Raw genomic sequence first — 140,000 nt, 5'->3', positions numbered from 1 at the left:
CTTTCCAGTCTCTCCAATGGGTCCAGCTGACAGACCCTGCACCTCACTGGTGTGACCCTGGTGGGCAGCAAACATTTACACAGATCCTCCTCGCTCATCTTAATTTATATCTGGAAGTAGAAGTCACGATTATTGAGTGTCGTGTCGGTATTATTAAATGGATGTGTTTGTGAGTTGGAGGCACGGTGTTGCACACAGAGAGATACTGGTGGTGTCTGTGCTGCTTCAAGGGCTACACTTAGTCATGCTGCACTGCCAGAATTAATGATACCTCTTCCAGGCGGGGGGATTACTCATGAACATGTGACCAAAACCCAGGGCTCCTGGTGGCACAAGCGAATGCTCATTTGGCAGCGCTGTCTGTTTTTTCCTGGTTACAGGCATACCTGTGATTTGGCAGACCACAATTATGAGGTGGGCTGCTTCTAAAAATATTCATATGGACTCTTAAAATAGCCCTTTTGTGTGCAGCGTATTCTGTGGTTTATGGGAAGAAGTTTCAATCTACGGGAAAGGAAAGAAAAAAGCACATCAGAATGTCTCAGGGTTCAAAGTCTTTTTTTGGTCATTGTCCTCTTTTTGTCCTGTTGAGTTTCTTATATTACTCATTTATTAGCAGACATATACACTAATCAGCCATAACATTATGTCCACTGACAGGTGAAGTGAATAACACTGATAATCTCGTTATCATGGCACCTGTCAGTGGGTGGGATATATTAGGCAGCAAGTGAACATTTTGTCCTCAAAGTTGATGTTTTAGAAGCAGGAAAAATGGGCATCGCAGTTTGTTGCGTATGGGGCTGCGTAGCCGCAGACCAGTCAGGGTACCCATGCTGACCCCTGTCCACTGCCGAAAGCGCCTACAATGGGCACGTGAGCATCAGAACTGGACCACGGAGCAATGGAAGAAGGTGGCCTGGTCTGATGAATCACGAGTTCAAGGTGTTGACTTGGCCTCCAAATTCCCCAGATCTCAATCCAATCGAGCATCTGTGGGATGTGCTGGCCAAACAAGTCCGATCCATGGAGGCCCCACCTCGCAACTTACAGGACTTAAAGGATCTGCTGCTGACGTCTTGGCGCCAGATACCACAGCACACCTTCAGAGGTCTAGTGGAGTCCATGCCTCAACGGGTCAGGGCTGTTTTGGCGGCGTATGTATTATATATGTATGTGTTATATGTCGCACAAAGTGTGATGTTAAGTAGGTGTGTCTCAACGCTGGGCAATGCTGCTCTGTTGTGTGGTGTCTTTAGCTTCAGCTTGGGTGTCCTCGGTCAGAAAATGGACGGCAAAGAGAAGCATTAGAGCAGGGAGAGATCTCGCACAGAGCCACAGTAATTATAGTTCTGGAAACTGCAATTCTAAGAAGGAAAGTAAAATAGTCTTTTGATGAAGTGTAAACAAGGGATCTGAATATCTCTGTAATGCTTCCAGTGACGGTCCAAACCACATGGGGACAGATAGCAGCCGGGCGGGACTGAGACTCCGAGGCCCGACGCTGCCGTTTTTATTAATACACCCTTTTCCACGCGGCGAGCACCGGCGCTTTGTGGCTGTCAGCATGTTGGCTCATTGATCATCGCCGTGGACGAGCGGCAGATTGTCAGACTGGATGAGGCTTTTAAATTGGCGTGCTATGTTGGCCACTCTCCTGCCCGTCTTCAAAAGATACCCACTCACCCGGCCGCGGATTGTATTTGGAAAGGTATCTAAAGCATCCCACACGCTGCAGTGCTCCCACTGTGCCCGGCGCGTGTTTCCATTGAGGCAATTAGGGCGAAATGGAGTGTTGGGGTAAAATTGCCCCCCCTATGTGTTGTATATACCCAACTGAATAACTGTTAGAAAGTATAAGAAACTTTCCAGTAAGTTACTAGTTAAAACTTGTTCTCTGCTCAGACTTATCTGTGTGGCAGATGGAAACAATTTCTGCTGCCGTGGACAAACCGAAATTATCTATAACACGTTCTTATCAGTACAGTGTGTACTGTGTCCTTGGTACCAGCGCTTCCATGTCTGGACTAATTACAAAGAAAACCGTATGAAATATTGTTTCCCTAATTATAAAGAATAGCTTATTAATTATCGATTCCCGTGTCTCGGAACTGCCCTGGGACATATGCCAAGAAAATATCATCCAGGTTCGGGACAGCCCCCGAAACTCCTTTGAAAAACTGCTTGTATATGTATAAAAGGCTGTGTGAAACTTTCAATAAACTGAAGATAAACGAACGGACTTCAGTGTCTGTGACTTTTCCTTCCCAAGTGCTCGTCTCCTGCTGAAAAGTCCCCACTGTTACTGGAAGCGCTTACTGGGTTGCCTGATTCACTGGGACCCTTCAACTGAAGCGTTGTACCTTAACATGGAGAGAGAGAGAGAGAGAGAGAGAAAACGGAACATGCTCGAGGGTTTAAACATCTCATCTACTGTCTTGCAACACTAAACTGCACAGCAGCACAGAAATCGCAGGGAGCTGAGCCCCGCTCCACAGCTCTTTGGTGTTGGTGTCTGGAGGAGGCAGAATGGCACTCATTATAGTAATAGTAAGTGCAGGTGTTTTTATTGTTGTTATGCAATTGTACGTTTCTGCTTCACGAGCCTCCTCTCATCAAAGGCTTGGCGATAGACGAGACTGACGTGTCACCTGACCTCCTGCCTCACTCGGCTCGGTGAAGAGCGCTGAGCTGAGAGCTGAGTGAATAACGAGGGGACGAGCAGACACTGACCCCGCCATGGCGGAGTCTCCCGGGTCCCTCTCTCCGCTCCGCACCATCCCCGGGGACGCGCGTCGGTTCGTTGTAACGTCCGCAGACTTGGGAACGCCGTGTGCCCCGGGATGAGTGGGCCACGCCGATAGCACACAGTCTGTGTGAGGGGGTCCAACCTATTCCCAGAATCCCGTTCTCAAAAATAATAATTAGAATTGGAAGAGCATCGGTGCGATTAGGGGGCCGGCCGAAGGTCATGTGTGTCTCGTCACAACGGCTGCCGTTGTTCCCGCTATCTTCACAACGCTGGCGGCGGATGAAGTGATCTCTGTTCAGCCGAGCTTTTGACTCAAACGTGTGGGATAATACATGGAGCGTTCCCCCCACTCCACGGACCGACGGCTTTTATATTTTAATTTCTTTCATACTTTCATACAATGTCCGATTTGAACAGAAGCAAAAGGGTGTGGAAACTCAGCAGCGAGACAAACAGAAAGGAGTCTTTTTCAGGCTTCATTCGTGTGTTTCAGTCGAAGATCTCGTGTCAAACCTCCTCACTGGAAAACAAGGATGAACTCTGCTTCTGGTTTCTGGTTTCTGGTTTCTGGTTTCCTGGAAGCCTTTAAGATGTCTGCATCTCAGAATGGCTCCAGAGCGATGCAGAAGTGCTGGGAGGCTCGTGTCAATGTGCACTAATGTTCCTAGGTTCCCCTCCAGGAAAGGGTGGGAAGAAAAGGAAACTAATTTCTTTACCAACCACCCCCGCCCCCCTGCCCCCCAAACCGCCCTGTGCTTCACAGACAGTAACAATGCAAACACAACAATCATATCTGCACGTCCATTCAGAACGATCTCTGAGTAACAGCGCCTCTCAGATACTGCCTTTAGTAATCCTATGATTAAACACAGGGAGGAGATTGCACAAACTGGACACACTGTGGACATACTGTTGACACACTGCAGAGACTGGACACACTGTGTGAATACACTGCAGAGACTGGACACACTGTGAATACACTGCAGAGACTGGACACACTGTGGACATACTGTGGACACACTGCAGAGACTGGACACACTGTGTGAATACACTGCAGAGACTGGACACACTGTGGACATACTGTGGACACACTGCAGAGACTGGACACAGTTCTGATATGTCATGGCCCATATTCGATACACAGTCAGAGCGGTGCAGTTCCCGGCCCATCCTGCGGCCCAGAGCAGACAGTCATACCCTGGGGTTCCCCGGCTCCCTCAGATAGTACTGCCTCCCTCCCCCGATATCCTCTGATGTCAGAGCCAGAAACTCTTTATCGCATTAGTACTTCTATGGGTATCAAGCGCTTCCAATCCAGTGCTCGTCTCTTACGTTCGTACAGAATGACGTCAGCGTCTCGGACCGCGTAAGTCAGACCCCCCTGGAAATGAGCGTCACCTGCTGTCAGCACAGTTCTGAGAGTTACTGTGGTGCTGTAGCGGCCAGAACCACCGAAGACCAGCGCTGGATGCAGGGAGGACAACACACAGACCCCATTGTTCATTTTCTCCAGACACTAAACTGTTGCCATCTAGAGAGCACAAGCGGGAATAACAGCAACGCTGACAGATTTCTACCCATGTGACTGAGCTGAAATGATTGGTCTGTGTTAGCAGGAGTGTATTACTAAGGGATACTTTAAAATCCTGTCCATTTGAGGGACTCTGCTAGGCTCCCTTTTAAGGTTTTATATTAGAAACGGATTGATGGTTTCAGTTGACGCAGCAGTCAGAGCGCAGTCCTGTTTGCCTGCAGCTGGATTCCTCTGCGCACCTGCCGGGAGCCGAGCCCAGTCCCGGTCCAGAGGAGAGAGGAAAACTGAGCCGCAGCCACAGAGCGTGATTCCAGATGTGTGGCTGTGAGAGAGTCGGGGCTGCTCAGCTCGGAGACAGGTTGGCCTCAGGCAGCGCGGACGCCTTCATGTCCAGGGGATCTGAGGATGTCGTTATGTCACTGAAGAGAGACGGTCCCTCACATAGTGCAGATGTCAGCAGTCGCACATCTGGAATTCATTCACAACAGTGACTCTGAGGGGGGCTTTGACACCGTGCTGCGCCCTCGCTCTGATCGAGCCTCTGAACGGTTTCTGCCAGGAGTGACGACCAGAGAGACGGGCCCAGTCGCCTCCCAGGATCCCAGGATGAGCACAGAATGAGTCGGGGGTGGGGAGGGGGCAACTTGAGTTAAAAGAGTGTCAGCAAATCTGCAGATGTGATCGTCTCACTCCCGTTCCTGAAAATACTTTGAATGGATAATAAAGTATCTTGTTGTTTAGTTTGTTTCCCCTTGTTAATTTCCTCTCAATTATGATGAGCGCAACCCACTGTCGCCACAAGAGGGCGCCCCAGGCCCACACATTCAAATGAACTGTCCTGGTTTTACATGTAAACTTATTTTCCCACCCTGACCAATTGAGCGCGATCTTCCCACACTGGGAGAGATTACAGCGGTGTATGAAGAAATGTGTCTGTGCTGTACGATCCTCTCAACATTAGCACCATTTATAATACTTTCATATTATTTTATGATATGGTTTACATTACAGTATAGTTCGCAAAATATATAAAAACGTCAGTGTTGGAAGTTCAGATGAAAATAGTAGAAGCAGTGAAGTCGTCGATGATGTAAATGCATGCAGATACACACACGTGTCACGTAAAAGTCTCTGTAATGCAGAATATACATCCAGAGAGAACCTGCTGGGATCCTCAGTAGAAAGACTAATGTGCATTGGTCTGATTTGCACCCCCCACACACACAACCTGACAGAGTGGTCATGTGACAGAAGGCGAACTGATGTCTGTCTCTCTGTCAGGACTCAAGAATGAAGGCTGTGTGTGCAAACCTCATTTTATCCTCATTTGGCTCTGATTTAGGAAATTATTACTTCATTATGAGTTCAGTGAGCCCTGCCTCTACCCAGACTATATCTGCTCCTTCAGGACTTCAGGTACTTTAAAATCTCACCTTACACCATCACATGCAAGGGCGGTAAGTCAAGAAAACTCAACATTTGTAATGTGGGCTGTGCAACTTTAAAGACATTTTTAATGAGAGACAGCTTGTTGGACATATTGGACGGCATTTAAGAGCTTGGGACGCAGTGCACTGGATGAGGAAAGGGTATTATGTGTAGGCACGTTTTCCCGACTCATACAGAAGGCACACAGATGGGTGTACCAGCTAACCTGTACCAGGCTGGCTCGGATAAAATCATCCTTCCCAGCATATTTCCATCAAACCAGAGACAATTTTTGGTCAGACCGGCACACTTTGGTTTGGATAAGCTGTGTGAAAAGGTTGTTGCTGTCTTTTTACAGGACACTTTAGTAGTATATTCTACACAAAGTACATTAAAGGGCCAGGTGTTGTTCAAAAATGCTGTCAGTGAGCTATCTGAATGCAAGCGCATATTGTCCTCCACTTTTGTAGATCTCCACATCGATAATTGTCTGTGTGGACCCAAGTGGGAACTATAACCTTTTATTCCCACCCCATGCTATTAATGCATACGTATATCTCCAATCAATACCGTCTCAGTACAGTAATTGATTGTAGTACATGATTGATTTTGATATTTCCTTATTCCACAAATTCCACTCTGTTTTTCCTTGCTGTCAGCAGGACACTGACCCCGAGGAGAGCTACACCAAAGGCATCAAAGTTGGCATCCTCACAGCCATCGAGTATGAAGTAGCCCTCCAACTCATCTCACGAGCGTCGCTGTTGTATTTTCAGATGTCCATGATTTGCCTTCTCCATTTGCTCTGCTGTTTGGCTCTATGCTCTGAACATCGATTTCCCAGAAGAGCTGAAATATGCTTTTGCGGTGATTCTTGGTCTTGATGGACCCTGGCTCTCAGTGCCCTGCTAGGGTGCAGTCTCTCAAAACCAAGCTCTTGCTGTGAGGATAACCTCCACCCACAGAAGTCTTTATCTCATTAAATGACACAATAAAGTGAGGTGTGATAAACATCATGCATGAGATTGACGAAGTTTTAGTTGACATGGTTATCTTCATATCAAGAACTCTGAGCCCTGTAGTGGATATAATGCATTTGCAAGCAAAAACAAAAATGTATAGGCTGTACAGAATCGCTTGTATGTGCAAACCAGATATTTCAGTTTAAATAAGCTCTGACAAACAAACACCATGTTGGGTTTGACCAAGTTTTTGGTTTGTGTTTCTTGTGTACCAAAGAACATTTCTACTTATTTTGGGTTGTAAATCGGATATACCGACCCTCTTGGATGTAAACAGCGTGTTTAATTTAAAGTATGGTGTGACAAACATCACATTTGTTTCTGGGGATGAAAGATTATCGGAGCACTGTAGTGGACTTGGAGCAATACAGGTTTTGTTGTGCATATATGGAAGAGGATGTTCAGCTATGTATTTTATTTTCAGAAATATGTTATATAGAGCCACTTTGATGTGCAAAACAAGTCCTGTTTTTAATTATCTTAGAAAACACCCTCCCCTTGTGATCACTCATCTAACATCACACGCTTGAGAGGAATGCATTAGTGAAGCTGCTTTGACCTGTCCGCTGTTAGATCAGTCATTTCAAGGAAGGGGGAAGACAGATGTGTTGTAATTCATGTATATAAGGGTTAAAGCACAGGCTACAGTATTCTCTTTTGAATAGCATTTTGTGGCTGTTAAGCCACTAATGTTTGTATGACACGCAAGTACATGAAATGTTTGTTGTAATTCAAACACTGTTTAAATATTTTTTTTATTGGAAGTGAACAAGAAAGTCTTCTGTCCTTAATGCAATGAAGTAAGAAGATACAGTATGTTGAACAAACTTTTACAAGTTGCATCAACTCATAATATTAAGGCAACCAGCTGTTCTATTCACACACATTTGAAATCAGTGAGATGTTTTTCTGAAGGGCATGTAACACAGATATGCAAGTGCCCAGGGCAATTAAAGGTGCATTTGCTGAGATAAAAAAAAGTGTGTTGAGAAAACCCAGGAATTCAAGTCCTCCTAATATAAACTTTAAAGTCCTTACAATGTTTAATCTTAAGTTAATTCAATGTAATTACTCATAGCAACAGAAATACCATTTTCTGGGCAAGAATCATGAGCTGAAAGAAATCAGCATTATGCCCAAAAGTTGAGATTACTTAGAAAAGCTGTGCAGTTGGTTGCCTTTAAGTTTACTCAACTTCACATGTTTTACAGTGCTGTGTCTCCCATCCCCGTGTCACACGGACCCTCCTGTGTCTCCCATCCCCGTGTCACACAGAGAGCAGAGGAGGTGGCAGGTTGGGCTTTGAGGGCACCAGGTCAGATGGGCACTGTATCTCAGCGCTCCCTTCAGCCCCTGTGCTGCATTTTAGGGGGGAAACTCATGATAGTGCACCCCAAAATAATTGTCTTCAGGCACAGCAAGGGTTAAATGGACTCAGATGCACGAGGAGAGATCCTCAACACACCGGCTGCAGAGGGGTAAGGACAGGGTGGAGCACTCTTTCACTTCAGGTGGTTATCTAAGTGGTTAAGAGTGTGAAAATGTACATATGTGTTGACATGAATGGCTTATTTAATACATGATATTAACACTGAGAACATCTGCTGCACTGACGTGCATACCTGCAAGCACAGCTGGGGACAGACGGGGTAAAGTGTTACATTCAGGGGTTGTGAATCAGAAAGTAATTCATCTCTGTATTAAGACATCCATCCATCCATCCATTTTCGAAACCGCTTATCCTGGTGAGGGTCGCAGGGAAGCCGGAGCTGATTGTATTAAGACATATTGAATGTTATGTGAACATCATGAGATGAATTCTCAGACTTTACACATTTAAAAAAGTGTCATGCGTTTTTCCTTCTAGGTTATGTACAGTTGTGCCATTATCCACAGCGCAGCATGGGAGCGAGTCCGTGAAGAAAGTATAGTGGGAATATTGTGCCGACACAGCAGGCTCGGCCCACTCACTCACACAACCTGCTTCGAGAAGCGCATGGCTTTTATTACGACTTTATCTCAGAGTCCGTGTCCGTCTCCACGTCTCCAGCGAGATTTGTTCAAAGATAAGTTTAAGACACAGAAAACCAAAGCTTTTTCGCTTTTTTTAAAAATATTTTTTGACTGTAAACAGTTTAACTCGTTTAAAACAGAATGAATGGCCGCTGTGTGCGTGCCGGTGCCTGCAGCGGGTCACCAGAGCCACCAGCTCAGAGCATGTTTGTGTGTCGTGATCATTTATATATCTATTTCCCCCTTTGTGTCTAATTATTGCTCTTGACTCATGTAATGTTGCCAGTGGGAGATCAGCACTCGAATGGCAGGGCTGTCATTACCGTGCGGACGGGCAGGAAGAGGACGTGCGTTCTGACCCCAAGCTCTCAGCTGACGCAAGCCGTTCAGAGGAACACAGACCAGGCTGCCTTCGTCAGATATGACTAAACGTGTTAGGGGCTTTTAAAAGACCCTCGTCTGCAGGCCACACCGGGTCTGGCATCCGATTACAGTCCCTGCCACGTCACAGCTCATTTCATTAGGAGCGACTGGGGCTTAGATGAACTTCGCTGTCCTCTTATCTCTGGAAAGAGCAAAGTGTGAGGTCAGCCCAGACTGCGGCGGGAAGGGGAGGGCAGCTGCAGTTTAGGGACTGGAGACTCTGAGCGCGTCACATGGCCCCCTCAGCACACGTATCACCGCACAGGTAAAGACCAGCTTCACTTTTGGCTTTCTGACAGTGACTCAGCGGGGCACAAAACGCCCAGAGTAATCAAACCGCAACCAATCAGGAGAAGCAACTGCGGCTGGACACCATTCGGATTGGCGACCCCAGCCTACAGTGCTCAGGTGATGCCACAGAACCACGTGACCACAGAGCACAGCGAGTTGCCTGAGAGACACGGTCCTGCCAAATGGGACGAACAGGATGAGCTTGAGATTTTGTGCTCCCTGTAATAAACAACAAGCTTAAATCCCCTACCAAGCCTACTGTGAAACACCAGGGCATGTGAGTCAGATATTAAACTTGTTCTCAGTCAACAAAATGGTTCCAGTTTTGTATGGCATGCCAGTGGCGTCGTCCCTCATGGATCCTGTTGGTCTCTGGTGCTTTTCAAATCTCTGGGCTTTTCAATTGCCTATTTACAAGAAGCCTGAAGATCACCAATGACCTTGATTGTGAGTCAGAAGCTAAGCTCTGTCTGTCCCAGTTACTCTGGGAAATACATGCACCACCACCTCCTTACTCCCCTAGTACATCCTTTACACACCCTGAGTGCAGGGCATTCGTGCTGTGACCTCACACTGTGTCCCTGCACTGTGGTCTCATGCTATGATCTCACACTGTAACCTCATGCTATGACGTCGCACTGTGACCTCATGATTTCACCTTGCACTGTGACCTCCTGCTATGACCTCATGATTTGATGTAGCACTGTGACCTCATGCTATGACCTTACCCCATGCTAGAGATAGAAACGTTTTTTCCAGGGCTCATTCACAGCCAGCGACCCCGGAGGAGAAGCCTCCAGCTGGGATTAAACTGAGGAATAAACAGTTTACAGCTTCCATGCAAGCGATAGGAGGGATCTTTTAGTATCGAACCTGTAATGTCCCTGTTTTGTAAACCTGTACATGGACACTGCTATCCTCCGTGCAGCAGTCCTGCCCAATGCCTCTGGGTGAAAGACAAATAAGATTTTCAAAACTGAAAAAAATCTAAATTGAAAAAAGCACCAAAACTAACCTCCCATTGGATGGCATAGAGTCATTTATGAGAATATATTTGTCTAATCTAATCTAATTCCTTTTTTTTTTGGGGGGGGCAGGATATAGCTAATTTGTGGCCTGAAAACGTCCTATGGTGTGACAACAACATTTTCTTAAAATAAATGTATATGATTATTGTTGTTGCAATAACAAGTTTAAATATAATATATAAATACACTCACCTAAAGGATTATTAGGAACACCTGTTCAATTTCTCATTAATGCAATTATCTAACCAACCAATCACATGGCAGTTGCTTCAATGCATTTAGGGGTGTGGTCCTGGTCAAGACAATCTCCTGAACTCCAAACTGAATGTCTGAATGGGAAAGAAAGGTGATTTAAGCAATTTTGAGCGTGGCATGGTTGTTGGTGCCAGACGGGCCGGTCTGAGTATTTCACAATCTGCTCAGTTACTGGGATTTTCACGCACAACCATTTCTAGGGTTTACAAAGAATGGTGTGAAAAGGGAAAAACATCCATTATGCGGCAGTCCTGTGGGCGAAAATGCCTTGTTGATGCTAGAGGTCAGAGGAGAATGGGCCGACTGATTCAAGCTGATAGAAGAGCAACTTTGACTGAAATAAGCACTCGTTACAACCGAGGTATGCAGCAAAGCATTTGTGAAGCCACAACACGTACAACCTTGAGGCGGATGGGCTACAACAGCAGAAGCCCCCACCGGGTACCACTCATCTCCACTACAAATAGGAAAAAGAGGCTACAATTTGCACAAGCTCACCAAAATTGGACAGTTGAAGACTGGAAAAATGTTGCCTGGTCTGATGAGTCTCGATTTCTGTTGAGACATTCAGATGGTGGAGTCAGAATTTGGCGTAAACAGAATGAGAACATGGATCCATCATGCCTTGTTACCACTGTGCAGGCTGGTGGTGGTGGTGTACTGGTGTGGGGGATGTTTTCTTGGCACACTTTAGGCCCCTTAGTGCCAACTGGGCATCGTTTAAATGCCACGGCCTACCTGAGCATTGTTTCTGACCGTGTCCATCCCTTTATGACCACCATGTACCCATCCTCTGATGGCTACTTCCAGCAGGATAATGCACCATGTCACAAAGGTCGAATCATTTCAAATTGGTTTCTTGAACATGACAATGAGTTCACTGTACTAAACTGGCCCCCACAGTCACCAGATCTCAACCCAATAGAGCATCTTTGGGATGTGGTGGAACGGGAGCTTCGTGCCCTGGATGTGCATCCCACAAATCTCCATCAACTGCAAGATGCTATCCTATCAATATGGGCCAACATTTCTAAAGAATGCTTTCAGCACCTTGTTGAATCAATGCCACGTAGAATTAAGGCAGTTCTGAAGGCGAAAGGGGGTCAAACACAGTATTAGTATGGTGTTCCTAATCATCCTTTAGGTGAGTGTGTATATATATATATATATATATATATATATATATATATGTGTGTGTAACTGTTGTTACTATGAACAAACCTATTTTTTGCATTGTTTTGAATGCAAGATAGGCAATTTAAAAAAATAATTATAAATTCCTATTCTATGCGTCACACCAAAGGACACAAAAAAATAACACGCCCTACAGGGAAGTATAGATGGTGATTTAAATTATATTTCTAAGAGATTGAGTTATCTTCATGCATGTGCAGGGGGTCCTCCTAAGACATGCTGACTTCCTGTTGTGCAATATTAAGTGCAGTCGGCTTCAAAAATGCTAGAATTTCTTGGCAGATTAACCGTCACACCATAGGACATTGATTTTGGTGACAACTTTTTTTTAGAAAAAAAAAGTGGAAATTTATATTTGTTTTAATGGTGTGATATACTAGCATAGGAAACCCCTGTAGAATCAGTTTAGGAGCCTTATATTGCATTTTCCATGCATGCAAGATTGAGTTTGACAGTCACACCTCAGGACATTTTGAGTATTCGGAGTGAAAAAAAGAAAATATGAAATAATCCTTCTTTACTAAAAATCATTGTACAAGTTAGTCCATAGTAAGTAGTTTTATGGAATAAAGTTAAATATGTCAACATTTTATCACGTATCACTTATGTTGCTAGAACATGAAAATGGCTGCGTCTTGTCTTTTGCCCCTCTACAGATGACCAGATCACGAGTGCCCTCGCAGTCTTGTGTCCCTTCTGCTGCTGTGTAATTGTCTACAGTATGTCTTTATCAGTACATATGGCTGTTATGGTTGTTGAGGCTGTATTTGATGTTTTTGCTGTTCGGCTCTGCTCCACACCAACACCACATCTATAAATGTCCATGTTGAATGCTGGCAACAAATTACATCAATTATCATTATAAAGGTCAAGTCATTGTTGAAAGCGATGAGGATTGATCATGTACACACAAGTGCAAGTCGTTCTCATTAAATTTTCAAGAGATTCAATCTGTTACGAAGAATTACACACCTTTGTTCTCCGCCTGCCCTTCGATATTATTTCAGTGAACTTCAGCGCTGAGAGTTCAGTAATTAAGCGAGGAAAGAAACGGACTGACTGGATCAAAGTCACTGAGGACTCGCTGGTTCTGTCTGCGGTGTGACTGCCCAGTGTCACATTATTTATGGTTTTGTGTGTTTGCTTGTTTATTGTAACCAGTGCTGTAGTGGTGACTGGAGTGGTGCGTTTACTCCGATACCTGGCTGGCGATTAGTTGACTGGGGAATGGCAGACAAACGACAGAATTCGTTATAGGAATTATAGGAGGGTAAACGCAAAATCTCCCAGAGTTACGTGGCCTATGCGTGCCCTCGACTACAACACTGATTGTACTTTTATCTGATCCTTCACCAGACTGATTAAACAAATACATACTTGTTTGAAAACTCCACAAAGTCTGCTGTCAGCTCTTGTCTTATGTATGTAAGTATGTATTTTATTCCAGTCAAAATGATAAATAGAATTGCCTTGCTGCTGTCTAAAGGCCAGGCAGTGTCCAGTGTCTCTGTCTCGCAGGGTGGAGAGCAGCATATCTCCTGATGCTCAGATGACATTTAAAATTATCGTTCTTCATGGAACAAATTGCCATGCTTTTCAAACAAGGCTGGCTCTTGAAAAATGCTTTGTCGGCAATGTGGTTGCATGCCCTACCGTTAACAAATCCTTTGATTTCATTTTATTTTTAAACCCATCATTTAGTCTATAATACATAAAACATTATATAAAAGCTTTGTGTTCTTTGCTTGGTTGAAACAAGGTCTGTTCTCATGTGTTTATAGGGTTTAGTAAAAGCCTGTACACTGTGGGGCAAATCCTTCGAAAGCAGCCCAAGAGCTCCTGAGCTTAATTGTCTTAATATGATTTGTTCTTTTGCACAATAAAGTTTCTTCTCTTTTACTCTATTTTATGCCCATTTATTTCAGGTTGTTATAGCAAATGAAATAGCTCAATATTCCTATTATACATTAAGAATATTTAGTATAGTATATTGCCATGAATTGACTTATTGGTTATATTTTCTAAGCGTAACAACATTCAACTATCTCCTCAAATGTAACTATAGAACTCCTTGAGGAGACGTGATTTGTATGTGTTTTGGTCTGGGGACATTTCTATAGCTATTATTGAGTGGACGGGGGTCCTCTACGGCAAACAGAGACAAGATGAAGGGCAATTATGAAGTTAAAGTAATGGGGACTAATTTAAAATAATTCAGAAATGATTGCACTTAAGAGAAACTAACGCACTGCATTTGGGTTTTCCTATTATTACTCTAATGCACGGCACTTTGTACTATATTTGAAGAGAATTAAACTGATATTTTGGGTCACGGTCGATATGTAGCTCTGTGACCTACAGAGGGCGACACCACCCAGGTTAGGTAATCGGAGTTTGCGGGTAAAATAATACATGAAACTGCTCTAAACTTGCATGACTTCTTGGATAACAGTTAGCTAGTCCTGATAATAAATATTTGAACCAAACTTGACAGCAGCCAGTCTTAAGGCGTGATAGGAGAGTGTGTACAGTTTTCACCGCCGGAGGAAAGAACAAAGATAAGCAGACTCAGATACGCGGATGAACACGACATAAAACAAGTCTAAAGGCAATTATTGTATTCTAATGACATGCCTTTTTGTCTGTTGTACACTATAACATGTTGGCACGCACACGCACACGCACACGCACACGCACACGCACACGCATAGACGGTGGCTGGACTCTTGCTGATTTGCCGGGGGTCCTCGGGGTCCTCGGGGGCCTCGGGGGAGGTCTGATCCGGCAGGAGCAGCTGAGAGGACAGGCAGGCAGCGGCAGGTGCGAGCCGGCGGGCTGCTGGATACAGTGTAGCGGCGCTGACGTGTGGGCGTGACGCAACAGTGTATAAATAGTGCGGCGGGATGGACAGCCACTCAGAGCACTTTCAAACAGCCTTTGTGCAAACCTGCGCATCTGCTTATTAATTCATTTGAAGATGGAGTATCAATCGGCAGCTACAGACATGCACGGCGTGCGCAATGGGAAACTGGTGGCCGAGTACCACTGTCTCAACGGCTTCAGCGAGCTGGCGATGGAGGCGAAGAAGGCGGCGGTGCAGTGCAATCACGGGACGTCCCGCAAGGAGGCCGAGGACGCGGCGCAGCTGCCCGACCTGGAGGCGGCATACAGCTCCATCCTGCGGGGGCTGGGCGAGGACCCCGGCCGCCAGGGGCTGCGGCTGACCCCGCGCCGCGCCGCCAAGGCCATGCAGTTCCTGACCAAGGGCTACAACGAGGACACCCAGGGTAAGAGGACGCCTGAGGGGCAGCTCCAGACGGGTGCTAGATGAATGTGATGTGCCAGTTTGGACAGCTGGTCCTACCAGTGCACACTTTCTCACGCACCATTGTCTTTGACTCCCTGCCTCGCAGTGCTTGATATTTATAAAGATGTCCTGCAGAAACTTCCAAACTATCTCGCCTCAGACGTGCATTGGAAACACAGCAGTTATCCGTGTCCTCCAGGCACGCTTCTCTGAGGACATTGCAAGATGTTGTGTCTGTGGCGGTGTTTTAGTGGGCAGCCTGGCTTTTATAGAACCGGCTTGACAAAGTGGACCAAAGAAAAACACAAACTGGCAGAAAGCACATGCACTGAAGAGTCAAAATAGCTGCATCTCCAATGTACTGCACTTCAATTATTATTATTATTATTAATGATAATACATATTATGTAAATGATTGAATATGCATTTTAACCCGTATACTTGTCATTCAGACTCAAGTCTTTCATCATGAGGTAACTGACAGGCAGGACACGGTGGCATCTGTTCCCTGATCCTCACTCTCACGCAACCAGTAATGAGGGTCTTGTGCTGCCCAGACCACAACATCTGCACAATGTGATCGCCATAGTCTGCAGGAAAATAAGCTGGTTTGTTTAATATTTTACGCTGTTCGTCACAGATAGTATCCTTGCCTGTTGCAATTAGCAGTGGCCATGCTGTGTCAGGGCATAGTAAACAGCTTTACACACACCCGCAGAAGTGAAGTGCACATCGTAAAACAAACGTAACGGAGCTCAGTAAACCACAGATCTGACATCAGTCGGACCCTTGGACCTGAGGGAACAGCAGCTCAGGCTCAATGGCATTTCATTGGGTTTATGCAGCAGCTTTGAAATGCATGAGGGGAAATGAATAGTGTGGACCTTGTTGTTGAATCCAATTACACACCATCAGATTGCAGAAACGCACGAAGAGGCAGTTACAGAAAAGCAGGATTGGGAGATTCATAAAGACAGCTTGTGTGGAGTCGGATTCGTTGCCCGTTTACACTTGAATCTTGGTTTAGAAATGGTGGCAGGGGTCACTGTACTGTTGCATCAACGTCCTGACCCATCGAGGATCACAGGGCTTTGTGTGGCAGAATAATTCAGCACTTACAGTGTACAACCAACCCCCACCCCTCAATAAAACCGAAGAAAATCATTGCTTTTGATAATACAGTGTATCGTAATTTCTTTGTTTCCATTTGAAACCCCAGAGGTTCAGGGTGTAGAGACAATATGACATGCAATTGCACACAAGATTGCGTCTTCATGTTATTACCTGAGATGATGAATGTCATTTGAAAGGTGACTGACTGAATGTATTCCTTAGTTTTACATGTACAATTAACTGTTTTATGTAACTTCCTCTGCTGATGCCATTGCAGCCTCGTCGAGCCATTCTGTACAGTGTCCGTATTCATATTTCACTCTAGGATTGAAATATATGGAGGATAATCCATGCCAAGGTTAACAATAAATACACAGATAAAATAATAAATAAATACATGTTTAGATAAATACATCAATACAGAAATAAATGTCGAAATTCATTTATTTCAACATTTATTTATTTCCCGTTTGCTATTTACATTTGTCACAGGTAGTTCTGTATTTCTTTTTCTTTCAATGTGACAAAGCCCCTTCTGTCAATCAAAGCTAGTGGGCGGGATCCAGTGCGCTTATTGGCTAATCCAATACACCGTGTAGTGCGGTTCCTGTGGGGTTTCATTTGTTTTTGTAGATGACATAATTAAATAACTGAAGCCTATCTATAGGAATAAAAAACAACACATGTTTTGACTTTCTTTCTTGGAAACTCTAAATTTACATTCAAATTGAATCAATCCACACTACAATTCTCAATAAATGTCATTAAGATATTTCCTCCCATTTATTGGATTATTATATTACTGTAAATGGGCCCAGTGTGCCGGGAGATTATTACATCTGTCTTTGTTTGCAGCCAATGAATGTGCTGACAGATTTTGTCCACGATATTCATGTGTGTTTGTGTGTGTGTCTTCTGCTAGACATCCTGAACGATGCCATCTTCGACGAAGACCACGATGAGATGGTGATCGTGAAGGACATCGACATGTTCTCGCTGTGCGAACACCACCTGGTGCCTTTCTTCGGCAAGGTACGCCCCGGGGTCGCCTCTCTCTGGCCGAGCGGCAGCCGTGTCACGTGGGCGACGGGCACATTGTACCCAGTAACCGAAGAACAGGCGCACGCTCACCAACCTCTAGATGGTGCTGGGAAATCAGCCAGCAGGGCAAGCCCAAACAAATGAGTTTTGGTCTCTGTTCAAAAGCACATTATCTCAATATATAACTCATTCATGCACCTAAAATCAAACAACACATATAAACCACACATTCAGCACTGGCCTGGCTGCAGCAATGCACGCTGGGTAACGTTAGCAGGCTGCCTCTACTTTATGGGAGTCCTGTCTGCTCATCTCAGGGCAGAGCGAGATCGCTTCAGAGACAGTGAGCTGCCAAGTGTATCCTCGTGTTACGGTTACAGTTTCATCATTTCCACGGGGCATCTTGCCAGTTCGAGCTGTGAGTTGGCACTGTTTACTGCCACCACCACCACTGTCATTAATGCTGACCCTGCAATATAAGCCCTAGCCCTTATCATTTTTGTTTGGATAGCCTTTCATATGCAGTCTTCAATTTAGCACGAGTTGGACCCAGATTCAGGACAATTCTGCAGAACGGGGTTATCAGTGGTTTGTACTTGAACCTTCAGAGAACAAAGTCTTTCATCAATACATTCACAACGGGCTGCAGGACCGCCGCGCGCAGAAGCCTGTGTTTGTTGTGCAACGGCAGGAGGTTTTCACACAAAGCGGGAGTAAGAGCTGCTTAACCCTGCGGTGCAATTAGTCTGCCAGCGCACTCTGTAATCTGAATGTGTAATCAGCTCATTAACGCATTCTGTGCAATAAACGCATAAATAGAAAGCCTGGTGTTTAAATTGTATTTCGGATTGTTCATAATTATACAGACACTGTCTAGGACATACACTGAATGAGGGAGACGTCAGCCAGGGATTTTAGCCGCATTTCACAGTGTCTGAATATTGTTGGCTTGTAATGTATTTGCTACAGATGGGATGTGATTTATGACAGTATAACAGTGACGGCAATTGTCTTCCTTTGCTAACTTCTTCACGATAAGCTTGTCTGTAACTTCAGCATTAAAAGCGGCCCAACACAGCACACAGTTGGCTCTGACAGAATGCTTCTCGGTGAATTTACTAATTTATTTTTGGGTCCGTTTCTCTGCCTCTTCGACAGAGTATAACTAATTTCCCGTCTCTCTCCCGTTTCTAATTTTATCCTCAGGTGCACATAGGTTACCTGCCAAGCAAGAAGGTGGTCGGGCTGAGCAAGCTGGCCAGGTAAGAGCTCAGAGCGAGAGGAGGGTGTGTGGAAGAGCCGATTGAGCCAGAGAGAGAAAAACCGCCCGGTGAATGTATGTATATGCCGTATATCTATGCCCGCTCACTTCACCCGTGAGATTTCGAAGACTGCCGCCGCCGCATTGCTCACGGCTGGCTGCGTTCTTCTGTCATTACAAGCCGTTGACTTAGCGGCTGAATAAACCCCTGTTGGGCATCACTGGGTTTCGGGACAGCAGCACACAAGACACGGCGCTGGGACAATGAAGGATGTCACATCCAGTTCGCAGCAGGACGGCGAATCCCCGGGCGACACTTTGGGCGGGTTTTGATAGCGTTTGTGCCGTCCTGCTGAGCCCTGGGAGTTTTTTCCCCCGACCAAACCGCGGCCGAATGCCATCGACGGCGATAAGATTAGATCATATGTCCCCCTGGAAGAGTGCCGAGACGGTTGCGGAGTCAGCAGGAGACGCGCTTTACAACGGGAGACGGATGCGAATGCAATGCGAATCATGCGTAACCGTCCGTTGATACCACTGGAGAACAGAGTAGTGTCTCACTTTCAGTACAGCTGTCAATCTCCCATAAATCTGAATTATGAGTGAACAGCTCCTAGACTAACCCCGGGCAGCACGTTTTGCTCTCCGCCTCGACCTCAATCTCCATAAAAAGCCCCTGGTGATACAGAGATATAGAAATGGAGGCCACTATAATTGAGGCTTCAAATAAAACCAAATGTGGATTCCCATGTCCAGCTGCCAGCTTCGTTGAGTTATTGACCAGTTCCCTTATGTGTGTATTCCCATGAACTACCACCCTTTGTCTCTCTGGCGGTTATTTAACCTAGTTTACTCTGCCGCCGGTGGGAGCCTCAGTCCAGGATTCAGCTGGAACACCAGGGGACAAAGACCACGGCTGCGGCTTCTTGCTCAATCGTTTCACTGAACCGGCAGGGCAGAGAAAATCATTTAATACCCAGAAAGTTCACAGAGTTTCACTTCACTCACGGGTTGGATAGATCACATTAATGCCCCACATCTGCTGCTCTGTCAATACGGCCCCGTTACGAACCGCTTGTGACTGTCCTGCTCTCTTCTCTCTTGTGTTTTTTCAGGATTGTTGAAATCTACAGCCGAAGACTGCAAGGTAATAAAATAAATAAAGCCCCAGCGCCGATTGTATCACTGCACTTCGTGATGTTTCTGATGTGAACTGTAAGTCGCCCTGGCATCTGCTGAGACACAAACCATCGTAGCTGTCCTCGAGTGTCTCTTTGTTCTTATCTGGTTAGTGTTGGTTGGTTGTGCTTTGGAAGAGGTGTGTGTGTGTGCGTGGTTTCTGAGAGAGTGGCCAGCGAGGGACTGTGGGGATTGTCGAGCGGTGTTGGTGTTGACGTTGACCGTGTCATCTCTCGCTCCCATCCAGTCCAGGAGCGTCTGACGAAGCAGATTGCCCTGGCGATTCTGGAGGCGCTGCAGCCGGCGGGCGTGGCGGTCGTTGTGGAGGCCGCGTAAGTGTCCCTCGTCCCGCTGAGACCTCGTTTCCCGCCTTGGCCGGCGGTCTCCGCCGGTCGGAGCCACGTCGCCCACATCGACAGTCTGGTCAGCGCCAGATAACGTTGTAAAAGTATAAACTAGCCTTGACCTGCTTCCTACCTTACCCTCCCGCCATTTTGATTATTATTGTTTGGATGTTGGCCATCCTCACGAAACAAGAAAACTAAGAGCAGACGGGCAGTTTTTTAAGCAGCTCATTGGACGCAATCGCACATCCAGTAAGATAATGACCATAAAAACTGTATTTTACATTTTGAGGAAGCGCATGTGCCGTTATTTTGCCAGACTCGATGTTCAGTGTTGCCGTTTCGTTGCAGGCACATGTGCATGGTGATGCGCGGCGTCCAGAAGATGAACAGCCGCACCGTGACCAGCACCATGCTGGGCGTCTTCAGAGAGGACCACAAGACACGTGAGGAGTTCCTGGCCCTGATTAAGCACTGACTCGCCTCTACCTCACTCTGCTGCCGCCCAACACCGGGTCCCGACCGACCCCAGGGCCCTCACCGGGACCCACGACCCATTTCCACCGGCCTCCTCTCCTCCGCTCCTCCCTCTCTTCTCGCCGCATTGTTTACAGGGCAGCGCAGCGATATGCAGTCGTGATCAGTCAGGGCAGCTAGACTAGACGCAGTGTATTCTGCATTAATTAACATCCACATTCAAACACAGCTGAACGAAATAGCTCAGCCTCCCCCCCACCACTCAACTTCCTGGTAAAAAACAGACAAGTCAAAGCCTGGTAATGTCCCGTCACCTGCTCCAAATTTAGTTTTATATGTGATTATAATATCCACACACACATATATATATCATCAGCTTATATCAGGTCTGGTATAATAGTCCTTAGTTAAACTACAGAGTTGAAACAAAATGACTCATTTATGGTTTTAACCACCAATTTCTATCCTCTGCAAAGGACTTTCTATATAGTTAACTGGAAGTCGAGCAATTTTCTTCTAATTTTCTTCCTTAGTTTGGTGGGGGGGGTGCATCAATCATCACATTTAAAGTGAAACCAAGATATGTAGATGCGTTCACCCTATCAAGATCTGTGCCTTGACGGTTTGTGTGCAATACGAATGACATCAGAGATTATGGATATAGCGTTGTACATAATATATACATATCTGAGAGACCATATTGAGTACAGACTTTTTTTATTGCATAAATCTACTATTTTGATACTTGTGTCGTTCCAAACTAAAGATGTCCCTCACACGAGCTGTAATTTGTATTTATTCTATAAGGGGCTTAGCACCCTGCGAGTGAGCGTTGATAAACACTGGATACCGATCTCAGCAAAGGATGCTGGGAAAACATTACTTGATAAGTTCAGACTTGAATGGGTTTCGAAGTGATGCTGCCATTTTGAGAAGCTGAACTCAATTCACCTGGTGCTGCACAATCCTCTCTCCTCCGCTGTTCGGTGTTCGTTTTGTGTCTCAGTGCTACCTGGGTTTGGCAGGGATGTTGGGGGGGGGTGTCTTATTTCAAAGCCGGTGTCGGGAATGATTGTCCCGGCTCCACAGATGTCAGGATTAAACTAAACACTGGATTGTGGGGGGGAAACCTTTTGTAAACATGATACGGCCACAACCGGGAAACCCCCAACTTAAAATGTAACCGAACACGATTGGTGCTTCTGCGTTCCTCTCCAAAGCTGCCCAGTCCCGGCGCTGCCCAGCGCTTCTCCACAGAACGACCTCTGTGTTCGTCTCCAGGCTGAACAATACCATATAACTGTGTCAAACTCTACTTCATAACCAGTCCTTGTTTTATAGCTATATGCATACACAACTGTGTGTCTATATGTGTGCGTTTATATATATTTGTACTTACCCATGTTTTTCCCTCTTATTCAAAGACCAGCATTGTTACTCTTGTCTCTGCTGTGGCCTGGAGGTCCTGATGTTATTAACTATAGCTTTTGATTCAGTATTGTTTCTCTCTCTCTCTATCGCTTCATGTTATTCTGCTTGTGTGTGACAGTAGTTCTCATGTTTACAACCATTGTGTGTTGTTATTTTAAAATATTGTGCTATATCTCCCTGAATAAATCCATCCTCTGCCACGACGCTGTCGACTCTTGCTTGTCAAGTCACTCACACCCTGGCTCCCCACATCGTCAGATCACCTTGTTAATAAAAAATAAAAAAACTGACATCAAAGAGGCTAAAGTTAGTGGCGACCAGCATTTCATAGCTGATAGTCATCGCAGCTTCCTTCACACTGATGGTGTCGTAGTTTAACCTCAGTAGCAGATCCTATCGGGGCCCAGCGCACGCGAAGGTCTAACAGCACAGCTCTGCTGTTCGTTCACATTGACAGTAAAACATCATTTCGGCCCCGTGGGAACCATGTGACCGGCTTTATGGCATTCTTCTCTTCGGCATGAACGGATTTCCACAAAGCAGCCCGTGTGTCTGGACTCTGTGGAGAGGGAGCCCCCAGCCCGGCACCCTGCCTCCCGCCCACTGCTGTGACCTTACTGACCTCAAGTGCAGAACCACTCCGCAGCTCAAACCACATGTGCAGAACGACTCGGCAGACCTTCGCTTGATCAACAGATTAGGAGAGAGAGAGATCTCTCTCTCAATCTCTCTCTCTCTCTCTCTCCCTGCTGCAGAGATCCTCGCATCAGAGAATGAAGACTGTTCTTGAAACGCAAATTAGTCTGAACACCAGGCAACAAATCCTCGTTCAAAATGTCATCGATCTAAAACCACAGTACTCTGGTGAAAAGGATCACGTCACGCAGAGAGCACATTTATATAAAACACACTCACTCTCATGAAAGGATAGGACCAAAGCTGGCATAATAAACACTAAAGTTATAAGGACACATTTTGAATATTAAATCGTGATCAAGAATGATCGGCACACTCTTTGCCCGGCTGTGACGCAGTGAGCCAGACAGAAGCCAGATGTTTGTGTAACTGAATAATTCGATTTTTTATAAGGGTTTTTATTACCATTGACCTCATGAGATTGTATCGTCTCCGACCACAGCGATGCTGGCTTTATCAGACAGCTTCCACACAAGGCTGTATTGTACCAGTCTCCCTGCGCGGGTAAAAGAAGTGCCCGGCTGCCCTTCAGATAAGAGCATCGTCAGAGACTTGATTTCTGCACCAGATCATGCGTTTCTGTGCCGGTCACGGGGAGCCTCGGTTTATCAGGAATTAATTTCACCCTCCGATCCGCTCTTTAGTCAGGGGCAGAAACTTCTGAAATCATGTGCATCAATTTCAACAATTGATACGAAAACCACTACAGATCTAAATGAGGAAGACAGACGGACTGAAGCCACAGAGACACAAATCATAAACAGAATACCATAAACTGTAAAGAAGGAACACCTTGGGTACCAGAAGGAATAGTGTGGTCAGAAGTCTGGGTCGGCACCGAGCGGAGGAAGGCAGGAAAGTGTGTGGGGGCCGAGAACAGCAAGAGTGGAGGAGAGCAGAAGAGAACCGGGGAAGCTGGTGGAGAGTCGGAGGGTAGCCCTATATTATCTTCCTCGTAGTCTGTACGCGTGTCTCTGAGCTACGCATTCCCGTGTTGACCTCCTAGCCCACGCATCCTATCTGATGCACGACAATGGCGCGGAGACTAAAGAAGTCACATCCCTATACGAGCCGACATAAGAATTTAGCTTCAGGCCGAAACTGGTATTTAAATGTCAGCTTCCGTGTCGTGGGCGTGATTCACAGAGGGTCGCCGGCACAGTCGGCCTGGACTCCGAAGTGAAAGGTACACGTGTGCCGTCGAGTTTGTCACGGCACAGCGGGGAGGATAGAGAGCGTGTGTCTGTGAAGCATCCCGTTTCGGTCTTTGTACGAACCACTGCCATTGTGTAGCAAGGGAAAGCTTATTTTTTTTTAAACGATTAAACCATTTAAATCTAAAAAAGAATATGAATATAAAAACCATTTGGGAGATTTATTTAATGATGTATAACTTACATTAAATGGACAAAACAATCTTTCTACATTAACAGTCTCTTAAATTGGCAGCTTCCATGAGCACTAATAATTTCAATAAAGCACATTTACAATAAGTAAAGACCTCTGTGTACAATCTTGTGGATTGTGTTACAATTTCAACAATGACATTGAACTAAAATACAGACTTGTGGGGGGATTAGAAAGGAAATTGACATTGCATTACAATTATTACACTCAAAGATGTGAAAGTACCCCCCCCCACACACTGATAATGCATCATGCCCATGCCTGCATATTAAAGAGCAACTCGACCGCCGGCATCTGTGCACAGCTATTTACAGGAGAGAACGGCACAGAACATAAAGATATTACCGTAGTAAACACGTGGTTTAAAACAGTTCAGGGGAATCACTCTTAATAAAATAGAAAAGACTCAAAAGCCGGGTCACTTCAGAGCGGCTGGCAACAGTTTCGGGGGAAATCCTACCATGCAGCGGCCGAACCAAGGCTCTCGGCTTGGCCCGTGATCCGGCAGCTCTACCAATCCCTCATCCGTGCGGGAGCTACACGGACGTCTGCTTGTAGTTTTTGGTTTCCAAGACCTTCTTGCCACACATGGCGCAGATGCCTACAATGAAAACCACACCGATTAGAAAATAAGGTATTAGGAGCATCGCAACACTGTTCCCACCGGACTCCTTGGTGCCGCTTGCCTGAGCCCCTCCGGAGATCCTCACCTTTCTTGTACGCGCAGCCCTGGCAGTAGTTGGAGCCAGACTGGTGCACCGAGCTCTTACAAATCCTGCAGATGGCGAATCTCGACTTTCCATAGGGATCAAACCTGAGGAGAGAGTTGAAGTATAATTAATTAATAATAATCATACTTGTTATGGCTTATGCTATTAACAATTTGCAATGTTAGAATATGTTAAACGGGACAGACTGGGAGAGATCTAGGTGGGCATTCAGCAGCCCTATGCCAGGTCTGAAGCCGGTCTAAAGAGCCTCTGCCAGTACTATGAAACACAAAGCCCAGCAGTGAACAACACAAATACTCCTACCTCGCCTTTTTGGAAGTCAGTGCCTTGTTTTCATTTAGCTTCCGCCCACCGCTTTCTACAAGACAGAAACACAAACACATTTTTAACCTGTGAATGGATACAAACTTGAATTATACACACACACACAGGGACATTGTGACACCTCCACATTGAGTGAAAGACACACACTGAATTAGGTCTTCATTTCTCATTGCTTTGATGTGCGTCTACATCAGTGGTTTTCAAACCGGTCCTGGAGTACCCCCTGCCCTGCTGGTTTTTGTTCCAACTGAGGTCTTAATTGCTTAATTGAGTCTTTAATTGACATACCAAAGCAATATACCATTCAATTAAGTAATTAAGACCTAGGATGGAACAAAAACCAGCAGGGCGGGGGTCCTCCAGGACTGGTTTGACTGGGCTAAGATGCGCTGGGGGGAGAGCGGTTGAGTCACCTGTAGTGTTTCGGGCTCCATCCTTCCAGGTGTCAGGAGTGATGACACGCCCGAGTTTCTTCTCACCTGCAGTGGGCAACAATCTGTCAGCCATGGTCGAAATCACCCATTGCATTCATTTGAATCACCACATTGCAATACAGACCCCCTAGTGCAGGGTGTCAGACGCCAGTCCTGGGGGGCCGCAGTGTCTGCTGGGTTTTGTTCCAACAGGAGCACCCAATTACTTAATTAATGTCAGTATTTACTCAGGTAGGCTTATCTAAAACGGTCAGGTTTTATTTTTATAGCCGATCCCTTACAATTTGCCGTTTTGACTCAACAACAACACTGAACCCGCAGGACATCTCAGAGTCTCGGAAAGAAGCGTCAAATTAATCCAGTTAATTGTTTAATTAGACCAATTAAGCATCCAAGACCCGGGCTGGAATGAAAATGAAATCCAACACACACTGCGGCCCCCCAGGACTGGAGTCTGACAGACTGAAGTGCAACTCAAATTAAAATCATACTTCTCAAAATGTTACTGAGGTCAACACTTAATATAAATATCGGCAGCTACTGTGTTTTACTGACACATTCGGCGAGTGAACACCTTATTTAAAATGTAATAAAAACACCGAGCCAAAACACCTCGAATAACTAATATCAATAACACAGATATCCGGGGTAAACAAACTGAGCACAAGCGCATAAAACCACTGCGTGTCTAATAAAACAAGCTCTTCATATTTCCGTGACTTACACTTCTCACAAACCATCGTTTCACCCACCACAGAAAAACAAGAAAATAAAAATAAGCTACAAACGGAAAAGGCAACAAAATAAATAAAACATCTACGAAGTCTTATGACAACACTTCCTGTATTCGTATTTCCGTTTCCGAAACTAGAAGGGGTGTGATAGAAAGAAACTGCGCCTTTGTGTCCGCCATTTTGGATCAACCCTTCGCGGTGTTCGTATTGGTTTAATGGCGGATATACGCTCCAATGCAGACCGGAAATGACAGCAGTTTCATGGTTCTGATTCCGATGCTCTTCACCCCGCCCCTCTTAGGTGACGATTGCCTGTCTGTCTGAAAAGGTGGAATTTGGTTGGTCGGATTTTAAGTCAATCAACATACTGCACCCGCCCACCCGCCTTGTTTACGTTACACTGACCTTGCGCAGAACAGAGTAGAGCGGAAGCGGTGAGGAAAGTGACGCGCTTAAAATAAATAAATATATAAACGGGTCTAATATGGTTAGAGCTCAACTGCGATTAAACATGTAAAAGAAAAACAACTAGATTAATCTCTCAATCAGTTCCGTTCCGCAGATACAACTGCGTTTGTCTGTAGCTGTGTGCCTCCGCGAATTGAATGGTATTGACCTACTGCTACCCGTAGTTCATCCACCGAAAGGGTAAGTAATTAAAGTAAAGCGATTAACTATTTTCTATGCGTTTGTTTATGTGCACGTGTATTATCTGATTAATTAAATTCCCAGGAATTGATGTTTGATGTATTTATTTGACACAGTACATTACTTTTTCATTGATCATGGGGCAGTTGCACTGGGTGCAACTGTGGTTGAGATTTGAGCATATACATATCACGATACAACAAAGTTACACACAGTCATGCAAATAAAATAAAAATGCAGTTCAACAACAATAGTACGAATCGCAGTTGTGTAGCTAGCTAATAGCGCATTGATATATATTCTTACTGCATGTATGTGCAGACTTTGACAATATAAAGGAACGAGCAATAGGATGCATGGCTTTGTGTTGCGGATACAAAAGTGTGCCGGCGGTGAACATGCATGGGAGCGCGTCTGTGTGTTGTGTTTGTAAGTGAATTTCAGGAGCACACAGTAAACTGCTGTCCAGTAAGATGGGTTTCTTGCAGGCAAACGGCCAGTGAGTATGAAGGACATCGAGGTGAAGGGCATGATCTCTGCCCACGCCATCATTGCGGCCGCGGTGCTGCTGGCCACGCTGCTGCCGGTGCTGCTGGTCCAGGGCTTCTCGGTGTACGGGACCCACCTGCTGTGGCTCTACTCCGTGTGCGGGGCTGTGGCTTCTGTTAACATCACCATCTACTGGCTGCTGGGGGTCAGTCCTCCGTCCAAGAAGAACACGCTGAGCTCCAAGGTTAGGAAACATCACCAGACTCGCCTGCTCATATTTTGAAGCTGTTAATTGCTCATAAGCGTATTCCTTTTTTGTTCCCTGCAGCTGAACAAAGCCTTCCTCTCCTGCCTGTATTTCGTCCTCTCTTGCCTCCTCTTCCACGCCGTCGTGGTCCTGTACGGAGCCCCCCTGTTGGAGTGAGTACGGCCTCGCGTCTGCCTCGTCCTCCTGGCGTGATGCTGTGCACGTGCAGGCACCTCTCGGCCCCCGTGTGAGTCTGGTGTTGTGTCTTCTCAGGTCGGCTCTGGAGACGTTCTCCTTCGCGGTGCTGCTGTCCACCCTCACCACGCTGCGCTGCCTGTGCCTGCTGGGGCCCAACGTGCAGGCCTGGATCCGCGTCTTCAGCCGGGACGGGTGTGTGTGTGTGCGTGCTCGCGCACTCTCTCTCCCTGTTGACGCACTGGCAGACGCACTTAGCTTTCAGAGGAACATGCAACTTGCGATCAGAGAACAATTACACCTAATGACCGGCCAGTGCAGATCTATTTAATAACATGAAAGAAAGATGTGGCAGTATCCCAGATCACAGTAAACGATGTGGGTTTTGCATGCATGCATTACTTTATTGTACGAATAATTGACAAGTCAAGATTGCAGGACAGGCAGGAGAGAGATGAATTAACACTTTGTGACAGCATTAATTTGAAAGGTGCTATATTCAATGTTGTCACTAGGGGGGATGCTAGCACAAGTATTTCTGAATTTTAACTGCTTACCAAGCAAACGCTTTCATTCTTGTTGTTCATCTGATTAATTAATTAATTCGTGTCACTTAATAATGCAGCTTTTTTTTGGTTTACTGGAACGGTTTATTGGAAGGTGTAACACGACAGTAGAGAGATGGTTTAAGAATGGAAACTAGACGACAGTTGGGTTTTTTTTCAGCTCGCTTCTCCATCCAATAAAGGGAAACGGTGATCGAGATTCTCTCTATAAATAAAGAGTCAGCACATCTCAGTCTCTTGAAATCTGGTGGAAAAACTGTTTGGTGAAGGGAAAGCAAAATGTCTGATGACTTCATGTGCTGGGAAGCAGTTCAATACAAAAGTGCTATAGATCTATTATATTGCAGCTATAAATGTGGTTTGTGTTGTGTTTTGCAGTACAATAGTTTGGCTTCATCCACTACAAAAAACAAAATAATAAGCTTGATTCCCTCCCTCCATGCAGTCATTCGGGAGCACTTTCCAGCTTCGCTCCTCGTTAAGTGTTTGAATACTAATGCTCGTCCCTGGGGGTTTCTATAAAGGGCCGTCTGTATCCGTTCGAGCAGCTGCTTTGGAGGAGCTGCCAGGAGCAGCCGCAGTACCAGCCCCTCGGTTGTGTGCAGGATGCCCTTGCACGCCCAGGTGCTGCAGGTCTCTCTGGGTGCCCCCGGTGTCGGTGCGTATTGCTGTGCCGGAGGCCAGGGTGTCTGACTGTGCTGTCTCTGTGTGTTTGCAGGGCGATGTCGGTGTGGGACACCAGCCTGCAGATCACCACAGCCTGCAGCGTGATCGGAGCCTGGCTCGGGGCCTTCCCCATTCCCCTGGACTGGGACCGGCCCTGGCAGGTCAGTACACGCCCTCTGCACAACCTCACACCCACACTGCGCCACGGCAATATTCAGCACTGCACAGGGAAAGATGGGCGGAATATAGACGACAACGTTGGTTGGCAGGAGCACGATTGAGCTTTAGAGCACAGGTCAGGTGCATGATGGGAAAATGGTGTGTCTAAGAAACATATGAACATAAGACAGTGTCCAATCGAGAGGAGGCCATTCGCCCCATCGTGCTCGTTTGGTGTCCATTAATAACTAAGTGCATCCAAGGATCCTATCCAGTCTGTTTTTGAATGTTCCCAAATTGTCTCTCCAGCCACATCGCTGGGGAGTTTGTTCAGATTGTGACGCCTCTCTGTGTGAAGAAGTGTCTCCTGTTTTCTGTCTTGAATGCCTTGAAGCCCAATTTCCATTTGTGTCCCCGGGTGTGTGTGTCCCTGCTGATCTGGAAAAGCTCTGGTTTGATGTGGTCGATGCCTTTCATGATGTTGAAGACTTGGATCAAGTCCCCACGTAGTCTCCTCTGTTCCAGGGTGAAAAGGTTCAGGTCCTCAGTCTCTCAGTAGGACTTTCCCTTCAGACCTGGAATAAGTCTGGTTGCTCTCCTCTGAACTGCCTCTAGAGCAGCGATATCTTTCTTGAAGTGTGGAGCCCAGAACTGTCCACAGTATCCAGATGAGCTCTAACTAGTGCATTGTACAGTCTGAACATTACAATTAAGGCAGATAAAACGAAATGAGCAATGCTAAGACTGGTCTGAAACTAGGAAAACAAGCAGATGGCTGCCTCTCACCTGTACTCTCCTGTGCGTGTTTGTGGCAACTTGTAAATACTGCTGATCTGGAAAAGCTCCTCTGGTTGGATGATTTATTGTGCTTGGATAACGAAAAGCTTGTAAATACTTCCGTTTACTTCTCGGGCTCATTAGACACACTACAACCGAGTTCGTGCAAAGATACGGACATTTAATGTGCGTGTGGTGAATGTATAGTCTTCTGATGAAAGTGTTTCCACACACAGTGAGCGTGACCGTGGCGTCGATCACTGTGACATCGTTGCACAACCTCCCCTGCACGGCGTACAGTGCACAGCCGGCCGAGCTCGCACTGTACACGTGTCGCAGCGCAGTGCTCAGAGGATATGGCTTCTGACCACAGCCACTCGGGCACGTTGAGCTCCACGCGTGTCGGTCGATCCTTAAGACACCGCCATTAGCCGCAGCCGTGAAGAACTCTGCATACAGAAAACTGACACTTTGTTTTTTTCCTTTCCTTCCTTCGCGTAACAACACTTGCCCTTGTAAATAAAGATGGTTGATACCTTTATCTCGTGTTTACCGCAGTGTGTTAGCAACCAGGACTGGAGTTTGTGCTAAGCATGCAGAATGTTTTTTTTTTTAGTTTGTGCTTCTGAGTATCAGAGGAGACAGTGGTTCTGTGCTTTATAAATGTCTCGGAAACTAAGAAAAGGGAACTTTGCTTCTACAGAGGCTGATATTATAGTACTATAGACATCATTGTGTGTTGTGTGGGTCCTACGTACCGTGTGCACAGACATCTGCAGGAACCACACAACACGTACTATAGTTATTTTCCCTCTGTCTCGTTTTATTGCTGTATTTATTTCTCTGAAATCTGCATGATCTCCCGGTTTCTAGGCGCTTGCTTGCTCAACCCCACGTTTCCTTTTTCACGCTCTGCATTCTTCTTAAGAAACTCGAATTAAAAGATAATTATTTGAAAGTGAGATCACCGAGACCGCAGCACCACGACGGCTGACAGACTGTGAATCTGCCATTGGGTAGAGTAGAGTATAGGACATGAGACAGTGTCCAGTCGAGAGGAGGCCATTCGCTCATCGTGCTCGTTCTGCTGATCTGGAAAAACTCCTCTGGTTTGATGTGGTCGATGCCCTTCATGATTTTGAAGACTTGAATCAAGTCCCCAAGTATCATTAGTACATGATGTGAAAATGTGCCTCTGAAGGATAATACACAAGCAAGAAACTGTATTTTGTATGTTTGGTATTTCGCTTTCGCTGGTGTACCGTCTCTTTCTTACTCAGGGTTTTGTGCTGATTAATGTGTTACTCCGCCACTCTGGCGGCTGCAAGGTTTGCTCCGGGTGCTAGCGGTTATTAGCACTCGGCTGAACATGAGAGGCTCAATTAAAGTCAATCGCATTCCCCGTGTTGGGCCCTCGGCAGCCATTGACGAGACCTAAATGGAATAAGCCGTTCGACGTGAATGGATGGCGGTAAAAGTAGTTAAAAGCTTTTGAAGGTGTCCTGCTCGTCAAATCGCTGTGCTCTGGAGTATTTCGGCCCTTTCCGTCTCTGTTGCCCCTCTAGCTGAGGGCCCGGTTGTTGGCCGAGTTTCATTCCAAGTGAAGCGCAGTAACAGGTCTCCTTGGTGGTGGTTATGCTGCGGAGGAATGGGCAGAGGCCTCTCAGGCCGAGTGCCAGGCCGTGCTGTGCCAGTGCCCATTCTGTGCCCGGCTCACCTAGGGGGGCTGCCAGTTGTCCTGCCGGTGACGGCTACCTCTGATCTTATTACAGCCAGTGCAAAGCGCGGCACCTGGGAGCCACAGAGGCCCCTACTCTGCTGTTCCTTCTTGCTGAGGTGTCTTCTGGTGCGGTGGCTAGTTTTCAACTTCATCTTGCCACCGCCATCATCGTTATTAAAGATGCAGGCAGTGCCTCCTCTGTGGTGGATGGAGGCCTGCAGTGCAGACTGGATAATAACCAACCCAGAGACAGACTGAACTGCCCTCCCGCCTCCGCCAGCTCTGACCTCCGCTCTGTCACCGCGCCTCCCCCCCGATGCCATAGACTCGTCAGTGAATTAGGGCCGACCCACGGCGCCCGACCAGACTGCAAACGGTGACTCAGGCTATCTGGAAAAGACTTGCATCTGTCGCACACACATTGTTTACTCGGCCGCACGCCACCAAATGTTACTGTTCGTGTCTGATGAGCTGGGGTTGTTGAGTGTCCAACTGTGCCGTCACAATTCACAACAGGAACAGAGAGTCCAGTATTCACACGAATTCCACCATAAGACAAGCTTTTCGTTATCCAAGCACAATAAATCATCCAACCAGAGGAGCTTTTCCAGATCAGCAGTATTTACAAGTTGCCACAAACACGCACAGGAGAGTACAGGTGAGAGGCAGCCATCTGCTTGTTTTCCTAGTTTCAGACCAGTCTTAGCATTGCTCATTTCGTTTTATCTGCCTTAATTGTAATGTTCAGACTGTACAATGCACTAGTTAGAGCTCATCTGGATACTGTGGACAGTTCTGGGCTCCACACTTCAAGAAAGATATCGCTGCTCTAGAGGCAGTTCAGAGGAGAGCAACCAGACTTATTCCAGGTCTGAAGGGAATGTCCTACTGAGAGACTGAGGACCTGAACCTTTTCACCCTGGAACAGAGGAGACTACGTGGGGACTTGATCCAAGTCTTCAAAATCATGAAAGGCATCGACCACATCAAACCAGAGCTTTTCCAGATCAGCAGGGACACACGGACCCGGGGACACAAATGGAAATTGGGCTTCAAGGCATTCGAGACAGAAAACAGGAGACACTTCTTCACACAGAGAGGCGTCACAATCTGAACAAACTCCCCAGCGATGTGGCTGAAGAGACAATTTGGGAACATTCAGAAACAGACTGGATAGGATCCTTGATCACTCAGTTATTAATGGACACCAAACGAGCGCGATGGGGCGAATGGCCTTCTCTCGACTGGACACTGTCTTATATTCTTATGTTCTAATAACCCGAAGGAGAAAGTTGCAGCAACAAAGATGAGGGTCTGCCAGTGTTGTCTGCCTCACTACGATAGGGAGGCTGTGAGGGAGACAAAGGGGGAAGATTCAAAAAGCAGATAAAAGACGATAGGGAAATTGACAAAATAATTGAATTGCAGAGAAAAGATTAAAGCAACTTTACAGAAAACAAACTCCTTGTGATACCAAAAACTGTAGCATGCCAAAGGTAGATTACATCTCAAATTCCACTGAAGGAAATGTTAATGACGTATTAAGAATAACTGGTGAATTGGAAACAAATGTTGAATGTGTGTGTGTAGCCCGTGTAGCAGCTTTCTGCGCCGCTCTCCTGCAGCAACATCATAAACACACACTGCAGGCTGTTCGAAACAAAACTGAAGAGGAGAGACAGACACGATCTGTACGATCTGTGCGATCTGTATGCAGGCAGTTTCATTTCAGAGAACGGATGAGCAGTATCTGCTTCAGAGTTTCATTATTGCTGTGACTACATGCAGATTTCTGAAGCTCCTGTCTGTTTTTGGATCTTATTTTTGTGTTCCCTGTGGAACGGAAAGCTCGCAGTGCAGAGATGTGGAGTTGCGTAGGTGTGCGAGTCCTGTTCACACTCCCCCGGCGCTTCGGGGCTCCGGGTTTATACCGCGGCCGCTGGCTCTGTCCCTTTAAGAGCGCTGGCAGCGCGGGGGGGTGATCTATGGAGTTCGGTTGCTCTGCTCTGCCTCCCTGCACTCTAACGAGCGCTTAATGAGCAATAAAACAGCGCGGCCCTGAAGGGTGAGGAATAAACGAGCGAGAGGGCAGAGCGAGTTGTGTGGAGTCTGTTCTCAGCTCGGCACGGATCTCGTTCTGCTTTCTTCCTTTAAGGAAATTGTGCACTGGCTGCATTTGCAGACGCCATCCTGTTATTATTATTTCTTCATTTAATTCTGTTTCGTATATGCTCTGCCTCTGAAGCTCGGGCTGTGATCGTCCCAGGGTACCAAGCAGCGGCCTTTCAGCTCATCTCTAATTGATGTGGCTGAATCCAGAGCCCTGCTGCCCTGCTGCAATGGCGGCAAACCGAGGGAACGAAGACCGAACAATACGTTTGGGCATGGCTTCCCATCCATGAGCGATAGGAGAGGGCAGGGATGGACAAAACACCTGGCATGTTTACTTAAGAGCATGAAGCAAAAGAGCCTATTAATAAAACCAGCTCAGTGACACTCAAAGATAATTTTAAAAGTAAAAAAACAACAATTTTATTTGCTGATAACTGTGGCTAAGTGATGCCCCTCAGAGCCGCAGTACCGGTGCTGGCCACCAGAGCGGCAGAAGAGCCTGGGGTTGTGTATGTGATGAGTATCTAAATAATCCATTAATTCTTACTGAAGAGAATTGGCATGTCGTTGAACAACATCATTAGGAACCAGACACAAGATTATACGGGTTTGATTGAACAAAGACACATCACTTTAAAGTGTCATTTTACTTCATTTTTCTTATACCCGGTATTAAAATATGTGTGGGATCTTCTCGGGGGACACAGGTTCACTCTTGGGGGGGGTTAAGATCTTTGATAAATGCTGCAGATGTACGAAGATAACACAGTGTCCAATGGAGAGGAGCCCATTCGCCCCATGGTGCTCGTTTGGTGTCCATTAATAACTAAGTGATCAAGGATCCTATCCAGTCTGTTTTTGAATGTTCCCACATTGTCTCTTCAGCCACATCGCTGGGGAGTTTGTTCAGATTGTAATTAGTTCCTCTCTCATCGCTCGCTGCCGTTAACCCCTTCAGAGCTGAATGGCGACCTGACCTTTACCTCGTCTCAGATCTCCGGGTGACGTCTGGAACAGGAAGGCTCTGTCAGAAGTGCTGTGAATTATTCAGGACTGCTGCCCTCGTGCACCCCCCGCCCCCCCCCACAGCGGTGCTCAAACAATGTACAGTTATCAATAATAACACGAGAGAAAAGGGGCGACAGCATTTAAAATGATATACACCTTTATTTGGATCTGATGCTTCCTAGGAAAAACACAGAAGGTGGTGATTATTTTTGCTGTGCTGCTCAAACCGTAACCGATCCGTCACTGCGTTTAATGTGCAAACAGCTTAGAAACAAAGTAGAAAGTACAGCAATTAGTGTTCAGGCGGTTACTCTGTGCAATGTCTTTAAAAGCAGATTGCGACTCCACGAGAAGGCAGATCGCATCTTAGCCCAAAGCCCTCACAGAGTCTGGCCCAGTAGAGATGGCGGTCAGGACTCACAGTGGCTGCAGGCATCCAGGGTGGTCTGCAGAAGCCCCCCAGAAGCAGGGCTAGGGGATGGGGGTCACAGGCAGATACACAAGGCCTCCATCATGTCATACACACGGAAAATACGAATATCCAACTCCGGTCAAAACTCGAAAGCAAGTAGGCGTCGTCCCCGGCCGTCCCTCTGGTCTCATGAAGGAGTCTGTCCGGAGGAAGCGTCGTCACGAAAATGAAGTTCGCCAAAGAAAAGAGTTTAGAAAGTGTTTAAAAAGCAACAACGGAACAGAGGGTTGGTTGAAAGTGTGGGGGTGTGCGATAAACAGGGTGTGCGATAAACAGGTTGTGCTCATTTTCTGTTGTGTGTCTTGGGGGGGCGTCCCCACAGGTCTGGCCCATCTCCTGCACTCTGAGCGCCACGATCGGCTTCCTGACCGGCCTGGTGCTGGCGCCGGTCTGGATCCACTGGCACCGGAAGCAGCTGACGTACAAGAGCAAGTAGGCGGCCGGCGCCGAGAGGCCCAGACGGGCCGGGGCACACTCCGGTGTCACGGTCTTTGTGTTTTGGTTGTTGTTTTTTTTTTCTTTGTACTCCTTTCAAATCAGCGTCAGGTTTGCCAAGAGAGTTTTTCTTTTTTAAACTGCTGCTTGTAAATTAATCCGACCGATTGCTTATTTATAAAACCAGACCCTAGGAGGTGAGGATAGGAGGCATTTTGAGTGAATGTTGAGAGAACACAGTTGTTGGTTTTAATAGGTTCTGGAACCTGGAAAGAATGTACTTTTTTAAGGAAATAAAAGTCTGTGTATGAATGCGTTTGTGCTGCTTTGGTTATTTTTCTCCTTAGTATTGTCTCTTTACAGATAAAACAGTTTTTCTCTGTCGCCGATCCTCCTGAATAGCGGTCCAGGCCGCCCGGAGCGACGTTCACTTTGTGCTGTGGATCAGTTGTGCGGGTCCTCCCCGAAGACCCCCCCGAGCGGTGCGTCCCGTTGTCATCGTCCCGCGTCCTGCGTCGCTCTTCCCTCGCCCCCCCCCGGCGCGCCCTCACGTGATCAGGCAGCAGTTGATGCAGCGGGAGCCCAGCCGCCTCTTCAGCGCGTTCTTCTTCGGGGTGAGGATGGCGATGATGGCTTCGTCGAAGACCGTCTTGAGCCCCTTCTGCGTCAAGGCGGAGCACTCCACGTAACAGCAGGCGCCGATCTGAGAGAGAGAGAGCGCTATTAAAATAAACACGAAAGTAAAGGCGCTATATAGGCATTACTTCAACTATTAGGTCTGCTGGGCTGCTTTCATACCCAACACCGTGGAACAGAGGTTTTACTTCAATGCGTCCGCTGTGTGAGCTCGGAAGGGGGTTCTTGTTGGGGGCAGGGAATGACGAAATATCGATCCAGCTTTGACCGTCCAGCTTCGACACAGACGCTTAGTCCCGCCCCCCGTGCTGTTAAATAAGCGCTGCCAGGAGAGGCCTGACGTACCGGCATTAAACCCTGCCGCAGCACCGCCCATCAGGGCCCTTTGACTCCCGCTCCCCTTTACGGGGGTAATCCGCGTGGGTTCACGGGAGAAACCACCTGACACGTCTTCTCTCCGCGCTTCAGCACAACGTTGTTCTCGAGGCATGTCCCCCTCACACCCCCTCGCCTGCAGGAATTCATTTAATTGGTTCATATGTTTACCTCAGCTCCTCTGGGCTGATTTTCTTCCCCCAAATGATTTGATTCTACGTCCGTTTCAGTTTTACCAGATGTGTGAAATTCCTACATGTCTAAAATTAACTCCTGGGTTTCAATTCTCGTTTCTTCCCACCACCCCAACCAAGACTCCCCGGCCGCCGCCTGCGCTGTGCCGTGTGACCAAACCCTCCACGGCGGCATCTGCGGACGGAGGGGGACGTGGACCGGCTGCCTCACCTCCTTGGCGAGTTTCTGGCCCTGCTCTATGGCGATGGGCTTCTCCTTCATGTCATTCAGCTTCGCTATGGTCTTGGGGTCGTCCCGGAGGTCGATCTGGAAAAGAGAACGGGCACAAATGACAACCGTTAGTCCCCATTTAGCAGCGAGCCCTCGGGAACGTCCGCAGCTCTTGGAAAATGTTCCTGGCCTCTCTCTCCTGCGCTCCGAGAGGCGGTCACCCCCCGACTGCTGTTCGGTTCACTGGGAGGGTCTCGGCCGCCACCACCCTCCCGGCACGCCAGCGCTCTCTGTTTCCAATTAAAATTCCAGCCCGAGATGTTTGACTGGATCAGTTTGGCACCACTCGCAGCCCACCAGTCTTGAGTTTTTATAAACGGCGGGCTGTTTTTCTTCTCTGCCCCACACACATACACACACACACAATGAAATCTGCACTTTCAAACGTAAGGCGCTTGTAATACATCAGAAGAAACAAGAGCGTGTTTTTCTGACATCCGGTCCGGGCTCCGCTCTGGCTGTCAGACAGACTCGCCATTCAGCTCAGAGACCTGTGATGGCATCGCCGAACGATCGGTGTCACATCAGTAGGCAGCTTTGCTCCAGACTAAATTTAGACGGCTCTTACGAAACGGCCATAGACATCCAGCGGAGAGGAGGACAGCTGAACCCCCTCTGCCGGTTTCTGAGGTCTCTGAAATCCCGTTGCTGAGGAACGCAGTGACACCCACATGCGAAGTCTGTATGACAAAAATAGCAGGTTGCTATAGCAGTGAATGTTGACTCGAAGGCTTAGATGACAAATTGTGTTCGTCTAAAAACTTGAGACGCACTTCTTCGCGTTTGTGACAAAGCAGCGTATCTCGGGACTCGCCTGTGTGCCGATGAGCAGGAACGGCACGCTCGGCGCATACTCCCGCAGCTCCGGCACCCACTCCTCCCGCACGTTCTGGAAGGAGGCCGGGTTCACCACGGAGAAGCAGATGAGGAAGACATCAGTCATCGGGTAGGACAGCGGCCTCAGGCGGTCGTAGTCCTCCTGGGGGAGACGGGAGAAATACAAGACACGGGCACATCAGAGGACAGAGACCTTCTCCACTAGACCCAGACCCAGTCACGCTCAAGCTTTTAAAACGTGCGTTTGACGAGGCTGAGAGGCGCTATACAGTGTCCTTGTGGGGCTCTGCTCTACCGTCCGGCCGATCGCAGACGCAGAAGGACAGGATTCGCCTTCCGGATTGATCACACATATAGATCTGTAATGCTTTTCAATCCGAGCAAGCAGCGGCACAGAGGGCACTTTCACAGCAGCGCAATGCCACTCGCTGAGCCGCGACGCCTATTTAAAGAGTCTGAGCTCGAATTCCACTTCCTGTGACAGTTAGGACAGAAAAACCGAACTTCTTTTAAAAGCAGTTTCCCTACAGCACCCGTGCAAAGGTTACTGTAGTTTAAAATGTAACCCAGTGTGGTGGAAAACATGGAGACAAATACTGCGAAACAACGAGCTAGATATTATATTGGGATTAAATCCTCCTTTTCCGCTGGCACACAAAGCTGTTGTTCAGCTCAAATGACCAATCATTTAATCAGTCTAAATGCTGGAGACGAAAGAGTCAACAAAGAAAAACAGACGCAGCAACACACCTGCAATTAACAGCGAGTCAGTGACAGTGAAGCCTGTTGTGATGTCATTTTAAAACCATAATAAACGCCAACACTGAACTGCAAGTCATTTCCCACTGCTCCAGGCAGAGGTATGTCTTAACAGCCAGATGAAGACTTGATTGTTTTAGTAGCAGTTTAAATAATAAAAATAAAAGTCCGCAAACACAGCCGCTTATGTGCTGATATTGTGAGCAGCTACAGGGTGCGGGTTCCTTTATTGATAGTGATTCCCGAATCCCTGAAGCCTCTTTTTAAGGAGCGAACGTGCATTACGAGAAAGCTGGAGAGAGGGGGCAGATAGAGGTCACAGGCAGGAGGGAGGTCCCTGCAGGTGACCGGCTGAGCGTTAGGTATCAATCGTGCCAGTATTGATTCCCAAAAGCCAGTGATCGCTAGACACCGTCTCGACTAAAGCCTGAAAAGGGAAACCTATCACTGCAGAAGTCTGGACAGATGTCAGGGCGGCTCGGTCGGGTGTGTCTGCTTCGTCAGACAAGACGCACAGAATCGCGCCGACCCTGAGAGTCTCGCCCGTCTGGCTTCCTCAGGCCTGCCCTGTCCGCGACGGTTCCTCTTTCCCGGCTCAGCCTGCCGAAGCATTTCCAGAACTGTGCTGCCCGCCACACGATATGGGCTTCGTGGAAGGGCGGGAGGGATGTAAAAGTCAGCCGTTAAAACGTGATGAGAAATGGCAGATGCCTGCAGGGGCCTTTAACAGCCTCCAGATCTATGGCTTTAACCGACGCCTGGATGAACCTAGAGGAGCTCGTCCTGAACGCCACCTCTATCCCCAGACTCTCAGGACCACAGACTCGTCACCAGTCTGTCCCCGAGACGACCCAGACCAGAGTCACGACTCCACAGAGACAGATCAGGGGACAGGAGAGATGCACACTGCGGAACAGTTCGAAACTTTAATTTCTGACCGAGGTACGCGCAGTGGAGCACAGACGGACACGCACACACACACACACACACACACACACACACACACACACGCAGATGCGCAGAGACACACACACACACACACACACACACACACACACACACAGACAGACACACACGCAGATGCACAGACACACACACACGCAGATGCGCAGACGCACACACACACACAGACAGACACACACACAGACGGCTGGGGTTACAGTTCCACCCTGTATTCACTTCACTCAGTCGGCAGCACTTATCTGATGTTACGAGTCGCCCAGAGAGCGCTTGTCAACACAAACGCTTTGATCACAGTGGAGCAGGAAGTCATAATTGCCTGCCTGCCTCAGGGCCGCGGAGCAAACCAAATTAGAGCCTAAACAGCCAGGAAGGCCGATGGCACGTCCCGAGTGGGGCCCGGGCGTCTCCCACCTGCATCACAGAGACATCGAGACTCTTTCAAGTGCTGCCAGTGGAGAGGGGGCGCCCAGGAGGACATCTTATACCGTGCCTCCCCAGCATGCACTGCAGCAGCACGGGTCCCCACTAGGGTGCAACCAGTGTGCTTCAGATGTGTTTGTTTATTGGTTTATCTTCCCTGGGCAGTACTTAACACTAGAGCATCTACAGCTACAACTACAGTGTCTAAGAATTATAAACTCACACACACACAAAACACAGTGGTTCAAAGGGGAAGACGATAAGTAAAGGAAAGACCACCAGAGTCACTATCCTTTGTGTATTTGAAGCACATCCTCAAAGGGATAAAATATTACATCAAAATAAGCCTGCCGTTTGGGATGCTGTCCACTGAGCCCATTTGCATTTTATTTCCAAAGCTGATTGATTTGCTTGTTATTATTTTTTCGACGCCTGGTGCAATTTTCACCCCGGGCTGAATGGATTCACAAGAGCGTTCAGCATCGCTTGGCAGGACTGAGTGCTGTAATTTATAAACTCCTGCTCTGTGTGTGATTGTGTGTCCACTCCACTCACCCAGTGACGGGGTGGTAAATGGACAATGAAGGGGGGAAACTGCTTATTGTGGGCTTGGCTCAGAACCCCTCATCCATGATATATAGGGTACCACCCCGAGGAAATCCTCAGGAATGCCCTGGTCGTTTTTATTTAACGTGGCGTTCAGCCTTGTGCCCTGAATTTAAAACAAGGTTCTTCCAGCATAAAAGTAGAAACACTTAATCCGCAAGTCTCAAGGGTGTGACGGACGTTAAGTGAGGGAGCTGAAGAGGCCCGGCCTTGCCTTAACCTCGTCAGAGGATGGTTGCAGAGAATTCAGAAAATCCTCGGTGTCAGCTCTGGTGAGTGTTGCCCGTTAAAAGATTCACCGTCTGGGTTCCCTGTGCCCCAGCCCAGTTAAAGTCCCATCGCAGCGATTACACGGGCCAGCAGCTCCTCGCATATGCATGGAGAGCATCAGGAGGCCGGTCACGGCAGCAATCGTTTCCGTTTAAAACCAAACTAATGGCCCATACGCTGCCATCAAGCAGCGGCTATTAATGGCACATCTGTGGGGGGCGTTGTGGGGGGGTGGGCTGTGAAAACGTGTGTATGTGTGTGTTAATAAATACAAACCGCCGATCTGACACACGGAAACGACTCCCTTTCTGCTCGACGAACCCGAAGCACAAGGATCCGCAGAGCCGTCTCCATCAGGCCGAGTAAATGGGTTGGAACAAGTTAAGAGTCTGACGGCGTTGCCAGAGAACATCTGCAGCCGGCAGAACGGATTCCTTCTTTCGGAGGAGACGGATAACCGAACGAGCCCGACCGCTTTAGAGCATCTCACGATTACGTGTGCGTTCATAAACGGCTGCTGAATCGGCACGTTCCACTTCATGCAGGCGTGCGCCTCAAAGCACAAACTCAATATCATTATTTTTAATATAATTCAAAACGCAGAGCCAAGGTCAGTGAAAAAGCAATACCTTCGCATTGGTTTCCTCTACTCGGATAAGGGGGCTGGGAGTGATTCACCCTCGATCACGTTATACCACTCGATTGCCCCGGCGTATTAAATATTTACATTTCCTGTTTAGGGCAACACAATTACCATGTTCCCGCTCAGAGACGCAGGAAAATTCTGCGGCGATTTACATGTCACGCCTGGATTAGCAAGACTCAAAGGACAGTAAATGTCACCTTCTCTTCTCTCTCTGAATTGCTTTTCCTCTCCAGTGGAGATGTCTTTTCTTCTTTTTCAGAGCTCAGAGATTCTCAGAGCGATTAGGAAAACTTGGCATATTAAGGCAGCCCCAGTAATGAAACATTAATCGTGCGTTTCACAGTCATCTCGCTGCTTCATGCATGTAAAGCATTGAGTATCTCCGACTCCATCCGCCTGGGGAAAACCCGGCTGTGTTTCGGGGAGATACGGAGCAGAGGGGCAGGGACCGAGGGCAAACAGTGGATGCAAAAAAAGTACATTTGTAAGAAAAGGGGAAACAAAAAAAAGCCTATAGCAATCTATTCTGGTGCTGGCTGAGTTCGAAATGATATCACACACAACTGTCATCATCTCTGCTGTTGCCGACTAACTCATGTGGCTGCACAATCGCCACACACACATAAAATACAAATTAATGAATTAAAGGCTGTTAATCATGCCTGAGGAAGAGAGTCCGTGCGTGGCATGCCGACAACTTGACACCAAGCTGGGAGGGCGGCTCAGTCAGCGGAACAGCCAGCCGGAGAGAGAGAGGGGGCACCCAGGGATATGGTGCCGGTCTGCAGGCTGGACCATCCCTGCCACCCATCCACCGGCTGCCGTGGGACAGCTGGGGCCGGGACACCGAGCTACGCGGGCCGCAGCACAGCAGATACACACATGTGTGTACTGTCTCACCGGCCCTACCGCCCCGGCCGGATTCACAGATAAAGGGGCACCTGCCAGTGAGAAAATGGGGTCTGTTGTCTGCCTGCGCAACACAATACAAACACTAGACAAACTGTTCCCAGCATAGGTCCACAGTATTGGCACCGTACCGATGTCACTCAATTCAACACTAAGTTGGACGCACACGGCCGGTTGTGGACAAATCCTGCTTTGAAAGCGACTGCGAAAGGTCAGAAATTCTCCTCTCCCTGACGCACACGAATTCATCCCTGTGTCCTGATGCAAACCACGTCTGCTCCACTGCCGCCTGCCGCTCCTCTGGTTCTTGTGCGATCCGGCAATAAAATGGGTCATTTTGCCACTAAGTGTTGTTATCAAGTTGAATCTATCGCCTTACATAAGCAGACAGAACCAAGTAAAGCTGATTTGTCTCTACAGCAGCAACGGGGGGAGAGGGAAGCCAGAGGAAACTTTGCACTTTGATTCGGTACTGAAATCGGCGACATATGCAACTTTTACACAAACCGACGGCTTTCAAGACAATCTGAAGGCACGTACTGAAGACAGCGGATTAACGGCCCGGACTTGAATGTTAACGAATGTTTACAGTGAGACGAGGACGAACTGGCAGGGGAGGCAGGCAGGTCCTTCACGACAGTCGGGGCAACCGGAGGAGCAGACGAACGACACTGGTTTAGAGCGAGATGCAAGTTGACGACTACAGGTTTGTGATCGCTGAATAATTGACCATCTGTTGCCTTCGTGCGCAGAGCTACATCCCCGAGAGCAGGAGCTCAGTCAGAACCGTCTGCCCTGGGACCCCGGACACCAGAAATTGATTTCCACCAGGTCGAGCGCCTGCAGGAACTCAGCACCACAACACAGCCACCCCAGCGTCAACAGAGAGGGGTCGCACACATGCTTCCTCCTTCCCTGGAACAGCCCCCCATGACAGGCAGTGACTGGACCCCCAGGATGTACAGGGATGGCCCTCCTCCAGCCTGTCTATTTATTTCCTTATTTCGGTGCCCATGACTGCTTTAATTCATACCTAACTTTGTTGTCCTGTTTTTTAAGGTTTACTGTATCTGTTCCCTATCATTTTGACAGGATCTGATGCTCGCCGCACATTGGCAAAGCAGAGCAAATCCACGGATCAGGAGATTAAAAGCAACAGTGGCAACCTATTCCCTGGGTGCAAAAAATAGATTTACTACGTGTGCTGGAGTTTGCCGCGTGGATCGTGTTTAAAGGGACCGCACCGTCCCTCGCGGAGAGAGAGCCCGTAACAGCGCTGGCGGATCTCTGCACCGCTCTTCCGGCAGCCCCTGAAACCAACTATAGCTAACAAAAAAAAGAGCATATTTGACGTCACACATGGATAAGAGCTTTCAATCCACTCGGCCGTTCCCCCATCAAACCCTGCGTTCGTTCAGAGAGCAGTGAGGGTTACAGTATGGTCGGTGGGAAAAGCACTTAAAATCCACTCTCCAGGTCTACATCTTAGGGTTCCTGTAATAGACAGCACATCCTGACACTGCAAACAGCGCCGTACAGAAATGTATAAATAACCACAGCCACGCACGCGCTCCCAGCCCACACCGTGCGGGCCAGCGGACAGTGGGGGCGTTCAGGAACAGGTTGCAAACAACAGCAAAGGAGGAAAAACTGAACTCACGATGTTGACGAATCTGATCGCTACACACAAAAATATTGAACGACTTTACATCAACAGACACCTTTCGATGTGCTCTTCTTCAGAGCCACGAATCCTCGTCTGTTTTTAAATTGCAATCTCTACTGACAAGGCGAGGGAAGCTTCAATAATAAAAAAAATCCAATCTCCGCCACCATAAATCAGTCCCCACCCTCCGGCAAGATCCCCTCAGCGCCCGCTTTATCGGGTCGAGGACTTGTAACCACCAGAGACGGCGAAACGATGCAGCTCCAAGGACAGGAGAGTCACTGAAACTGCACAGCCGACGCTGGCGTGATTTACACATGTGACACAGTCTCGGGACACGACAGCACGGAGAGCGTCGTGCCGGTGTCAGGGGCAGATCGTTGGCGTCTGGCAGGTCGCAGTGTGTGGTGGTTTCTATGCATCTGTAATGTGCTGTTGTTGTTTTTATGACAGTGCATGTCAATACGGGGGAAGTATAATATATCTCACCATCTCTGGCGGATATGAGCTCTGAATCTGTACATCTCTTCCACATCTCATTCACTGACACAAGCACACTGTAACACTGCGGATAGGTTCTTCAATACCAGGTCTCTCATCAGTCACTTTATCACCGTGGTGGGGGGGTGGCACCTTCGCCATCTGGGCATCTTCCCTCTCCTTATTAGTTTAGCCTCGTTCGACTCTTTTCCGGGACCGTGCTGCCATGATCAGATCTGAGGACGTGCGCCCGCATCTCAGATTTTAATAAAGACTGTTTACGAAAACAAGGCTGGGAAGAGAGTAGCGATGCTGGGAGAAGCCAAGTTGCATCGGCACATGATAAGCAGACAGTTACTGCACAGCATGTGCTCTCCAGGCTTTTCGTTTCCGGCGTTTAAGAAGTGCAGCGGTGTTTATAGCGCCATGAATACAAAGCCATGGCCCACCCCCTCGCTGCTCCAAAGCACGCTGGATTATTCTCCTCTCTCTGGATGCCAGCACCACACTGACAAATCCAGGTCAGAATAATATCCCATCCACCCTGTAATAGCCTCCCCAGGCCACTGTGCCTTAATGAGATTATACCAAACTAATGGAGACCTGTAACATGCAAGGGCTCATTTTTCTGTTTTGTTTTTCCCTGGACTTCCAATACATCACATCACTGTAAAGTGACATGAATGAAGCTGGGGGTGGGTTGGAGTCTTTCGTTATTCCGTTATCTCACCCCTGCTCACCGTATCCACACAGTGCTGGGGGATATCGGTGGTTATTTCTCAAGCAGTGGACTTCCAAAGTAGCACATTTTTGTCCAATATTCACAGTTTTTCCATCATCCACTTATAAAAAGTAAAAAACTTACAGGAAGGCCATAAAGACGTTCTAAAACTCTTCACCACCAGATAAAAATAATACTGAAATCGCTTCCCCACTGAGGGCCTCGCATTTCAGAGGAGACGGACGGACAGTGGTCGTACGAGACACCTGCTCTAAGTGCGCCCAGCAAAGACACGGCAAAGTGGCTCTGGTCTACAACCTCTCAGTACCGAGTGTCTCTGCCGCTGGGGCCCCCAGAAGGGCTGGCTTACTCGACCCCAGCCTGCGAGTCGGGCCCTGCCCTCGGCGGCACCCCGTCTGTAATTTTCCCGGAGGAGCTGATCTGCTTTGATCTGCCCTTGGGGCTCCAGAGCGCTACATGGGCCCCGCTGCCCACCAGAGCTGCTGCATGAAACAATTATTCAATCACTGCAGCAGTCACCAAAAGTAACTGACTGGTACAGAGCTGACGCCTTGACTCTCCTCCTTTAATTTGTCAGGTTACTTTTAGAGTCGAGTGACAGCCACTGTTTTAATTAACAAAACCGACAGCTAAAGATGCAAAAACAAGCGTCTCGATACAAAGGAGCTGCTTTTCTTCTCTTGCCAAGTGAATGTCTTTTTATTTTCCTCAATTCTTTCCACAACTGCTGATTCATCAACGCAGATTCTTGCAGCTTCTCTTCAACATGACGTTTTACAGTAAGTGTCCTTCTCTCCCCCGAACAAAACCCAGTCCGAAGAACCACCGTGTGCCGCTCGGCTCTGACTCATCCTTCTCTGCTACACTAACCAAGAACAACTCAGCAAGAAACTCACACCCTCGCCCGAGCTGAAAGATTAATTGCAGAGCGAGTGGCCGTGACCGTTAGTCATCGCCGGTCCGAAGAACATAGTAAACAAAAGCTTCTCGCTCAACCGCCCACGCACACCCTTCATGACACGACTTCTCCGCTTCCTTTGGTCATCGTATCACAAGATAAATCAATCCTGTTTGATTTCATCTCTATACGGGTTTTCATTTTCACTTTGAAATACAAGAGTGCCCAGGTAACTTCGCTGCCTTCTCTGCCACACAGCCAATCTGACATGTAAATGTGAGGATAAGTCTATAGCCAGCATTCGTGCCACCCTATTGGCTGTGCCCACGAGTGGACCGGCTGCAATCTGCCCGATGAATCAAAGGTCAGCTCTGGTCAGGAGAGGAGTTCGCTGCAGAGCCTATTTCTTTGCCCTGAAGGAGCAGGAACCTGGTAAATAAAGACTTGCTCCTTTCCTTTAAAACCCCTGATTTATAAAACTTAATTTACATTCTGAGACTCTCGGGAGGGAGAGAGGTCTCTCGGGCGGCCGATGCCAGTTAACGAAGGCACACACACACACACACACACACACACACACACACAGCAAACTGCACGACCCCCTGTGTAAGAACAGCCAGCCACCGAGACCTTCTACGGCAGACCTTGTGCTATCCCTCCAATCCTGTGCCGTTCAGCCCAGGGTAATTATAAGTGCTAGCAGCTGGTGAGCTACATGTGGCGGCGATGGAGGGGAGGAGGGAGGGCGTGCATTTGAACTTCCTCTTGCTTTGAAGTGAAGAAACTCTTATTTCACGACGCAGCGAGCGAGCCACAATGCTCAGAGTCAGCATCTGGACGACTTCTCCATTGGTCAAATACTCCCGATTCAGCTGAAAAGGGTTCCGCGCCCAGTTCTGCGTGGAAGACACACACGGCCTCCGCGCGCACGTCACCACCGATTCGTACAATTAATGCTCTTAGTATCAGCAACACAACACTGTGATTCTCAAGAGACTAAATCTAAATCTGTCTAAATCTGGAAGCACTGAATAGATGTACTACTACTAATAAGCAACTTCTGGACCTCCAACACCTGGAGAGCAATCCACAGCCCCACATGACAACAATACCAAGACCCTACAGTTGCAGAGCAGGGCAGAAATCTTGGAGCTTGTGAGAAGGTAGAGCTGAACAGAACCGGGCTGTGGGGGGCTTTGAGGGGTGTGGGGGGCTGGTGAAGCCAACTGCATCCCTGAGAGAGATCAGTCCTGGTGCAGCGGCCGATGGGAATAGCCATCTGCTCCACTGGGGAGTCCTGCTCACACACCCCTTACAGGTTTACCATCTGTGTCAGTGAGTCTCAGAGTCCTTCAGCGCAGAGACGGTAAAAAGACAAGACTTGAAGAAAGTGTGCACAACAACGTTCCTCACGTAATGTTCTGAAATTGCATTCATTGAAGCTTTAGGCTCCTCTTGACTATAAATACAAATGTTTTGATGGTAGAAGGAAGCAACGTTCACTTTATAAGAGGCTTCGAGTTGCAGGTCGGACAACAACTATAAAAATAATCCGATGGAGTGTAATTTGAGCAATGCCATAAATAGCTTTCCGTGCAATACAAGACTAAAAATTTAAAATAAAAACATTGTAAGTTTAAAAAGAAAGAAAGATCAGTTCTAGAGCAGCCACAAGGGTTCTAGAGCCCTGTGTTCTCGAGAGAACGCCTGCATTCCTGAGCGCCGCCACGACGGGAGAGCGCCAGCGAAGAATGTAACCTTCAATTCAGACTGACTCCCTGCCAGCCCCCAGCGAAGACCACAGCTGAGCTGGAACACAGTCCCGACTCAAAGGTATGACTCTGCAAATCTAAATTACAAATATAACCTTAACTTTATTTGTTTCCTTTTTTTAGTGGTTAAGTTCCTCAGCGATGGCCATGATCGATATGATTTCAAAACATGTGGTTGAATGAATAGGCTAAATAAAGAAAGATATGGCTTTGTGATTTAGTGATAGGCTAAATACAATTCTATCCAAGGGTTTCTTAAGAGCATTTGGGCTGAAAGGAATCGTTCTGAACTGGGCTTTGTGTCAACAGAGGTCCACTGTGTTTACCTTGACCAACTTCACATTTCTGAACCCAAACTGTTGACCTCTTCACTAAAGAGCCACAGCACCCTATTTAGTCCTACACTCAAAGGAGATATAAATAACGTTCACTTTATCTTGAAGTCAGTGAGGTCAGTTTTGAGTGTCCCCCCATTGTGGACGGTGACTGAAGGTGGTGGCGTACCTGTCCAGCTGTGTCATACAGGCCCAGCAGGTACTGCTTCCCTCCCACGGTCACGCTCACTGAAAGAAGAGGGAAAAGCATTACTGGGGGGATCGGAGGGGAGGCTCCACAGCAGCCCAACACAGAGGCATGCAAGTGGTTTAAATTAGGATAGCCGTTTCCAGAAGGCAACTCACAGAGAAGAGAGGGAGAGGGGGAGGGGGTGGAGAGAAAAGTTCCTGTTTGAAGTTTTTCAGACGATTCTGAACTTGGGTTTCCAGGCATGTTGCTCTATTTACTTATCTTTAATTAATTCACACTAGTGACCATCAGACACATACAGCCCAAGAAATACAAACTGTTTGATAGCGTGAAAACATTTTAAAGGGAATTATCTTTATAAAAGCATGCACTATTTAAATAAGGTGATGATTATGAGTTATTACAACTTAAAAGAAATGATTTCAGCTTTAAAACCTCCCTTTGTTGAACAAAACCCGACATTTCCCTTTGGCAACCTCCCCTGCTCCATGCTGGGGTTGGGGTTTTATCACTCATATATGAATGACCCTCCTTTTCTCCCAGTTGGGTCAACCATGAGGTGCCTACCTGCGTAATGGTCAAACACGGTGGGCACGTACTCCTCGGGGAAGGCGTCGTTGGCGTAGCTCATGAGGAGACAAGTTTTGCCCACCGCGCCGTCGCCCACCACCACGCACTTCAGCATCACGGTGCCCGTCCCGTTGGCCATAGTTTGCACGAAATCAACATGTTTCTGCGGCCGCCCAGTGTCCGTCCGTGTCCTCAGCAGCAGCAGCAGCAGCAGCAGCAGACCAGTCCGCCTGCGCCCCCCAGCACAGCCACCGCCACTGGCATGTCTCCTCCCCGCCTCCCGATTTGGCAGTCGAGGGCTTTCCTTCCTGTTCCCCAGCACACTCTCTCTCTCTCTCTCTCTCTCTCTCTCTCTCTCTCTCCGACACACTCACAGCAACACACACACACACTCAGTCCGTGCGCACAAAGCCCCGGTGCCAAGTGGCATCACCAGCCCCCGATGAGCCCCGTCCTGCTCGCCCGGCACGGTGCTCTTCTTCTCCCGTCTCCCGGTGCTGCCCGGTGTGATGCCACTCTCTCCCCCGGTGGCACTCGCTCGGACTCCGGTGCCACCTCGCAGCTGCTGGCGACAGAGGCGGAGTGAGGGCTCCACACCCAGGGACTCCGGTGAAAGTGGCGCAGCGGCGCTCCGGCGCAAAGTGGGTGTGTGTGGGTGAGGGTGGGGGTTAGTGTTTCCAGATCAGACAGCCCCCACCATGGCCGGACACATGGTGAGGGTGCAGGAGGCCGTTTCTGCCATTACTATCACAACAGACTAGACAGTACAGCCGCCCTTCTCTCACTCACGACGCCCCCTGTCTGCTGTTATAGTGGGGGGGGGGGGGAGAGTTTTAATTGTACAAATACCTGTCATTGTTGTTTTTATCAGAGCCACGTAAATTAAATGCGTTGAAACACAAGCAAACATCCTCCACATATAGAATCATAATATTGCATAATAAATGGTTTAAAATTATAAACTTTATTCGAAAGCAATGCATAGTCGGCATCACCAAATAATATTCTGCAACAGTTTTTTGGTGACTTTTCGTTTTGTCCAGAAATTGGAAACCTTTGGTATCTGCCTCGGTAAACTGCTTATTTACATGCTGTATGTATGCATGTCTATATGCATAAAGTAAAGCATGTATGTTTGTCCCTATGCATGCATTAAAAGATGCTCTGTGTGCACGGTGTGTGAAACTTGCGGATGATCCCTAACTGTCCGGGAGAAGCCCAATCAGCTGGCCGCTCTGCTCCGGTGCCGGCATCACTGCTGACAGATGCTGCAGCGGTCATGTGACTAAACAATGACCTCATACTGTTCGCTCCCCGCTGAGCGCAGCGCTGACATTCGCAACGCATCGGTGCCGAGGCGCTGGATCTGTAAACACAGGGCTCGGCAACACCATAGTCCATACCCGGGTCTGCTATTTCCAGAAGCTATATCCTCTTTGACCGAGCAGTTAACATTAATGCGTTACTGGACCTGCACTGTAAGGTTGGGTTTATTTTTCCACTTCAGAGACTTAATATCAGTGCGTTATTTCAGTTTCTGCTACAGCCGATTTCGATTAAAGATGACTTATATAATAGGTCCAGTATCCGTGTTTTCTACCTCAGTTATATATATACACCGATCAGCCATAACATTATGAGCACTGACAGGTGAAGTGAATAACACTGATAATCTCGTTATCATGGCGCCTGTCAGTGGGTGGGATATATTAGGCAGAAAGTGAACATTTTATCCTCAAAGTTGATGTGTTAGAAGCAGGAAAAATGGGCAGCGTAAGGATCTGAGCGACTTTGACAAGGGCCACATTGTGATGGTAGACGACTGGGTCAGAGCATCTCCAAAACTGCAGCTCTTGTGGGGTGTTCCCGGTCTGCAGTGGTCAGTACCGATCAAAAGTGTCCAAGGAAGGAAAAGCGGTGAACCGGCGACAGGGTCATGGGTGGCCAAGGCTCACTGATGCACATGGGGAGCGAAGGCTGGCCCGTGTGGTCCGATCCAACAGACGAGCTACTGTAGCTCAAATTGTTGAAAAAGTGAATGCTGGTTCTGATAGAAAGGTGTCAGAACACACAGTGCATCGCAGTTTGTTGCGTATGGGGCTGCGTAGCCACAGACCAGTCAGGGTGCCCATGCTGACCCCTGTCCACTGCCGAAAGTGCCTACAATGGGCACGTGAGCATCAGAACTGGACCACAGAGCAATGGAGGAAGGTGGCCTGGTCTGATGAGTCATGACTACCACAGCACACCTTCAGAGGTCTAGTGGAGTCCATGCCTCGACGGGTCAGGGCTGTTTTGGAGGCAACAGGGGGACCTACAAAATATTAGGCAGGTGGTCATAATGTTATGGCTGATCGGTGTATATATTATTGGCAACTGGATGGTTAATTCTGTTTGGCAGGGCTGCTGGACTCGGGCAACAGAGAAGACGCGTGTGGCCGCCTGGGACTCGCCACGTTCACGAAGCACGAGGGTTCAGACCTTGCCGCCGCCGATTCCCCGGAGCCGTTGACCGCACTGATGAGAAACCTATGAGCCAATGAGCGCCCGGCCCCCGTCACCCAGGCATCGTCAGACCCGGCAATCAGACTCGGATCTTCCCACAGGGTGTCACAATCAGTCAGGGTAACGTTGTCGCCTGTTACTTTTGAGGGTGGGAAACAACTACAACTGCCTCATCGCAGTCTGGTCTTTTGGAAATTCAGAAGACACTCCCAGTGCCCCTGACGAGTCCTTTGGTCAACTGAGGCGATCAAAAAAAGTGTACCATGAGTTTTCTTCGTCAATACAGACCTGTACCCGCACTATAAAGCCACTGACTTACTCTGGCCTGTCTGGGTGTATCATTTTAAAGTCCCCAATTCACCTCTGATCAAAGTCAGCCATGCCAGTCACGCACGGGCACTGTCCAGTCTCTCCAGGAGCAGGGCCACCGCAGCCCAGAGGTCCTGGGGGAGCTGGCAGGAGAGCGCAGCGTCTTGTTGGAGGCAGAATGACTGCTGACTCAGCGAGAGGAGGCTCTCACCTCTTAATCCCTGGGCTTTCAGTCCGGACGAGCGAAGCACTAATTCAATCGCCACCAGGGAGCCTGGCACCCGCTCTGAAGAAAATTCTCGTGTTCATGTTGCTTACTCCCCTCCTGATTAGATATTAGAAAGCTAAATGGCAAAGAAATGCCGGGTAAAGCAGACACATATGCCCCAGCGTGCCCCTGTGTGTGTTTTTGTTCATGTTATGGTTTCATATTCAATTTGAACTACCTTGTTATTTGTATATTATAACTTGAGTTATATATATATTCCTGCTCCCCCTCTGGAAGCAAAAGACAATCACAGTGGTGCATTACTGGGCTGAATTAAAAGAAGCATAAAAAAAGCACTCTGCCTTCTGCTGTGAAGCTGTGGGCTTTACTGACTTTTTGTACCGAACTCCTCTTGTGCCAAAGAGTGGAAAGGATTTAAAAGCAAAGCAAAAATAAATCGAATAAAGCTCAGCTGCTGGAGATCGCTCTGCTGAGCGGGAAGGCCAGTTCATGCCCCTCGTTGCATCAGAGAGTCCGGTTAATCCCCGGCTCTATTAAATCTCTGCCCGTGGAGGATTTCCACACGGACGCCAATGATGGCTTCTGCAGATGGAAGCTGGTCGGGTTCCCTTCGTCTCAGACGGGCAGATTTTCAAGAGGTGATGAAAAACAATACTGGCGCAGCAAACTGCAGGAGGAGAAGAGAGGGGTGCACAGGGGGCTGATATTGGAGAGGTGCAGGGTCTCCGTCAGTCCAGACCTGGTGTTTTAAACAGGGTGAGCGTGCCGAGGCAGAGGGCACGGCGCCAGGCTGACCTCAAGTTTCCCCGGGGCTTTCATCTCGACGCCCTCGCTTCGAAGTGCCTGTGGTAAACAGCTGAGCTTTATCAAACTTTCTGGAGTTTGGAGATGTCCCCCAATTTCCTAATTTCTCAGAAGATGTTAAACTGTGTTTCATGTTGGCATACATGCTCAGCCCTCTGGAGAATTGTCACGGACAGATGCTCTATTTTCAGAACTTTTTATTTTCTAAAAGCTGAAAAACATGTCCCTTCTAGCACAGATCTTTAGGTTGTGGAAAGGAAAATCTCTGTATACATGCGTGTGTGTTTATACTTAACATCTGTATAAATGTGAACATGAAGACAAACAGTGGTTTATTGCTCATGGCACACAAGACATGATGACCTGGTGCGTGATCAGATTAGTGGAAACTCACGGCTACCCTGTGTGTGTCTGATGCACTGTCTCTCTCGATCTGTGAGCCTTTGAATTTTAATATCGAGCACCAGCAGTGCATAGGAAGCCGTTAGCTGCTCTCAGGTGGTTTCCCATCGCTAAGAAGATGTGGTTTCTGCCTCAGCAGACGTGGACTAAGCCCGGTGATACATGAATATTGAACATCCCTGGTCAAGCTGTGCTCTGCGGCTCCGAGGCCAGCCGGGGGCCGGGGTGGATGCGCCTGCTTGCCCCTCAGCAGCAGCCCCATCTGCATCTGAGTGCCATTGAGCTTATTGTGTCTAGACACTGTGAAGACAGCGGGCATGACTGTATCGCCAGCAAATCTCATCTTCTCCTGCGCTGCGCCGTTAGTGTTTGTTTCCTTTTCCACTCTGCTGCCACAATAACTCCTGCTCTCCCAGGGCTGTGTAGCGCCTGCCGCTGTTTGTGTGGACAGAGAGGAATTCACGTCACGGACAGCGGTTTAAAACACACAAGCGGTGCTCTCCGCCGTGCTAAATTTGCTCCCATGGTGGCATCTGATGGACTCCCAGCATGCAGCCCACAATCCAGATAAGTGTCTATAAGAATTCAGCTCACAATGCCTGCCTGGACAGTGTGTATAAACCCAGGCTGTGCCCAGGCCACTCACTTCCACTACACACACGCTTCTGCCGTGTCCTGTGACGAGAGGCGCGTGTGACGGGGCCATAATCACACCCGTGGGATCCCAGCAGCCGCTCTCATAAAGAGGAACAAGTCCTGTGACTCCTGCTGCCTCTTCTGATCTCCACGAGGTTTCAACGTTTTATTATATTGCACAACCAAAGCGAAAGGATCTGAAGATACTTTGTGTGCGTGTATATTACTAAATGTGTTTAATTTAGTATGGTAGTGTGTTAAAGTTAGTTTGTGTAAGTAGTAGTAGTAGTAGTAGTAGTAGTAGAAGTAAGCAAGTCGTAGGTGTAAATGACAGTAAGTAGGTTAGTAAGGGCAATGTAAAGGCAGGTGTGATAGTGTCTGAAAAGGTAATAGAAGTACAGTATATGTGTGTCAGAAGCAGTGATAAGACAGCAGTACTTCACTGCACTACGGTATGTTACACTATTATATAACACTATTATATAACACTCTGCTGGAACAGAACAACGCTGCACTGCACTACACTACAGTATACTGCACTGCACTATATTATATAACCCTACAGAAGTAAGACCCCAAACCGGGCCGAGCGTGAGGGGGAAAGAGCCCGTTCTGTTACTTCAGACTCAATGTGCCGGATTCCAGTGTGCCCGAAAAATCCCCGGCCGTCTGAAGCGGTGAGTGAGAGGACGGGGGGCAGGTGGGTAGATTAAAGCTCTGGCCACACTTAAACTCAACCCGTACCACCAACTACAAATTTCAAACCGCCCTTGAAAATCTCTCTGGATCCTCGGTCAGAACCCCAGTGACCCAGCTGTCACAAAGTGGGAGAAGGACGTTTCTGCAGCATGTGTTGGAAGAAGTGACAGTAATGTGGCAGAGACACAGAGGGAGCTTCTCCACAATCTTGGTTCAGGAACAACGACAAGTTCGGTCCTGGTGTTTTTTTCCCCCCCTTTCTGCTCTGCTTGTAATTTAAAGAGTCGATCTGGTTTCACGCGGCTAAAATAAGAAATCAACCTCTCCGAATCAAGCAAATGTATTTTGAAACTCTGGCTGGAACCGGTCCAAGAAACATATAACCCAGCATCTGCCAAATCTGAAATAATAAGGAGACTTCAAAAAAAGAAAGAAAAAGGGCTAATGCATTCCATCTGGGACGTGTAACTGATCGTTTTCCTGTTTTCCTGTTTCCGCAGCTGTTCCGGTTTAGCTGCACCTCGGCCAGTCGGGGGGGTTCGGCCTGCGGAGGGAACGGCGACGCACGAGAGAATCGGCGACGACAATTCGTTTAAACTTCACCCACAGAAGCCCGGATACGTTGTGTGTTTTGTTTCACTATTCAGGACCTGCCGGGCGTTCCCGGGAGATCATCAAATATGCACGTGGGATCGTCAATTAACCCGGAGCGGACGAGGGCCCGGGCAGAGAGCGGCACGTTCTTATTTTCCTCCCGGCTTCACCGAGGCACGGTACTCTCGGTAAAGCTGGGTTTACAGTGTGACCGTGTCTGCTCTCTCTCTTCAGCTGTTTACACGGGCGTCCCCGCTCCTCTCCGCTCAGCTCTCCCTCTTTTAAGCACGGTCGTCTCCTTGGAACCCCAGTCACGTGACGCGTCGACTCTGGGGCGAGAGATAAACCCGACCCCTCCTGCGACGGGATGCCGGGGGACTTCAAGTGGAAAAGGCGAGGCCCGTTCCTTTCCCGTCTGCCTTCTGCGGTGTTTTCCCAAGAAAGTCAGAATCCAACACTTATTGATTACACCATTCATTTCAATAAACCCATTACAGGAGCGCCTCGGCAGAATGCAATTATCCAGAAGAATGTGTCGGGCAGTAAACCACACTGTTTATGTCCGCTTTCTCCGGCGATGTCACTCCACTGTCGGAGAGGAGGAGGAGGAGGAGGAGGAGGGTATGTGGCCGGTGTCTCTACCAGAGAAGAGACTCGTTAGCTTTGAGCTTCGTACAACAATAGCGCCAGTAATTAGAAGCACGTGGCGCCATGCCGGCCTGACCCTATAACTCCAGCACCACTTATAGCTCTCATTCAGCCTAAACACACACGTCTGGACATGAACTGCCAAACAGAGTCGCCAAACCGCCGGGCATTACGAGTGAAGGAGGTGCGTGTTGTGTGAATGAGGAAGGGCTGTGGAAGAGAGAGTGTATCCACACACACACACACACAAACACACACTGTTCTCTTGATAAAGTCCCACCGCCACCAGGAGGCCTCAGATCTCGACTTTTCCCTCCTTTGCGCCTCGTCTGCTTTACCAGAAGTGTTGTAATTCCTTACACATATTTTCGAATCACACACCATTAGCGGACTTAGAAATGAAAAGCCATCAGCGCAATGTAAGCCGCTTGAGTAACTCAATCCCCGTCCTCATCACTGCATTTCTCCCAAGCTTAAAAAAAGAAAAGACAATACGTGCATTCTGGCGGTTTTGTGGTGAGGACAGAAATCCCCCTGTTTGTATTTGGCTCAGGCGGTGCGGAGAAACAGAACTCCACTTCCCCCTTTCTACTCTGCTGTGGAGTTTGTGTGAAAAGAAAAGCCACAGGCACAGTTACTGCAGCACGTCGGCGTTTCTGAGCAATCAGATCAGCCGAGGGGTGAATTTTATTGCTGATTAATAAGTGAACAGAGACGGTGACGGATAGACTCACGTGAAATGTCCACCCAATTACATACAACATTGCTGTGCTTGCGTTTAAAGAGGTTTCTAGATCAGATCATGCCAGTAATACCCTGTAAGGAAGTGTGACCACATGGGATAGCTGCTGATTACCGGGACAGGTGTGTGAGGGATGTCTGATCACACACACGCATCGGCTCTGCAGGGTTTTCATTCATTTGGCCAAGAAAAGGCTCTCAAGGCTAATGAACCAGTCGCTGTGTACAGCTTGTATGACAACACACACACACAAGCAATGTCACCCCCCCCAGGTGAGTTTCAGTGGTCTTACACATGCTCAACTGACAGGGGTGTGGAACGGCAGTTTCTCTCCGTGCGCAGAGCAGCTACTGTCTCTGTGTGAGTGTGAGTGTGTGTGTGTGTGTGAGTGTGTGAGTGCAGGAGCCACAACCACACGGCAGGATGCGGTGTGACCTGGAGTGACTTTCAGTGCCTCTAAGAGCTCCTCCAGGTGAATTTCAGAGACAGACCGATTTACCTGTAGCTCCCTATATCTCAGGAGGCTGTATGTGCAAGTGTGTGGTTAATACTGTGACATTAATCACCTTCATCACCATCATTTTTATTAGTTTATTATTATGATGATGACCTTTAATGTAGCTGTATTTATTATACTACTGCTGCTACTACTATTAATAATAATGTTTGAAACTGGTTTTAGACCGTTTTTAACAGCAGTGTCGCTCAGCTCGGACGGTAATTGGCAGTTAATTGGCGTGTGTCCCGTATGCACATGCGCGGGGCTCCTACGTGCGCTTCCTGGTGACGCGTCCTGTACGTGACGTGGAGCACAGACTGACCGACACCGCAGCCGTGAGGGTGTAGATACAGACACACTGCACCGCACAGAGGATCCTGCTCGGTGCAGCTCGGGTCACACAGGAGAGGGAAGTTTGTACACCCTGTCATTTCATGCGAATTGTGTTGTGCTTCATGCAATACAGTACAGATGAACAAAACATACAGAAAAAACTAAATCTAGACAAACTCAACCGGCTTCCACGACCCTTTGTGGATTTACCAGGTGGGTGGAAATTGCTCTGTATTGAGTCAGAATGTGACGTCATTCAAATTATACCCAAATTATATCAATCAAGTGACCTGACTTTCAGTGATATCCCCTGGGGGGTGCAGTTTGCAAATTCTGCAACGTGCAAGATATTAAGCAACGACACAACTGTGCAAACAACAAAAGGTGGTTGTTATGAATGTGTGGAGGCGGGGAGGGCGAGCGTCTGTAAATCATTATTGCGCACACACACCGTGTATTGGTTACACCTACAGCATCTGCACAACAAAGTATCAGCACATCTCAGCTGTCAGCCGCTGACACAGCCACACACATGCCTGTCAGACTTCATCCTGTGGACAGAAAGACACCTCTCTCTCTCAGGAGTCCCTGGAGGACAACATGACCTCCATCTGAGACCATTTCTGTGCCTCCACTAGCTTACTCCACTCAGTATACATTCTGCATGACTTGCATATGAATAATACATTTTGCCATCTCCTTCTCCTATATTTCTTCCGTTATGTTTGTCACCATCTTCCTGTACAAACCCGAGTGATGCAGCTCGGGTCAGATCTCCCCAACATCACAAAGTAACCTGTTCAAAAGTTAGTAAAAGTCAAAGTTGGTGTGTTCAATGCCATGCTCTGAATGATTAAAAATACATGGATCTGGGAGGATCTTCACAGTTTCCAGTGTTAGTTGTGCACACACAGCTTTGTTGGTTATTATGTAGCTGTGTTCTCCTCTGCCCCTCCAAGTGGGGGAGCTGGGGGTCGTTTTTTGACTGGTGCAGAATCATAGTCCCCCTTGAATAATGTAGACGTGTGTGTTCCTTCATATGTGTCCTCATATGCGCCCCCGAAAGAGTGGAGGCAGGGAGGGAGGGAGGCGCCACATTGTAAGAAGTAAAGGTTCGAATAAAGAATACCCTGTACTGTAAAAGAACGCACGAACAATCCAAAGGTTCTAAATGGAACCGCGCAAGAACGCTGACTGTCTCCGCGCCGGGAGGTCGGGCTGAAGCAGAACAAGCGCGGACACTGACAGACAGATTTCTGCGGCGATGGTGGAGATGGTGTTTTGGACTGGAAAGGTGCAGATTGACGCGCAATGACACAGTGGGGGAGAAAGCAGAAGCGCCGTTACACAGTCGCGCAGAGGGAGTGTGTTACACACCGGCGTGTGAAAGTGTGTGACCGAGGGAGTGGGGGGGGCTGTGGTTTTCTATAGATTACGATGCACAGAGACTGCAGATGCGCGACAGGGCGGGAGGTCATTTGCGAACTTTAATCTCATATTAATCGCGATCTCTATTGGTTGCAAGGTGGGCGAGGCTTTGAGAACAACTGCGTTTGTGTTAGACGATCTGCCTCTGAAACTGCGCCCTGAGGGATGGACTCACTGCGGACACACTTCTCTCCTGTGCGCGACGTGGAAAGGTAAGAGAAACGGTTTCAATGCCTTTGGTCCATCTGTGTTCACCTGTCAGACCTGTGAAAGAGCACTACAGTGTCTGGTTAATTGTGGTTTCAAATACATCACCTTGCCGTGTAACACAACTCCTCTACAGCTATTCTCAATACTGGAGTCTATGCGTAAAAGATGACAGTTTGTTTCCTCTCCAGATGTAGTGCAGAAATGCAGCCAGGTGGGACTGTCGCTTCTGTGCAATGATTTGATATCTCTGCTGCCTATTATTACCTTCCAAGAGAGAGAGAGAGGCTTCAGCACATTGCTGTGATCAGAAGTCAAACATTTAGGACTGAGTGTGGGTGAGAAGTCGAACTGCAGTGTTTTGGACCATTTCGAGCTCATTGTAGGAGCTTGAGTCAGTACCAGAGAGTAATGAGTTGCACAAATCGAGACGGGAGGAAATGACTGGGTGAAGGAGGGCTTCTGCGGCAGGATGGGAGAGGGAGGACCTGACTTTAGCAATATTGCGGGGGTCTTATGTGGTGGTCAAAGATGTGTCAAAGGGCAGGGAGGAGGAACAACAGAGGAATGTCCTCATCGCTAGTCCTGCTCAGGGAAACCACTGCTGGTAGCCAGAGAGTACATAAGAGCATAAGAGCATAAGAGCATAAGAGAGTGTCCAATGGAGAGGAGCCCATTCGCCCCATCGTGCTCGTTTGGTGTCCATTAATAACTAAGTGATCAAGGATCCTATCCAGTCTGTTTTTGAATGTTCCCAAATTGTCTCTTCAGCCACATCGCTGGGGAGTTTGTTCAGATTGTGACGCCTCTCTGTGTGAAGAAGTGTCTCCTGTTTTCTGTCTTGAATGCCTTGAAGCCCAATTTCCATTTGTGTCCCCGGGTGCGTGTGTCCCTGCTGATCTGGAAAAGCTCCTCTGGTTTGATGTGGTCGATGCCTTTCATGATGTTGAAGACTTGGATCAAGTCCCCACGTAGTCTCCTCTGTTCCAGGGTGAAAAGGTTCAGGTCCTCAGTCTCTCAGTAGGACGTTCCCTTCAGACCTGGAATAAGTCTGGTTGCTCTCCTCTGAACTGCCTCTAGAGCAGCGATATCTGTCTTGAAGTGTGGAGCCCAGAACTGTCCACAGTATCCAGATGAGCTCTAACTAGTGCATTGTACAGTCTGAGCATCACTGCCCTTGTTTTGTCTGGAGCCCCCCAGGCCCAGCAGTGGGGAAACATGCAGACAGGAGGGAGTCAGTAAATGCAGAATCACTGCTTCCTCGGTCAGGAAGGGACGGGGGTGTCGCTAGCTGCACAGGACAGGAGCTGGCCTGGTGTTAAGACAGTCAACAGCAGGAAGCTGGAAGGAGCTCAACAGCCACTTCTGAGAACAGCTGTGTAGAGACGCTGTGCTGAGAAACAGATGATCGATTGCTTTTACCTGAAGCATATATTTTAAAATTATAAGTTTCTCAGCAGAGCACCAATCAGAGCAAAATCGTTGTATCACTGAATTTATCAGAGTAATTTCTGAGGAAGGGGAGTCTGTTCTGCTTCTGCGCTTTAGCCCTGCTACTCTTGCGCTTTAGTTCTGCTGCATATATCTCTGTCACAAGACTTTCACGATGCCCTCAATGCATTGGGGTTGTTGGATGTTGTCTGTTGTTTTTGTTCAGGTCGCTGAATGTTTAACCCTTGATTGCAAACCTAATTAATTAATTAAATTTGGAATGGGTCTGGGAAGATAGGAATCTTTAAGGTAGTCTTTGTGATTTACAATGGATCATCTCAGATGTCTAAATATAATAATAATAATAATAATAATAATAATAATAATAATAATAATAATAATAATAATAATCGCTCTGGAGACGGAACTATTTGCGTTGCTCCACAGTTTCCGATTTCTTTACTTCGTTGACACCATTTGTGGTCATACAGTGACACCTAGTGGCCTTTATGGAACCTGCATGTTATTTCCAAAGGGGAAATTCTATTACTATTGTACTACTATTTGAATTTTGTACTACTACTACTACAAATAATAATAAAAGATAATCCGGAGATAACAAACATAAAATTACATAAGATATCGCTGCTCTAGAGGCAGTTCAGAGGAGAGCAACCAGACTTATTCCAGGTCTGAAGGGAAAGTCCTACTGAGAGACTGAGGACCTGAACCTTTTCACCCTGGAACAGAGGAGACTACGTGGGGACTTGATCCAAGTCTTCACAATCATGAAAGGCATCGACCACATCAAACCAGAGGAGCTTTTCCAGATCAGCAGGGACACACGCACCCGGGGACACAAATGGAAACTGGGCTTCAAGGCATTCAAGACAGAAAACAGGAGACACTTCTTCACACAGAGAGGCGTCACAATCTGAACAAACTCCCCAGCGATGTGGCTGAAGAGACAATGTGGGAACATTCAAAAACAGACTGGATAGGATCCTTGATCACTTAGTTATTAATGGACACCAAACGAGCACGATGGGGCGAATGGCCTCCTCTCGACTGGACACTGTCTTATGTTCTTATGTTCAAATGCTGGATCTATTGAGCAATCTGAGAGCACGGCCCGCAGCACAGAGCCGCACATTCAGTGCACATGTGAAAGACGAGACTTTTTTAATAAGGAAGCGGCGATCTGTGATCTCATATTCTAGACTTGGACGATCCATCGGTGATACAGATACAGAACAGTGTTTCACAGAGTTTATTTCACCCCAATTATTTGTAAGAACCGTGAATATTAAATAGGTCTTTTAATTCTCACTTCAAACAGAGTTTGGATTGATCACACATTTCTAAAATAAATGCAGTAATTTCAAACTTTCTTCAATTAAATTAATTATATTTCAGTAAACAAATAATATTAAAGTGTTGGTGGCACATGTGATCAGAACAGAACTGAATAGCAGCATATAATCAACAACATAAAATCAAATGTGAAGCCTTGAACAAGAATTTAAAGTGTATTTTAAATTATACTTTGTCGTTAAGTGACTGTGCCTTTTGCACAAAATATATTATTGGATCTGTGTGTGTTATGATGATACTTAGGTTACTATCAGTGAGTGTAAAATTAGCACCGTATCAGTCGGCTATATATAGCTCAGAAACGGATATTTTCAGCATGTGTTTTAGTATTAGCAGTGTATATAGGTCACTGTCTGTTAGTGTATCAGGCACTCAGTCAAGTGTTAGGGGACAGAGGTGTGTCGCAGGGGACAGAGGCGTGTCTATGGGAAAGTGACATGTAGTAGGGGACTGTGGCGTGTAGTAGGGGACCATGGCGTGTAGTAGGGGATTGTGGCCTGTAGTAGGGGACCGTGGCGTGTAGTAGGGGATTGTGGCCTGTAGTAAGGGATTGTGGCGTGTGGTAGGGGACTGTGGTGTGTAGTAGGGGATTGTGGCCTGTAGTAGGGGACCGTGGTGTGTAGTAGTGGACCATGGCGTGTATTAGGGGACCGTGGCCTGTAGTAGGGGACAGTGTCGTGTAGTAGGGGACAGTGTCGTGTAGTAGGGGACGGTGGCGTGTGGCAGGGGAAAGTGATGTGTCGTAGGGGACAGTGATGTGTCGTAGGGGACAGAGGCGTGACAATTGCGATGCAGCCTCGTCTTTGGCCCTGTAGTTTTTTTGGATTGTGCCTCAGCTGCCTCCTGGTGGCAGAGATGTGCCATCACAGCTTGAACTCTGTCTGCTTCCAGAAGTGCAGGCAAGTGGCTCAGTGACGTGGCGCCGCTCCTCCTGCAGGGGGCAGAAGAGGCTCGTCTGAAACCCTGCGCTCTGCTGTCAGTGGGACAGCCTGAGACAGCCTGAGACAGACTGAGACGGTTTATTTTTGTGTTATTTCTAACGCTCCTTCCTGCCGCAGCGCTCAGCCCGGCACCCAGTAACAACACAGTGCCCCAGGTGCTCATATTGAGTTTCTTCGATCTTTTAATAAAGACAGTTCAATAAAGCTGGATGAACAGTTGTGGAACGCTTCCGATCAGCTGCTGTGATATCTACACAAAAAGTTGCTATCTTTTTAAAAGCTTCTATCCATCCCAGCCCTTTTGAAAACCCCTGACTTTGCCTGCGATGTGCAGCACAGACTCTGCAGGGTAGAAAGACACGCTAATGGACTCGTCTCCCGCGTGTGATGAAAACCACAACCCTGTAACACAGTTAGCGCCGCTGACACGGAGCTGCAGAGTCTCAGGGACTTGAAAGCGTTCAGCTGAGCGGGCCTCGATGCCGAGAGCTGGTTCTGCAGCCCGGGTTTCCACCGGCCGGGCTGAAGTGACTCACTGGGACCTGCGTCTCTGTAATCGGTTTATCTGTGCTTTGAAGAGCCCTCGTCTCGGCCCCCCAGCGCTGAAACAGGACCCACTGCTCCGCTCTGTGAGACAGAAACGGTTTCCCCAGCAGCGTGTTTCACTGTTAGTCTGTCGCCCTGTCTTTCTTTTCTTTCTTTTTCTCTTTGCAAGGCGTCGGCTCGTCTCTGTTCTTGGTCGATGAGGCCTGAACTGAGCTCCGTCGTGTCCTGCTGGTCCGTGAGATCAGACAGGGCATCTTAATGCACCAATCATTTATAGACATCTGCACATCATTTAGAGAGACCTGTACTTTTAAATGAGACATCTCTAATTGATTTGCAGATATCTTTAAAGATTTAGAGATATCTGGAATTATTTGAAGATATCTCAAAATATTTGAAGATATTTTTAAATGAATTAAAGATATCTTTAAATGATCATTAGGCTTGCCATTAGTGGGTCCCTCAGTCAACAGGTCCTGGCTCAGCGTGGCTCAGCGTGGCGCAGTGTGGCTCAGTATTTTTATTATCTTTCAAGAGTTTTCCTGTGCTATCCATTACAAAATCCTCCACCCCCCATCTCTAGGTGACGCTGTGCCCATCTCTGCCTGTCCCTGTCTGTCCCTGTCTGTCCCTGCCCATCCCTGCCCATCCCTGCCCGTCTCTACATGTCTCTGCCTGTCTCTGCCTGTGTCTCTGTGTGTCCCTGCATGTCTCTGCCTCTCTCTGCCTCTCTCTACGTCTCTGCCCATGTCCCTGCCCGTCCCTGTCGCTCTGGGCCGAATCTCTGCACCGAGTACAAGATCAGAGCAGCGTGTTGTCGTTTGCTAATATCTGTACCTCAGTCATCGTTCTCAAAAAAGAAAAAAAGAAAAGTGATCTCGATGACGGGGTAAAAAGTTTAAAAAGTTCCCATGAGAAACCTTCCAGTCTGTGGCGAGAGGCGGAAGCTGCGGCCGACACTCGCGACTCGGCGGTGAGCGCTGAGCCTCCCGTGGTGGCCCGTCACAGCGCCCTGCACACGCACCCCCGCAGCAGCAGACGCCTCTCAGTGATCACGAGACCAGCGCAGGAAACCCAGGGAACCCGACACCTCGGGTCACCGATGGGTCACGCAGATAGCAGGCGGGTCAAAAGGTCTCGCACCTCGGCGCTGTCACAAATAGATGACAAGAGTCTGGGTGTTGTAATCCATCTGTGTTGTGTTCAGGTGTGCGATTAGAGATTATATTTGTACCAGATGCAGGTGTCGGTTTGGCTAAAAATAGTGTGACTTTTTGGTTTCGGTTCCCAAGTCATACAGCAAAGATATAACGACATCGGCCAACTGTTGCAAAGTTGTCAAGGGGCGGCACGGTTTGCATCTGCCATTTAAGACAGTTGTCTTGAGAAACCTCTGGCACATCTTTTGCAGAACCGTCGCTTTAATATTTAGTTTCCGAGTTTCGGTTGATTAAATTTGCAGAGTGTGGGAGTCGTGTTTGTGCCCCGATTATTGTGTTCCCCTGTGTTTGCACTTGCTGTACAGATTCATCGAACAGCTGCATTTTCTGCCAAGGAGTTTGATCTTTATAAAACAGGATGTCGGGGAGTGAAGGTCCCCTGTAAGCAGGTTATCTACTGTTGTTATTTTATCTCCAGGTCCACTTTAAAATCGATGTAACACAAAGAAAAAGCTCAGAGGCCGTGAGATTTTGCTCGTTTGTGTGACTGCCTGAAGTGCTGATGGAAAAAGATAAGTGAGCATTCTTCGGTCTTTACGGAAACCACACATGGCGAGGTGGTGCGTCTTCAGAAGGTCTGACACAGATCTTTTGTTCAATGTGTCACTTTTGTGTTAAACCGTTGCTCTTCATCGCAATCCTACACTCTCCTGAACTGATTGAGTTGCAGCCCTGCAGGTTTTAGAGACATCAGCAGTAGAGCTGGAGGGAAAGCAGGGGTCCGGGGGTGTTAAATGGTCTAACGAACCCCTCATTCGTTCAAGCAGATAGAGAACTCAAGTGGAATTTAAAGATAATGGCTCTGCCGCCCCCCCGAGTTCCTGAATCCTGTCCGTTTGTACTGTGTGTGTGAGGTGTTAGTGGGCTGTCATATGACACACACACACATGCACACACAACCCCCCCACACACACACAAACCCCAGAGTGTTGCTGGAGCACAGGGCAGGATGTGATACTTGTGGGTTGGCTGTAGGCTGCACCGATCCGATACACACAGATGGATTTTGCTTTCCCACGGTGGAGTCGGGCACGGTGTGCGATCAGAGGCCGGTGTGTGTGTGTGTGAGGGAGACGCACGCTCTCACATGGATCCCGAGCAAAACTAGGCCCGGACACGAGCACCTCCCCTCCTGTCAGTAGCCCAAGTTTAACGTGCATTCCAACTAGAACAAACAATGGAGGGAGCAAAAAATAAATCATTTTTGGATGGATAGATAGATAGATATGGGTCTGGTTAGAGAGACGGGCATTCATAGGTGATCTGGTGATCTGGTGATCTGGTGATCTGATCTCTGCACACTCGAGGGTTGGCACACAGATCCCACCGTTCCTCCAACACGGGTACCGGCAGGCGCCCGCTGTTTACGATCCCCTGTGGGGCAGCGGGAGAATCCTCTGTGTGTTCAGGCGCGCTGTGGACACCTGCCCCCCGTTAGTCTCGGCGGTCCCCCGTGGGATTTCCAAACCCAGGCCTTGGAAAATGTTCAGCGGCTCCGGAGCGCTGGAATGTAAATGTTTGGAAACTGTAGCGAGGCATCGGTGATCCATTGAGGATTCTCTCTGGCTGCGATCCACGGCCTGCATGAGAAAATTATTTGTTTATAGAAGTAAACAAACTCCCCTCGAGGAGTCGTGGATGTCCTGGAGTCGAGTCCTTTAATGTCCGCAAATAGAACCCGTCCCACAACCTTGGAAAATATGAACACCCGTCGGAGAGGAAGAGCCGTGCCCAGCCCTCCTAATTAGGTCTCCAGTCTCGGAGCTGGCAGCCGAAGACAAATGGCCGCGGTGCGGTGCGGTGCGGTTAACCCGCTGAGAAATTACCGGAGTGGGCCGCCGCGAACTGGTCCCTCTAAACGACTCCATTCAGGGACTGGAAGGTGGGCGATGACATCACTGAGGAGCTATTGGATTACTCACACCCCAGCTCCTCTCAATCAGTCAGCGATGATACATTATCCCCGCAGAGACAAGCGCCCATTGAGTCTGAGGGCCTTTTCAAGCTGCTGCTCACCGATCGGGCACAGTCCCCCTGGACAGAACCGCCATTGTTGCGCCACGGATTCCCATGTGGCATGTGACGGAGCTGGGGGGTCGAATCGGGCGACACGGTCTCCCACTGGGACCCTACAATCGTTCTGTCAATATTTAACATGACTCTATGGTGGCTCTGTAATTGGGGAGCGATGGGGAAGAAGGACGACATGCTGGTTTGTGATTTACGGGGACAATGTGAGGCTAATGCGAAGGGCAAGGTTTGTGTCTCTCGGTGACTCTCGTCAGTAGACATCCCGAGGTCCCTGGGCAGCTTGGCTTCGGTGGGGGGGGCGGATGTGGACTTCTGGAGCAACATGTCTGTCCAGGACGTCCTGCCGTGTGTATGTGGAGTTATTTTTTAAGTAATTCTTCAGTAGAGGTCTTTGAGACTCCATGCGGTCGGTCCTGTGCCCGTCCTCTGCCTCAGAAGTGTCTCTGCTCTTACAGCGACCTCGGGGCTGCTGTTCCTCGCCTCACACCTCTTTAGCCGTGGCCCGGCCCGCACTTAGCTCACTATCTTGTGCCGCGGCGCTGTGAGAGGAGCTGCCGGTGTCTCTGGCAGCAGATAGACAGCTCGGGGCGTCGCTGTTCCTCGGGACACGGTTTCCCGCTGTCCTCACCCCCGCCCGCCGAGGGAGCGATACGTCGGGCCGCCGCAGAGACCTGTCTGTCATGGTTTGGTTGCATCCCCGTGTGTCTCTGTGGTGCCGGCCTGGCCTCCCCGTGTCTTGGCAGGCCTCTCGCTCGCCCTGCCCGTTTCTCAGAGCGCCAGACAGAGCGCATTCAGAAGAGTCCACCGATTGCGTAACCCCGCTCGGGCCCGGGCTGCCTGGTGACATCAAGTGCCGTTAACAGTTGGCAGAGCGGCATGAAGCGTAAGAATGTACTCGCTCCTCATTACTCTGATTACGGGGAGGATAACGTGAAGCATGGAGATGACAGATGACATTGAAACTCATTAGCAGGACTGCGGAACGGCCCCAGATCGGCTCATGAAGAGGAGAAGAATAAAACACAGCCGGGGTTTAAGGGGCGGTGGAGGAGGTTGGCATCGGTGGCTTGATTTGAAACGGTTTTCTGGAGAGCGTCTTCAGACTAAGGCCTCCTCTGGTGCCCACTGGTCCAGCGGTGAGTTTCAGGGGTTCACTTTCAGATCTCACACGATAATGCTGCTTTCTGACCGAAGCACCATCTGGACTCCCACACCCCCAAATTAACACCCCCGGGGGATTCTGAATGGTTCAAATGCCAAACACTAATCTTTAAAGTGTGACTCTCCTATTTGCTTTTGGTAATACCCCACTGGTTTTCCAAAGGGCAAAAGCTAGAAATGTGAGAAAAACAACTGAACAAAAACAAAAAAACATCCCCGCTTTAGCAGCCCTGATGCAATCCTTAAAATGCAGAGTTGTGCGCTGCTGTTGTCAGCCGGGGGTCTCGAGATGATCTGTTTCCCTCGAGGGGATAAAGACCCCAATTCTGACAATTCCCCGATGAGCTTTGCATTCAGATGAGGCTCTCCTTGTCTCCTTGTGCACGTGTGTGTCTGTGTGTGTGTGTGTGTGTTTGTGTGTGTGTTTGGAGTGGCCAGGATATTTTGTCCGTCAGCTGGTATGAACCGAGTGTTTGGTATGAAATCGTGCAGCTATGAAAACAGCGTGTGAATAAGATCTCACTGCAGAGGAAGTCAAACACCGCGGCTGCATATTCCTGCCTTTCACAGCCCTTGTTTTCTTCTGGAAACTTCACAGAAACAAAGACAAACCTTTGTAGCTGGAACAGAAAGGCATTTTTGAAAGAGTTCCTTTTTATAATCTTTCCCCCAATTCGGAAGGAAACGGCAAACAAAAGAGCCAACCTCGGTTTATTTGCACTGAAACCTCTGAGCCGAAGACACCGGTGTTTTGGTGTGTTGCTGCGATTCGCGGGGCGCACGAATGGTGGCATCAGTCCATGCCTCAAACAGAAACTCCCTGCAGACAAAACTGGGACGCAGGGGGCAGAAGGTGCTTATTGTTTCGGCCGTTGTGTTTTCTTTTACCTCTGAGTTGTTTTATTTCGGCTGTACGGGGACGTGTGTTGTGTTCTCATGTGACTCGGTCCCCGGCAGCATTCCCAAGCACATTCCTCGAGTTGCCTTTCTTCTGGGCGACGGGCGAGAACTTGTGTTATGTATTTATGACTGAAACAACATGCCACTTTTAATTAGAAGTGTCACTCGTTACCGCTGCGATCCAGCCAACGGGAGATTACTCTCGAGGTGCCCGGCCCTGGCCTTACTTATCAGCACTTTCCCATGTCTGGTAGCGCTGCTTAGAAACACAACGGGCTAATTGTGAGATTTCACTTCCTTTCCCTCAAGAGGAACAGGACCAGGATGAGGTGAGGGTTAGAGGAGTGATCGTGGGCCTCCCGAACACTTGTTGGAAATATATATTTTCAACATAAATAATGACAAAAATGTAATAATATTGAGGAGAATAGGTGTGGGTTCTGTGGGCTTAGTTTCTTTCGGAAATTTCGCAGCAGTAGCCTGGGTTGATGTTTGGGAAACCGTGTCTCTCAGCCCGGGAGAAAATGCGTAATGAGTCTCACAAAACAAAATAATACACAAGTTTGGGGCGGGGCTCAGTTTTGACAGGCAGAGAGCCAGCAGGACTGATTGCTTGGACTCCCGATGGCGTTGTGTAAGAGCCAACGCCAGCACAGCCATTGTTCTGCCTCTGTGTGTGTGTGTGTGTGTGAGACTGATTGTGTATTGCCCCTATAACCCTTACAAGGCTCTTTTCAGTACTGTGGGCATCACCCGTAACCAGCCAGGGCAGACTTTCCCCAGTAGATCTCCCGTTGAGTTCCCACCATAAGCCTCCATGTTTATCGGGCTCCCGTCTCCATTCAGTCTCTCGATCAGCTGGAGTTCAGCTCCCAGTTTTACCCGTTGCACCCTCTCCTGTTGTCACAGCTTTTAAATCACCAGAACATTCTCGTTTGTGCTCCCGCATCTCGTATCGGTGTAAATGCTTCGTGTGTCTGTGTGTGTGAGTGGATTAGTGAGATATAATCTGAAATGCACGACAATACATTGTAATCTAAACACCAGCTGATGCCAACGAGGGGGGTGATAAATAAATGCATATATTGCGATGCAGTTGGCGTTATTCATATTATTGTTGCATGGTTAGTGTGTTGGGCGTCTCTCTCCTCCTGTGGAAGGTCTCTGTCCTCCCCGGCCGTTCAGACGAGTGCTGACACAGCTGTTTGTGTGTCTGTCAGCGCCGGGGTTTGAAGCCCCACAGAAAAGCTCCTCTCAGTGTTTATAGATCCCTCAGGCTAATCAGCATTTTACTTTCTCGCAATCTCCTGACAGTAGCCCGAGGACGAACAGCGTCGATCATTGACAGGCCTTCACAGATAATCCCGCAGCCCCCGGGCTCTGTGTCAGCGTGGGCGGGGGGCCGTACCTGTGAAACCTGTGTCTGACAGGCTCGTTGACGGGGAATGTGGGTCGTTGGCGAAAGGTGTCCCGACAGGATACGCAGGTCTTGTCCTGCCCTCTGGCCTCTGACCGCCTCTTTCTCGCGTGTCAAGGAATGCACAGTTTTGAGTGGCATGACAGGACAGGTGAGAGAGGTCGTGCTTTGAAGGGCAGTTTTAATTTGACATGTTCGTGAGGAGCGTTGGCTGAACACTTTGAAGACTTTGATGGATGGAGTGTAATCTCGTGTTTACTTGTGGCTCAGTGTGGGAGGTCAGGGAGTTTGATACAGAGGAGGTTTTTGGGGAGGATGGAGGATAATGAATGCTGGGAAAGTTGTGTTTTGTAGACTCGTACATCTACGTGCCCTGGGCCGGATTGGGGTCCGTGAGTGAGTTCGGTGGGTCGACTCTTGACACGAACGGTCAAGGAAGGAATGTGACATCATCCTCTGCCCAGAGAATCTTAAAAATGTGAATAAATATCACATTACTTTCGTTTGCCATGACTCTGTTTCCAGGAGTGATTGTTGTCTCTGCGTGTGGTGAGCTAAAGCCTCCACACGACAGCTGATTTTAAGTACAAACCGGACCCCAGCAAAGAACATTAGAGAGGAGGCCATTCGCCCCATCGTGCTCGTTTGGTGTCCATTAATAACTAAGTGATCAAGGATCCTATCCAGTCTGTTTTTGAATGTTCCCAAATTGTCTCTTCAGCCACATCGCTGGGGAGTTTGTTCAGATTGTGACGACTCTCTGTGTGAAGAAGTGTCTCCTGTTTTCTGTCTTGAATGCCTTGAACCCCAATTTCCATTTCTGTCCCGGGTGCGTGTGTCCCTGCTGATCTGGAAAAGCTCCTCTGGTTTGATGTGGTCGATGCCTTTCATGATTTTGAAATTGAGAGGCGCATTGATACACACAGTTTGGTCATTGACTATTTTATTTCCACGCCTGGAAAAACTATGGATCATATTATTAACACACAGTCAGTGATTGACACCGCGTGAATCATAAACATGTGTGCCACAGTAGCAAACCTATTTAAAACATCAAACAGAAGACACTAGACTGCTGGTAGCAGGGCGTGGGGAGAATTACCGACCTAAATACTGTCGGTACACTCGCCTCCCACTGCTTCTGTGTCTCGCACCTCCCCAGGGCTGGAGTGCAGACATTCCAGCCTCCCCCCCTGGCCTTTGTATCAGTGAGACCGGCCCGGCGTCGGAGGTCAAGAGAGCACCAACAGCCTCGAAAGACAGGAATGAAAACACTCCAGAATCCGCTCCCCCCGCCACACTCGTGCCCGGGATTAATCGAGACGTTTCAACCCCTCGGCGCTTTGAAACTGATCCACAAAGCGGCCGGGAACTGCGTGCCGCATTCTCACCGGGGCGCTCTGGGCTTCGGCACGCGGGGCGATACCGGGACAGGCCCTCTTGGCAGTTTTACTTCACTACTACTCCTTGGCCGCTTTAAAGATTAGGCTCTAAATTGAGGAGGAGGAGAGATTTGAGGATGGGGGGCTGTGCAGTACGGGCGTGGCGGTTAACCGAATTCGCGGCTCAGCCCCCGGGCCGGACCCTATAAACTGAGGGGACGCCCCAAGGGATGGCGATCGTGCCGCGGCCGGTCTCCGTAGTTGCAGGACAGGTCTGACACATCCCCAGCCCTGCCGTGAGAAGCGCAGCCCCCGCCGAGCCCCGGCTGCCGGTTCAAATGGTTTCCTTCGTCTTATTTGTCAAGTTACATTCTTGAGGTGTTCTGAAGCATAAAACATATCTTCACGACTGGCTTACTCAGAGGCACGTCAAAGATCTTTCACATAGATTGGGTTACAGTGTTGATAACAGAGGAGGTTTTTATTTGACTATAAATAATCCAAAATAAATATTTTGCAGTTTTACAAACGATACAGTCGGTAACAAATCGTATGCCACACAAGAGTCACAGAGCAAAGTAGGATCAGTATGCTTTAATAAGAGATCAGTGCAGAAATACAACTTTTTTTATTGGGTTAAAGTTCCCATACAGTCATAATAATTGTAATAATGATAATTGTCAATATGAATTCAGCAATATAGTCATAAACTGTTAATTTCAGTAGCTAGTGTAACTATAAGGTCTCAGATGTTATCAGAAGCAGAGAATTTGCAAAGACAAAGCCCCCGTAACATGGACTCGAATGCTGATATTGTCTTTAAGCTTGTAAAAAAACAAACAAAACAAAACACAAATTGAAGGATGCACGTCAAAGCCAGTGTTTGTGTTTACTGGACCCCTTCAAGTGCGTCACGATGTCCTACAGCGGACCGGCTGCCTTCGCTCCGCTACGCCCTGTCAACGTGCCTCCGCTCTTCTCACTTACTAGAGCACAGTTCGTCTCGCTCTCAGGGACTCTCTTCCCCCGAGTCTCGTGTTTGGCAGGAGGGTATCCGCCGTGAGAAGTGTGCCGAGGGGTGGTAGGGGCCACACAGGGGCCCGGCCCGTTCTGTCGGCGGTCTTATGTTATGTTGGATGACGCAGGTGTGCCGAACTGTCGCTCACACGGATTCCTGTCTGGAAATTCAAGTGTCTCTGCGTTGTCCCCCCACGTGTGTCTTTTCCCTGCACCCTCAGCTCTCTATTGAAGCTCCCGGCCGTTTCCCTTCACTCTGAGCGCCCAGTGTGTGAATCCCCGCTCAGTCACGGACCACATGGCTGTGAGAAACTCCCCGCCCCGTGGACTGGACTGCGGCACACACGGTAGGGATCAGCCCCTAAATGTCCGCTTACGAATACCCCCCGTTTATGAAAACAATATTATGTTAATACTTATTTATAGCTGATTTGCCATTCCCAGGCATCAAACACGGTCTCTGCTCCCGTTGCATTAATCGGTAGCGTCTCCGTTCCTCTACGCCTTCCCTGATGTCAATGAAAGGAAGCTGTGATCCGTCTCTCACAGTTTTCACAGACTGAACGGTTCTCCCTGGTACACTGAAGGACCGTCACCAAGACCAGGTCCCCAATAATCTACCCAAAAAGCAACCAAATGATGTGTGAGCGGGAGGAAAAAAACAAATAAGATGAATTACTTGAAACCTCAACAAATAAGACCTCAATCTTAATTCACAGTTCAGTTTCAGACCTACATCTCTGTGTCTACGCGTCAGCTGGGACCATAGTATAGACACAGTCATGACCCACATAAAATAAAATAAATAAATGAGAACTTCTCTCCATATGCAATTCATGCCCCAATATACCCAGTCTGTGTGCAATACTGGCTTATCACCACCTCATCTTTTTGTTCTCACAGACATTAATGTAACTCTTATCTCACGGAAATAGAAATGTTATCTTTAGCTGCATTTGTTTTAGAGGAACCTTTTCAATGGATTTCCAGAATTTAAAGGATCTGAAAAGATAAATAAAAATGAAAAGAGCTGCAGATTTCCCTGTAATCTGCAGCCCCTTCTGCCAAATGAGCAAATCCCGAGATGCGAGGTTCTGCCGGGCGTTGATTATGCGCTGTGATCGGCACTATCTAACAAGTCCTTATTAGTACAAAAGAAATGCTTTACCTGTGAGGAGACGACGCACTTGAAGGGAGCGTTAAAGACAATCTCAGCACGTACAGAATACAGCATGTTAATAAAGCCGGATCCCAGGAATGTTCTAAAAAATCTTTAAAAAATAAATGCAAGTTTGTTATACATCTACGAAGCACCATCACGTTAATATTCTCAAGTGAAGTAGTTCTGTATGTCATTTTTTTTATACATTAATCTGCTACATGTCTAGAGTGGAACACAAAGAGATCAATCCTTTATTTCTTCTTTGTAAAGATTAGTAGTACTGGCCCTGTGACAAGGTTATGCGTTCACATCCTAAAATGCCATGATCACAAACACGGAACAGGAAAAAAGGACGAACAGCACTACCGAGAGTGGAGAGACCCACTTCTCATATATTAAAAGCAAAAACAAGAATCCACTCTGCATCTACTGGGTAGATAATACAAAGTACCAAGGCACGTGAAGACTAAACACTATCATAAAAATCTCTGCCAGCTCGATATTCTGTTTTTTAAAATCGTATACATAGTTTTATTATATGAAATTGGCCACCATACAAAGACAGTTCAACAAAAGCAACAGCTGTGCCACTTTCTCAGTGTCCACATCGCGGGGCGCCACCTGGTAGTTCAGCGTCAGGTCGGGGGGAAGAGGGAGAGGATGGGCAGGGGGTTGTGCACAGACTGGACTGTCGCTCTGTCCGTCTCTACAGGCGGCAACATTGTGGCACTGGCCGCCTACGCAGAGGCGTAACTCAACCGAACGGCAGAGCCGGGGACGGGGACAGGAGGAGAGGGGAGAGGGAGGGGAGACAGATTGTGTTTATTATAGTTTTTTTAGTTTTTTGGGGGGAAGGGAGAGAGGGAGGAGAAGGGGAAGAAATAACACCTTCATTACAACAGAGAAAACGTTACAGTAGATCAAGGAAATATAGAATGTCTCATTTATTTTCTCCTTTAAAAAAAACAACCAAAAACAACCGGTACTGGTGGGAGAGATCCCAGAGAAGGCCACTGTTTGGGGGGGAGGGGGTTGGGTCTTGATACGTGGACACACTGGACAAGTAAAATCTTTTATATTAATATTAGAAATCATCTAATTGCCCAAAAATAGATAGATATATATTTAAAAAATAATAATAAAATAACAGAAGCTGCTCTTCGGGACAGAGGCTGGCGTCCGCAGAGGGGAGGCCCAGGCCGGACCGGCTCAGGAGGCCTGGTCCAGAGCACGGAGCAGGTCGCTCCCCTGCAGCAGGTTCAGCTGGCCCTGCAGGGGGATGTTGACCTCGCAGTCGTATCTCGTCAGCTCGGGCAGGGAGTACGGCTCGAACGAGGGGCCCAGCAGCCGGCTCACCACGCCTGCGGGGAAACGAGTAAGGTCAGTCCCGGGACAGCGTTTTACTGATCTAGTTCTGGGGTGTCTGACTCCAGTCCTGGGGGGCTGCAGAGTCTCATGGGTTTCGGTCTAGCCCAGCTCCTTGATTGGCTCCTTAATTGGTTTAATTAAACAATTAACTGGATGACTCGAACCAGTTAATCTCCAGACTGTGGAATATTCTGTGGGTTCCGTGTTTGGAGTCAAATTGTCAGGTATCGGATATAAAAATAATATGACAGTTTTGATAAGCCCACCTGAGTCAATACTGAGATTAATTAAGTAATTGGGAACTCCTGTCGGAACGAAAACCACCCGACAATGAGTCTGTCACCCCCGATTTAGTTAATTGCACTTTTTTCATGTGATACTTCTCTGAATCTGACACAAACACCGGCTGCCTCGTAGGCTAATTACTGATTTAGATTTAGTTTAATTAGGTCCTCTAATTCAATATCTCTCTCTCATTGAGGACTACCCTGAACTGCCCGGCCGTATGTTTGGCCCCAGCGCTACTCGTTTAAGGCTGGGTAGGGGCAGGAAAATGTGCAGCATGTAGTTTCATATTGCCTGACCTTGTATGAGGGAGAGATTTCTCCTTGTGCAGAACTGAACGTGACTCCGCTAGGAGGGTGTCAGGCCCGTGAACGCTGCCCTTTACGAGCTGGTACAAATGTAGCTGGTGGTCTCAAATGTCGGGGGTGAGGAGGGCACCCTGTCAGAATCAAAGTTACGACCGGTGGCTCACCTCCCATCCTGGGGGGGGGCGGCACGCTGTAGTCCCTGTAGCTGGGGCCGTAGAAGTGTCCGTGGAAGGGGGTCTTGAGGGCGACGGCTGTCCCTCCCGAGCACTGCAGCTTCCGGTGGTGGAGCACACCCAGGTGCTGCTCCGGTGCGGCGCGCATGCTGCTGAACTTGTCTGGAGGAGAGAGAGAGAGAGAGGGCATCAGTGCGTCTGAGCTCATCACTGGCGCAGGGTGAGGGGGAGTGACAAGTGCAAGACCCCCACACACACCAGCCCCAGCCCTCCAGTCTGCCGCGTTTGTGCAAAGGAGCAGAGACAGGATGAAAGTGAAAGTACTCGACCCGTACGAGACGAAACTCTCAGGACGGAGAGGCCCGTGCTAATCTGCAGCGGAGAGAAAGCACTTCCTCTGTGGTTTTGCAAGTTGCAGAGCCCGCATGTTTGTGCGTCCTCTCACTATCTGGCGTTTGTGCTCCGCGGAGGTCAAGAGACGTTCTCACGGGTCCATTCAGAGCCGCTCGGACGGGAAGTAGGAAGCGCTATCGTCGCCTCTCGTGTTATTTTTGGGGACGCCCCCGCCGTAACGAGCCCAGAGATACGACTCGCTTCCCCTCGCCGGATTCAGCCCTGATTTCTCAGGATAGAGGGTTCATTTTGGGTTTTGTTGAATCTGAGATACACAACCCCCACCCCCTACTCTCTTCTACTCCTGATATTCGGTGAGAGAAACAACTGAGAGCGATGATTTTCGGTGCGTACCGGTCAAGGCGCTGGTGCTCAGGGATTTCTTGTCCACTAAGGCGCAGCCCTCCACCTTCTGGTTCCTCATCCTCTTCCACATCATCTCGGACGTCTTGCTTTGGGTCAGGTCCTCCTGCGACCAGACACAGCACGAGGACACCTGTCAACAACACGGTCTGCGTCACCACAACACACTGAGCGCCGCCTCAGCACAGAGACACCGAGAGGTGGTCAGCAGCTGTGGCATCACAGCTTAGAATACATGCTATGCTGTCCTGACAGTACAGGATCTGACAAAGATGATGACATACAGTGAGAAAGTCCCTTAAAAGGTCACGGACAGCTTTATACTGGCTTTAGTCACACTGGAGAAACCACAAACCAGGAAAAACACCGTCTGCTGTGTCAAATGTGCCCTAATTATGAAACGCTGCTTCCTTTTGGGTTGCAGGTTTGACAGTGACACCGGTTCCTATCAATCAGAGCATGTTGGCCAGATTGGTGACCCACCTCGGGCAGTGTCTGGAAGCCCTGTTGCTCCGCCAGCTCCACCTGCCTCTTGCGCTTGAAGCTATTGGCCAGACCGATCCGGGCCGGGCTCACATCCTTCCCTGCGGCGGCAAAGTTCTCCAGGGACCTACACAACAAACACGGCACCGGTGAGCGCGCACTACATTGCACAGACTGCCGGCCACGGAGAAAGGCTGGTAAAACTTACCGTTGCTTGTAGAGGGGCAGGCGGGGAGGCAGCAGGTGGTGGGCGGCCTGGTTGCTGGACAGCGGCTCGATCAGGCCCCTCTTGGAGTGGGGGTATTGAAAGGGAGGATCGGGGGGCCACTGCAGGTTCTGCCGGCCACCCATGGAGGACAGGGGGGTGCTCGAGGGGGTGTGGTAGGGGGGCATCACCGTGGTGCCGGGGTAGGGCAGGGGCAGGCGGGGGGCCGAGGAGGCCGAGCCGCCGCTGCCGGTCTTCTTGGCGGAGCAGAAGGACATGGGGGGCGACGAGCCCAGGGGCTGGAACAGGCTGGGGATGCTGCCGCCGCCAAAGCTGTTCTGGGCACCGCCAGGACCGCCGTTCGGCAGCAGGGGCTCGTCCTGGCAGATGGGGTTGAGCTGGAAGTCCTCGCCGTCCATGGGGATGTAGGGGGCCAGCGTCTCCAGGTCCAGGTCGCTGAGCTCAGACTGCAAGAGGAACAGAATGTTGGTCAAGACTGTAAACACACTGGACTGGACTCAAGGTGTCACCGGCCCGGGCCACGGCGGAGCTAGTGCGGTCAGTGATTGGGCCACTTGAGCCGTTAAAGATGAGTCAAGCCACCCTGAACTACAGGAACAGAAGGGACTATGAGTAATGGCTGCCTGTTCTCTGAGAGGTGCACGTGCCAAACGGAGCCTCATTACCAGGCCCCCGCCGGACTCATCTCACTCCCATGCACTGACCTGGGTGGTGCACGGGCTGCGGGGCTCGGTGTCCAGCGCAAACAGCTTCTCGGTCAGCTCCACCTTGAGCTCGCTGTCCACTGGGCTGAAATAATCTCCGGGGCTGCTCGGCTGCGCGGACAAGAGGGGGACAATGCGCTCGTTACAAGCCTGAGTGGACCTCTATGAGCCAGGCCTGTCCGCCCCCCTGTTTCTCACAGCACCCCCACTTCCCCGGCTCCCTGGTCCGGTTTAGTGCAGCTGACCGGAGCTGCCCAGTGCCACCACGCCACCCACGCACCCCCCCCACCAACATGGAGAGTCTGGGGACACCGCAGAGAACTCGCTGCAAAAACCACGACTATATTTATCACCGTAAACATTTTTTACAATACGAGTAAGTGCTTTAAACTAGATAACTAACCTTGTGGAAAGTTCCGTGAGAAGTTCTGAAGTGTTACCAGGCTATTGAAGCGTTTTGTTTACAGCACAGTGTTGTTGTTTTTTAAATGTAAGTTCCTTGTAGTTGTTTTTGGACAAAGTGAGTCTTTTCATGCGATGAGATTAGGATGAGTCACTGTTTCCAATTTTAGTCCTTTAGTGTTTGCTTACACATAGTGCTGATATTTACAAACTATAGGAGACTTTCGTCCAGGCTAGTACAGATGGACTGGCTAGGAAAGGAACTCTTGTATTTTTGGACTGTCTGGAAAGAAATGCATCCTGGGAAATACTCAGAAACCACCCCTGTGAGGTTCTTTGTCCGACACACTGTCACACTAGTGAGGAGAAGAGGGAGAAAGAGAGAGAGATGGCGGAAGAAGGACAGCAAGCGAGAGGAGAAGGTGAAAGCAGGGGAGAAGCACAGAGATTGGGGGGACGGAGATGGAGACGGGGACGGGACACCGACTGACCGTGGAGCAACTGCTGGCGGTGCTGAGGCTGGGGGTGGCGCTGGCCGGCGGGGGCTGGGGCACGGTGAAGGGAGCCACGCCGGGCACCTCGGCCGGGGGGCTGGTCTTCAGGGCCTCCCCGGGCCAGGCCTTGCCGGGGGGAGCCATGGCTGCCTTGCTGTACATCGGTGTCTCCTCGAATGGCGGCCCACCTGTGGGGGCGAAACAGCAGTGGGGTCAGAAGGGGGAAACCACTGGAAACAGCAGTTCATTCAGGAAGGAAATGCAATGCAATTCAATACTGACCGAAGTCCAGGGCGATGATGGAGTCCCCGGGCGTGGGCGCCAGCTGCGCCAGCTCCTCCGGCTCCTCCTTCAGCTTGGTGAAGAGCAGGTCCGCCGGATCGGCGAGCGCGGTGGCGCTGCTGAAGAAGCTGCCCATGCTCAGGACGCGCGGCTTGAACAGGGACTCGGTCTGGTCCATGGAGAAGATGACGTCGTGCTCCTCGATCTCGCTGCGGGGGGGCAGGACAGAGCGGCGTTACACACAGAGACGCTCAGCGGGGGGACAAGGGAGGGCGAGACTGGGGTCAGGGTTTGGCCGTTCAGGGGGCTGGCCTGAGGGGACCACACGTGCTCTAGTTTACAATTAGAGAGGAAGTGATTGTGGAAGTGATTTCAAAACAGCTTTTGAGAGATGGTCTGTATTTGTTTACACAACAGGTGTCATTCAGACGTGGCGCTCTTTGGCACACACGTGCAACACGCGGGGCAGGCCGAGACTCACCTCAGTACGTAGTTGACGCACACGATGCACTGCGGCTGCGAGTTGCGCGTGTTGTAGATGACCGTGCCCTGAGTCTCCACCCAGACGTAGCCTCCGTGCTTCGCCAGCATCCTGTACTGGCCGCTCACCGCCTGGCCCTTGGTGCACACTGGGAAGAGACACGGAGACCACGTGTACAAGACATGCATGCATCAGAGAGAGAGAGAGGTGTGGGGGCTGGGGGGCAGCGTGGGAATTGTGTGGGCTAGCTATGGGCAGTGAGCAATGAATGTAATAAATAGACGCATGCCTTAACGAACTGTACTGCATTGTCCGTGTGGCTTAATTTCGGTCTGCCCTGCCAGAATGCCAAAAGATCCCCCCCACCAGCACCACCACCAAAACAAACAAGTCTGTTCTGAGTACGGCACACAAGTCGCCTGGAGTCGACACACACTACTCCCAGCTGTGAGCAAAACTGAAACTGAAATGACAGGAATAGTATCTTCCTCTATAAAAACATCTTCAGTTTTGCAAGTTCAAGATTAAATCGTGTTTAACGCAGTCATACGTGTGCGATGTTCGTGGTTTTGAGAACTGTGCGGCCAGTTCTTTTACTTTCTCTTCATGTGTCGCATGAAGCTGCAAACAACATGTAGAGAAACTGCTTTTTTACACACACACAATACAATCATTTTTTATCATGCAGTAACTCAAATGTAAGAAATTTAAAGAAACTCACAACTTATTTTTATTATGAATAACACTTCAGTAGTTTATAACAAGGTTTAAGTGTTCGGCTTTGGGCTGTAATATCCCATTTGTGTTAATTACGAGAGCAGAGGGATCACAATGCTGGCACACAATACGCAACGACAAACAACTGCCTCTGAAAATCTGTTGCGTCCTTCTCCCTCCCTCTCCCTCTCTCTCTCTGAGGTCTAAGTTCATGTGCTAACTTGAGAAAAATCAGCTCTGACTCGTTGATGAACTTGCTTTTGCCCTAGACGGCACCAGTTATCAACCCCCCCCACCCCCAGCGAGGGAAACCGCACAAGCAGACGCCACAAGAAGTCATCGGCCGACCACAGCAGGGCAGAGAATATACACGAACACCCAGAGTCCACAACAACAGCCCTCGAGTGAGAAATTCACAGACCGCAGATATAATCCTGCTTTTCTGTACGTCGGAGATCGGAGAGAAGGCAATTATCGGGACAGGAAAGCTGTCCTCCGTTGAGCCTCGTTAAACTGTAATCAGGTTCCTGTCAGGAGCCACAGACACCTGGATGCAGCTGTCAGCCGGGCAGATGTGCGGCTGTTATTTATTGTGTCACAGGTTGATGATAATAAGATTCAAGACATCTTAATGCAGGCTGGGCCCTTGCGTAATAGTTCCAATCTAATAAGCATTCTTTGAATTGTATTCATTAATCATATATACATTTGAAATCTAATTTGGCCGCAGATAATGCCCGGGGAAAATGAAATGTAATTTTCGGCTTCAAAGAGCCAAACCCCCGTTCGTTAAGTAATGCTCAATAAATCAATAAATGTTTGTTTTAGTTATGTTAAGTATGTTAAGTAAAATAAATATGTTTAATGCGCAATACCGGTCAGAGAAAGAAAAATAATCCAGTCAGATATCACAGAGTCGTGTTTGGGAGCCACAGAGCAGCGAAAATTGAGATTTAAAAGAGTTCTCTGTTTTCTTTAAACCGAAAAACAAACGGAGCGATTCACAGGCGTCGAAATCAAAGGAAATGGGGTTAATGGCTTACAAAACCAAAACAAAACCACAATACCGGGAGATCCTTCTTACCCTGGCTTTCATAAGTGCGGAGCTGAAACCGGCGGGCCGAGCGGACTAGAAACGATCTCTGGAATTGGCCTTGGAGCTCAGCAGCCTAATCGGATCGCACGTTCTGCTCTGTGCTCAAATGCATCTTTTACTGTTCCTGCAGAGCTTAACAAATAAGTGTTAATTAGTCCCGATTTGCATTAGTAATTAACGTAAGGGGAGCGGGGGGAGCTTAGGCTGTCACGCTTGAGCCGTGTGTTGTTCTGCACGAATTAAGGGCCACACGAGGCACAATCAACACATTGATGTCCAAATGGAAGCCCCTCGGCCGGTGTGGTTTGGTTTAAAACTCTTGATACGGGGGAGTCATGGATGAGGTGTTTTATTCGCTGGCCTACCCCCGGTTCTCCAGCGGTAAAACACCATTTCATCCAGAGGTGGGGCAGCGCAGAGAGACTCTAGAACAGGTACTTCTCGGCACAGGGGTAAAATGCATAATACTCTAGGTCTGTGTGAGTGTGTGTCCTATGTTTAAAGACAGGAGAGAGTGCGCAGCTCCAGGGAGGTACTGGGGAACGGTCTACAAGAAGACAACAGGAGAAGGGGAGAGGGATGCATTGTGGGAACAAACGTCCGCGCCCGACACTCACGGTTCTGGTGGCTCTTGGTCATGCTGTCGGAGTCCAGTGCGTGGTAGAACTCGTAGACGGAGCGGCCCAGCAGGTCCTCGGGTCCGTATCCCATGAGCTCCGCCACTCTGTAACACACAGCACAAACACACACGTGGCCCGTCAGTACCGTACAAACATCATTTAAACCCCGAGACGGTTTCCCTTCGAGAGCAGGTGAACTCAAAAGTGTGAAAGTGAATAAGGAACATCATGTTATAAACAGCAGCTGGGGTGTAGCAACTTAAATCGCTGATTAAGAGCCTTTAATTAGCTGCTATAAAGAGGGATACTCTTGAGTTTACTCCTCATCCAATAAGTCACTAATCTCCTGCTACAAGGGACTATACAACTCGACTGTGGCTAATTAGATCACATTTCTGTAAAAAGCCCTTCAGAAAGGAATGAAAAATGGCAGTTTTTTTTATTTTTAATGACTTCCAATGTGTCATAGCAGGTAGTTCTCTTATCCTTAGAGATTACATTCAATTGAGTGGATGCATAATATGTTCCCGATACTATTTTGGCAACAGATAAGAGCTCTCCTCCGCTCCGGGCGTCGCTCTCAGTCATGCCAGCGGTCAGCTTGGAGAGGCCAATTTTTTTTTTTTAGGAGATAAACCTGCTTGTCACAAGATCAGCCGGTTGCGCGTGATGATATCTGCTTAACCCTGAGCTGGAACCGGCCGGGCTAGAACCCTGAGCTGGACGATACCTGGGGGAGGAACAGACAAGGGTGGGGACGTCCCCTTGGAGAGGACGTGATGGGGCCCTCAGTCCAGGGGTATGGTGAGATCCTAAAGCCCAGCTCCCCGTGTCCAGACACTTTTGTAAAGGGTTACGGCATCACTTATCCAGCTGCTGTTACTGTATTTCCAAACCCTTGTTAATTAATTAGTTTATTCGTTCATTCTGCATTTGTAGCAGAAGTAGAAACACCGTCCAGGCCAACTGTGGCTCCTCATCAGCGCAGAGGAGAAGCTGGGTCTGTCGAGACGGGTCAGACAGTGAGGACAGGGGAAGGAAGGGGTGATTTAATTTCTCGGCGCTAAACTAATCGAGACTCTCCTCGGGTCACAGACAGTCCTGGCTTCACGCTCCGAAACTCACGGACGAGACATGAGACGAGCAAGATCACGATTTAGAGATTGTGTTCCTCGGGGGGGGTTTGAACAATCATGGTGTCTGTCCGAGTCCATTAGCCGGGCCGGTCTGAGCCGGGCAGGGCGAGCGGCGGGGAGGTGTGTTGCTGGCAGGATGAAAGCGGGTTGATTTACAGTGTAAGGTGAGCCCAGTCACGAGGAGCTCGGATCCTCACATGGCCTGGTTGAGACTGTGGCCCCGTGTCCCGAGAGAGCGGCCCCCTGCCACAGCACAGGGCTTTTCCAGCGACTGCGCTCTTCTGTGTCAAAATCATTCGCCTCTGGACTACGACACAGGAGAGGAACTCAATTAATTTATTGATCTTTCTAGGGAGAAATTTTTAATAAACTCTCCCCACTGAAAATAGTTTTACCGTACGTGTTATTCACACACAAAACTATATGTGTGGTATAGTTCCTCTTGCGGTTGTTTGTTTGTGTATTTGTACAGACAGGCAGAGGTATCCTGACCCTGCCGTGCTCAGCTGTGGACCTTGTCCAGCGTCTCGTTACACAACGTCTAATTGTGCGCGTGGGTGGCAAGTTTAAAAGGCCAGCGATTGGGTTTTTTAATGAAGGTTTTTTCTACTGTTCTACTAATCCTCTTCAGTAGTCATTTTAAAAAGAAAATGAGGGCAGAAAGACTTAGTTTTGTGAATAAGTGGAATATCAGGTCCTGGATATTGATAAGAACTTACTATTGATAATAATAATACATTTCAGTATAAAAATTTACAAAATCACATTTTACTGAAGAACAGATTCTCAGACAACAGTCTAATCTGATTAAACTTTAAAGAGAACTGTTTTTCTTTTCTTACCAAACAGGTTACATATTTAATGCAGGCGTGTGACAGGTCATAGACAGCGATGACTGATCGTGGTTTTATCTTGTTAACTTGTTAAATGACAGGCGAACAAAACATTCTCTTTGTTTGAATCAACGCCACCAGAAGTCGGCCGGCGCTGCCAAAGCCTGAGCAACTTGCGGAAAGATAAAAACTGCCCCCATGTTTTTGTTTTTTAAAACTATTAAAAGCTATAAAAGAATAGAAAGTGCCCTGTGAATGCAACAGTGTCCCTCCTGTCCGCCGTCTCACCGCTGACCGACTGGTCCGTCCCAGATTTCCTACTGGAGGATAATAAAACTGCAGCTGCGCAAGTAATTAACAAGACTTACTGGAACATTCAATTAGCCGGTCAGGAAGAGTTACTCAATGGCACTGATGGCGAGAGAGTTACTTTGCGAAGTCAGGATGGGAACTGGAAATATCGGGAATTAAAAACAATACATGAAAAAACGAACAATGTCAACAAAATGCGGTTACAGGACGATGTTTTACGTGCCGTCACCAGACCCGGTGTTACATTAAGCCTGAAGATCTGAATTAACACCAATTAGCATCATGCCGAGCCTCTCCGAGAGCACAGGTCTCTCTGTGTCCCGCTTTCCCCCCAGCCGGGCCGGACCGCCCTGTGGCCGGAGTCCAGGCCCTAATTGTGCTGCTGTGGATTAATGCTTCAGCTGTCAGGACGCAGTGACATAATAAAGAGTAATTATAATCCCATCAATACGGCTGCCCTGCTCTGCTCGGGTCAGGTGACCAGCGGTGCCCGAGGACGGTGCGGTTAGTCCAAAGCCAGTCAGTAATAAAAAATAAAGTAAAAATGTTGTGCAGTGTGCAACATTCAGTATTCACTGTGCAGTATACATTGTGTGTGGTATTCAGTGTGTAGTGCAGTGTGTGCAGTATTCAGTGTGAAGTGTGTAGTCCAGTGTGTAGTTGCAGTGAGTGCGGTATTCGATGTACAGTGTGTGGTTGCAGTGTGTGCGGTATTCGATGTACAGTGTGTGGTTGCAGTGTGTGCAGTACTCAGTGTGCAGGATTCACTGTGTAGTGTGTAGTCCAGTGTGTAGCTGCAGTGTGTGCAGTATTCGATGTACAGTGTGTGGTTGCAGTGTGTGCAGTATTCAGTGTGCAGGATTCACTGTGTAGTGTGTAGTCCAGTGTGTAGCTGCAGTGTGTGCAGTATTCAGTGTGCAGTGTGCAGAATTCAGTGTGCAGTGTGAGTTGCAGTGTGTGCAGTATTCAAAGTACAGTGTGTGCAGTGCGTCTCGGCGCAGGTCTTAGGCCCACCTGTCGTCGCAGTAGGTGAACTTCATGTCCATGCTGTGGCGACTCAGGAAGGTCTTGCTGTCGAGCAGCATGTCGATGTTGGAGGGGTGGGGGATGGGCTCGCACATCAGCACCACACAGGTCAGCGGTGGCTCCTTGAAGCCGCACAGCACATGGGGGGGGCAGCTGCTGTACACCTTGACGTGTCCAGTGCAGTGAAGGACCTGGAGAAGGAGACGAACCCTCTTTTAAGACATTGTGGGACCTTGTAGGGCAGTGTAGGACAACGTGGGACCTTTTATTACAGTGTGGGACCTTTTAGGACAGTGTAGGACAATGTGGGACCTTTTAGGACAGTGTAGAGCAGTGTAGGACAATGTGGCACCTTTTGTGACAGTGAGGGACAGTGTGGCACCTTTTGTGACAATGAGGGACAGTGTGGCACCTTTTATGACGCTGTGGGACAGTGTAGGGGTGCTCTCTGCAGACACAAGATGCTCACCTTCCAGCTGGCGGACTTGAGGTTGACGGTGCGTCCCCGGTTGGTCACAGTGCACTTCATCCTCATGAAGAAATCGCGCTCCGTGTTGATGTCCTTATTCTTCTTGCCAAAGCCGGGCCCTGCGGGCAGGAGGGACACACACTCAGACCCGCCGTCTCCTCCACCTCACAGCTCCTGCCACCTGACTTTGTCTATTCGATTTGTTTTCCTTTTAGGTTTGTTTTGCAAGGGACACGCATGTTTGCAATACCCACACCTATCGCAGCGTCAAATAATCTTTCTGCACAGTACTCTTAATTATGTAAAAACCGCGAGACTGAAAGCTTAACTTTGAAGGAAGTCGGTAGAACTCGAACCGTATTTGTTATATGCCTTATATTGTACCTTCTAACACATGTATTTTTATTTTTTGTCCCCGTGCAGGAAAACACGAGAGGGAAACTTGTCCTTGTGTCCAGATGACATCATACTGTAATTCCTACAGCAGGATAAGACATAACTGCTGGAGTCTCAGTCCTAAGTGCAATCACAGGACAACGACAGCATCGGATTCCAAGACCCAACACATGGACTCATTTACATACAATGAAACTAAATTACAGGCATACAAAGTTCATTCTGTAAGCAGCGCTGATAAGAGCCACAGAGCCGTCCCCAGTGGTTTACACCAGGGGGGCGTCGCTCTGCAGCCGTGGTTATCAGGAGCTGCAGATAAGCAGATTCCCACACACACACACACACACACACACACACACACAGCCAGCGGGACACGAGTCAGAGATGCGTCTACGAACATCCTCCCCACGGGCACACGTCCCTCGCACACTTTGGGTTCCCAGGGGCCCCCGCTGAGGCGTGCGTACCTGTTTTGAGGCTGAGGTTCTCTCGGATCTCCTCGTGGTCGCAGGGGTGAGTGAAGTCGAAGATGCTGTGTCCGGTCAGCTCCACCTGGGGAAGAGAAAACTGCTTTAACTCCCAACTCTCCGCTGCCGTGCTCACGTGGGGTGAGATTCACCGTCTCCGGTAAAGGGGCTCCCTCTCTTTAAATAAACGTGCGGATAAAAGCACGCCTGCCTGGCCACGGGACACGGGTGACCCGACCGAGGAGCCATCTGTGCGGTGGCAGGATTACTAATGACATCACCACTCAGACGGACTCAAAATCAAATTAGTTTGCTGCCGAATACAGTGTTAAATAATGTCCTGTTCAGTTTGAGTTTTGAGTTGTATTTTTCCCTTGAATTAATAAAAATGCAAGAACTGTGAAAGAGCGATAGATCGGGAACGAGGGAGGGAGGGAGAGAGAGAGGGAGGGAGAGAAGGAGGGAGGATGCTGACACACACCTGCGTGAGACCCATGAATTTGTTGATGTTCTCAGACAGGAAGATCATGTCCCCGTCCTGCGTCACCACAGCGATAAATCCCTCCAGGGCCTTCAGGTACAGGCTGTCCATCTGGCGGTCCGCCTCGCACTCGCCCTCGGGCCAGGCTGCGGGAACAGAGTCGGAGACGGTCAGAGACGCACGCCGGCGCTGCGTTTCCACCGGGCCGAGCGAGGGGGCCGTACGCACATTAAATACAGATGCAGGGACGGTTAGAGGGGAGGCGGGCAGACTGCAAGCCCCAGTTGCCATCTGTGTGTGCGCGCATGTGCGTGTGAGTTGGTGTGTACGTGACGGTGTGAAGACGTGTGTATGAGTCTGTGAGTGCGTGTGTATGTGCGTGCGTGTCAGTGAGCGTGTGTGTGTATGCATGTGCAAGTGTGTTTGAGTAAGTCTGTAAGTTAGTGTGTGTGTGCGTCAGTGTTTGTGCGTGTGTGTGTGTAGTGATGGCTGGGGGGGAGTTGTTTTGCTGCGACTCCAGGCCCTGGCACGGACCCAAAACAAACCAACAAGTCCTCATCCTGCCTCCAGCGAACACTCCCAGACTCCCTGACCTTCCCTCGTTTCTTCCACAGTTTTCCTTTTTTCCCCCCCTCGGTTTGCGAGTTATTTATTTATATTGAAAGCATTGTTTCTCTTTCAGAAAGGCAGAGAAAACAAGCCGTTTTCAGCAGCTGCTTGAGGGGGGGGGGGGGGGGCGGCGGCGGTGATGGAAGGGAGTCAGTCTGTTTGTTTTTGATGTGGAAATGAGATTGTCAGCCGCTAAAAAAAGCCGCATTCATAGGTATAGCTGGAAAAAAAGCAGGCGGGGCTGTTCTGATCGAAGACGGGGGGTGGGGGGGGTGCAATAAATACAACAGCACCGAATAAATAGGGGAGGGGAATAAATTGAATAATACACAAGATAGGGGGTCTAAATAAATATTTTTAATTGAATAAAAGATAAAGACTTGATTAATCCTTTTAGAGATCAACCCCCCCAGGTAGGTGCGAAAGGAAACATTGTGAAAGATAATAATAATGTGGTAACGGCCAGCTCTTGGGTAGACTGTAGCACAGAGATTGTGTAGCGATTGTGTCTGGGGAGTCTGGAGTGAGGCGGGAACAGAAAGTGCCGAGAGTCTGCGCCGCTCCCCGGAAAAGTGGCCGTCCGCGATCTGAGCAGCGGCTTCAAAATGACGCACTGCTCCGGCCAGACAGCTATTTCGGTGCTCGGATAATAAATCAACAGCACGATGTTCGGCGAAAACTGGCAAACCGTTATTTTCAATCGAACTGCCAAAACGTGGCCGTCAGAAGAAGATAACACCGACAGCCAAGCCAAGTACATTTCGTTTCACAATTGATTTTCATCACCTCACGTACACAAGCTGGAGGGGTCAACCGATTTTTCCTGAACACCACTTTTGTCCAAACACTGGGTTTCATAATTACTACCACAGCCATCGCCATATTTCCGGGTTGACACGAATCCAGAGCCACTTTCTATGCAGCACAAATTGTTCTGTATTTATAGTTGTATACTTTTGTATGAGTGTCCCCGGACTGTTTACACGAAGACGTCCTTTGTGACGAAAATAGCGCCGTGATTAATAATGGGGCACCAGGATGTGCCCGGCGCTGCGGTCCTGACCCAGCTTCCTGTCGCGAGGAGCCTCTTCCCCGAATGGAAGTCCTCCTCGGCCCGCCTTGAGCCTGGACTCTGCACAGCTGGGGGATTAAAAGTCAAAGGCATGACAGAAAACAGGGCCGATCTTTTTTTACTCTGCGCTGGGAACGCTGGATCGGGGAGGTCAGGCATTTCTGGCTCTGGTGCAAAAGCGAGGCATTCGATAAGAGAATGAGTTTTGTTTTTCCTGCGTTTGCCAGACAAGACGCGGGCTCAAGATTAATCAGTCGCCCGGCACACCTATTCCACAAACACACAACCTTTCACATACTTCTACAACTAGGTCGCACCTGTACAATCCAGTCATAGACGCCTCAGCTGGCAGGGAAAAGCTCAGCGTTTCATTTAGCACCAGCTATCATTTATGTTTTGTTTGTATGTTTGTTTACATTTTTGTAAACCTGGGAGAGAACTGAACTTTCCCCTCAGAAACATGACCCTTGCATTCTACTCTTCCAGAACTTTGTACGGCCTTGAAAGAAACGGAAAACGCAGTAAACAAAAGTGGTCAAAATCGAGAATTGCAAAACGGCAGAACTTTCCATGGCTGTGAATCTGAAATAAATCTGGTCACGTGACCCCTGTCAAGCTGTACTGTTTACTTATTATCTAATCTCCTCCGAGAGAAGGGCACAGCTTTCCAGAGATCCCTAAACAGCGAGGTTAGATCGGCAGAACAATCCCCAAAAGCATCCTGAGAGAGATCCTGGGTCGTCACCTAAGGGTTCAGAACCCAGTGAGGAGTTTCTAAAGTGTCCCGTGGGAAAGGGGGTCTGAAAGTGCAGATCGAAAAGCCCCTGAAGGCCACAGCTCTAGGGGCCGGCAGGGAGGAGGGCCGCTCGACCCGGCTGAGAGGAGAGGAGGAGCTCATGTGACCCTCCTCCCCCGGGAGACGAGATGAGTGATTTCCAAAGCTTTCTGCTCCGGGGAAAACCATCCTCGGCCCATTTCCTGACAGTAAACTCAAACCGGAAAGGCGGCCGTGGAGCGCAGAGGATGAGGTGCCGGGCGACCGCACCGCAGGCAGGTACCCGGGGAGGCTGCAGGGTGGGGTAAACCCTCGACACACTCGGCCGCGGCAGAGCGCAGGTGTGGGGGGGGGACCGTGTTTACGCGGCGTCCGGAAAGGCAGGCAGAGGCGGCGCCAGGGCAGCGCAGTGTTTTGGCTCTGGCAGAGGCTCAGGGCGCTCTTCTCACGGCAGTCGCCAGCAGCATTCTCCCGGCCCTGCCGTCGCTCCGGGGCTGCAGATAAACAATCTCCCATCTCCACAAACAACATGCCAGCACACACTGCGAGAGGACAGAGCGGCTCACAGGACCGCCACCCCAGGGGGAGAGGAAACCAGTTCTCTCTCTGCTTCTCTCTTTCTCTCTCTCTATTTGCACTGATGTATCATTTTACCTGTATAATAAACATGGGCTTTTCAGTTTTTAATTCTCTAACAGTAGCACTTCACTCTCAGGCAGCCAATGTCCATGTTGCTCAGATCTTTATCTCGCTGGGACCCTCTAGGGAGAACAACATTCCTCCCATCCACCAAACCGAGCCCAAAACCCGTTTGGCTTCACCGGTTTCCTGCCCTTGTCCCTCGGTGGGGCAGAAGTCACCCGATGCCTGCTGTCAGTCCTAATGCGTCTCTTCACGGGAAATCATCGCCGTCTGAATCTGCCGCTGCTACGACACAGCATTTATTCTCGGTGGGAATTGGTTCACCGGGTGGACAGCGGCCCACGGTGACCTTTTCCCTCCTTATTTCGTGGCGGCTGTCGGAGGACATCAGGCGTTCATTACCGTATTAAAACCTCGGGGTGCAGCATCCGGCGTCCTCATATCGGGTGATGCGATTACAGAGCGAGAATAATAACCAAGGAGCGGCCGGGCCTCGGCGTCGCGAGAGATCTGATTAATGCTGATGACCAGTTATTACATAGTCCTCGTCCTGATCTGGCAGCGCTGGGTTTAAATTAATTTGTTAATAAATACATAACGGAAGACACACGTCTGGGAGACATTTCTAATCTGATGTTTTATAAGTGTGCCGCTGGTTTCTGTTGTACTTGCCTCAGATATCCAACGAGCTTAAAAAAAAAAAAGCTGGTTCTCTCTTTATTTCTTTTTCCGTTTTTACAATTTACCTCCAGTCAATCTGGTAGATCTAAATGTATGTTTTCACCGCCACAGAACAGTACTTCTCTAAATATTTAAAACTGCTGATTTAAAGTGAAACCTTTTACATGTGGGTGTTTAATAGTGAAACTATTATTGTGGAGGGAACTGGAGTGTAGTAATATTTGACCCGGACCCAATTTAGGTCAAGTAAAAAGCTTCTTTCCTGGAAGAATGCTGAGTTCTCTCAGGTGTGCCGAGACACATACATACACACACACACACACACATCTCTACATATACTACATGTTTTCTGTATTTACATACTTTGTTCTGTTTATATACTTTAACCACTCTCGTAGTATATTGCAAATAAAGATGGGAGAGAAACGCAGAACAGCAAGATGATAAATACATAAAGTGACGTTTAAAATTCCTTGCATTGGTGAAATTCTCTAAACGGTCATCTTTGTATACATGTATAAAATATGCACAACCAATACGCTACTTCAGCCGGAGGAGACTGCTGGTCTCCTCTTCCTCGAGACGAAGTGATAGTGTGTCAACGTGTGGGAGAGGGGTGCATCATGGCCCTATCTCTGGCCCTGACTCGGACCCCGACCTCTTTTTGTGTGTTTTGATTTGTGTTCTGTGTACCAGTCCAACGAGTCCAAAGGGGAACTCTAATCTCGGTCTGCTCCTATCCCAAGACATCATCACCACGCCTCGCCGCTGGCACAGAAAAGGTGCACGTCCGAGGCCAGACTGGAGGGACCCCACGTGGCGGACAACACAAGCGGGACAAGGTTTTCACAGCTACTTGTTTTGATCCCTCTACCGCTCTGTTGCTCTGGCGGCTGCCTTTATGAAGCGAACAGTGACAGCTGGCATCACCAGGCAACGGAGAGATGGGATTATCGCCGGCAGGTCGAGCACGTCTCTTCCCAGCGGCCTCAGACTGAGACCTCGGCTCAATTGAGTCGCTGGTTTGCCACGACACGGCAGAATTGTGTGTGTGTTTATTTATTTATACCTGAGACCAAAGCAGGTGGCTGCACCACCTTAAAGGAGTCGAGAAAGTGACCACGAAAGAAAGGCAGAAAGCCTGAAATGTGAGAAAACACTTTTTTGCCAATTAAAAACCTAATTGTCTGAAAGCTCCCAAAACGAACCGTGCTATACCTGCTATAGCCTGGACAAACCCTCAACAAAGACCTGCCGGCGGCTGGGGGGGTGGGGCAGGGAGACACGAGGCGGAGTCTTACTGGAGGACAGCAGCTTGCGTGTCCGGAGGAAGCTGATGGTCAGTCTCATGATGGAGGCCTTGTCCAGGTGGGAGCTGACGTTGTGCGGCAGGGGCAGCTGGTGCGCCAGCTCGTAGAACACCTCCGTCTCCTTGCTCCGGCGGCATCGCGCAGCATCCCGGGACTTCTCCTTCCGGCGCTCCGAGCTGCTCCTGGAGGGACACGCAGAGACACAGGGACGATTAAAACACGAGTCCGGCGGTACGGCGAAATGCTTTCGAGCGCCGTGGCGGCGAAACCCAGTCCACACACTTCTGTCCTACATTATAAAAATGACTGAAGTATGAGACAAGTATTGTTAGTTTTAAGAAGCATTTTCCTTTTTCGTAAAGTCTCCTGGGATGATAGGGCACAGGGAGCTGCTCAAACCCACCAAACTGTGCCGTGCCATTTAGTGACACTGTTTTTACTTTCTACCCAATAACCTGCATTTGACCTGCTGAAACAGAAACCACAGAGCCTTCAGCCTATATGTTATCAAACCTTACATCTTCCCTGCCTTGTTCCGCTTGTTCAAAGTGCCTGTGTGTGTGTGTGTGTGTGTGTGTGAGAGAGACATGTGTGGGTTTTCTGAAGCATACACCAGCACCTACAGACTTGGAAAATTCAGTGTAGCCGTCTGCACACCCAGCTTTATTTTTACGCACACAAAGACCACAATGCAATTCACTTCTCAAGTCACTCGGTCTCTCTGGGAGCTGCTAATCAAAGAGACAAAACAAATGGCCTTATATAAGAGCTCGTCTCTCACCGACCGCACGCCTCAATGGCATCCGTTATTGGCTCCCAGCAAAGGGTATGAAACGCAGGGATCTGCTGGTACCATCAAGCCCTCAATCCGCACTCCAGCTCCATTACCGCCCTCTCCGGGTTATGCAACGGTTTTGTGTGATTTTGTTTCTGTCTTTATATTTACAGAGAGGGAGTCTGGCTTGTCAAAACACTGATTGCATGTCAGCTTTATGTGGAATCCAAACAAACCGAAGGAAATCTTGAAGCACAGTGAGCCGAGGTGCTCCCACCGTCCCCGGCCGCAGGCGTGTCTTGTGTTTTTGTGTTGTTTTTTCAGTTTCACAGATAGTTGGGGTATTGTATCCCAGCCAGTCAGATAATCCCACAGGACTGACAGTAGTTGTGAGCCCAGAGACAGAGACAGAGAGACACAGAGAAATCAGATTATTATTCAATAATATTAAAGTTTTATTCGTACACTTACACGCGTTTTGCGTTCTCTTGCATTCATCCTGAAAGTCACCTCAGATAAAGGTGTCAGGCAAACTAATACACGACAGATATAAACGCTCGGCGAATCAGCAGCAAACTGGAAACTAAACCGCTGATGAGCCAGAATCCAGCTGCGATAACAGATACAGTCCAGAGCCGGTCTATCTCTGTAAGATAACAGTGCAAACAGCAGCAGGTATCCAGACGCTGGCAGGGCCGGGGGCCTGGTCTCAGGACACGCGTGCACAAATGACACACACACGCCTGTATTGAGGCAAGCTTCCCAAACCGTGCCACACAACGGCCACGTTCGCCTCTGTGTCTCAGTGCGTTTGTTTCAGTTAAAACTGTGTTCCTGGTTAAGTTAAGAGGATTGACCTCTTCTCGTGTTTGGAAGGTATTAAATTAATTAAACATGCGTTCAGGACCAAGCTGGACTCGCACAGGGGGGTGTCAGATGGAGAATAAGCAAAAAACAAAAAACACGACACTCATGATCGCACACTCTCGGATGGTGGAGTACATCCCAGCGATGGAAAGACTAGACGGAAAATAACACTGCAGGGAGTAAATCTATCATCTGCAGGGCAAACCCAGAGGCCAGGTGGCCACATTAAAAATAGAAATATAAATAAATAAACCCTAGGACTCCACAAACCCTCCACAGTGTGTAGCCCATATTTCTATATCCGCTGACGTTGGCACAGAACTCAGGAAAAGTTTGCCGTACAACCACACTCCCCCCCCACACACACACACAAGTCAGTCAGCCCAGCCAGGTATAAAAGAGTTATTTATATATGTAATATGTAATATTCTTCACAATAGCAAACAGAGGTGCGTGGAGCCGATTCCTTCACACACTCTCCCCCCTGCAGGTCTCCTTCCTGCCACCAGTGAGGGGCGGCACAGAGCAGAGAGGAAGCAGGACCGAGGTGTCTCGGCACCACAGAGATTTACTGCCGACGCGGCCCTCCCCAGCGCTGTGGTTTGCGGGCAGCCTGGCGAGTCGTGTGGCAGCACCGCCTCCGCCCTCTGCCCTCGGGTTGCCCTGACTGTGGCAGACTGACACACCGCAAGACTCTACACACACACAGCTACACACAGGGGAGAGCCAGCATAGAGAGAGACACACACAAAGCTACGCACGGGAGAGCCAGCAGAAACACGCACACACACACATGGGAGAGCCAGCAGAGAGAGAGAAAGACACACACACAGGAAAGTCCACTCGGCACACTTTAATAACACTGCCCATGGCCTGTCAACAAGAAACATCTGAAGATACCCCCATGCACAGCCACTTCAGACCCCCAGCACCAAAAAAAAGTGTCTTGAAATGAGCGGCAAGGTGAGTTTTGAGCAACACCTTTGGTCTCGTAGTCCCACACCAACACAGAGCACAACACAACAACACAGCACAGCAGGTCAGTGCCGAGGCCTGGGCACGGGCCAAGATAAAAGCCACAACGTCCTAATCACCCACGACACAGCACATCACAGCTACAGATCTGGCATTCCCCCCCACCCCCTTTTCCTCTTCTCTTAAAAAGGTATTATGCAGGTTTCCAGGGAGACTGCTTGGAAGTGAACAATGTTTCAAGGAGGCCTTTCTAAAAATGAACAATCGTTGACATTTTTCTTTCCTCCTTTTTGTTTTCCCTCACAGCGGGAGGAAGGAATTGCGCTCGTATTGTGACCCAGGTCTCGGCGCTTGTCTGCCCCCGGCGCAGGAAGAGCCGAAGTGGGGGACTGACCAGAGCACACTGCCCCCACACTGGAGGGACGGGTCAGGGCACGTCACTCCCCCGAAGACGGGTCAAACGGTACAAATTGTCAGTGACAACACGAAACCACGCAGCCAGTCCTTGAGTCTAGTGCCGGACTTCCCCGCAACTGTGTGGTATGCAGTCACGTGCTGAAGAGCTCAAAATGAAACCTGATGTCTCCCAACACAATGGACTGGACACTTAAACAATCGCATGTGATCGTCACCAAATATGAATTGAGATTTTTGTGGAGCTGTGCTGGTCTGTGTTGACACAGGGCAGAGATGATGATTGGACCGGTCAACACATTTCACATGAACCTCTTGAGCCGATTAAGGCAGATAGACGAGAACGCTTGAAGATAAACACGTGGAGATCAATAAGACGGAGCCCGTATGGAATTTGCTTTCTTCCCTTTAATTGCCATGTTGTGCGACGGCCAACGACCCCCCCCCCCCACGGGAATGTGATCAATGGGTCGAGGAACCATCGCAGTCAGGAAAACTGATTATGGCCAATACAGTGCGTTCAGTTCATACAATTCATTCTTAAAACTTGAATTTCTTAATAAAACATAAAAATAAGTTAATTTGAAGCAAAGGACAGTGACTGCCCAAACTCCTATCCTAATATCTGATCTAACATCAACTGAAAAAGCATTTGAAGGCTGTGAGACAGTGTCCACATCGCACGGCACTGACACTGTCCAAACACAGGAGAAATTAATTACCGTGAGTCCCTTTAACCTCACCCCCTCAAGCTGTTTTTCCTCAGTCAGGTCTGACTAGTGTCTCTCCTACAGTACAAACACCCAATAAACCAATTATGACGTCCCCACGGGCAGATGAACTTTATGTTCCAATAACAACACCAGAAAAAAGGAAAACTGCTTAAAAGCGGCTTATATGTCATCCCTCATAATCGAGGTTTTTGTTCATGTTGGAACGCGACATCAGCCATTTCCTCATTCCTGACGTTAAACCCATTCCTCCTCCTCTCTCTCTGAAAGGCCATCACATACGTGGTTGCCACAGACCAACATATCCAGGAAAGACCAGAGAAATAAATGGGAAAAATGATGAAAATGACTTAGGCAGAAATCAAGCTATTTTTAAAATGGAAGCACACCATCCATCACGAGTCTTTTTAAAACCCAACTGCTGTAGAAACAATACTGTCAATCAGCCTCTGATTTGGTCTCCATTTTGATTGGTGTAAAAACACAGTCCTTCGTCCATTATCATCATCATCATCTCAGCATCGCCTGCGTTAAACCTTCTCCCTCCTCCTGGTCGATGCTCGTACAAATTTCCCCTTCGCCGAGTAACTGCCCGAGGGTCACGGCCAACAGGTCAGCTCCCCAACACCAACATCAAGGAAATGTGGACTCACACTTTAGTTACACGACGGGTCCGTCCGCAAGATTCCCCCGACTAACTGCTCCTCAGAGTTAAGGAGACAATAAGAGCTTCTGACACTAATGTGACAGAGCGCCGCTCGTAAAATCAGGCGAGATTTTCAGGGTAATAATAACAAAATTGCCTTGAAAACGTGTGAAATGTGTGTCGCAATTAGCAGGAGCGCCAAGATCCTTTGATATGGAAGTAGAGGAAGCTACCGAGAGGAAAATGTATGTTTTTTATTTTTGAATGTCAATGAAACTAGATCAGGCTTTTTCCTACGTGGCTGACGCACGGCCTCCGGTTGTCAGTGTTGTAAGACGAAGGCCTGTCGCTTGTGTTTGTGTATCAGTCGAGGAAATGCCTGGCTCAAGGCACTGGATGTCCAGAAGAGAAACCATAATTATTTGTGGAACCGGCTGTTCGATTTTACAACTAGTATTGTTTTCCTTTCCAATCCATTTCAGTTTCATTTCATAACCGCGGTTTATCGTGCGTTTCCAGAAATCCAAGCTCATTCTGGTGTAAGCTTGAAAAAAGAAAACCGCACTTGTTTGTTTTAAAAGCCCATTACATGTTCTCATTAGGGAGCATAGCTCAGAAGATTAAACAGTGGTTTAGAGTGGAATGTGAAGAATGGAAATCCGGAGGCCTTGCTCCACTTTCAGCTGCAACTCAAGCTGGATTTATGTTCCTCCTTATAAATCAGCTGTGTGATAACAGACCTGCCAGGCTATAGACCGGCTGAGCGATACACACAGACCCGGCCAGGTGATACACACCGAACTGGCCGGGCATTACACACAGACCACAGACCCGCCGGGCTATACACACAGACCCAGCCAGGTGATACCACACCACCGTAAGGACGGGACAACCAGCAAACCCACTCCAGTGACAGCAGGAGCAGATGCCCCCGGGCGCTCAGGGCCGCACCATGTTACGGTTAAACGGTGTGGAAGGAATCATGTCTCCTAAATACATTTTGTTTTTATATCTAAACCTGTGATTCCTCACCTTGGCTTTTGGCAAATATTCTTTGGTAATCTAGCCTTAAAGTGGACAGACTGAAGCGGCTTTCCCTTTGCAGCCGGTGTGAACAGCCCTTGCCAGTTAACAGCAATTTACACAGTACCTGAGGAGCTCTAATTAAAAGAACGTCATGTTCCCTCTGTGTCAGCGAATAAACCAATCAGACAGATAAGGAAATCACTGCCGAGATTAAGGCTCCATTGTGAGTATCCAGCTTCACAACACACACAGGTGTTACCCGGGACTGTGAAGGCCATGCGCACGCAGCGTCACTCGGCTACGACGCGTAATCCGGGCTTTTGCTCCCGTCACCTGATCTCCCGTTCACTGCGGCTGGAGAGAGGCAGGCCGCTCGCGAGAGTCACAGTGAACCCGGGAGCCCGTGGCTATGAGTCAGCAGGGCTGGGGAGTCGGAGTAAAGTGCCTCGACACCATTTATCTCCAGGAAATAGAGAGAAAATAATTAAAAGAACTAAAGATCTCCAGTTTCATATCTTTTGTGGTTTGTTACAACTTGTAATACACCTCAATCACACGTTCGGCAACTCACAGGAGCGTTTATTTCAGTTCTGCTAGGACGTGCGCTGCAAAATCCAGACCAATCTCTCCGACATGCATGTATCTGTTTATAAACCCACGTGTTTGCAGGGATGCTACTCTAGTGAATCTCTTTTAAACGCCTGGAACGTGCAGATATTCCCTGCAGATCTGAAGAACAGATTTCGTTATGGTGACGTTTTAGATTTACTGAATTAGATTAACTCAACGGTGCCGCCCCTGAGAATCGTTCCTCCTTTTCTCAGGCGCCAACTGAAGCCACTCAAACACACTTCTCACTATCAGCCACGTCTGGGTCCGTTCCCAGTGCTGAACCATCGCACAAGAACAAGTGTGTGTCAAAGTGCAGCCAAGAAACAAGGCCGTTGCATTAAATAAAGTAAAGAGAGAGTCAAACATTCACTTTCTTTGTGGCTTCGGGCAACAGTAAATGCTCAGAAATCTTAACAAACGAGAAATGTACAATTCCCCACAAGAAGCTATAATTACTGAGCATTAATTGGGTTTTAAAAACAGATATAGCGGTCACACCACTTTAGTGCATGTTTATATGTTACATGTTTGTATTACAGGGTTTGCAAAGTCATTTCCTATATTGATCTTGTGTTTATAATGTTCTACTTGCAGTGTATAACACTCTGCTACGCTTGTGCCCTGATTTCACAATGTTTACTACTCTGTCCGGTGCTTTCGCAAGAGTAAGCTTTTCTAGGTAAAAACAAAATGGTTTCCAACAAACATTTATTTGCGGAGCTGCTACACATACAAGACAGAAATCTTGACAATTCACTGATTCCCAGGCAAGCCTCAAGAGACCCTGAGCAGATTTAGCAGACACGATTGCAGGCCTTGGCTTTCTTTCCAAACAGGCATATCCACACGTTGACAAACTCCAGCAAGGCCCCCCGTGTCCTTGGCCTTTATCGGGGGCTGAAGAAGCTTGTCTCTCTGCAGAGCAGCGCCTGGGACCGGTCTGCGCACAGATCAAGGCCCCTGGCTGTTCTCGTCGAGGGGCCAACGCTCGGCACGTCAGTATCTTCGAATTAGTTGAATTTCCACTCGGGTCCAGAACTGCAGAGACCGTTCAGTTCAGCACAGATCGCTTAATACAAAGTGTGTCAGAGAACAGACTGTACCCCGGCTAACGAAACAGGACCGTATGTGAAGGGGAGGCAAATGACTTATTACCAACGAGGGCTGAGACTTTTATTTCATTACCAAGCCCCGCAGACAAAAAGAAAACAAGTTTATTTTGCAGCTGGACTGGCACTTTCTGTGTCCATTAGCTAAACTCTGATGGCGGAAAATTAGCCACTTGACCATGTGCCCTGAACATGCATTACGCCTCACAGCAAAGCGCCGTCCCCCCGTTTGTTCTCTGCAAAGAAGACCATTAGGATTTATTAGAATTTTCCCCATAATTACTCTCAGAGTCTCTCAATTAGACAAAGTGCAGCTATTAATCTTGCCGGGAGGCTGTATTAACTTCCATTACCTCCCGCGAATTAGTGTTCCCAGGGGGTTCGGAAACAAGGGGAATAACGCGAAAATTTTTTAAAAAAGTCACATGTTCTTAAAATAGACACTTTAGGGAGACGAAAAAGAGCCGCGGAAAACAACAACGAGGACGAGAAAGCAAACATTCAAAGACGTGGACACAGAACACGAAATGAGCGATGGGCATCTGCTCTGGGAATTAGAAATGCAGTTCATCATAACACGAATGCCCCTTCTCCTCCCTTTCCTTGCTTATACAAGACTTTCCTGTAATTACTGCTCCTGTATTGAGTCACCGCAATCCGGTCTGAAGAACAGAATAGCTGAACGAGACCCCCTCACTGTAACGGCCGGCGACTGAACAATGCAGACCGCTTATCTCCTGCTCTGTCCTCTCCTCGATAGGTAACAAAAGGATTGGCGGGGAAAAAACAAGAATAGAAAATCCTTCGCCACACATCGTCAGCAGGAAATTAAACTATTGCAAGTTTGACACCTTAATTAGGATGAATAACCGTCCGATAGATGAATAAATACATCCCTCCATCCAACTCGATTTCTTTGAGGCCCTGCTGAAGTGATCGTTTAAATCCAAAGCAAACATGACTTGCACTTACTCAAGATTACATTCGATATGTGAAAGCACGTGACTTTACACGATTCCCACCGTCCACGAGAGATGGTTTACAGCATCCAAAGACCTCAACCCCACGACGGCTCCCCTCCACAGAGACGGGAGAGAGAGGCGAGAGGGAGGAGGCGGCCTCTCCGGCTCACAGGTCCATCCCATAATGCGAGGACCAGTTGTCCTGTCCATTTGTAAACACATATTTCAGGCGGCGCGTTATCAGATGAAGAGAGCATTGCCAGGAGTCGAACGGAGGCGACATGCACTCTGCCACATAAAGCGTTGCCAGGCTGATATCCGGTGTGTGTTTGAACACTGACGAGCGACACGGAACGAGAAAAGTAACACGCGGCTGCGGTTTCCAAATCGGGGAGAAGCACATCAACTGCAAATCCTAACACACACAGGCCTCCTAATAGGTGGTTTAACATCAACAATCACAGGCCTCTTTGGGAGGGGGATTAGGAGAGACTCAAAATCCAGGGAAACATGGTATTAATTACCCGGCAGATTGTTTTTCTGTCTTTTCACATCCTCGAAAGCACCTGCCACACAATCTCGGACTTAAATACACACAATCATCTCTCTTCCATTTGTTTTTAATGGTCTTTAATGGTTTTAAATACAAAAACAAGAGTAACTGTTTCTCTTGGGCATTACAGATTAAACTCTAATGAAACAGCATTCTGCAAATCTGAGAAATGGAGAGCTGTCAGAAAAGGTGGTGATCGCAAGCTGCTTGGGGGTTGTCAGTCCTGCCGGTCATGTTTAACACACAGCATACAACACACCACCGGGGTCTCCAGTAGCCACACACTGACAGAGAGAGGGAGTCTGTCTTCACTGCCGAGTCTCTCCACCGCCTCTCCAGACAGTAACCAGAGGAGAAACTGCAACCTCTTATCAGGCTTTCGGAAACGGCATGTCAGCTCTTTTTCGACGGCACCGGGTGAAGCAGAGAAAAGAGGCGCTTCATTAGCACCCTTCGTGCACAGCCAAGTCGCACGGCCATCAGCAGGCCGGCTCCGGCCGCCATTAGTCACCATGCTCCTTCCGCTGAACACATCTGTGCCAACGGATACATCTGACACAGGGAGCCAATGGCAGCCGAGACGAGCATGGGATGGAACAGACAGCAAGGCTCAGTAAATGACAAAAGGTCTTTAAAACACGCCGTCTGTGTGTGAAAAGATCTGTCATTGTTTTGCGGTTACACCCCTAAGAGAAACAGTCCTTGAACACAGTTATTATCTAAGAAGGAAATGCAAATAGACTGCAATGCCGGTGTCCTTTGCGCGTCCTTCATTCGTCGGGATAAACCAAGAGACTTTCCCCGGCAGCCCACCCTCCTGTTCTGCAGCGCGGCTGGGAAAGCAGGGCCTCTGTTTGCTTTAATCATATGATCCCTTTCATGTGCGGCTCAGCAGCAGCACACGGGTGTTTGCAGAAGCGGCCTCTTTCGAAACTAAAAGCAAAACGTCCACAGGACGGATTCTGTCCTCACACAGAACAGCGACTCGCACAGCAGCCTCTGAACACCTGCCTGGTTTTGAACACCGCTGGGGGGGAGGAAAGCCGAAGAGCTTAACACTGTTAAGGGTGTACTCTCATCCCGAGTACTTCAGCGATGACAGACACACTCCCACAACACGTCAGGGGTCCATTCTCCTGCCCGGGCTGCGGTGGGGGATTTGGCGCTGTCCTCAACCGGGCGTCTCTCTGACAGGAGGTCAACGAGTCAGAGCAGCCCCCCCAGCCCGGCGAAACAGGGCGCGCTTTACATTATATAAGAAATAACTCGAGGAAGCGTTATGCAAGTCCGCAGGAAACATTAGGAGACAGCGTTCTGGGTAAGCTTGGCCTGAAATCTGTGTGAACTTAAGGCAAGCATCCTGGGAATAGGGGCCTCCTGGGCCAAGTTAAACAGCCGTTGAAAAGGGACAGTCCCCCTCCCAGCCCTCTAGTACAGAACTCTTGTGTAACTATTATATATAAAAAATCAACAACTTGGATTTATTAATAACTTGCTTGTTGAATATGTCAGGGAGAAACGCTATTCGCGATACGTTAGCAGTAATCAGTGTCCATTTCTTTCCTATATTAAAGGTAAAAGGTTTTGTCACACCTCTTTTTAGCCAGGCTGTTGCACAGATACTCACCAGAACCAGAAGATGCAATCATCTAGAATTTCCACAAAAAGTGCTATTATGTCAAAGAGCTTCGAGAAACAAACTGCTCACTAAAATCTCTCCTAACTGCAGTTTCACAAACCAGGGAAGGAGGGAGACATCGCTGCTTTCGATCGGGATCCACTCGACTCGTTATCCGCAGGTATATTATAAAGCCTGAACTTTGCCTGGCCTGGCTTGAACTCGTTCTCCGCTCTGCAAACATGTCTCCTACGCACAGCCGCTCACCGGTTCACCAGCACAGCTCACAGAACCAGCTTTAGGGGCCGCTGCTATTGTACGGCCCTGGAAAAAGCCACAGCCGCCCCACGGAGGGTATGAAACATGTCCCCATAACCTGAGGGCCTGGTATCAGCAAGCAGCGTTTTCACAGAGACCACAGTAAAGACAACAGGAAGACAGGTATTGAAAGTTTGCTCTCAGCTAAAATACTGATACTTTTGTTTTCTAAGCTTCCTGTTTTAAACTCTTCACCACCCTTCTGAAAATGAAGTACAGTAACGCGCACTAGAAGCATATTTTCACACACTAGTCAAGGTTAGGTGTAGGACCGTGTACTGATATTGTACTTAACTGTGCCTCTCTTTCATAAGGGTAAGGCCACCTCAGGGAGGTGACTCGGGATTGTAATCAAACATACGGTCCCAGGAAATCCACGTTTCTGCTTGTGTGTTTATGCATTCAGGCCGAGCTCTTCCTGAGTGTTGAATAGGAAACCCGATTGATTGTCCACATTAAGTGGATTGACGTTATCTGCTCCTCTCTATTGTCGTCATCGTTCTTCTGCTTGTAAATCTGGTCTTCTCCGATTCAGCTCAAGTCTTATAACTCACAAAACATGTGCTCCTTCACGGTTAATGGCCGGGCTGTTAATGCACCACCATTATTTCTGTCTGGCTCATTAGCTGTGCTTGAACTTCAGATATGTTTCTATATTGCCATGCAAATGTTAAGCAGAACCGTTTTCTCAAGGCGTCTTAAAAAATACAAGGAAACGATGTTTGTTTTGTTTCTTTCTAAACGTCGATTTCAAAATTTAGGTTGGAACGAATTACCCTGGACGGCAAAAAACCCAATTCACAGCACTGACCGCTGTATCGGTTAGATTTACATTCATTTCCATATCGAAATTCATCCCATATGTATTGAATTGTGAGGATGACATCACAAAAGCCTCAGGGAAAAGCGTTCATTAAAACAATCACCAAACAGCGATCAACTTCATGCTAAAACGCCACGCAAACGAGAGCAACACAAGATGTGAGTGAGCGCCGTTACAAAGGTCACTCACAACATTTCAGCTTCTCCCCGAGCCGAGAGTCTGTTAACGCTGCGGTGATCAAACAGTGGCCAGTATAGCTGGCACCCGGGCAGGTGGCACGGCGCCAGCTGCCACTCCGTCAACGCCGACTGAAACGCTGAATTGACAGTTTGGGACAGTGGAGTCTTTTTCTCTGCCAAATGAGTGACTGTAGTAAAAGAAAGCCATTCAGGCTGGAATACAAGTGAAAACGGACTTGGAAAAAAAGGAAACATTAATTATCTTGTTGGAAGTGGAATTACAGGCAAATTGTCTTATGGTAATAATGTGTTACATATATGACCATACTGGAGTGTGTGTGCCCATCTGGATCAATGGATGCTGATTTTGTTTTTTCCAGATCAGTCTTTGACACAGTGGCCTTCCTGTCACTCACCTGTGACTGACTTTTAAAGCTCCTCACAGTTCACATTTCAAATCCACCCAGAACGCACACAGTCCTCGTGTTTCTTTCCCTTGTGGTAGTTTATTTAAATAACAATTCACACGGATACCACTGCATCTGCAAACGTGTAAAGCACTATGAACGCAACCGTCGAAATGCTGCACTTTCTATCTGTCGAGGAACATCCTCCACTCCTGAATAAAAGCCAGACAAGCCCTCGGTTTGGCCGATTCCCGACCCGCAGTGGGTGCAGGTCAGCATTGCCGCCACACACATTAAACGGGTGACACTTACACTGGAAGGAGCAGCGCTGATAAAGATGCACAGCTGATGTCATCCATCGGGCTAATCAAGAAACAAGAAGTTGTCCAAGAGCGGCAGAAAAAAAAAATCGCTTGCAGATAAGAGAGAAAACAGACGCAGCTGCGGAGACAGGGAGCCCTGTGCCGCGAGGAGAACCGCCCCGGGGGGTAGCGTGACCCGAGCACCAGTCCTGATTAGGCCACAGGCACCGATAATTAAAACAGCGGTGGGTCTCTGTCTGGCTCCTGCCCAGGTACCACCCCGAGCACGTTCGCACACAACTCACAGAGAAACGCCAAGTCTGCAGTCTCAGCCAACGCCGGGAGGACCGTGATTAGAGCCCCCACCCCGTTTTTACTGAAGATCAAACCTCAAAAGGGAGAGCGGGGCGACTAAAACAACTCTGCTCCTCTCCAGACAAAACATTCGGCGCGCTCTGTCACTGCAGGGGAAATGGAGGGACGCACAGCCTGTCATGTAGCCGCAGTGGAAGAGCGTCAACAGGCCGTTTCCCACCGAAAGCCTCTTCTGGACAATTACATAAATACATCAAATAAATAAATAGAAGCCAGAACAATCCGAGCAGACATTTGTGAGGGGACGATTGTAGGAGCCACAGACACCACAGTTAATAAACAGCACAGGGCAGCTTCAATTGGGATACAAAAATATGTCAGACTAAATAAGCTACTAATGACAAGACCTGAACAAGCTCAGTTACAGACACACAAAAGCAAGTGCACAATGAGCGCAAATCCCCAGCTGGGAAACACTTTGCCATTTCGATCTTCCACACCATTACAAACACCAGGCTTTTCAGGTTTTTGTTTGTGACATAAATCAGCTCCTACTGGCAATCTGTCCAACAATCTTCACATTTAAAGAGATATGTAAAGGCCAGCCATCAAATACATCTTCCATTTTAATTTCATTTAAAAGATTATGGGGGGTTGTTGAATTCTCTACATGTGCCACAGAAATCAGAAGCTCAATATCGAATTATATTTTTAGAATCGAATATCTTGGACGAATCTTCCAGTTTCCTTTACAGAGACATAATTACAACCTCTAATTTAACTGCAATTACAAGAATTGAAACTCAACCCATGAAATTAGCTTGATAACCATATTTAAACCAATAAGCATAACTCTATTCCCTTTACGTGCAGCATCCTGAATACTCACACATTTTACATCGAAGCATGTACTGTGGATTATATCAGAAATAGAATATAAATATTATAAATATGTGAGTCTGTAATTAAACAATTATGTATTGTATTGGCCTATATGTAATGTCATAGATGTGGGTTGTGGGAACATGTGGCTTTCATCGCAAGGGCTTTCAGATTTACAGGAAATACAAGCTAGTGTACCAATGACAGACGCTGGGGACTGAAAACGAGCCTGTAAACGGCACACATCAATCACTGTCACATAACCTCTAAACGAATACTTAAAATGCAATTAAAATCAGCCCAAGTCCAAGATTTACACAGAACTGAAAGATAGGCTGAAGAGATTTTTCATGGAGAATAGACTGACACACTCAGGACACATCAGGAATAAATATCAGAATATATTAAACTCCACGGACGGGGTTACCATCACCTGCTCCTCTGTAAGTTATAATATTATATATCTTAATATAATATAATCATATCTTAACTGTCTGGGGAAACTTTTCTGGACCAACAAAGTCTACATGATCGCACCTCCGCAGTTTAAGATGTTGCCAGCAGTTTTAGTTACGAGAAGGAAGCTGTGCAGTGATCAGTAACCTAGATTGAGCTCAAGATAAGCACATTACAAGCCCCAAAGACAGACTAGAGATGCATTCCCCTTTGAGGAGCCAGCTCTGCTAGTATAGGGCCTGTGAGTGAGGATTTTCTGACTCTCACCCATCAAACACCCTCATGTGACTGATATGTGTCATGTAAAACACACAATAACTACATCAGTGACAGCCTGATACTTATTTACAACTCAAGTCTATGGAAAGTTTCCATATGTTATGATACATTATCTCACCAGAGCTAAACATGTTGCTGTCATTTAACAACAGGGACCACAGTGCGACCACAGATACGCAGAGAGACAGTGATGTGATAGAAACGATCATTCTCCCCCATTCTGGAACAGTCTATCAGATTCTATAAGGATAAAGTCTACTTCAGTAAACGGGCAATTTCAGCCATCAGATTTCTGTGTTTGTTTGTTGTTGTTCTTTTTTTCTCTTCCTGTAGTTTATTAATCAGTAGCAGCAACTCTGCTGTCGCCACTGAATACCCACTCAACCCAGAGATCAGAGTTTGTGTTGTGCCAAGACACAATCAAACCCGAGATCCGATTTTATAATGCATCATACACAATACCCAATCACACCAGAGACCAGTTTATAATGCATCAAACGATACCCAATCACACCAGGCATCAAAGTTTGTAACAATGTTTCAATACACAATACGCGGCGCACAGATCAGAGGTTATAATGTATCAATACACAGTCCCCAATCAAACCTGAGATCAGAGTTTGTCATATATCGATAAACGCCACAATGCAACTGCAGAACATGTACTATGTCACCAATCCTGAGATACAAAGACCTGATTGTATGGCTTTACTTTGAAATGGCGCACAGTGGTGGCTCGGTCGATGGACAGGCTCAGGTGTGGGGACACGCTGCCGGGGTCCCTGTCCTGGCTGTGCCGAGCGGCTATGAGCGCCAGCGGGGACCTATTTATAGTCGCCATAATAAAGCAGGACTTTCCACAACACTATTCATCTAGTCACCAACCTCAGCGGATTACAGGACATCCATCCAGAGCCACGGCACTGTTAGCCTGATCTTTCCACCTAAATCACGGAGCCGGTTCAATATCGCCGAGCGGCGCCTGCCCGAGCTTAATCAACACACGCAAACCGGAGTCATCAATCAATCAATCAGCCCCGTCCCGCCAGCCACACCGATCCGCCGCCGCCGCGGGTCCCAGGTCGGTCCCTGCGGCCCCGGAGCGCCCGACTCCCCGCAAGGACACGCAGCGACCCCGGCGTGCGGGCTTGACCTGCACACAAGTACACGTACAAAGTTAACACCACGTTTCCAAGTGAGAAAACCAGTATCCTACCTCTTCTTTTCCTTTTCTGCGGTCATTTTGTCACAAAGTGCCCTGTGTGCAGTCCTGGGTGTCCAGCGCAATGTCCACCTGCTGTGCGTCTGCACACACCAACACGAATCCAAATAAAAAGTACAGGCGAGGGGGGGAAACTGAAAGAAAAAACTTGGACTAAGAATAAAAGCAGCGAGAGGACGGAGCCGTGTCCGCAGTGCAGTCTCAGGACACTGCCGAGGATCGCACCGCTGCGTCCGCTTGCGCTGCGTCCCGTCCGGCTGCTCGGCCTGCGCTCGTCTGCACGGCTGTCAAAGTCACGGCGCCGCTCTCCGCTCCGGGAAAGTTCAGTCCGGCGGCCCCGGGCTCAGCTGGGCTGCTGACAGCCGCCCGAGAGCGCTGATTGGCGGGGCGCGGCGTGGAGACCCGCCCTCCCGCAGCCCCACGCCCCTCCGGCCCCGGGGACGTCACTGCTGGGGGGGCGTCCATAGGTGAGCCGAGCTGCGCTGCTGGGGACAAGTGGGACAACCGCGCTGGGGCCCTGAATTGCATTAATTAGAGAGCAGGTTCCCTAATTATTTCCCTGTTAAAAGAGCAAATACACACATTTTAAAACAAATACACTTTGCTGCGGTGCTTCTTTGCTGCAGACTTGGAAAGTAAAACATCTTCAGAGGCCTCTGACTCATCCACCAGTCCTTTCTCATGCTTTTTATTTCATGCCTTTTCTAGACACTTGTTTGGACATGGCAGGTCAGTGTGCTGAGGGTGTGCACCCCCGACCCTTCCCTCCCCATGCAGTGCGTGTGACATCAGTCATGGTGTCGCTTCCACATCGGCCAAGCTGTCAACATCACATAAAGCGGATACTTACACACTCCACTCGCCGTGACACAGTCCAGTGTGTCCCTGAACGACCGCCTGTGACGGGGGTGGGGGACGGCCGATTCGGAGATGATCTGGGGAGAATGAATTGTCACATGGGGCGTCTCAGTTGCCACGGGGGGTTAAAGCTGTGATCTTCCACTTTCATTTCAGGGTCAGGTTTCAGTTCAGAGTTGAGGGGGACGCTGTCACAATTGAGGGGGACACGTCCCCTATGCCTATAGAGCCGGGCAGACATTATCGGGGGGGACAATTTAACATTCTCTCAACATCCCCGTCCCCACTAAGCCCATGCCTATGCCCAAACCAGTCCCAACTGGGTGAAGAAAACCTATTTTCTCTGATGCATGCCAGTTTGCCAAGCCGCTGTTTCAAGAGGACAACCTGCTAAATCCTGACACTTATATTAACTTATATTCTGACATACTATTAATATTGCATACTACTTCTAACATAAATTACACTATTACTACTCCAGTTACAAACTCACTGATATTAGCCTGCAGACCCCCAAACTAATATCTATATCTAGTAATAAATCATGCAAAAAGTACTGTCACGTGCAAAGTGTCTTCAGAAACCTTAAACATTAGCTTTGTATTATTATTATTAGGCTCAGATGTGTGCCTGTTAATTACAATGCTGTGCAGGTAAAAAGAGCACGGCGATAGCAGGTCTGTAACAGGTGCCAGTTAAGCAAAAACACTCAAGCCAATCGATAAAACTCACTCTTAATCTGTCAGCTCTAGTCTGTAGTGCTCAGCTAATTGACACCAGCTCTGCTCTGTAGCTGCTCCTCATATTTGTCTACAACAGACACAGTTTTAAGTAGCCATAAATAGATTTTCCTGGAACCCTTGACTTGTATTCAGTCTTACATGATGTCAAGGAAAAGAGAAGTCACATTTCTTTTTTTGTGTAGTCTATCCATGTGCTTTTCCCTGCTGGCTTCTCTACGGTGCATTACCAGAAGTGTTCATTCAGACTGCAGAGAGCTGCTAACATTGTAAATATCTCGGCTGCCGGGCAGAGACACCTTTCTCATCCTCCCAGGCGGGGGCTTGTGCGTGAAATGAGCACCGCTGGGGTGAATCTGAAGAGGCAGCCGTTTCCAAACAGAAACCTACCTACTGTACAGAGAGGAGAAGGCACACAATGCTTCTCCAGCTCTGGGGGGGGGGTTATGAGCGCGCAGTGTGAAAGGGATGCATGTGTCAAGCGCTGGGGAAACGGGCTGGATTGAGTGTGAGAAAACTCTTCCCTCCATCCACAGCTGCTCCGCTTCACACTCGCCGCGATCGCCAGCCGATTCATGGTCACTCTCTCCCCTGCGACGGAAACATTCGCTCTGCTAACAATGGGCTAATTAGCCTGGCGACGCTCGGACAGCCGTACCTTTCTCCGAGTGTTAATATTTCTTCCCCCTTTCCTGTGGATGACAGGTAGCGAGGCGGCGTGGAGAGAGAGAGAGAGAGAGACAGCAAGGCAGCCAACTCTGCACCTGACGGACGGGTAATACAGCTGTGGAGGGCAAAGCGTGAGAGTTAAAAGAGCAAATATATAAATAAGAAAACGAGCTAAAATAGAACTTTCCTCTTGGCAACTGGTACGATTTAATTTTAGTTTTGTTTTGTGAAGCCATAACCATTATATGATGTGCAGGATGGTATTTTCGCTTTGGTTTTAGGGGGCAGTGGACCATGGGGAACAAGGGGAATAAACACGGGCCTCTCCTTCTGAAAGAGAGGAATAACCGCCGTCTCTCGCACAGACCGATATCCCTAACCAGAACTGACCACAAAACTTTGAATGGCAACTCGTATCCTCACTGTTTGGAGCCGAGGCGCTGAGATTAATCATTGGCAAATCAGTCGACAGAAAAAATCACTTCAAGACCTACAAGACCTACAATGATGACACTGTCACTGAGCATTGGACAAGCCATTACATTTACCCAGTTCCCAGCAAATACTCTCAGGTTAAAAAAGTCTCACTTCCTCTTTCTAAACCAAACTACTTTCGTGGCTAAATCAAAGCTATTCAAGACTCCCTGGTGCAGATGTTGCAGTTTGTTCATCTATTTGATCATTGTGACTAAACGTATATTTGCTTCTGTAACGTCTCTTCTGAATTACACAACGACTTTGACAATCTGATCTGATCTGAAAGTTGGTTGCTGTGGGCTTGGAGGAAGTATGAAACTTAACTCAGTTTATTCTCCCTTCTGTTCTCTTCTCTTCCTCTCCGTTTTCTCACGGCTCTTCCTCAAGTGCGCGGATTCATAATCATAAAAAAACAAATTAAATATAAAAATCTGATTTGGAGAGACTCGCTTTTAGAGACAGATTTCAATTTACTGTCATATTTCACACGGGTGGGTTAGGGGCTTTCCTTCTGCCCCTCGCTGTTCTCATGAAGCCCTGGGGTGTCTTCTCCCGGAGGAATACAATCAGCAGTCAACCAGATCCCCTTCTCCTTCCTCCCTCTCTCTCTCATTAATCTCAGAGCACCTGCTCGGCTCTGTGACCCGGGTCATGTCCGCCTCTGGCCCGGGCGACTGCTGCACTCGACGAGTTTCTCTTGGTACATTGAAATGAACCTAAATCAACAATAAACCAGCCAATCTATCAAATGAGATACGCAGTTGTTGTCGTTCATGTTTGCGTATGATGCCGTCGGTTCCCCTCCGTGCTGCGCATGTAGAGACACGAGAGAGAGGGGCAAGGGAGCCGTACCGTCTCCCTTCATAGTCGACCAAAGTTCAAAATAAATACATTTGAACAAGGACAAACCAACCAAAAGAAAACTGTAAAACAAAACTGCAAAATCCCCATCCTAACAATGAATACAATTATAAAAATAATAACAGAAAATAATTGTGTTGTGTTGCTATATACACACACACGCACACACACACAGTCTATATATGATTCTGTCGGATACATCTGTCACTCTTAATCGCATCTTGCCTGCACAACAACAATACACAAACAAAAAATGTTGTCTAGTTCTGTACGACATCTCAACCTGAGGCACTGAGAGCTCCTTCCAATCAGAACCACTTCCTGGCTTCTCCACAGACAATGAGTGGGGCATCGCCTCCCAGCGGCCTCATCTCCTGCGCGGTGGAGCCCGGCGCTCGGCAGGACGCAGCCCCTGGCATTGTCTTCAGAGGAAGCTCCCGGCGCTGGGCCGCGTCTGGCCGCTGATAGGGCTGCGAGAGCACAGATTGATGTAGCAGGCAGGATGCGATCAGGAAGGCCCGAGCGCCGCCTGTGCCAGAACCGGGCCCGGGATCTGCCCGTAGCTCGCTTTTGCAGAGAGGCTGTCGGCACACGCTGGGAGGGTTTTGTGTTCGTTCATTTTAGTGTGGATTTGTGAGTTTTGGGCACTTACGATGCAGTGCATTTGTAAAACACTACGAGTCGGTGTGCGATCAGCATCCTGCTGCACAGACCCAGCTCTGAGGGCCAAGGAGCCACTGAAGATGACAACAACTACTAACACACAATAGTCATGAAGCAAGAACAAGAGACACTAACACTAGCCTGACCTCATTTATTTAAGGAACTCTAGAGAGGGATGTTCTGTACATTATGCCACTCAGCGCTGAGTTTACAATAAATGATTGGATTGATCTCATTGGGAGGCAGGGTTCCCCCCGGACTGGAGACGGGAGACCTGAGCCCAACCTTCCCCTCGGCCTTAAACTCGGCCACCTCTCGCAGTAAAACACTCCCCCGCAGCCCGGCGACAGTCTCGTCCACATCACAAAGGAGAGTGACTTCAGGGCCTCCCCTGCTTCTACATTTTGGTAGAATTACTTTTTCTTCAAAGGACTATTTATAAAAACGCAGAAGATTGCCAACTGAAACTCTTTAATCCTAGAGAAAACAAAAATATTCCCAGTGGCGGCAGGAGCAGGGTTTCCGCGCTGGACACGCTGCATCGTCCGTCTGCTGCCGGCGGCCGTCCTCCTCTCGTTTCCCACAGAACCGCACGAGGTAGAGAGTCCCAGACATGCAACTCACACGTTGTGAGGGAAAACAGGAAAAACACAGAGGAGCTGGGTTCAAGGTGTAAACAACTGAAACACAATGCGTCCAGCAATCCGCAGTCACCGTCTTCAATGTCACGTTATGGTGGCTCTCAAAAGTATTCACCCCCCTCGGACTTGTCCACATTTCATTGTGTTACAACACGGAATCAGAATGGATTTAATCCGGAGTTTTTGCCACTGATCAACGCCTGAAAATGTCCATAATCTGTCCAGAGAAATATAATCTGCAAATTGTTTTAAATGAATGACAAATACAAAACAGAAAACACTTGAATGCATAAGTAATCACCCCTGACGCACCTGATTGAGCTGGTGAAACCAATCGTCTTGAGAAGTCACGTGATTAGTTGAGTGGAGTCCAGCTCTGGGCAGTGAAGGTGAGTCACATGATTTCAGGTTCAATACACCCGTCTCTGGGAGGTCCCACAGTCGGTACAATTCCTAACAAAAAACTACATCACGGAGATGAAGGAACATTCAAATCAAATCCGGAATAAGGTTCTTCAGAAGCGCCAATCAGGGGTCGGATATAAAAACATCTCCAAGGCATTGAATCTCCCCGGAGCAGTAAAGTCCATTATTAAGACAAGGAGAGAATACGGCACAACTGTGAATCTGCCTAGATCAGGCCGTCCTCAAACACTGGGTATCTGGGCAAGAAGGGCACTAGTCAGGGAGGCCACCCAGAGGCCTATGGCAGCTCTACAGAGTCACAGTCTTCCACGGCTGAGCTGGGACACACTGGGCTACTGCAACAAAAGTGGCCTTTATGGGAGAGAAAACGACTCGCATCAAATCTGGGCTAGAGTTTGCCAGAAGGCATGTGGAGACTCTGAGACCAAGTGGAGGAAGATTCTCTGGTCTGATGAAACCAAGATAGAGCTTTCTGGCCTCAACGCTCAGCGCTACGTTTGGTGCAAGACTAACACCGCACATCATCCTGAGAACGTGTGTCAGGGCCTGGAAACCTTGTAAAGACAGAAGGTACAGAGAAATCCTGGAAGAAAACCTGCTGAAGTCTGCAGACCTGGGACTTGGGAGAGGATTAATCTTCCAGCAAGACAATGACCCCAAACACACAGCCAAAGCCACACTGGAAATTCAGGGCTACGAGCCTCAGCCAATGTCTGGGTGGAAGAAAAAGCTAAACTCTTTCTGCAAACGCTTAGAAATGCACTTAATAAACAGACACGGATTCACTTTGACATCATAGTATTTAATAGGTTCCAAAACAAACAATACACATTCACATCCTTTTGAATACAGTACATTTGGCACACAGTAAAATGCTCACAATGAAATAACACTAATGGATGGCAAGAGGTTCAAAATACATCGATAAGGAACATACTTCTGTACATACAAAGCTTCACAACACAGAAACTAAAATTATATATATATATAGTTATATATATACTTATTTATTTATTTTACAATATTCTGCCAGACACATTTTTGCACTTAAAGAGGTAATTTTTCAGCCTGTTGTTGGTGGTTTCTGTATATCGGTTTAACGCCTCAATGATTCGACAACAGAACAAAATGTGTTTCCTATAGAAAGAGACTCGTTTTCCTTTGACGAGTTATTTGAAAGTAATAAGTGAAGCAGAAAGACGAGACAGATACAGTTCGGCGTGACACGTCGCTTGGAGGACGGCCATCGTGGTGCCGGACAAGGCTGGGGTGTGACGGGGTGTCCTTGGGAGAGGGCCCCAGAGAAAGCGTGGACCAAAAGAATCTGAACAGACACATACGGGGAGACAGAGAGACACGGAGAGAGAGAGAGAGACAGACATGCAGCAGACAGACAGACAGGATGAAGTGAAAGATTTAGCGGACACAGAACCACCGCCCTCCATAAAGCATCGTTTGTGATTTCCAACATTCAAATGGCTTGTGTGCACCGTCACCGTGAAACATAGGAACCGGCCGGGAGTGTCTTTAATTACATAGCCTGCGATCCGTCTCTCTTTGAAAGTCTCTGCTTTCAAATCCCTTCACATTATGCATAAACTGTATGTATACTGTTCAGAAATCAAAAGAGAAATCAAGGTAAAGTAAATCCTCTCCGTTTCTCCTTCTTCAGCACAGCGCAACACACGAGTTCACCTGCGCATACGTGTGGAAAGCGTGGCTCTCGCCGCGGGTCCAAGGCCGCTTTCCCTCGCTTTTTTGCTCGGATTCGTTGTTCGCATCTCAAAAGGCCACTTTGATGTCAGACGCGGGGGTTTCGAGGGGCTGTCAAGGGCTGCCGACAATGCAGACGGTCAAAATGGGTTCAACCTCTTAAAAACCAGGTGAAGAACACGGGTTTCTCCTGGTTTCTTCTTGTGCGTCTAATTTACACATCGATGTTAAGGTCAATGAAGTGGTAAAAGCACAAGCGCTACAGGAGTTTGTGAATCCCGCTGCGAGACCCCGGACCCCCGCCAGCCGCTGCTACTGGTGGTGCTACAAAGTCCGCTACATTGATCTGGTTTTGTGCATGAACGATTCATGGTCCCCACACGCTGACACGCGTGCAGCAGACAGAGAACATAACGGCGCAATACTCTGAAGCAGACAACTATACAACACAGCTATATGTGTAACGACAGAACCGATTCTCTCACTGTAGGACAGCGAAGCGGCTTTTCTTGTCTTATTCCGCGGCCGCCTGCGCGTGGAAACGGTGAAGAACCTATTTAGAAAGAGCCAGGGGGGCACAAACAATAATAAACATGCGAAGAAATAGAAAATAAACAATGTGACGGGGTTCGTGCTGTGTAACATGTAACGGCCCAGTTCTCAGGCGGTTGTGTGTTGTGAGGGCGTTAGCTGCGCGTGGAATGAAAACAGCTGCGGAGAAGAGCACAGTGCTCCACTATTATAATTATTATTGTTATTACTATTATTATTATATTTCTTAGCGGACGCCCGTATCCAGGCTGTGACTGCTACAATTTATCGATTAGTTGTCTGACAGATTGTGTATCTGTGGCGAATCAAATGTACCTTGATTGTTGTTAATATTATTAAGTCACACAATAATGTTCTAATATACTTAATAAATCAAGCATGCTATTCCAGCTGTTACACATGCCTCCGTACTCCTGACATGTTGCTGCTCAGACTCCGGACGCGATGGACCTGGAAGCCCGGACTCGGTCAAGTCACAGGGCCGGCCCAGAGCCACAGACCCGCCCCGTCACTTCCTGTGCCTCGGGGCTCTCGTCGTGTCGGATGGGACTCCAGCGGTCTCACATCAAGCGGGCGCTGGTTGGAGCTGCACTGGCTGCGATTCAAGAGCCCGAGACCTCCGCCACTCCGCAGGAGCCTGAGGTGCTCTTACACTACAGGGGCCGCCCTGCCCCGTGGTCAAGATTACTTCCCTAGGTGCATTACCACAAACTGCTCGCATTTCTGGATCCACTCTCGACACACAAATGAATAATACTGCGCCAGTCCTGGTTCTTGTTCGGTTCACCGTCCAGATTCGGAAGCAGTGTTTTGTCGAGGACTGAAACTGAAATGCAGAATCGCACAGAGGTTCTCACCTATCGGATTAAAGATAACCTTCTTAACAAAACCACTAGAGTATGACAACCACTACTATAAAAGACACCGAGGAGCCCCTGAATTAGGCACCGATCAGACCAAAATATCCACATCGACGAGCGAAGAACACAGAACCAGACGGGGACTTGGGACCACATCGCTCGACACCTTTTGTGGCCAGCCCTTAACAGCCGCGGGACGAGGGAGAGGAGGAGAGCAGCGGACCGCCCCCGAGGCCCTCGCACCGGGGTGCCGGCCGAGCTCGAGGGGTCGTTATTAACGCGCCACCGTGAGCGTCCAACCGATCCACGCCAGAGGGCCGACACACTGTACGACAACCAGTCATGACCAAACTAACCCCAATCCCACCCCCCAAAAACAAGAGAGAGAACACAAAACCGTTCGACACAAAGAGCAAATAAAAAAATAAAACATATACACATACAGAGTATTGCACATGGACATTAAAACGCATCGTTATCTCTTAGACTAATACATATAGAGCAGGCCTGACCATGCAGCGATTGACACCTCTATGTTCAAAGAAATTCACAGGCTTTGCAGCAGAGATTATATACAGAGTATCTTCTGTACAGGGGGGGACACGCTCTGTCTGTAGTGTCCGTGTCGCCCCCACCAACACAAACACGAGTCTTGTTCGGCAGCAGGAACGCCTGCGCGGACAACCGACAATTGCACAACAAGACGATCCAGTAAAATCTTCTTAAAAAACAAAAACACACACGACGGAAATAAAAACACCTTCGAGGGGCACTTGTACAAACAGGCACGCGTTCTCACACACGCACACGCACACGCACACCAGGAATATTTAGAAATGAACTACAATAACACTATTAGCATATCTACAGTGGGTAACGTTTTTTTTTTCTTCTTCTTAAATAATAAGTAACATCGTCCACAAAAGTTACCCCAAACACACACAAAAAAAAAGGCAAATCTGTACATTGCGGAAATTGTCAGTTTTGTTTAAAAGTTTGATCTTCAGACAAGTTTTGTTTTCTTTTAAATACTTTCCTATCAAATTCTGATAGTGTGTAACTGTAACATGAACTTGGTTGTTGTTGTTGCAATAGATTTCTGTTCTCCAATACAATCAATATTACTGTCAATTTGGTTCAGGAAATGTATTCTAGTGGGGGGGTGCTCCTGCTCTGTGAATGCAATAAATTACGTTGTTTTTTTGTTTTGTCTCCCCCAAAACAATGCACAATCTAAACTATGCACGAAAGCAATTTAAATGTAAGAAATAAATAAATAATCATCCTCTCCGACGAAAGAAACCAAGAGTGCGACCGCGGGGGGGTCGTACACAAGCCTCGGGAAGTGAAGCGCACCGGTGAAGCTGCAGCCAGGGAGAAGTGGCCAGAGAAGGGTTTCATCGCAGCGCCGGAGGAGAAAACCTCAGGAGGACAGAAAACAACGAGGGCGGGGGGGGCGTCTGTGCAGAAAAACCCGTGAGCTTCACAGATCTCAATACAACAAAACGAAATGGAATCTTTTGGTCGTCGTTTTTAATTGCAGTCACAGTTTCTCTATCAATACAATATGGTGCATCGATTGCGTTTCCTCTCTGGATGAGACGACCCTCAGCACCGACAGTTACACGACATTATCCCGTTCTGGGGATCTCAAACTATCATTTCTGCCCAGACTATCGAGGACTCAAGTGTCTCAGAGTAACAAGCTTTCTCAACGACTGTGTAACACAGAGCTGAACGTGTTCGAAGGGACTGACACTCCTGCCTGTGTGTAGTCCGCAGCAGGAAACCCGACACAGAGCAGCGACTGTTGCGCTGCCAAAGGTCTCGGCCTCGCCGCGGTCCAGGAGACACTGACCCCACGGGGGTCGAGTCTCCGAATCTGTGCTGAGGACATCCTTTTTAAATGAATGTGGATCGTACGCCTGTCAGTTTCATTGTGTTACAGTTACCTGGAACCGTTTGAGAGCAGACGTCACGATGCAGAGCTGCGTCTGTTTTTCGATGTGGTCTTTGTTTTTATCTCTGGTATGTTTTCCTCTGGTGGTTAACGTGTTTGTTATGTTATGTTATGATAACCGGAAATTGACTTCCAGTGTGTAGCAGAGTACTCAGACTAACCTCTACTAAACACCCGCGCCCTCAGCAAGGCGTCTGCTGTTTTCTGGCCTACTTCCATCTTCGGGGGAGGAGAAAACTTGCGGTTCACCAGTGGCGATTCTGGTTTATTGTAATCGGGAGGTCTGTGCGCAGGTCGGACCCCTGGCATTTTCCTAAACTCGGCACCGGTCAGTGCGGGGTGTGAAACTGGGTGTGCGCTGAGGGAGAAGGGCAGAGAAAATGTCGCTGGTCTGTCTCTCATAAAAATTGTCTGGAAAACTCACTTCTGTGGACACTTCTCTGTGAGGCTGTGTGACACGTGTACCACGTTCTGGGAAACGAACAGAACGAAGAAAAGCAAAGAGAAAGTAAAAAGTGTGTGCGGGAGATGGAAAGAGAGAGAGAGAGAGAGTGAAAGTCCTTTTCTGTTCAGGACGATCAAACACACACACACTCTCACACACACACAAAAGGAGTGTTTCACGAGCGAGAGCCCCAAAGCAAATTGCAGACCGGACCGCTCGGCCGGGCCGGGGCCGGAGAGGAGCGGTGGAGGTCCGGGCGGGCAGATTTCGGGGCGAGTCGCTGCTCCTCTGGTCTGCAGCTCGGCGGCGCTCGGTGCAGAGGCCGTGGAGGTTGGGGGGGGAAGGCGGTCTTAGGACAGGGACTCCTCCCCGAAGTACGAGAAGCCCTTGAACTCGTCCTGGTTGATCTGCCGGATGATGGTTTCCTCCACCGGCGTCAACACCGGCTCCTCGCGTGTGAAGTCCTGGTCGAAGTTGTTCACGTCCCTTTTGGTTTTCTGAAAAAGCACGCAGGAAGAAATCGTATCAGGGAAGGACCCCGCTGTGAACCAGGCTGTCCTGCGCAGCACCTGTAAACTGCCCCGACCCCGACACAACACTCACGACGAGACCTCCCCCCAGGTCAGGCAGCTGCAAGCCTAATCATTCAGGTTAATGAATTGTCCTACCCTGGGGGGGGACAGAGCTGCACTCTACTGTAGCTGGAGAGGAAATTCACGCCTTGCAGCCAAAACCACCTGGAGAATCCACACAATCAGACCAGTTCTACCAGTTGGGCCGAGATCCTACACGAGATGCTGTCGGAGGCAGTTGAATAAAGTTCAGGAGGGCACCTGTGTCTGATCACAGACCCGTCTCACCCACCCACCCCCCGAGAACTGATGTGCTGTCCCTCAGACACACACAACGCCCTCATACAGTGAGGGAAAAAAGTATTTGATCCCCTGCTGATTTTGTACGTTTGCCCACTGACAAAGAAATGATCAGTCTATAATTTTAATGGTTGGTGTATTTTAACAGTGAGAGACAGAATAACAACAAAAAAATCCAGAAAAACGCATTTCAAAAAAGTTATAAATTGATTTGCATGTTAATGAGGGAAATAAGTATTTGATCCCTTCGACTTAGTACTTGGTGGCAAAACCCTTGTTGGCAATCACAGAGGTCAGACGTTTCTTGTAGTTGGCCACCAGGTTTGCACACATCTCAGGAGGGATTTTGTCCCCCTCCTCTTTGCAGATCCTCTCCAAGTCATTAAGGTTTCGAGGCTGACGTTTGGCAACTCGAACCTTCAGCTCCCTCCACAGATTTTCTATGGGATTAAGGTCTGGAGACTGGCTAGGCCACTCCAGGACCTTAATGTGCTTCTTCTTGAGCCACTCCTTTGTTGCCTTGGCTGTGTGTTTTGGGTCATTGTCATGCTGGAATACCCATCCACGACCCATTTTCAATGCCCTGGCTGAGGGAAGGAGGTTCTCACCCAAGATTTGACGGTACATGGCCCCGTGCATCGTACCTTTGATGCGGTGCAGTTGTCCTGTCCCCTTAGCAGAAAAACACCCCCAAAGCATAATGTTTCCACCTCCATGTTTGACGGTGGGGATGGTGTTCTTGGGGTCATTCCTCCTCCTCCAAACACGACAAGTTGAGTTGATGCCAAAGAGCTCAATTTTGGTCTCATCTGACCACAACACTCCTTTGAATCATTCAGATGTTCATTGGTAAACTTCAGACGGGCCTGTACATGTGCTTTCTTGAGCATGGGGACCTTGCGGGCGCTGCAGGGTTTCAGTCCTTCACGACATAGTGTGTTACCAATTGTTTTCTTGGTGACTATGGTCCCAGCTGCCTTGAGATCATTAACAAGATCCTCCCGTGTAGTTCTGGGCTGATTCCTCACCGTTCTCATGATCATTGAAACTCCACGAGGTGAGATCTTGCATGGAGCCCCAGACCGAGGGAGACTGACAGTTATTTTGTGTTTCTTCCATTTGCGAATAATCACACCAACTGTTGTCACCTTCACACCAAGCTGCTTGGCGATGGTCTTGTAGCCCATTCCAGCCTTGTGTAGGTCTACAATCTTGTCCCTGACATCCTTGGACAGCTCTTTGGTCTTGGCCACGGTGGAGAGTTTGGAATCTGATTGATTGATTGCTTCTGTGGACAGGTGTCTTTTATACAGGTAACGGGCTGAGATTAGGAGAGTCCCTTTAAGAGAGTCTCAGCTCGTTACCTGTATAAAAGACACCTGGCAGCCAGAAATCTTGCTGATTGATAGGGGATCAAATACTTATTTCCCTCATTAACATGCAAATCAATTTATAACTTTTTTGAAATGCGTTTTTCTGGATTTTGTTGTTGTTATTCTGTCTCTCACTGTTAAAATACACCTACCATTAAAATTATAGACTGATCATTTCTTTGTCAGTGGGCAAACATACAAAATAAGCAGGGGATTAAATACTTTTTTCCCTCACTGTACACAGGTTCGGCAGGTTGGGCGCTGTCATCTGCTGGTTCAACGGAAGCTCCTCTGAGGCCCCACCACGGAAACCTCTAACCACCAGCGGTGGTGCTGTGCCTCTAACTGAAGTGTTTTCCTGGGTTCGACCTCATCAGTGCCGCTCACACTAAATCACATTAAATATGACACATGATTGAAAGACACTTCAACTGCGTCTGGGATTTAAATTATAATTTTGCGTTGTAAATATTTAAATATTCAGTAAAAGCTGGTGGAGCTATTAATATGCCAAACAACAGAGAACCTACAGGACACGGATGTTACACCAGTAGGTCACCTGGCCCATTTCAAGATGAACCCCAACCTTAGCCAACCCCAACATTTCAAGCTAAGCCCATACAAGTCTACATGAGCCAGTTAACCCAGTAGAAATACAACCCTAACCCTACTGACGTCAACTGGGGACTCTAACACAAACCCAGACCGAGATGTGTGTGTAATTTCACCACTAAAATCAATTTAAGTGCGTTTCCCTCAACAGCTATTTCTGCCGGCCCCAAACGTACGGATCACCGTTTCATACGGCGAATCAGCCCAGCGCCTACACCACAACGCACGTTCATTGTCGGGCCGGTTACTCACGATGCGCGGTTTGAACGGGGGTTTGATCCTCCTCTGTTCCAGCATGACCCAGTCGATCTCCTTGAAGAAGGGGTGTTGCTTGATGGCCTCCTCCCCACCCTGCGACACCACGCAGCCCAGGCGCTTGTTGGGGCTCTTTGTCATGAACTGAGGGAGCAGGAGAGAGAGAGAGAGGGAGAGAGAGAGTGAGCAGGTGTGGAACGTGCTCTCTCCACAATGAGACACCTAGTTTTTCTCAAGCACCCTTCAGCGCTTTCTTAATTAGTGCTAGTCCTGGACCCGGCTATTCACTCCATCTTTGTGTGAGGTTGTGTTTTTGTTCCTTCCACACGTCGTACGCTCTCGAGAGTGGGGGGGGTGGGGGTGGGTTGACTTTGACAGAAAAGCGCTATTGCAGTTCACTAAGAGTGTGTGGAGTGGACGGTTTGCAGTGAAAATATTTCACATCCAAGTTCAGGTTCTTTCCTCACCAGTGTTGGGAGCAGGCGTCCGCCAGATGACCCCGGTGATCTCCTCCCAACACTGGTGAGGAAAAAATCCCAGTGCACCTCATCCCAGTGCCCCCCCGCCACCCAGGCCACCCTGCTCCCCTCTCCTGGTGCTCTGAGGGACACGCGTCCCAGGACGCTGGGCTGGGAAGCTGCCGGCGCCCACTGGGTCACCGCGTCACTCCCGGAGCACAATGCGAGGAAACCGGAGGGTCCAGGCAGCCGTCCCAACGTGAGCCTGAGCACTGAAATAACTCCACGCCTTGCACAGCCTTTCCTGTTCTCCCAGAGGCAGGACTCTTAGTCCCCCACCGCCCCGGAGCCTGGCGCTCACAACGCTGATCTGTGCCGGCCGTAGCTGGCTCCCCCCCACAACCAGAGACCCGAGGGGGCTTGGGTAAGCGCCAGGGGAACGTCCAGGCACCGAAGATGCCGTGTCATGGAGCACAACCGCCAAGGTAAACTGGAGGATAAATTATGGAAAACTCCCCGGAAAATAACAAAACGCACACACACACACACGGCAGACCCGGGCGAGGTGAGGGGATGCACAGCGGCATGGCCCCCCGGTGTCTCTCGGCCCGGCAGCTGATGCACTCCCGAGCACCGGGATCACAAATATCTCGTCCTGTTCCCACAAGAAGTGTAATTTATCCCAGGGCCCCTCGAACTCTGCCTGAACTCCCAGCACAGAGCGTACTTAGCTAATCAGATGAAGATTAATAGAGAAGAAACAGAAGGAGAGGAGGGAAAGGAGAGGAGAAGGGAGAGGAGAGGAGAGACAGGAAGATGCATGACACAGGGAGGAGAGGGGAGAGGGGAGGCAGGAAGACGCAGGACACAGGGAGGAGAGGGGAGAGGGGAGAGGGGAGGCAGGAAGATGCATGACAGAGGAGAGAGGAGGAGAGGAGAGAGAGAGGGGAGAGGCAGGAAGACGCAGGACACAGGGAGGAGAGGGGAGAAGGGAGAAGGGAGACGGGGAGGAGAGGGGGAAGGCGAGAGGGGAGCCAGGAAGACGCAGGACAGATGGGTGGAGAGGACAGATGGGTGGAGAGGACAGATGGGTGGAGAGGACAGATGGGCAGAGAGCGAGGCTGGACTCCGGACGGGGACACTGACCGCTTTGAGGATGCTGACTGCCTCCTTGCTGAGCCACACGGGGTAGAGAACGTCGTCATGCAGGATGGACTCAAACAGGTCGTCCTCGTTGTCGGCCTCGAAGGGGGGCTGTCCCGCCATCATCTCGTACATCAGCACCCCCAGGGCCCACCAGTCCACCGAGGGGCCGTACTCCAGCTCCTGCAGGATCTGGGACAGAGACACAGGACAGGGAGTGAGCCCGGTCTTCCCACAATGCACCGGGAGTGAGCCCAGTCCTCCACCATTGAGACACAGCGGAGCACAACACATTACAATGCTGTGGGAAAGTCTTCTAACCCCAGCCCAATGTTTTGCTCCCCCAGGATTCGTTCCCACTCGCCACCGAGAAGACCCGCTAAAGCCACAGCCGCCCCGAGCGCCGTACCTCGGGGGCGATGTAGTCGGGGGTGCCGCAGAACGTGGTGGTGGTCACTCCATTGAGAATGCCCTCCTTGCACATGCCGAAGTCCGCCAGCTTACAGTGTCCCTCTGCATCCAGTAGGATGTTGTCCAGTTTTAAATCTCTGCAAGAAAGAGAGAGACGAGATGAGGGAGGGGAGCCAAGGCCTGCCAGGACAGAGCGTTAGAGGAGAAACGTTTCCAAGGGAAGGAGATTAGTGTTGTACCAACTCTGCAAACGTAATCCTGCGTCACTGACCCCGTCCCACTATAATTTGGCACGGAGAAGACAATTTGGACAGGAAGAGAGTTAGCCATGTGACAAATCGAAAACAACAGATAAGAGACACTGAACAAACACTACAATTTATTTTTCAATTAGTTTTTCTTCCACAGTATCTGACCGAACAATCTGAGGAATTTCACATTTAAAACAAACATTTAAATCCACACGACTACAAGGAATGCGGCTGGTCCCCCTATACGTCCTGCAGTCGTCGAGTTTTGCAACCGCCGCCTCGGGCCGAGGAGGGGGAAAGCCAATTACAGATCATCGCCTTGTCAGGTGCCGTGGAAGGGAGACTCGCCAGCGCAGAGCCCGTGTGAAGATGCCGGGCCGAGGGGTCTCGTTCTGCTCCAGAGATCCTGGCGTCACCACGGGTTTGCACGCAGGCTACATATTTCAGTTTCTTCCTCCTAGAGCCGCGTCCTGATTGAACTCGGGGTGAGGAATGACGCACAAGAGCTGTACAAGGGTTACTGGCTGGACTGTCCTCTCCACACCCCTCGTGCCCTCGTTCGCCACGTGCTGACGGCCCCATTCTGCTTGTGCCGTCCTTGCGTCGGCTAAACCAGGCCTGCTTGGCCAAAGACTTCTGCACCTGCTCTCCTCATCTCCGCGCGGCTGCTGGGAAGACCCGTGCCGGAACAAAGTGCACCGTCCTTTTCCAGGAGCTGACAGGCCGGCATTGTCTCACACGTCCTCCCTCGATTGATTCATCCTCAGATGCAGCCGACGCCTCCGGACCGCAGCAGACGGATCCTGCTGCCACCCATTAGTTTCTCCTTCACTGCTGTAAATGCCTCTCAAACACCACCTATCTGGCCACAAAGTGGGACGGATGTTGCGATCCGGAGAAGGGCTGAACCTAGCGGCTCGGCGAATCGAAAGCGGGCGGCAGCTTTACCGTTTTCACAGCGGCTGTCATTAAAACAACCTGACTCCTAGTGAGGAACACGGAAAGATACTGACGAGGAAACCAGGAGGAAACGTCGGCCATGGAAGATTTTACTTTCACTAACTGGAGACGTACTCTTGACAGGACCGATGCAGTTTGGGATGCACCGAGTGATTAAATCGGAGAAAAGGTGTGGTTTTGAAAGACAAGTTTTTATGATGCAAAGAGAGAGAGTAAGAAATCAAAGATGGAAGAATTACTAGGAAGGTTCGCTGTAGAATTAAGTGTTAAATATCCATTTCAAACAGTGTCATCACCCTCAACGCTGAGAGAGAGCGAGGTTTCCCTTCATACATTATAATCCCAATGTTTCAATCAAGAGCAATGAACACAAATACAGGTATCCTAATCCCAGGAGGCACCGAGGGCAGCAGAGAGAAACCCCCTGCTTCTGGCGCTTTCTGCGCTTCTTTTCTTATCAAAACCACATGTAAAGCCCATCTGCAGATAAGGCTGCTCTGATGACACACCACAGGGTGGCATGAAACCAGAAGGTCAGGGTTTGATGGTTGATCGCCTGAAGAATGTCAACATCACTTCGCAGATGCCATTCATGTCGAGGTGCCATTCGACTAGGATCCCGAGGTTGGGGGGCCGGGGCTGAGGGGCTCGAAAACTGTGTTTTCTTTGCCTCGGGGGCTGGAGAGGGAAGAGGTATGAACACACCAGGCACACGTTTTCCACGGGATCCGCGTCACGCCCTACACGTCCACAGCCACCCCCTCACCGCTGAACTTGGAAAACATACGCTGAAGATGCTGTCAGTCGCTGCGGTTCTCGTCTTCAGCCCTGACTTCCCGGAGCCGGCGATCGATCACGGCGATTGGGAATCATCAGATAACGGATTCCCCGAGAACTCATCTGAACGGGAGCTTGAAACTCCCGAATAATAAAATGTAGAACACCTGTGTGCGTCCCGGGATGTAACCAAACGGGACGGCAGTCTGGGAACACGAATCAAAGCCTCCATCGTTGCAGTGACGCGTCTTTTCCTTCTATAACATTGAATAAGTGACATATTCATAAAACAGAAAAATAAAGCGAAAAACGTGACTTACATTATGATGTCAGCAGTGACATGTTCTGTTCCGCTTCTACAAACAACAGCCTGGGTCAGGGCACACACACACATACACACACACACGCACGTACATACACACACACGCAGACCAGAGAAAAGGCTGCACTAATCAGACGCGATTGAAAGCATTTCCTGTTTCATATCAATCCAGAGTTATTTTCCATGACGTACCCAGAGCCCCCCGCTCTCAGAGCACAGAGCTGCTCCAGTAGCGTCTCTGTAGGTAAACTGTCCCACAATGCCGCTCTCCGCCAGGACGATCACATGACCGGTGCGTTCGCGGTGACACCCCTGTCGGCCTCGCGTATGAATGAATCCCCGTCACAGGCGTGTCTCATTGTTATTTAGCATTTGTTTCTGCAGATTCTGTATCTTGTTCTGTTTTTTCCTCTTAAAGAATCGACAGGGGTTTATTTATACTCACAATTTGCAGTCCTCTGACAAAATAAACCTGATAAAAACAAAAGAAACTAAACAAAAACAAACAAATGAATGAACAAACGAGTAAATAATTCAACTTTGCCATCAATCGGACTAAAAATAGTGTGTTTCCGTCCAGGGAGGGGGCATCGGTTCATCAAACTATTGACTTTCTCTGAGAACGATCTGTGATACGAGAACCACAATGGCAGAAAAACAAAACAAACAAAAACAGCCTACAAAGTCGAAGGTTAATACAGCACAACTTGATGCACGTTTCTTAGCTGGTTAAACAGCAGCCTGGAGCCCAGAGATACATAACCAGGCTTTCCTTTATTCATAAAAAAACAACTGGATCAACATTCTTGACATGACCAAGACTTCTGTCGTTGCCGTCCGTCGTGCCAGTCTTCCTCGCCTCTCCCACTCCTCGGACAGGAACCACTAGGCCAATACCTGGAAACTGGAAGTGACGGGTCTGGCAGCAACACTTCCAGTGAGGGGAATATCCCCGCCTTTACTGGGAATCCAGGCCTGCTTGGCCAAAGACTTCTTGGGGTGTTATGTTGGATGTGTCACCCGCAGCACAGCTGCCTGGCGTGAGAAACTCGTTCGTGCGTTTCCTTGCTCCGAAGATAGAGGGATATATCTGCCACAGGTCCAGCCTTTGTGGTGGGTGATTTTGTGGCAGACGAAAGGGCCGTCAGGCTGGGATGGATGGAACAAATTAGGTCAGTATGACATCACTGCTATGGTCCTCTTTGTCAGGAGCTGAACTTGAAGATATCTATTCCCGCTTTCATTTCTACGGGCCTCGAGTTGAGTTTTTCTCTCAAGGCCTCTCTCCTCTGGAAGCTGCCCTGATGAGTCACAGAGTTCTCTTATTTTTTGGCACAAACATCACCCCCGAAGAACAGTTACCTTTTGAATACGCAGCACCTTTTAATCGCCTGCCCTCGCATACGGGCTGAGCGCTAATCTGCGGAGGGGCAGGCCGCGACACGCTCCCTGAACCCGATCAGATTGCAACTCCCTCAGAAACAATCAAATAAAGGCCTTGATGTGGAGTCTGAAAACACACCGGCCTGAACGCTGTTTTCGAAGGTGGCGTTTCGGGCGGCGGGGTCACGCAAAGGTAAGCCACCTCGGCGGCTCGGTCCCCTCGTGCATATTCACACCGCGCCTGCTTTCCTCGGGGGGGGATTTACGGCGCGGTGTGAGTAAATGCATCATTAGTGGGAAGGCAGGGTGCCTGGCGTGAGCAGCTGGTTCATTTTTTTCCTGGAATTGTCAGGAAAAGCAAAAGTCAATTTAATATGGAGCAAAAAAAAAAAAAAAAAACGCCCTTCCGTACGGCGCTGGGAGGACTGAAGGCGGCGGACTGATACATGGAAACACAAACACCGGAGAACAGGAACAACCCGTCCCACACACCAGCCCAGGTATCATTAATTACCCCCCCGACATGGCACAGTTTGTGTTCTGTGAAGGATTATCACGGATCACGAAAATCCACAAAGAGCTAAGCAACCGACGCTAATGAGGGGCGGAGGACGAGATCTACGTCCAGCGGGGAACCCATGATGGAGACGCGTGTCCTCGCCTGAATCTGTCACACGGTCAGCCCCGACTAATTGTAGAAGAAAATGCGGTGGCATGAATAAGCCGTACCTTCATATTCCATAAGAATATAGAGAACCTTTGCAAACGCGAATATTGTCAAAAGTGTAGAGTTGAGAACAAGGGCAGTGATGCTCAGACTGTACAATGCACTAGTTAGAGCTCATCTGGATACTGTGGACAGTTCTGGGCTCCACACTTCAAGAAAGATATCGCTGCTCTAGAGGCAGTTCAGAGGAGAGCAACCAGACTTATTCCAGGTCTGAAGGGAATGTCCTACTGAGAGACTGAGGACCTGAACCTTTTCACCCTGGAACAGAGGAGACTACGTGGGGACTTGATCCAAGTCTTCAAATCATGAAAGGCATCGACCACATCAAACCAGAGCAGCTTTTCCAGATCAGCAGGGACACACGCACCCGGGACACAAATGGAAATTGGGCTTCAAGGCATTCAAGACAGAAAACAGGAGACACTTCTTCACACAGAGAGGCGTCACAATCTGAACAAACTCCCCAGCGATGTGGCTGAAGAGACAATTTGGGAACATTCAGAAACAGACTGGATAGGATCCTTGATCACTTAGTTATTAATGGACACCAAACGAGCACGATGGGGCGAATGGCCTCCTCTCGATTGGACACTGTCTCATGTTCTTATGTTCTAGACCGAAGCATCCACTAGTCCCCAGTTCGGTTGATTATATATAAATAAACTGCAATATCAGAACTGGAGCACAGCCTGATTTGTCAGCAGTGACTCAGCCCCCGTAGCAAACCCTGCCATGCCGTCTGTGATCATCTGTGTGAAACACCCGGCCCCCGAGCTTCCTGATACATTCGTGTTGCTGCCTGCACCATTTTAAGCTCGGCGTTGTGACCCTGCTCCGCTCCACGGCCCCGCACTGAGACGGGACCCTCCCTGTTCCTCTCGTTGCCCAGATCTCCTCAGTGCCGGTTCCAAGAACGAAACGCTGTTGCCTTTCCTCCGCGACTTCCACCGGCAGGCCCTCATAGGCAATTGTTTCGGGTTTTTTCAAAGGCTTTAGGTGGGGATAAGATAAACAAACCGCGAACTGCAGCCGTATCCGTCTGGGCCTGCAGCTCCACTCGGGAGCTCGGAGACGGACAGGATTCTGCCGACAGCGGGAGGAATTAACCCCCTGTCTTGGGTAGTTTTCTACACTAATATTCCTAATATTGTTTCATGCAATCAGCGACCCAAGTAGCAGGGTGTGGGGTCTGGAGAGTATGAGGAAACCCTTTTTCAATATTAAAATTAGGAAATAAAGTAAACACAACCTGTAACTTTTTCCTGGGAATTCAAGGTCAGGCACACATCGGTGGTTAGGTTTAATCGCCTCTACAGAAGGAGGAGGAAAGGAAAATCGCTCTCACTCTTATATTCAAATCGTTTTCCCAAGAATCTGATTCCAGGTGTGTTTAAATCATTTCTGTGACTCACGAGTGCTGAACAGTGACTTTCTTTTCCTCCACTATTGCCTGTATCCCTCCTTTGCATTTTGCAGAGCCGCGATTACAGCCGACCTCGCGGCCACAGCGACTGCAGAGGCTGATCCAGAGGACGGCACAGCAGCGGAGCCCCCCCGGGACTCGGTTCACCAGGGTTATTCCCTTGTTTAACAAACAAAGCAAGAAACAAAGCGGGGGGGAGTCTGTCTGTATTGTGCTACTGCACGGCACGTTCCCAACAAGTACTGAGAAACGGGGCAACGTGACGGAACAAGAAACCAAAAACGTTTCTCCTCGAGTATTGAGGGATTCACAAAAAAAAAACATTCCAGTTCCTCTCCGACGCGACGGGATCTTCGGAGAGAAATATCGGTTTCCTCTTGGTGTTGTTCTCTGTGAATGCCGTGAAAATACCACACACTTGCAAGAGCCATCGACTGCTTTCCAAGTAACACAAATGTGTACATCTATTCCTACTTAGATGCTCATAGATTATATAACCTCTGTACTTACATCCTGCTTTTCATGAGAACTCAAATGCTCTCAGCGGGGATGTTTGTAATCATGTCCTCTTCAGAGAGCATCCCTCTCCGGCTGAAGGCCTCTCGAATTGTTCGCATGTGCGAGAGCGAGGGCTGGCGGGGGGGCGGGGACGTCAGTGGCAGGAATTAATGCAATTCCAGACGCACCCCTCGTACCCGGCGCCGGGGTATAGCTGCTCCCCAGAAGCGCTAGCTGGGCAGGAGGGCTGAACGGTACAATTTCAAGAGCAGGGGTCTGAGAAACTGTTATACTTCACTACACATTCCTCCCACTGTTTATAAACATGATTTAACGCACTGATTTTTATTTTATTTACAGTAAAAGGCCGAAGTCTCCTTTCGCTCAGTCTGTTGTCGTGTTTGACGCGCCCTTCGACCCCAACCCATTTCTGTGTCCTCTGACTGACTGAGGGTTCAAGCGAAACTGTGGGATACAGAGGGATGTTCATGGCATCTGAAGATTTAGGAGTCTATGTGGACTCCTCACTTTCTCCATCCAAACAATGTGGGGAAGCAATAAAAAAAAAGGGAAAAAGACTTGATCCAAGTCTTCAACATCATGAAAGGCATCAACCACATCAAACCAGAGGAGCTTTTCCAGACCAGCAGGGACACACGCACCTGGGGACACAAATGGAAATTGGGCTTCAAGGCATTCAAGACAGAAAACAGGAGACACTTCTTCACACAGAGAGGCGTCACAATCTGAACAAACTCCCCAGCGATGTGGCTGAAGAGACAATTTGGGAACATTCAAAAACAGACTGGATAGGATCCTTGATCACTTAGTTATTAATGGACACCAAATGAGCAGGATGGGGCGAATGGCCTCCTCTCGACTGGACACTTTCTTATGTTTTTATTTGTTTGCTGTCTCGCGTGTCTCCAAGTTCCTGCGCGTCCAGCTGAAGAGGAAGGGGCTTTGATTCCTGGTCTCAGAAGGGCCCTTTTTAGGGGGGCACTGATTAACCCTGAATCTGCAAACGAGCTGCTTCCTGTGAGGAGAGACCCGGCCCAGCGGGGAAGCGCCCCGCCGCTGTCCGCACAGGGGCAGAAACAACAGACAGAGAGACCGACCGACAGACCTGCGGTGGGACGCCTCTCTCTGGACCGCTCGTATGCAAGCGGTGGTAATTGACTTGCACACACGAAGGAAAAAACAGACAGACAAACCGTGGGTTTCAAAACAGAAGGTGCCGTTTACTCGAGCGGTTGTCTTCCTCCTTCTCTCATCGGACTCCTATATGGTTTTGAAACCCTCTGCCCGCAGTACGGATGGCACAGTTTTATACTTCGACTTTAAAAGACGCGTTTAGAGTTTTAAATGAGAATCAAAGCTGCATCCAGGAAAAGGGCTGTGAAGGAAATGTCAACCCTGAAAAATCAGCAGGTTAATTAGACACTGCACAAGTGTGTCTGAAGAGAAGGCAGCAGTGAGGGCGAGAGGTTACTGCAAGGCATCGTAAGAGCTGTGAAACAGATGACGTGAGGGACAGCGCAGTCCAAGCGGGTCAGGGATCTCGGCACAGCAGGTGCTTTGCTTGGACGGCGCCCGCCGCGTCTCTCACCTGTAGATGACGCCGTGCTGGTGCAGGAACATCAGGGCCGAGGTGACCTCCGCCGCGTAGAAGCGGGAGCGCGCCTCGTCGAACTTGCGGGAGCGTTGGATCTGGAACATGAGGTCTCCGCCGTTCACGTACTCCATGACGAAGAACAGCCGGTCCTGAGGAGGAAGACCAGCGAAGAGTCATTGAGCATGCCAATCTCTCTCTCTCTCTCTCTCTCTCTGTCGGTCGGTCGGTCGGTCGCGCAAGCTCTCTCTCCCTCCCTCTCCCCTACAAATAATTTGTCCACACCTTTTCTCTTCTCCATCATAGTTTTTTACCATCCAGGGGAAGTACAGAGCTAACGACCGCAGATGTAATGGACTGGAAAAACAATATATTCATTAATACCTAAATAAATTAACAAACAAACAAATAAATAACTAAAGAGTTTCAGAAATGGAGGGGGTATATTGGTTATCAAATGGAAAACGAAGGAGAGATTGTGATAAGTGTGTCTCGGTGTCTTACGTCAAGGTTGTCGTGCCGGCTGGTGCCGTATGACTCCGGCGGTGACACCACACCCCCGAGGGGGGCAGTCACTGTGCGGCCTGCGGGACACACACCCCGGGTGCCTTCCTCGTCCGCAGTGGGCATCTGATCTCCAGCGGACTGAGGAAAGGCTGTCCACGTTACAGCTAATCTTTCATCATCCGAGCTAATGGGGAACATGCGCTTTCCATTATTTTCCTTTCCTTGGCATAATGAGGCAGCACCACACAATGCTTCACTGATTACCAAGACATTCCTTCAAGTGCGTTCTGTACCGGACACGGACAGCATTACAGATCGAACCATATGCTCCAGAGACGCGTCAGACAGAGGCTCCAAAACAAGATAACGCAGTTAACACGGTTTACCCGTCGGCTCCGGCTTCAGAGGCCGGCGAGGAGTGTGTGCGTCCCTCGGCCAGTCAGGTGTCAAATCACCCCTTTTATCAGAGGACGACCACTAAAGCCTGCTGGTGGGTAGGAATATATATTACTGGACAGGTTAAATGAAGTGGACACTGCCAAAGAAAACAAGCACAACCCTCCCGACAGACAGGTTCATCAGTGGAGTATCTGAAGGTCATGTGACATCTCAATTAGCTAATTGAATGACCCGCTCAGTAGCCGATTAAACCACCGTTTTCCTCGCCGACCTCGAAACAAAGACGATTTCTATCGCGGCTAAACGCACGCCCCGGCTGCGGTTGTTATTGTGACTTACATAAGCGTTCAGACCACCTCGTCCTCGTTCTCCTCGTGTTCTTTTTATTTTTTTCTGCCGCTGGATTTAAACAGGATGCCGAAATAGTTTGTTTAAAAGTGCCCCGAATTACAGGCAGTCCCACCCAATCAAACATGAATAAACATTTCCTGCTTCTAATTAGAAATGCACAGATACCGCACGGGCTCCTGCAGTCGGAAGAAAGGCCAGATGCAGAGATAGGGCGAGAGACCCAGCATTTGTCATCATTATTATTTTCTTTTGTAACTCGAAAAATGCGACCTCGGGAAACTGGCGCAGAGTCGTGGCGTTGCGGTCGTGTGAGCGGCAACGTGTTTTATCCACAGACCTGTAGACGCTTCACTCTACAGTTTGGTTTTGCCGATTTTGTCATCGTCTATAGAGAACGAAATTGGAGATTTCTCACTTCGATTAATTAGAAATGGACTCAAACTCAGAGTGCACACGTGAACATGCATGAATAATAAACTACTTTGGGAAAGAGATGGTAAATGCACTTTCTTTACCCTCCTTGCTCTCAAAAATGACCCCCGAATGGACTGTTACACAACGTCTCGTTCTGAAAACAGCCTATAGGGTCTCCAATGACCTTATATGTACCAGAGCTCAGGTAATTGCTGTACTTTAACCAAAAGTACTGCACTCTCTGCTCATTCCCTGGAAAAGAAGTCGCTCTCTTTGTGATGCTGATAACAGCAGGAAATCATTATAATTTTAGTACAGAGTGTATTGTGTGTGGGCCTGGCAGGCGGCCAGGAATGTTTATCCTTAAACCCAGAACAACTCTGACCTCCGCGTGTCCCACACTGAGGGCTCGGTCCGCAGCCCATCCGCCACTGAGGGCTGGAGATGCCCTCGCCTGGGCCGCGCACACTCACACACACACACACACACACACACACACACACACACACACAGTTATGTAATTACATACATTCTGGGCAGTCACACACCAAGACATGTGAGCCCTATACAAAACACAAACACACACAGTGCACTCTGCCCAGCAGTGCACAAACATACACAGCGCACACATGTTGAAACACACAGCGGACACGGACTGTTCAATGGGGATTCACCCAAAGCGCGACCAGTGCTTTGCACAGTGCCGACAGAGGAATTTCCAACAAATCTGCACCCAGAACAGACTGTTCACGCTGATAACATCACAGCAGAGGACAGGGCTGGGTAAACTAACTAACTAACTAACTACATACATACATACATACATACATCCATCCATCCATCTCTGGAAAAAAATAAGAGACCAATCCAAGTTCAGAAATCAATGTTAAGTGGTCTATTTTTTTTTCCCAGAGCTGTACATACATACATACAAACAAACATACAAACAAGAAAAAATAAAAGCATTTAGAGTATAAAAAGGTCACCAACAGTTCCAGCTTAATGTAAACCTTTTAAAATGACACAAAAGCATGAAATATTCAAATTTTGAAATGTTAAAATATCCACTTAAATAAGTGCATTAAATATATATATTTATTATTGTTAATGATCCATTGATTGACACGGAAACACTTAACAGGGCTTAAGTGCTCTGCTAGTTTCTTTCATGAAACTCAAAGTAAAAAGCTGTATTTTTTCAAATCCAAATATTTAATTTATATTACAGGAACTTAATTATATTATTTGTGTGTGTGTGTGTGAGCATAAGAACTGAAGATTGTAGGAGGAGGAATAACTGGAAACACAGAGGATCAAATAAAGTATGTCGGTTACTGAAAGTGTCAATTGACAAATCAACACAAGGTTTTCATCATTAATGGCAAAAGCTCAGCATTGAGTAAAATACATGAAAAACAGGGACACTAATAACGATCAGGACTGGTGTTCAAATTTTTTCTAATGGATTTTTCATTAAAGATGAACTTCAATTAATTTAAACATTCAAACGTCTTAAGAGGCTTTTAAGACATTGGTGTTCTAAAAAATGATAATAAAAAGACCCAAGAACAGCCAGGACAGCAGAGAGGACAGCATAAACAACTACTGAACTACTGACACTCATTTAGGGGACAAATAGATCGCACGGTTAAAAAATGTTCTTCCTCCTTCTTTCCTGAAAAGTCCTCCTCAAAAGTCTGTACGTCGGCGAGAAAAACAACCAAGGAAACCAAAAGTGTGAGAAATGCAGAAGCGTCGGTTTGTGCCTCGAATCACGGCAATAACACGGATCAGCACATACGACCCGAATCAGTGTAACAGCCGCCTTTAACAACAGCGGCACTTACAGCGTTACATAATTAAAACGGCACAAACTAAATACTGTTTCTAAGCTTCCGAATTAAAAGAAAGCACTTCATCTCAGAGTTGTGGGCTTTTACACAACAGGAACACACACTTCACTGTTCGCGGTTTATCTCCGCGTAAAAAAACGAAATATTTTCTTCAGATTTGAGGGTGTTTATCTGAGGAAGCCGAGGCTGTTCTTCGGGAGCCGTGGATGTTTAGTGTCTCTCATTGTTGGTGAACAAGAGGAGACGGGCGGCTGTAGGAAGCTATTGTTTAGTCTCAAAACGGCCGCTTCTTGACTTACATAACACATTATATAAGCGACATAACAAGCCCCCTGTTTGGGGCGCGGGTCAGCCCGGCCCAGGTGACCGCCACCTTGCAGGAGGGACCCCCGAGTCCGCTCACCGAGACGTGCCAATAAGTTCTTCGGCATCAAAGCGGGACCCCCGAGCAACCGCAAAGTCACGTCCTCTGGGTTTCACGTCCCTACTTACACACCAGCAGCTCCTGACCATGTGATTTTACACAAACAGCGGCTTTACAGGGACAAAATCATGGAGGACACACGGACCCGGGGACACAAATGGAAATTGGGCTTCAAGGCATTCGAGACAGAAAACAGGAGACACTTCTTCACACAGAGAGGCGTCACAATCTGAACAAACTCCCAGCGATGTGGCTGAAGAGACAATTTGGGATCATTCAAAAACAGACTGGATAGGATCCTTGATCACTTAGTTATTAATGGACACCAAACGAGCACGATGGGGCGAATGGGCTCCTCTTGATTGGACACTGTCTTATGTTTTTAAGAGACCAAGACCACAGCTGCCCATGGCGGTCGAATCGGGTCAGAGTTTGACTGGGCATGCCTGTTTCTTCTTTAAAAAACTTGCTTCAGTTACAGATTGACATTGAATTGGAAAAGATCCTGACTATAATGAAAATACTATATTCTATACTCTGAAATTCCCAGACCCACCAGGTCCAAACCCATCTGCGGACAGTGACGTCCAGCCCAGCGCTGTTCACACGGGGGAAAAAAAGCTCTCCGGCACAATGTGGTTTTGGCATTAGCCCGGCCAGGTGGCACCGACACAAACACACGCACAGACACACGCAGTGGACTCGGACAGGAATAGCCGGACAGAGCGCATGTGGAAAAGCCATCAGGCGACCGCACAAGACAACAAGACAAAACAAAATCCTCTTCTGACAAGTCACGAGGAGGTGTGGGCGGCCAGTTTCCAGGATACAGATACGCGTCCAGAGCTGGGCATCCTCAGGCACGTTAGAAAACTGTGTCTAAAGATAGTGCTGGACAGGGCTGCCCAAACACAACGGACAGTACAGTAGACAACTGAGCAGGACCTGTTGGCCGCTGGTAGAGAGATCACACTCTTTAGACGGGTTGCATTCATTTGCACCGTAAATACAATCGGACTGGAACACAGACAAAGCGTGCAACTGCTGAGGCCAGCGGCGGTGATTTCTTATTAGGTTATTCGTTATTCCTTCGTTGTTTGTGCCGTTCTGAGCTGCCGTACCTCTTAAAAGACGGTAGAAAAGCTGTGGTTTGCCTGATACGGTTCAGCTCAAGTCTATTCGTATAGTCTATAGATCTGCGCTCAGAGAAAGGGATTTTTGATGATGATGATGATTTTGTGGAGAGGAAGAGAGCAGTGATGGAAACGAAAGGGGAATAAAACACCAAATTCAAATGTCTTCCTAAAGAAACCGCTTTCATTCCCTCCGAACGGATTGTTACGTGTATAGAAACAGTGATCGGTTTAGAAAAAATAAGAGAGAGGGAGTGTTCGAGGTCCTCTCTCAGTATTTCGGTATTTCGTCTCCTCGCAGGGCATAGAAATTACTATGAAAGCTCAATCGCTCTTATTTATAAGCTTTAGATCTTCCAAATAAATTAGTTGGCCCTATCGAAGCCGCGATCCAAGCAACTTCGCCCCGCCACAAGATATACGGATCGAATACAAGTCGTGGAACTGACAGAGGGCTACACAAATCTGAGTTGCGAGTTACGCCATCAGCGCCGACCACCTGGACATTCCCTGGACATCGAGAGGGAGTCGGCAGATGAGTAACTGTATCTGCGGCTCAGATTCGATCTGCCTGGCCGCTTGACTCCAGTTTTTTGTCTTTCGTTTGAAAAGGAATGTTTTTTCCAACACAACAAACGCACAACATCGTCGTCCGCAGCGTCAGCAGCCACAGAGGCGGCCGAGTTCGCACAACAACAACAACAACAACAACAGCCCGAGTGTCTCTCCAGCCAGGTATCACACGCAGCGTTCCCGGCGCCCCCCCGTGCTCCAACAGATCAGGCACACACAGGTAGCCGGTTCAGCCCTTGATCTCGCCTCTCTCTCTCCTCGTTCTGTTTTCAAAGGTCCAAGTTTCCAGCGCCGGGAGATGAAAGGCTTGTTTTTTTCCGCTCGGGCTGAACACAATAGAGGACGGGACAGCGGGGCGTCCCGGAGGACACCGGGTACATAGCGGCGCACGGGCTGAGCGGGCCCTGGGCCTGCAAACACTGCCAGAAACCCGATCTCTGCGCCAGCCCCCCATGACGGGCCGCTCGACAAACACAGCTTTCGTTATAAATGGCTGATGTGCGTGTGTGTGTGAGGGAGGGATGAAGACACGGCTCCGATCAGCGGAGATGTTTGTCCCTCTGCCCACAGACCCCAGCGCTGCTCTCTCCAAGCGCAGTGGAAGGTTCCCATGCTCCAGCGCCGGGGTCAGCCAGCGACAACAGCCCCGAGAGACGCACGCCCCCCAAGACTGGCCAGCCTGAGCGTATATACCCCACAACACACACACACTGACAAACACCATCACTGACACGGACACACACACACACACACATACATATATATACACACACATAACACACACACTCACACACACACCGACATACACTCACACACTGACACGGACACACACACACACACACATACATATATATTCACACACATATAACACACACACATATATAACACAGACGCACTCACACACACGGACACGGACACACAATGACAGACACACAACACACACACAAACATATATATAACACAGACACACACACATACATAACACCGACACTCACTCACACAGACACAGATACACACACAGACACTCAACACACACACTCACACACAGGGACACTCAACACACACAGAGACACTCAACACACACAGACAGACAAACACTGACAACACACACACACACACACACACACACACACACATACACAGAGAAACTCAACACACACAGACACTCACTCACACACACAGACAGACACACACAGACACTCACACATAGACACACACACACACACATGATTGTGTAATGCATGTCATTAATCATTTTAGCAACCGAAACACACAAATGTTGATTTATTTTCCCTGGGACGCTGCCAGCCACAAACTCTCAGTACGAGAGTCTGTTTGCGTTACCAATTTGCTCCCATTTTAAACGGACGCGCTCTGTGCACGGCTGGCAGGGGGAGAGTAAATACAATTAAATGCCACAATTAATAGAATGAGAACAAAAATAAACGACAAGAAAGCCGGCCAAGACACATGCATGTTTTCCTATGAAACTTGATGGTCCATAGCCGGGGAGTGAACGCTGGAGCTAAACCAACTTCAAAACAAAGAGGGAACGCGGAGGAGGGACTGTGCCTCAGATCTGGGGGGAGAAAGAGCGAAACTGGGCAACAAAAACAACTCATAAACGTAATGTAACCATCTGACTACCGTGGTAAGAATCGGTGGAAGATTTGGCACTTTCTGTTTTCTGTCTTTGTTAAATAATCATAGTATCTTTATTTTGGGCCCCAATTCTCACAAACCTGAGGGGGACACAAATGGAAATTGGGCTTCAAGGCATTCAAGACAGAAAACAGGAGACACTTCTTCACACAGAGAGGCGTCACAATCTGAACAAACTCCCCAGCGATGTGGCAGAAGAGACAATGTGGGAACATTCAGAAACAGACTGGATAGGATCCTTGATCACTTAGTTATTAATGGACACCAAACGAGCACGATGGGGCGAATGGGCTCCTCTCGATTGGACGCTTTATGTTGTTCTTATATAAAAGCCCAGAAGACCAGTAATGCGTGAGCTGCCATTAGCATGAACCATAATCCTCTAATCCTCCTGCGCTCTCCGACCGGAGGTGTGTTTCTCTTGCTTTTTCTGTGTCACACAAGCGTGTCTGTAAGACGTCCAAACAAGCCCTGAAACAGTTGTATAACATTATTTACATTTCTGGGGTGTAATTACAGCGATAAGTCTGTGGCAACGATCCTAAAACCGATTAAGGACAGAGCGCTGTGATGAAACCGCGGTTCATTAAGAGTG

The 140,000-nt window shown here is 48.5% G+C and overlaps 6 protein-coding genes and 1 long non-coding RNA gene across 10 annotated transcripts in view; 3 read left to right on the top strand and 4 right to left on the bottom strand.

Moving 5' to 3' along the window:
* Positions 1 to 14,748: 14,748 nt before the first annotated feature.
* On the top strand, positions 14,749 to 22,296 carry gch2 (GTP cyclohydrolase 2). Its single transcript, XM_066697191.1, has 6 exons — positions 14,749 to 15,227; positions 17,283 to 17,392; positions 18,608 to 18,663; positions 19,778 to 19,809; positions 20,089 to 20,173; positions 20,537 to 22,296. The coding sequence occupies exons 1-6, from the start codon at positions 14,918 to 14,920 to the stop codon at positions 20,661 to 20,663; spliced, it is 720 nt and encodes a 239-aa protein (XP_066553288.1). The 5' UTR covers positions 14,749 to 14,917; the 3' UTR covers positions 20,664 to 22,296.
* Positions 22,297 to 24,145: 1,849 nt separating this feature from the next.
* On the bottom strand, positions 24,146 to 26,554 carry cript (cysteine-rich PDZ-binding protein). Its single transcript, XM_066697190.1, has 5 exons — positions 26,410 to 26,554; positions 25,665 to 25,730; positions 25,231 to 25,285; positions 24,907 to 25,010; positions 24,146 to 24,797 (listed from the first exon to the last, which is right to left on the bottom strand). Exons 1-5 carry the CDS (start codon positions 26,423 to 26,425, stop codon positions 24,733 to 24,735), a joined length of 306 nt encoding a protein of 101 aa, XP_066553287.1. The 5' UTR covers positions 26,426 to 26,554; the 3' UTR covers positions 24,146 to 24,732.
* A 261-nt stretch (positions 26,555 to 26,815) lies between these two features.
* On the top strand, positions 26,816 to 36,225 carry pigf (phosphatidylinositol glycan anchor biosynthesis, class F). Of its 2 annotated transcripts, none has more exons than XM_066697187.1 (6): positions 26,816 to 27,067; positions 27,556 to 27,800; positions 27,885 to 27,976; positions 28,077 to 28,203; positions 29,283 to 29,391; positions 35,801 to 36,225. In XM_066697187.1, the coding sequence occupies exons 2-6, from the start codon at positions 27,573 to 27,575 to the stop codon at positions 36,064 to 36,066; spliced, it is 822 nt and encodes a 273-aa protein (XP_066553284.1). In that variant the 5' UTR covers positions 26,816 to 27,067; positions 27,556 to 27,572; the 3' UTR covers positions 36,067 to 36,225. The 2 variants fall into 2 exon arrangements, with proteins under 2 accessions (XP_066553284.1, XP_066553285.1); XM_066697188.1 differs by having other exon boundaries at positions 26,818 to 27,067; positions 28,077 to 28,193; positions 35,801 to 36,123.
* On the bottom strand, positions 35,146 to 50,060 carry rhoq (ras homolog family member Q). The gene is made up of 5 exons (XM_066697189.1): positions 49,450 to 50,060; positions 48,862 to 48,920; positions 38,204 to 38,368; positions 37,330 to 37,425; positions 35,146 to 36,616 (listed from the first exon to the last, which is right to left on the bottom strand). The coding sequence occupies exons 1-5, from the start codon at positions 49,589 to 49,591 to the stop codon at positions 36,461 to 36,463; spliced, it is 618 nt and encodes a 205-aa protein (XP_066553286.1). The 5' UTR covers positions 49,592 to 50,060; the 3' UTR covers positions 35,146 to 36,460.
* Positions 50,061 to 57,762: 7,702 nt separating this feature from the next.
* Positions 57,763 to 87,109, top strand: LOC136719211 (uncharacterized). The gene is made up of 3 exons (XR_010805385.1): positions 57,763 to 58,065; positions 59,378 to 59,492; positions 86,664 to 87,109. It is a non-coding gene; the product is annotated as an uncharacterized LOC136719211 (long non-coding RNA).
* On the bottom strand, positions 72,457 to 108,471 carry epas1b (endothelial PAS domain protein 1b). 3 transcript variants are annotated; one of them, XM_066697057.1, is made up of 16 exons: positions 108,139 to 108,471; positions 92,665 to 92,855; positions 87,585 to 87,730; positions 87,104 to 87,188; positions 86,241 to 86,359; positions 85,760 to 85,962; positions 82,462 to 82,568; positions 80,032 to 80,179; positions 79,551 to 79,759; positions 79,266 to 79,456; positions 78,373 to 78,483; positions 77,651 to 78,114; positions 77,443 to 77,569; positions 76,951 to 77,092; positions 76,195 to 76,365; positions 72,457 to 75,430 (listed from the first exon to the last, which is right to left on the bottom strand). In XM_066697057.1, exons 1-16 carry the CDS (start codon positions 108,162 to 108,164, stop codon positions 75,279 to 75,281), a joined length of 2,592 nt encoding a protein of 863 aa, XP_066553154.1. In that variant the 5' UTR covers positions 108,165 to 108,471; the 3' UTR covers positions 72,457 to 75,278. The 3 variants fall into 3 exon arrangements, with proteins under 3 accessions (XP_066553154.1, XP_066553153.1, XP_066553155.1); XM_066697056.1 differs by lacking the exon at positions 108,139 to 108,471 and adding an exon at positions 105,001 to 105,062; XM_066697058.1 differs by lacking the exon at positions 108,139 to 108,471 and adding an exon at positions 105,001 to 105,062 and having other exon boundaries at positions 76,951 to 77,065.
* Positions 108,472 to 114,265: 5,794 nt separating this feature from the next.
* Positions 114,266 to 140,000, bottom strand: part of LOC136719272 (protein kinase C epsilon type) — an 84,142-nt gene continuing 58,407 nt past the window's right edge. Inside the window, exons 11-15 of the mRNA XM_066697147.1 lie at positions 132,087 to 132,241; positions 124,132 to 124,270; positions 123,726 to 123,914; positions 122,119 to 122,265; positions 114,266 to 119,506 (exon numbers count right to left, since the gene is read on the bottom strand). Coding sequence (XP_066553244.1) covers positions 119,360 to 119,506; positions 122,119 to 122,265; positions 123,726 to 123,914; positions 124,132 to 124,270; positions 132,087 to 132,241 — 777 coding nt within the window. The 3' untranslated portion in view covers positions 114,266 to 119,359. The remainder of the gene's footprint in view (positions 119,507 to 122,118; positions 122,266 to 123,725; positions 123,915 to 124,131; positions 124,271 to 132,086; positions 132,242 to 140,000) is intronic.

The sequence above is a fragment of the Amia ocellicauda genome, chromosome 23, assembly GCF_036373705.1.
Source record: "Amia ocellicauda isolate fAmiCal2 chromosome 23, fAmiCal2.hap1, whole genome shotgun sequence".
Classification (NCBI taxonomy): domain Eukaryota; kingdom Metazoa; phylum Chordata; class Actinopteri; order Amiiformes; family Amiidae; genus Amia; species Amia ocellicauda.
The sequence above is the reverse complement of the archived record's forward strand: the minus strand, read 5'-3'. Positions and strand labels throughout refer to the sequence as shown.

Coding starts and splice junctions, on each gene's coding strand:
- rhoq (XM_066697189.1), bottom strand. CDS start 49,591: ATGGCCAACGGGACGGGCACCGTGATGCTGAAGTGCGTGGTGGTGGGC. Junction 38,369..48,861: donor TGTATGACACAGCTGGACAG/GTACGCCACCAC, acceptor CGTCTCCCCCAG/GAGGACTACGACCGCCTGAG. Junction 37,426..38,203: donor TCCTGCTCATCGGCACACAG/GCGAGTCCCGAG, acceptor TCTCTTTTCCAG/ATCGACCTCCGGGACGACCC.
- pigf (XM_066697187.1), top strand. CDS start 27,573: ATGAAGGACATCGAGGTGAAGGGCATGATCTCTGCCCACGCCATCATT. Junction 27,977..28,076: donor TACGGAGCCCCCCTGTTGGA/GTGAGTACGGCC, acceptor GTGTCTTCTCAG/GTCGGCTCTGGAGACGTTCT. Junction 28,204..29,282: donor GCCGGGACGGGTGTGTGTGT/GTGCGTGCTCGC, acceptor GTGTGTTTGCAG/GGCGATGTCGGTGTGGGACA.
- cript (XM_066697190.1), bottom strand. Junction 25,286..25,664: donor TGGAGCCCGAAACACTACAG/GTGACTCAACCG, acceptor TCTGTCTTGTAG/AAAGCGGTGGGCGGAAGCTA. Junction 25,011..25,230: donor CTGACTTCCAAAAAGGCGAG/GTAGGAGTATTT, acceptor CTCTCTCCTCAG/GTTTGATCCCTATGGAAAGT.
- gch2 (XM_066697191.1), top strand. CDS start 14,918: ATGGAGTATCAATCGGCAGCTACAGACATGCACGGCGTGCGCAATGGG. Junction 17,393..18,607: donor TGGTGCCTTTCTTCGGCAAG/GTACGCCCCGGG, acceptor TTTTATCCTCAG/GTGCACATAGGTTACCTGCC. Junction 18,664..19,777: donor GGGCTGAGCAAGCTGGCCAG/GTAAGAGCTCAG, acceptor GTGTTTTTTCAG/GATTGTTGAAATCTACAGCC.
- epas1b (XM_066697056.1), bottom strand. CDS start 105,047: ATGGATGACATCAGCTGTGCATCTTTATCAGCGCTGCTCCTTCCAGT. Junction 85,963..86,240: donor TCAAGTCCGCCAGCTGGAAG/GTGAGCATCTTG, acceptor CTCCTTCTCCAG/GTCCTTCACTGCACTGGACA. Junction 79,457..79,550: donor CATCATCGCCCTGGACTTCG/GTCAGTATTGAA, acceptor TCGCCCCCACAG/GTGGGCCGCCATTCGAGGAG.